Raw genomic sequence first — 144,179 nt, 5'->3', positions numbered from 1 at the left:
GAGGTTGGTCACGGCTTAGAGTCGCCAAAAGAGCTATGCCGACTGTATGAGAAGACCGTCGTCCTTTGAGGTAGGAGATCATGTCTTTTTAAAATATCACCTAGATGGGGTTTGATGAGGTTTGGAAAGAACAATAAGTTGTCTCCTAGATTTATTGGGCCTTTTGAGATCCTATAGCGGATTGGAGAGGCAGTTTATTGTTTGGCCTTGCCGCCACAGCTTTCTAGGGTTCATGACGTGTTTCATATCTGTATGCTCCAGAAGTATGAGCCAAATCCATCACACGTGTTGGATTGGACTGAGTTAGAGGTTGATGAGGACACCTCGTATGAGGAGAGACCGGTTAGAATTTTAGACACTCGAGACCAAGTCTTGCGTGGCAAGGCAATTCCTTTGGTAAAGGTGTTGTGGAGACATCATGGGATTGAGAAAGCAACTTGGGAGCATGAGTTAGAAGTCCGTGAGAAATATCTAAACCTATTTGTTGATGTTTGAATATGTATTGAAACTTTTGCTATGTCGATTTAATATAAACATTGTATATGTTTTGGAAATGTGAATTGTATATTCAATAATGAGCATGTATTTATCATGGTGATGAGAATGAATGACAGGTGGATGGATCATGGTGTTAAATTCAATTTACTATCATTGTTGTAATTGATTTAAACATGATTTTGTCGTTGATTTAAAATTTCGGGGACACAATTCCTTAAGAGAGGGAGGTTATAACGATTCTGGTTTAAACTCAATCTGTTGATGTTTTGGATTCGGATTTCATTGTCTCATATAATTGTTCTTGTTTGGTTTCACTTTTTCCTCATTGAGTTTGGCTGTTGGATTGTTTTGCTTGTGTTTGGAACAGGTTGGTAGCTTGTTGGTCCAAATTGTTGTTGCCTAGATTTTGGCTTCTTCACTCGAGCGTCACTTCTTGCGCTCAAGCGGTAATTGTAAATTCTCAGCACTTTTGCAGGCCTACAGAGATACTGGGAGTTGGCATTCTTCACTCGAGCGACACTTTTTGCGCCCAAGCAGTGTTGGCTTGAGCGGTGGTCTTCTAGCTGCAAAACTTCTGGGAGTTCGTATTTTTTGCTCGAGCAGTAATTCCTGCACTCGAGCGATCCCATGTTTTTGTGTCTGGACGCTCGAGCAACACTTCTTGTGCTCGAGCAGTCTGCGCGTATATCAGTTTGTAAAAGTCACTTTTTACATCACTTTTTCATCTCTCTCTCTCTCTCTAAACATTTCAAAGCCATAAGTTGTGACTCTCTCTCTTTGAAACTCACATTCTCTCCACAAATACACCTAGATCCATTGGTTTCTCTACCCTTGTGCCTTTGAGAAAAAGGTAGAGCATGTCTAGAGCCTCGTTCTAATCGGAAAAAAGGTTGGATTTCGGCTTTGTTGTGGTTTCTCTATTCTTTCTCTCGTCTTCTATGCTTGAGGTAAGGATTCTTCGCACTCTTTTATGATTTTTAACCTAGTTATTTATTATTTTTAAAAACAATATTGTGATTTGGGGATTTTTGAACAAAGCTAAAGTTTTGGGTTAAAAATGAAAAGAGGAGTTTTCAAATGGATTCTTGAAAATGGTTGTGGGATTTGAAATGAGGTTGAATTGTGATAAAATGGTTGGTTTTGATACTTGGAATCGGGTTTGGAAGAAAATGGGGTTTTGCCCTAAATATATCAAATGTTGATTTTGTATAAATAATGGAATTGATGTTGGAAATATGAAATTGGATTGATATTGATGAGGATAGTGGAGTTGGGTATGTATTACCCCTCATATCTTGAAATTTGAAAAGTTCATATTTATGGAAATTAATTATTTGTTTAGAGATATCTATTTTGGGCTATTGGTGGAGGATAACTATGATTGTTGTGGAAATTGCATGAGAATTAGGAGAATTGAAACTATTTTATCATCCATTGCATTGTGCATTGTTGCATATTAACACATTGAAAATGTTGTTGTTTTGAGAAAAATAGGTGAATACCTTGGTGAATCTGTGTAGGAGTGTAATGGTGGTATTAAGTTGGCCTGTGTGTTCTTGGTGAAAGTCCAACAACCCACGCAGTTAAGTGTCAAGCCTTCCGGTTAATACTAATAAAAATGACAATTTGGTAGGGCTTGTAGCCTACTTGCAGGCACGTCCTAGAGATTCACAGTGTTGTATTAATTGCCCTATTTTCTATTGTAAAGAAAATGATATCATGATTTGAGATATATGTTTGGCATTGCACAATTCACTACAACAAAAAGAGTCTTTGGAGACAAAAACTAATGACAAAAATAAATTTTGTCACGAAAGACTTACCTTTTAGTGAAGAAAATAATATTTTGTCTCCAAATGTACCATTTTTAGAGAGAAAAATAAAATTTTGTCACCAATGTACATACATAATAAAAAATTAGGTGGCGAAATTATTTTTCATCATTATTTTTATTTTTTTCGTAATCAAAATTTTTTTCCCACCATTAAAAAATTTTGGGGGAATTATGCCGCCAAATTAGTGCAAAAAATTTCATCTCCATTAAAATATTATTAGTGAGGATAAATATTTTGTTGCCAAAATATTTCAATATACAAAATTACATAGTTTTGTGTTTTGGAGAGAAAATCTATTCTTCACCAAATCCATTCTCTTAACCCAAATAATCAGTTTTCCTTTCATTTCACACACACACACACACACACACACACACACATACATGCAGACTACATCAAAACCCTTCGTTTCTCTCTCGCACCATGTTCCAACTTGTAGATGAACACCATTCGACTCATAGCACCATCCACGAATTCCAGGTCAGTTGCTATCTCGATTTCTCTTTCTCTACCCCTCTCTCTTTGTGGGTCTCTCATTTCTCATTCTCTACCCTTACTCTCCCTTTAGACGCACATGGGTCAAGTTGAGATTAAAGCCATTCCATTCATTGCTTCTAACATTTCTTTAACTTCTCTACTTTGAAGGGTTCTATGAACAACTTGAATGATTTAATTTGGGAAAAAAAATATAGAAAATATAATGATTAACATGTTCTATATTCAGATTATGATATTCATATTTTAACCAATATAATCATTGAATTGAATGGATTGTTGTTGATTCTACACACAATAAAGTCTTATGATATTCTGATTGTGTTTGCTTGGTGTTTGATAAAAGGCCACAATGGCTAGTTTTTTCGTTATTGTTTTGTTTTTTTTTTGTTTTGTTTTTTTTTTCTTTGGGACAAACTGGTTCTATCTTAGATCTCTCCCATGGAGTTTGTGGCTTGTGGCAGCAATCAACTTCAACCCAAATTTCAGTATGTCAGTGTTGTGTTAATTAAATCCTCTAAATTCAAAAAAAGGTACTCTTTTCTATGGGCCTTGACATATGATAAAGTTCTCTTTCTTTGGATGTTCCCATTTGTTGTTTACTGATAAGATTAGTTGAATGAACAAACTGAAGCTCATATTGGGTGGAGGATCTTTATAATTTATTGAAGGGAGACTAAAGAAAGTGTTTTCAACTATTAATGGGATATAAGGATTTATTTTATTTAGTATTTAGTATTTCTGCTCAAATGATAGAAGAGTAACTTTCTCATTTGTCTACCCATTTTTAAAAAAATTCTCAACCTTTACCATCTGAGATGTTTTGGGCTAACCAGCCTAGCCCTATAGCACTTAAATAAAAAATTGTGACTACATATAAGTAAATGGCCTATAGACACTAATTTTATTCCCCTTCATTAGTTCTTGTCATTAGTATGCTCAATAACTTTGAATGGTGTTCTTCATTTGCAAATAATTTGTTGATTCTATTTTGATTAATTCTATATCTACTTGCGTTAGCTTGCTAACCTTTATTCATTTGATTTTTGCCTAGGTTTATTGTACCCACACCGCACTTGATTATTCCCTCCCTTGGTAGAAACGAAGGCAATATACAAGTACTGGAAGGCATGTATTTAATTATTTCCTCTTCTAGCTGTTCCTGATATATGTGAAAAATGACTTCCATGAAAATTTAAAGATATAGCTGATTGAAAAATGCATTATGGGTTCTGTTCTATGCTTGTTATTTACAAATGTTCAGTCTTTGGAATTTAGAAGATATTTGCTGGAGCTCAATATTTTTTATTTTTTATAAGCTAATTCTTTGATAAATAATTTATTTTATAAATAGATTTCATTTTTTAACAAGAAAGGAGTATAGCTACAAACTATAACATAGGGCACCTAAAAACCCTTGAGAACACCACCTTAATATATTAGGAAGCTCTAAATACAAAATTTCTTCAACTTGCAAAGAAGTGGAATTGAAATAAAGGAGTTCTAATAAGGGAGTCATATTTTGTATTCTTTGCTGTCAATCGAAAGATAAATTTCAATGGGTATATTGTTTGTTTATATGAGATACATTAGTGAATTGAATTGGGTTTTCTATTTGTTACTAGGATAAAAACCACAAGTTCCATGAATTTATATATTTATATGTTAAACAAATTTGCAAATTAATTGAATTGGGTTTTGGATTCTTTGCTGGGGAGATATATATTATATGTATATATATATATATGTAAATCATTTGAATTGGGTTTTGTTTATTTGTTAAAAATAAAAATAAGAAAGTTCAAGTATGCAATGAATTTTGAATTTTTTTTTCTTTTCATTTGTTTTCCCACAACTTAATGCTTTCTTATTTATTGGGTTTTTTATTCAACTTTGAATGTACATGTTGGTTGTGAACAGTGAGAGGGTGAGATGGAATTCTGTGGGGATCTAGTGTTTTGGTGGTGAACAAAACATATTTTGTAATTGATTCAAATAGTGGGATTTTCTATTTAAATCAATCTATTGCACTTTAAATAGGACCTACTATTTAAACCTATTATGCTATTTCAATCAATCATAAAGTGTGTTTTTGTTCACCTACTAGCTCGAATTAATTGTCTGTCAGATGGGTGTGGCAAAATGTTGCTGTGCCTAGTCAAAATTGACTATTGTTAGGGAACTTAAAATATGATTTTGTCAATATGTTATAAACAAATATAATGATGGTCAAGTGGTTAGTGATCAATAGGAGAGTTGGTGTTTAATTTTGATTCAACTAATATTTTTGCTTTTGCTTTTGTTTTTGTTTTTGATTTTGTTTTTGTTTTTGTTTTGTTTTGTTTTGTTTTGTGGTTGGTTTTGTCGAAATATTGGTACTTACCTTGTGTAAACATTAGTTTGTATGGACACTATGTCTAATCTTTACAATTGAATTAAATTTCACTTTTTGTTGATTTCTTTTTAACAAGAAAAATATTAAAGATGTATAGACATGTGGTGCTTTTTGTTGATTTTTAATGATCTTTTTTGTTAAAGATTTGTTAAAATTATTAATGACCATTTTTTTTTTTAGTTTTTATTCCTTGTTTGCATATAACCTTAGAACTTGTATAAGGGTCTGTATTAAAGATCTGTACATATATTTGGTGAAGCTCTTATTGAATTTTTCAATTTAAATAGTTCATAAATATATAAGTCTATATTATACTATATTGTTCCTAATCTTTCATTTGTGATCAGACATGGATAAAAGTTGGATTACCCAAGGTAGGACGGCTAATTGAAGGATGAGTAAAGTATATAATGATGGGGTCAAGTTTTTTCTTCAATTTGTAATGGGAGTTTTTGACCAGAATGGTAATATTTTGTGCCCGTGTATAAAGTGTGTGAATGTTTGTAGACAAAATCTTCAAAATGTGGAAATTCATTTGCTCCAACATGGGATTATGCAAACTTACACTATATAGCACCAGCACAAGGAACCTTGTGTTTCAAACGAGGCTTATCATCATGACGAGAAGCAATTTGATGGTGATGAAATTTTAGGTGGTATTGATGCCTTAGTGGAAGTTCGAATAAGAGCGGAATCGACAGATATAACCCAAGGGGGGGGAAGTGAGAACTTTTGATAAGTTGTTGACTGATGCCAAGCATGAGGTGTTCTCGAATTGTACAAATTATACTTTGTTGAAGTTTGTGATTGACGTGCGTAATATGAAGGTAACAAATCATTGGAGCAATAAGTCAGCTGACATGATGCTAGAGTTTTTAAGTAGACTTTTACCGAAAGAAAATTTGGTTCCAGTTTATGAAGCTAAGAAAATACTAGCTTGTCATATGAGCTCATTGATGCTTGCATAAATGATTGTGTATTATTATGGAAAGAGAATGCAACACTAGATAAATGTCCAACCTGTAAAGCATCTAAATACAAGATCAATCGTGGAAGGGGTAAGAAGATCCCCTATAAAGTATTGCGGTTCTTTCCTTTGACACCAAGGTTGAAAAGATTGTACATGTCAAGGAAGAGGGCTGAGGACATGAGATGGTACAAAGATACACGAGTGGACGATGAGATATTGAGGCATCCTGCTGACAGTGATGAGTGGAAGGAATTCAAAGCACAATATCCTGAGTTTGCCTTGGAGCCTCGAAATGTGAGGCTAGGCTTGGCTGTTGATGGGTTTAACCCTTTTGGGAACATGAACAACTCTTACAATCTGTGGCCCGTCATACTCATTCCATACAACTTGTCATCGTGGTTAGTTATGAAGGATCCATTTTGTTTGATGTCATTACTTATTCCTAGAGAATCGCAACCAGGGATTGATATTGACATCTACATGCGACCATTGGTGGATGAGTTGAACGGGTTATGGACAAATGGTGCACTAACTTACGATGCCTCCAACAATGAGACTTTTCAAATGCATGCAGCTTTGTTGTGGAGAATACACGATTGGCCTGCATTTGGTGACATATCTGGGTGGAGAACAAAGGGTCATTATTCTTGTTACACTTGCAATGATGAACAATATTTTGAATCTTTGAGAAGTAAGACTGGGTACACTAACCATCGATGTTACTTGCCTGAGGACCACCCAAAAAGGAAAAAGAATAGGGCTTACAATGGTAAGATTGGGAAACAGAAGAGATCTTTGGAGTTGCCGGTGAAAAAAATACAAGAGCAGTTGAACAACGTGACAGGTGTCATACATGGAAAGCATCCAAGTAATAGAAAAAGGCCTTGTCAAGCACCTAATTGGACAAAGATAAGCATCTTGTATAAGCTACCCTATTGGAAGAGCGAAAACTTTGACACAACATTGATTTCATGCATGTGGAGAAACATTTTAGCGAAAATGTTTTCGGAACTATGTTAGGCATTAATGGAAAGAACAAGGACACAAGCAAGGCATGGTTAGACTTGAAAGATATGGATATAAGGAAATAGTTATGGCTAACACAATGACCCGATGGGTCATATGTCAAGCCTTGAGCAAGCTTTTCATTGACATCTGCAGAGAGGGAGCGTTTCTTTAAATTCTTAAAAACTGTCAAGTATCCAGATGGGTATAGAGAAAACATATCCAAATCAGTGAATACAAGAAATGGAAGACTAACAGGCCTAAAAAGCCACGGCTGCCATGTACTTATACAAAGAATTCTTCCAATTGGAATGCGTGGTTACGTGGATAAAAAAATTAGCACAACACTTTTTGAGTTAGGCAATTTCTTCAAAGACTTATGCTCTAGGACACTAAGACAGAGTGAACTGGAGAAATTAGAGGAACGTATAATACACATTTTATGCAAGCTTGAAAATATCTTTCCTCCAGCCTTCTTTGATGTAATGATCCACTTGGCTGTTCATTTGCCTCATAAGGCTATTCCCGTGCAATATCGATGGATGTACCCAATTGAAAGGTATTTTTTACACTTATACTTGTAAATGAGATTTGCATAAGTGTATTGCATGTGTAACTATACTCCTAATTCGTTGTTTCTTGAAGGTTTCTTGTAGTATTAAAAAAATATGTGACAAACCGAGCTTGACTAGAAGGTTCAATTGTCTAGGCTTACATTGTCAAAGAGTGCATTACTTTGTTCAACGTATGTTGATGGGATTGAAACCTTGCATAATCAACCAGAATGGAATGAAGATCGTGGTGAACGTCAACAAGGGTTGACAGTATTCACAGAAACTACATGTCCAATTGGTCTAATCACACGGGATGCTGAAATGTCTCAAGAAATTCGTGATATTGCTCACTGGTTTGTGTTATACAATAGCCCAGAGATAGAGAAGTATTTGGAGTATGTGTTTCATTGAATTATGTTTATGCTTAGCTTTTTTATTAGTCATACGTAGTAATCACTTCTTTTCTTTCAGTAGGGAACACAAAAATCTATTAAAAACTCGAGCTGGACATGACATAACCCTTATACAACAACAAGAATTTCCCAAGTGCTTCAAAGAGAGTGTAAAACATTTATAATTTTTTGACATTTACAACTTAAACAAAATTAAAATTTTATAAAACTTCGTTATTTATAAATTATTTACTTATTGTTTGTTACATGTAATTGTAGATAAATAGATTGAGAGTGGTCATTAGCATACAAACATCTCTATCAAGTGAGATAAACCCGTTGTGGTAAGAACCCCTTCCTACATACCCAAAGTATTCAAACCCGGTACGCTCTGATACCAAGTTGTAACGCCCCAAAATAATTACAAGAAAACCATCCACAATATTAATAAATAATCATATAATTTTGAATACAGTGCCCCTTCCATTCCATATGGTCTCATAGTGCAAAAGATAACACATGCGGTTATAAATTCATAAGCCCTAACCTTGAATCTATAGCATGTGTTGCATGTTAAAGATATGAAATACAAGTTAAACAGTTAAGGAATTCCCTAAAAGCTTACAACTTTCCAAGACAATGCATGGTTGCAACATAATGGATTTTAAATCCAATACAGTTAAAGCCCTAGGCTTGTACGAAACAAATTAAACAAATTAAACAAAATTAAGCTTTTGTTTCTAGGTCCTCCCAAGCTATTGCCTTGGCGAAGGCATATCATCAGCACCTAAAAATAGTTTTCCCACATAGGGTGAGTCAAAACCTAATAGAAATAATTCAACACAGTTTATAAATCTTAACAAAGATATAAGGTGAATGCATATGTAATGCTCGTGCCAAAATGTAGGCACCTAATTTTTGACCTCCCTTACGACTTAGACGTCATCTCTTGCACATGTAATGCATATGCTTGTCAAGTGCTCGAAGTCCACAGCGGAATGCCACAACTTTGAGCCCTCCAAACCTTGCACCCCTGTTGCCTTGTTTTTGAACCAAAACCTTGGATCAAGCCTGCAACCTCTGGTGGCCTGCCAGTCACTGTTATGGGCTGCCGGCCATTGCTTCTGGTTGCTGGCCATTGATGTGGCCTGCCGGCCACCAATGTTCTTTGCAGATATTTTGTGATAGTGTAGACGTCCCCGAACGTCCCGGGGGAGTACCCCCCCGTTTTGTTCGTTTGGGCTCACTGCAGTTCGGACTCAAATTGTCACGGTTTTTAATCTGATCTCACAATGTGCAATGTGAGATTGATAAATCACCAAAGAGTCCAAATCCGGCAAATCATTTTGGAAAACAGATTTTTGTAAAGAAGTGCCAAACATGGACTGCTTTGCCAGATACAGAGTTGCCACCTAAATATTTATTTTGGGGTAATTTAGGAAACCCTGACCCGTTGCCTAAGGCCATGTGTCCGTCATCACCAAAGTTGCTTCGGCTCGGGAACTTGGGTACGATTGGGGAAGGTCAGCTTTGAGCACCCCCTCTCGCCCGATCAAAGATCGGCCTCTACTAACCATGATATCTAGTTTTGAAAATATTATGCTTTCTTATTCCGATTAATTAGCTAATCTTTACTACGTGATGCGCACAACACAAAAGTATAGACTAGATCGCCTAATTTGGAACAAAGCATCGCATATCTGTTTGTTTGGAAATCGGTTTGAAATTTGCTACTCGCAAGTAGGCTAAAACATGGATTTCGACGAGTTGTTCCAACTCAAACAATCCAACCTTCATCCACAGGCATTAAGGCAGATATATCACATAAGCATATAACCACATGGTAAACATGCTGTTATGGCAACACTCACACGCATGCAAGATGCTAAAGCATAAGAGCTTACCTAGTACTCAAAGCCAAAATAGAAACTAGTTAGTAATCAAATGCATGATCCTAGTTCATGTTAAGATGGCTAATACAACACATACAGAATGCAACTAGAATAGGCTCGGCTAATCTAAGAATGGCATGTGAAATGCGACAACTCGATACACGTATTCAAGTTGGAATGGAAATACTATGCAGTTAGTATGATGCGCCGAACCCGGTGCGTGCATTACGAATGAATGTATGCAAACATGCTATCATAAGTATGCTAATCAAGACATGCCCTAAACTAACCATCGAAAGCTAGTAAATAAAAGGGAAGAAAGACGTGGGGTTGGAAGACATACACACACTCACGCACACTTAATACACAATTGCCCTCACTCGGAGGGTCCGAATAAATAATACAGATTTAACTAATTAACTAGCTGACTAACTAATTAATTAATTACAAAACTTCTAATTAATCAACAAATTAATTACAAAAAGAAGGTGGCCGCAGCCCCGCCTCGGAATGATGGGATGATGCATGCTCGATTTGCCGTGCCCAGAAACCCGGTACCATGCCATTGTTGCCTCTGTTTACACTGCCTTGCTCCTCTGAAAGATATGAAAGTTTCCAGAACTGCTTTGAACTTCCTCCTGAGTGTTTTGGATTTCCACCGGCCAGAACAAAATGCCACCGGCCATGGGAATAGGATTATCAGCCAAATCTTGTGTCATCGGCTGGACAATGATGTCCGATCGGCACAGAAAGTGGTCGACCGGCCATTTCTATCTGCAGAGCCCTGTTTTGACAGCAGCAGACGACAGACAGTGCATGGTATGGAATTTTCAAAGCAATGTGTGCATGGCCACTCTCCTAATCATGCTATAGACTCAAGGGAGTATGGCCCTTGGTACTCGGGCCACCAATCACGCATTTCGATGCATGATGGCCAAAGGAACCGAAGTATGCAATGTTAATGCCAAATGGAATGCACACAAAACATATAAAGGACCCAACCTCTGTCATGCTTGATCAAGAGGCAAGGCATGCATGCAAAATGCAATGCGACAAGCATGCCAAACCATGCAATATAGCTCAAGCATGCAACATGAACATTCAAGCATTCAAGGCAAACATGTGACAACATGTAAAGGGACAAGATATGCAATCATTCAAACATGCCAAATGCAATTAAACATGCAACAACATGTTAATGAGCCAAGTATGTAACAACATGCAAGGCAAGCATGCAACAACATGCAAGGGATGGTCTTAAACCAATATGGGCAGCTCTCAAATTGGCCCAAATCAGCGGCCAAAATGATGCGACAAAGGCATGAAAACACACACATAAGCATGCATACACAAGGGCCTAAACATGGAGCATAAGACATCAACTTTTCAAAGCATTGAAAGGATGGAAAATGAAAGCATACAAGAATGAAACATGGACTGAAATATGATCTCCAATGATGTCAAATCACGAGAATAAGCCAAGTAAAGCATGCTAGTGACCCATACACCCAAAGCTAGCAAGCTAAAATGCATTATGGCTATACAAATCATGGCAAACATGATCAAAACAACCAAAACTAAACCTCAAGCATGGCAAAACAAAGCTAAAATCTTCATGAGGTTAAGCCAAAACATGTAGGCATGGTGGTCTAAACACAAGGTGAATGTTAAGGCAAATGAGAGGATTTGCAAAGCAAGTACATGAAGCATGTAAGAGCTAACTAAACCAGTAAAAGTCAGAGCTATAACATGCCAAATAAAGCCCAAAAAACCCACCGAAACATGGTCAACACATGTTAGAATGAGGTGCTCTTTTGGAAGGCCATGCAAGGGGTTGCTCTACACATGCAAGAGGCAAGCCTTAAATGACAAAAATAGCTTTGGAAAAGGGTCAAGCAGGCCCTAAAACTCACTGAAACATGCCTGAACCAAGCTCAAGAAGTGTGCAAATAAGGGCTCCTTTGAAGGGCCAAAAAAAGCTAGTAAACAAGACAACAAAGGAGAGGATCACCCCTTTCCTTCTTAGGACCTCAAAAAAACCATCCCCACCACTAAAATCTAGAGGGATTTCAGTGGCGGGAAGGCCACTACAAGGTGGTCCTAAAGCTCACAAAAAAGGCACAAAAATGAGGCCAAACAAGGCCTAAGAGGGGGTAAACAACCCCAAATACAAAAGTGTTCTTAAACAAACTTCAAAAGGAGCTCAAAATAAGACTTTTTTCAGTTTATGACAAAGCTCAAAAATGTTTGCAAGTATGGCTAAACGATGAAGAAAGATAAAGACCAAAAGAGGGTAAAGTGTGTTACCCTTGTAGCTTCAGCAAAACCAGTGGCTTTGAGACCCAAAAACCAGACCTTCAACCTCTAAAAATGGCCTCCAAGATCCTTAGGTTGATGATGGAGGTGTTAGGCTAAGAGTTTGTGTGCAAAGGGGCCAAGAACCAAGCAATTTGGAGCTCAAAGTAGAGAGATATAGGAAGATATGTATGTCTCTTGCCTTAGCAATTTTCTTCAACCCTTGCTAATGAGGGAGAGGATCCCTCTTATAGAAGAACAAAGGGGGTTCAAGCTTCTCCAAGAAGCTAGAGCAAAAGGTTCAAGCTTCTTGGAGAAGCTAGAGCAAAAGGTGCAAGCTTCTCTTGGAAGCTTAGAAGGGTTCAAGCTTCTTGGAGAAGCTAGAGCAAAAGGGTCATGCTTCTTGGAGAAGCTAGACAAGGGTTGAAGCTTCTTGGAGATGCTAGAGCAAGGGTTCAAAAGGTTCAAGCTTCCTCAAGAAGCTAAAATGAGGGGTTCAAAAGGTTCAAACCTCCTCAAGAAAAGGGCTCGGCCAGAAAAGGTGGTGAATCGACCAAAACAAATGGCCGGTCGACCAAAAACAGTGCCAGTTGGCCATCACTAATGGCCGATGGCAATAAAATAGGGCCGGTGGCCTCAAGCCATGGCCGGTGAGGTGTGGGGATGGCCAATAAGCCATTTCCTACCCTCAGAGGCAAAAAACCCAAGTGTCTGGTCCACAACCAAGCACAAAACAGACAAGTCGAGAGGTCTTGAGCCAAGGCGCGTGGCCAAAACCTCCAAGAACTCAAGACGAACATGAACATGGATAATCATCGAGTGTTCAAACGATGACATCCAAGTCTTAGGGACCGTAAAAAATAGGGTGTCTACAGACAGCTGTGCCAGCTGTTTGCACAGATTCTTGCAGCTGCTCCCATGTGTATGGCTGGATGTTTCTGAGGGAGGTTCATGTTTTCTATATATAGAGAGGACCTCCCCTCTTGCTTTAGAGGTTAGAAAAATTTTGGAGCAAAGCTTTTCCTCACTCTCTACAATTCTCTCTCTCTCTTGCAAATTTCTTAACCTTTGCCTATACACTCTTCACCTTTGCCTATACACTCTTAACCAAACCTCTCCATCTTTGAGCCTTATTTGAGCTCTTGAGGGTGTGTTTTCCTTGTTTTATTGCTTGAAAGTGATCTCCTCTTCAAGAGGTATTAAGCTTTGCCTCTTTACTTGCTGTATTTACTACTTTTTTTTTTACTATTTTCCAACTATTTTTGGGCTGTAAAAACTCTGTATTTTTTGGGCTAAAACTTGGGTTTTAATTACACCTTGCTCTCAAGGCCTTTACCCCTGTGTTTCCCACCTTTACACTATCTTTTTTTGACCTTTTAAACACTAATTTTCAGAGTTATTTTAATGGCTAAAATCATGTTTTGAAGTCCAAAATTGGAGGGGTTAGCCTCCTCTCCTTGTGTTTTGCTTACTAGCCTAGCATGATCCATGTTTGAGCTTATTGTTCTAGCTATTTTTGTCTTAAATCCAGCATATTTTAGGACTTATTTAGCACTGTTTTAGGACTGTTTTTAAGTGTTCATTGCATTTGAGCCTTGTATTGCATGCTTGTAGTGTAATTGTCCTCATAAGCTTGGTGTTTTAGGCCTTAGACACCCCCTTATTTGAGTTGATTGCATTCATTTATGGCTTTCCATACTTGTGATCACTCTTAATCACCTTTGCAACCTCTCTCCTTTCTTGGATTTTTCGTTGCTTTGAAAGTGGTTTCAAACTACTTGTTTGTTTAAACATGAGATTGAGATATCATGCTTAATGGTTTAATACCTTTGGGGGTTCATTACCAACGATATGATGTCACTTTCATGCCCAAAGCAACTCTTGGTTTGAACCCTCTTTCCATTGGAGGACTTAAATTCGCCTTTGGACTCAATTGACTAAAGAATCGATGGTAATCTACAATGAAGTAATAAATTGAGGCTAAAAAAGGTCCAAGATAATAATTTGGTTTGGGTTCAATCGGAAGTTAATTGAACCCATGAGTCTTGAGTCGTTACATACTCATTAGTGATGATAACGGCTCAAGATTCATTGTCAATTACTTCCCTTGATCTTTCATGATAGGGAGGTGGTTTTGAGAGTCTTATTTTGTTGTATTTATTGAACTTGCACACTTGATTCATTAGCCATCATGCAATGAAATTACATCCATTGGTGGTTTGTGAATTAAACTTGCTACTCCTTTGAGCTGTTCAAATGATAAAGAGGGGTAAATTGTGCAAACAAACCCTTAAGAATACACTGTCTCTGCTCTATTTTCTCTCTATTGTAGCAGAACAATCTAGTCAGTAGTGGCTAGCATGCCAATATTGGTGGCCGGCAGGCCATCATCAGTGGACGGCAGGCCCTCTGTTGGCCATCAGTGCAAAATTCAGCAGTGTACTTTTGAGGCAGAACAGAGTTGGTCTGGAGGTGGAAATCAGTGCAAATGTTCTACTCTGCAACAAAGGCATTTAGCAGCATAAACAGTGACTTTTTCAGGTGGAAACCGCCTTCATGCATGAGCCCTCCATTGATCCTCGGGATTCGTGTTATGAATATATTACTATTGTGATTAAAATAGCAGCTTTGTAATTAATTAGTTAGAATAGATAATTTGTCTTGTGCTGTAATTATTTTAATTAGTTAGCTAGTTTAGTTAATTAATTCGGCTTGTAATAATTAGTTAAGTAGTTTAGCTAAATTATTCATTTGGGTTTGTAATAGTTAATTAATTAGCTAAGCTTTAATTAGTTAGCTAGTAAGTTCATTCGGACCCTTCGTGTATGTCTTCCAACCCCACGTCTTTCTCTTTTTTATTTAACTGCTTATGATGGTTAGATTAGAACATCATATTTTGTTTAGCATACTCTGTGTTTGCATTCACTTGTATTGCATGCACCGAGGCTCGGTTCATCATTCTAACTTGCATTGTTAGTAAAACATTCTTTGAATACATACTTAGACCGCATGCAATCAAATTGCTTCATTTGCCATATTAGTAGCTGAGCCTAGTAAATTGCATATCGCATGTGTTGCATTAGTCATATTGCATAGTTAGGATCATGCATTTTTTCTAACTTTGTCATCTTTTTTGGCTTGGAGTACTAGGTGAGTCTTTACTCGCTTTAGCATATCGCATGCGAGTGATTGTTGCCATGTCTAGTATGCTTGCCATGAGGGTAATTGCTTAAGTGCTATAATTGCTTGAATGACTGTGGATGAAGGCTAGTTGCTTGAATTGGAATAATTTGAGCAATGTTTATATGCGATTACTTTTTCAAGTGGTACATTTTCGAAACAATTTTCAAAACAAACATGAATCAAGTAGTCCAATTCTTTGAATTTAGCCTATACTTGTCTGTGTGCGCATCACATAGTAATTTAGCCTAATAACCAGAACAAAAGCATATAATATAAATAAGATTCACGTCATGATTAGTAAAGGCTGATCATTGATCGGGCGAGCGGGGGTGCACAATTTATGATCTTCCCCTCTTGTACCTAAGTTCCCGAGCCGAGACAATATTGGTGATGACGGACACGTGGCCTTTGCCACGAGTCTCGGGTTTCCTAAATTTCTTAAAAAATATTAAGATGGCGACTATGTATCTAGCAAAGCAGTCAATTTTTGAAAATTTGATTTAAAATCGATTTTCCAAAAGATTTGTGGGATTTAAACTCTTTAGTGTTTATCTATTTCACATTGCACTTGCGAGATCAGATTCAGAACCGTGGGAGTTCGATATTGTAGGGCTTCTTCGCCTTCTGAAAGGGGGCGTGAAAAGTTAAGCCACAGTTTCTGGCGACTCCGCTGGGAAAATTAGAGAACTTGACTCGAACTTCATGATATGAAATTTTATCTACATTTATATGTTTTTTTGCATTGCATTTGCATTGGTGCATGTAAGTCATTGTGTTTGCCATCTGCTATTCCTAGACGGTCTACCATAGGCTTGCCTAAAAAGCTTGCCAAAAGGCTGACCGGTCACGAGCTCTACCATGATGGGAATATAACCCAGGATCTGGACTACCACTGTACCGTTTGATCCTCCTTTCACTTCTCGATGTTAGGTGTGAGAGGTATATTAGGTAGCCTTGTTGAGGTACCCTTTCTGACCATTTGGCCTAGTTGCATATCAAAAAGCCATAGAGATTGTTCCAAACTAGGACATAATGCTCACTCGAATACTGGATTGTGTGAAGCCACTTTGTTTGAATAGTGAACCTGTGATAATCCTGTTCCGTGTTAGGCTAACTGATCTTAATTCTGATTGGATTATATGCTTGATATGGTTTTGAGTGATAATTACATAATTATATGTGTTTTTGTATTTATATTTGTTCACCGTAGGAAAATCTGTTTGATTTTCTGCTTTAGAATTTAAAGTGAAGGCCGTAGAGGCATCAGAAACTGAAATTGACTACGCCATTGTGATTAGCGTAATTTTTAGAGCCTATGGTGAAATTTAATTGGAAATTGATTTGGATCAAAATAATTAGATTCAGAATGACTAAATTAGAGCACTATTACTTGGCCGTAATCAAATTTGATTAGGCAAACATATATAAAGGGGCCTATTACACTTAACCTCATTCTTTTTGAGCTCAAATATGAAAATCACACTCTAGAGAGAGAGAGGGCCAGTTCTAGAGAGAGGAAGAGGAATGATTGTGTATTTTGGCTCAAAGTTTGTGAATTTGGAAGCTATACTCAAGATTTAACTACATTTGTGAAGATTAGAGCTCATACGTGAGTAATTGGGCATGAATTCATGAGTTTGAGTTGTAATTATGTGAACTCAAAGATAATTTGTAATCAAGGGCATTATTTGAGTTGAACTTGGTGAATTTGAAGTCATCATAGGCATGCATGTAAAAGATTGCTATAAATTTGTGTATTTGAGCATAAAACATATGATCCATGTTGAATTTTGGTGAAGATTCATGCCTTGATCATCATTTGCATCGTTTGAGTTGAGAATGGTAGTTATATTCCACATGCAAGCACAATTCATAGAGTTATGAGTTTTGGTTGCATGAATTTGATGTGTTGGGATTAATTTTGATATAATTTTAGTATGCTTGTGATTGATTCATGGGAATTAAGTTTCATAATGTTGTAAATATAGTGTTTGTATCATGCTAGAAGAAGTAAAAGTGAGTTATGGATCATAACATGCAAGTTGCATCAATTTGAATACAAGTTTGAGCTTCAAGAACAATTCTGGAAATTCCAGAATTCGCCGGGTATACTTGAGCGGGGAAATCGCCGCTCGAGCATGAAATTCTAGCTCCTAGAACTTTTGCAGACATTGATGTTCGCTCGAGCGGGAAGAGTCACGGTCAAGCCCCTAGTCACATGTTTCGACTCTCAGCTCAAGCGTCCGAAGTCACGCTCAAGCACAAAAATGAGGCAACTAGTACTTTTGCAGACCAAAGGGGTCCGCTCGAGCGGCAGAAGCTGCGCTCGAGCAGAGAGCCCTGTTTTAGAAATTTTGAAAAGTTATTTTACGAATTGTTTTCTGTTCTCTTTCGTATCTAAGCACTCTTAGGCATACATTGAACATTATAAATGGATGTAGAAGATAAGAAAGAGGCCTAAGAAGAACATATGAATTAAGAATGGATTGAATCGCTTGTGACCCATTATGTTTACTAAATGTGTAGGGTCAAGCACAAGGGCAAATCATCCAGCAGATCACTGTGAGTAATATCTTAGTAAAGACATTTTGAAATATGCTATTTGTCCACTTACCTACTCTATTTGAGTTTCATAAGTTTGTCAATTTGAATTATGGACAGATATTCGTTATGCCATTAGTTGGGCCAAAGGCCATTGGTTATGATTGATTAGGCCAAAGGCCGTTGGATATGATTGAATTGGGCTAAAGGAAAGGCCGATGGATATGATTGAATTCGGCCAAAGGCCGTTGGATATGATTGATTGGGCCAAAGGCTGTTGGACATGAATGATTGGGCCAAAGGCCGTCGGACATGAATGATTGGGCGAAAGGCCGTCGACATGAATGAATTGGGTCCGAGGCCATCTGTTAAGAACCATAAGTGGGCCTAAGGCCGTCTGATATATGTATATCTGCTTCAAATTCCATTCGTGTACCTTCTTTATTTGATATTATTCACTAGATTTTCGCTCACTCTCATTCATGTGTATGTAGGTGAGCAAAGAGATGTTCAAACCCAGCCTCGGTGAAGTTATGTGAGAAAAGCCAAAGTTTTGTGGAGTCAACACAAACGTCTCACGCACGAGACTTGTTTGTTTCTTTTGTCTTTCTTTTGTTACTTGGGTAAAAATATTAGATCACCATTTATATAATCTTTTGGTTTCGCTGACTACGACTTGAATGATCCTATTGTGTAGAACTTATATGTTAACTTCCTCATGATGTGGGTTATTAACGAATATATGTGAAATGTTATGATGTGCCATGTAAGCACAGCTCTAAGGACAAAATTTTTAAGTTGCTTCCGTTTTGGCCCCTTTACTCTATTGCATTATGTTTAATCAGGTTTGAGGCCGTAGGTAATCTCATGATTACTGGCTGGTTATGTTCTTAACCCATGGGGGCATGTTTGGGTCATGACAGAGTCTTATCAGAGCACGAGTTAATAACTCACACACTTGTCCAAAGGAGCAATTAGAATCTATAAAAGATCTAGGATGCATTCATGTGATAAGTTTGAATTTGAAAACATCGAGAACATGCTTAAATGCTTTGAGATAAATGATTATGTGCTACATGTTTGTGATTTAATTGCATTGCGAATTATTTGAATGTGTATTCTTTGGTGTATGCTTACTTGTGAACCTTTTGAATAAAGAATAATGAAAGTCTTTTTGCACAAAATTGGACTAGTGGCCGATCAGCCACAAAAAGTGGCTGCTAGCCACTTTAACTGGCCGGTCGGCTAGTTGGAGTGGCCGGTCGGCCACTTATTTCCTAGGCTGCTGGTTTTGCTGCAACAGAGAACAACAGAGGCATAGCAATGTATTTGCAAGGAAATGTGTGTACGGCCACCCTCCTTATCATATCTCAAGCTCAAAGGAGTGCGGCACTTGACTTTTGAGCCACCAACTAAGCATCCCAATGCATGATGGCCCCAAAACCAAGCTTGTACAAGCTTAATGAATGCACACACAACACACAAAGAGCCTCCACCCCATCATGCATGATCAAGGGTGTTGGCGACCAAGAAATACGACACGTTTCATCACTTTGAGTATGAAACGTCCCACATTTCTCGTGTTTGGATTAACGTCTGATCCAAACACATGCAATGCAAACAATATGCTTATCTTAGCCATGTTTTACTTAGCCCAATTCTTGTTTACACATTTTAGATTACCGAGCCATTCGTTAACCGGTTAGTCTAATGTGAAAAGTCCTCTAATGGGAAAGATGGCCTCAGCCACAAGCACTTTGAGTATGAAAGAAGCCTCATGCTTTTGGTTAGTAGAAACCCTCAAGTGAAGGCTAAAAACCAATAGGCATGAGAACCTCACTTCCATGCTCAAGCTAACAAGGGGCTTAAAACTACTTTCAAAGCAAACGAAAGAGTGAAGCATGGAGGAAGATTATAGAAATTCAGTGTTTAAATGGCATGCTAAGGACACTAAATCATGCAAAGAAAGCATGCAAGACATGTTCAAAAGCCATGAGCATCAAGACTAGTGAAGAGCATTACACAAAAGGCATGCAATATCAGGCTCAAAGGACCAAACCAACTCTGGACAGACCTCAAACATGCCAAAACAGTGGCCTAATGATGCTGAAACTTAAGCACAAAAGAGTAGGAAATCATGCGCACATGTTGGCTCGCAAGCAAGGCATAAGGCACCACTCTCAACAGCAATTAAAGAGTGATATATGTAGGAGTATGACAGAGGCAAATGCTCTGAAATCACATGCAAAATGATGCTATGGCATGTAAACAACCCAAGCAAAGCATGCTAGAGGCGCCAAAACTCAAACCTAGTAAAAAGCATGACACTAGAAGCATGCAATACCAAGCTCAAACAACCAAACCAGCTATGGACAGACCTAAAACACATCAAATCAGAGGCTGAAATGTGCTGAAATGATAGCGTAAAAAGCAAGAAAATCATGCTCATGTATTGGCCCATAAACAAGGCATAAAGGAGTAGAATATGTGATAGTGTGACTACACTATATGCTCTAAAATCATGTATGAAATGATGCCAAAACATGCCAACATCACAAGCAAAGCATGCTGGAGGCCCTAAAACTCAAAGCTAGTTAAGGCATTCACACTATGGCCATACAAGACAAGCCTCAAAAGGCCAAGACCACTCAAAATAGTCCTCAAGCATGCTAAATTAGAGCCAAAAGCATGCTGGAATTAAGCTAACTCATGGTAGAATGATAGGCTAAATTACCACACATGTTAAGCTAGTAAGCAAGATTACACTACAAGTGTAAGGAACATGCAAGAGGTGACCAAACTAGCCGAAAACAGAGTTATATCATGGCAAATCAGCGGCAAAACATGCTTAAACCAAGCTTCAAAAGGGTAGAAAAACATGCTCACTTTGTAGGCCATCAACACATGTAAACAAGAGATGAAGAGGGGGCACCACCCCTCCTATTTTGGACCTCAAAACCACCTTTCCACCACTGAAATTCCTCCGAGTTTCAGTGGTTAAAAGGCCAAAACAAGGTTGTTTGAAAAGCTTTGAAGAATGGCACCAAACTTAGGCAAATAAAGCTACAAATGAGGGTGGACCGCCCTAACTCCAAAAGGGCCTCAAACAACCATTTTTAACATTCAAAAATAGAGGTTTTTGTAGTTAACAACTAGGCCAAAATAACATGCAAAGGTGGCCTAAACTAGTGTACAAAAACAAACTTAAAAAGGGTAAATGCTCACCCTTGAAGCACAGCAGCTAAATAACTTCAACTCTGAGCTAAAACTAGCTTTTTGAGCCCAAACAAAGCCTTGAAGAATCTTAGAAACAAGGTAGTGATGTTTGGCTAGGAGGTTGTGTGCAAAAATGCAAATAAAACTCACTTTCAAGCAATATATATATATATATATAGAGAGAGAGCGCTCTAGAGAGAGTCAATTTTTGTCTCTAAAATTCAGAACCTCTCAATAGGGGGAGGAAGCTCCCCTTATATAGACAATGCAAGCAAAAGGTTGCTTGACAAGCTAAAAGCTTGTTCCCATCCCTCCATACACGTGCATGGAGGATAGCTTCAGTGCCCAACAACTGGATCAAAAGATCTGAATATATCTGGAAAATGAGAGAATTGGCCGCCGACCACTTTAACTAGCTAGTCGGCTGCTTCCACTGGCTGACCGACCACTTTAAGTAGCTGGCAAGAAGAAAAAGTGGCTGACAAATGCCAAAAGTGGCTGACAAGGCCCTTCTCCCCTCCAGGCAAGAGGCACCAAGGTTTGGCCCAAAAAAAAAGGCCAAAACACAAAGTGTTAAGAGGCTCAAAGACAAGGCACCCAGCCGAGAACTTTGAACACTCAAAACGGGCACAAACATGCACAATCATCGGGCACACAAACAATGACGTCTGAGTCTTAAGGTCGGTCAAAAATGGGGTGTCTACAGTTGCCCTCTTTGACAGAACTCGGAAGTCATGAAATGACGAGAGTGAATGTCAAAGCCTAGAGACGACCCATTTTTGACAAGGTTGAAGACTTAGACAAACATGCAAGATAACAAAATAGATGTGCCCGCAGGCTAGGGCAAAAGGCAAACGATATGCATGATGCCGAACATAACTTATGATCATGCAAAGAGGGCTGTAATGAAACATCTAGATGAAAAAGTTATGCAAAGAAATGCTACAGCAAACTCGCACACAAACAAGTTAACACAAACCAAACTACATCACATGCAAAAAGGATGTAACAAAATTATACAAGCTTAACCCTGCCTCGCGCAGGAAAGGCAAAGTGTAACAACCGTCGAGCGCACCCGAGATGGCGAACAAGATCCCAACGTGTGGCACACACAGGAGAAGAAGCAATGATAACAAGTGAAACACATTCAAATATTATGCAATCAAAGCAAAGAGTAGTATAAACATTAGAATTAGTCTAGATGCATCTAACCAAAGCATCCTAATGCGCCACACGCGAGAAGGAAAAAAAGGGGAGTGCAAGCACCGGAGGGTGGTATAAACACTGGGGGACGTCCCAATGTTTCTTAACCAATAGGGTGGTATAAGCGTCGGACACACGGTCCAAACGTTTCTAACTAAAGCGAGGTATAAGCATGAGGCACACGCCCCAAACACTTCCAACCGAAGCAAGGTATAAGCGTCGGGCACACGCCCCAAACGCTTCCAACCGAAACAAAGTATAAGTGTCGGGCACACGCCCCAAACGCTTCCAACCGAAGCAAGGTATAAGCCTCAGGTGCACGCCTCAAATGCTTCCAACCGAAGCAAGGTATAAGCATCGGATAAACACTCTAAACGCTTCCAACCAAAGCAAGGTATAAGCGTCAAGCACACACCCCAAACGCTTCCAACCGAAACAAGGTGTTTGAAGGACATGAATGATCTTACCCAGAATCCCTCTGAATGAACCATACATACAATATCGTTTGGTTGCGCTAGCCATGAATGAACCGTATATACAATATCGTGCCTGTACAAGAAAGAAACTTTGACAGGTACAATATAATAGGAATGCATGTTCAATGCGAATGTGAGAGCATGCACGATGCAATACAACATATTCTATGCAAATGTAAGAGTATGTTTTGCGCAATGCGACACGGCATACGTATTTTGTGCAAAATGACAATAAGATGCTACTCAATGCAATATCAATAGCATGTTTAATGCGAAATATCGAATGAAGAAATGTGGGCCTTAACAAGACTGATTCAGTGGCAACCTCTGAGTTACCTCTCAAAGGAGTTACAATGCACTTTAAAAGGATACACCCCGTTCATGCCAGGCGACGATGAGTCATGCATCGAACACATGAGTTGAAACATCCACAGAGACATTCTGAGCTGAAAAGTGGACTTTTCTTGCACTTTCTCGAGGGCCAAGGACACAAAACAACCTGAAAACACACAGGGAGTACTCTGGGAACCTACCGGCCACCCTGGAAGCTTGCCAGCCACTTTTTACATCTCTCAGCCAGTTAAGTGGTCGGTCAGCCACAAAAGCTGGCTGGTAGGCCAGTTACAATTTTTTGGGACAGTTTTGTCTTTTCGCACGGAGGACTTTAAAAACCCAACTCCCAAACACTTTTGCTCACACACCCACTTCTGAAATCCCTTGTTCTTCATCCCTAGACCCTTTTTCCTCTCAGATATGTGCCTTTGATGCGTTTCCCAACGCCCCTTGCGAAGTTGATTTGCGAAAAACTTTTGATTATCTTTCTTTTGAACCGAACAAAAGTTGTTTTCGGAGCCTTTTCCTCTATTTTCACCATTTGAGGTTTGTTTCCCTCAACTTTGTCTTGAGATTGTTGCCTGTAGACGTCCCCGAACGCCCCGGGAGGATGAGTCCCGTTCTATTCGTTTTGGGTTCACTATAGTTCAGGACTCTCAAATTGTCACGGTTCTTAATCTGAACCAAAGAGTCCAAATCTGGCAAATCGTTTTGAGAAAACAGATTTTTAGAAAAGAAGTGCCAAACATGGACTGCTTTGCCAGATACAGAGTCACCACCAAAATATTTTTTTATGGGGGAATTTAGGAAACCCTGACTCGGTGCCAAAGGCCACGTGTCCGTCATCACCAAAGTTGCCTCGGCTTGGGAGCTTGAGTACGATTGGGGAGGTCAGCTATGAGCACCCCCTCTCGCCTGATCCGAAGATCGGCCTCTACTAACCATGATATCCGTTTTTGAAAGCGTTATGTGTTCTTATTCCGATTATTAGCCTAGAATTACTATGTTATGCGCACAGCAAACAAGTATAGACCAAATCGCCTAATTTGGAACAAAAACATTGCATATCCGTTTGTTTGGAAAACGCTTTGGAATTTGCTACTCACAAGTAGGCTAAAATACGGATTTCAACGAGTTATCCCAACTCAAACAATCCAACCTTCACCCACAGGCACTCAAGCAGTTCATCAAATAAGCATCTAGCCTCATGGTAATCATGCTATCATGTTAACATTCACACTCATGTGAGATGCTAAAGCATAAAGAGCTCACCTAGTACTCCGTGCCAAAACAAGAACATGTTAGCAATCATGCATGATCCAAGTCCATGTTTAAATGCCTAATGCAACGCATACGGAATGTCACTAGAGTAGGCTCGGCTAGTCTATAAATGGCATGTGAAAATGCACAAGTAGCATGTATTCAAGTTAGATTTGAAATACTTATGCAGTTAGCATGATGCGTCGAGCCTGGTGCATGCAAGACTAATGAATGATGCATGCATGCATAGCATAAGGTATGCTAAAGTAAACATGTCCTAATACTAACCATCAAAAGTAGGTAAGTAAAAAGGAGAAAGAAGTGGGGGTTGGAAGACATGCACACACGCACCCACACTTATTACAAATTTGCCCTCGCTTGGAGGGATCGAAAGAATAATACAATTTAACTAACTAACAAGCTATTTAAATATTACAGACCACCTAATTAATTAAGCAAATTAATTAATCTAATTTAAGCAATAAACAGCCTCGGGAAGAGGGTCCAATGCGATGCGTGCTCGATTCCGCTCGGAAGTCACTGCCATGCACAAGCTGCCTCTGTTTACACTGCCTTGCCCCTCTAAAAATTCTGAAAGCCCCCAGAACTGCTCCTTGAGAGTTGTGGAATGTCACAAGCCGGAACAAAATGCCACTGGCCATGGGAATAGGATTATCGGCCAAATCTTATGCTCTCGGCCAAACATGTTTTGCCGGTCGGCACCCAACACTGCTGGCCGGCCAATTCTTCCTGCTGAAACCTGCAGCTGACAATAGTAGAGGGCAAAACATAGCATGGCAATGCATTTCAAGCAATGTATGCACCAATCACACCCCTTATCATATTCATGGCTCAAAAGGATATGATTCTCGATTCTCGGACCACCAATCGTGCATTTCCATGCATGATGGCCCAAGGAACCAAGGATGCATTTTAATATGGAATGCAATGCACATAATCAAGCAAAGGGGGCTCAACCTCTATCATGCTCAACTCAAGAGGTGAAGCATGCATGCCAATGCAATGCATCCTAGGTATGGAGGCTAGTATGCAACATGGCAATGCAATGTGTAATGTAGGTTAGGCACACGACCTAAGTAAAGAAGCATGTAAGGCATGAAGCAATGCAAGCTACAAGTATGTAAGACACAATATGGATGTTCAAGCATGCAAGCAAGCATGTGGCTTCATTCAATCATGCAACAACACACTAGTATGCAACAACACACAAGGTGAGCATGCAACAACATGCAAAGGGGTGGACTTAAACTAATTTAGGCAGCCCTCAAACAAGCCTAAAACAGTGGCCAAAATGATGCAACAAAGGCATGAAAACACACACACAAATATGCACCAACAAGGGCCTAAACATGGAGCATAAACCATCAACTCTTCAAAGCATGAAAGGGATGGAAAATGCAAGCATATAAGCACATCATGAGGTTTGAAATAACATACCAAGTGATTCCAAACCACTGAAACAAAGCAAGGATGGCATGCTAGAGAGGCCAAAGCTTAAGGCATTCAAGAGGGATTGCATGGTAGCTATACAAAGCAAGACATGAATGACTCAAATGACCTAAAACAGTCCCTTAGCACATCAAAATATGCATGTAAGCTTCACAAAGCTTAGCCGAAACACATGAACATGGTAGTCTAAATGTTATGCATGTATTGAGGCAAATCATGGCATTACAAGGAATGTATGCTAAGCAAGCATGGTGTACCAAAACCAACTCAACACAATGCTATTTCATGGCAAAATAAGCATAAATATTAGTTAAGGCATGGTCAACACACACTTAAACTAGATGCTCCCTCAAGAGGCAAAAATAGCCCTTTTCAAGGACAACAAGGAGAGGGGGTGGACCTCTCATTCCTAGGACCTCAAGGCACTATCCTCACCTCTGAAATCCCTCAAGATTTCAGTGGTGAGGAGGCCCAAACACAATGGTCCCGGAGCTCAACCAAAATGGCATAAAACAAAGGCCAAACAAGCCTTAAGAGGGGTCAAACAACCCCAAAGCTTAAAACACCCTTAACAAACTATTTAGAGCAGACAAAAACAAGACTTTTATATGTTATATGCTAAGCTCAAAAACAGATGGAAGATAGGCTAAAAAGCTTTACAAAAATGGGGTAAAAAGGGACAAAAGTCTTACCCTTGTAGACCCTCTTCACAAACAATGTTCCAGTAGCTCTTTTGGTTCCAAACCAGTCCAAAAGCTTCAAGGAAAGACCTCTGGTACCTCAGCAACTAAGAAAAGGTGTGATGGTGGGTGTTTGTGCACAAAAATGAGACTAAAACACACACTAAACACAAGAGAGAGAGAGATATAGAGATAAAGGATATATGTAAACCCTAACCCTAAAGCTCAAGCTCTGAAAAATGTTGTCTAAGTTGTGTAACCCTAGAACAAGGGAGAGGAGGCCTCCTCTTATAGAGCTTCAATCTTGTAAGCTTACAAGACAAGCTAGCTAAGAGGGAAATCCCTCCATACACGTGTATGGAGGGGAGCCAAGTGCATGCCAGCTGCATGAAAATATCGGCAAAAGCAGATGCACAGTAGTCGGCCAGCCAAAAGTGCAATTGACCAAAAAAAGATAGCCGGCCGGCCATCTATAGTTCCGGCCGGCCAAACATTTGGCCAGTTGCAACAAAACACAGCCGGTGGCCTCAAGCCATGGCCGGTGGAGTGTGGGGATGGCCCACAAGCCATTCCCTGCCCTTCCAAAGCAAAGCACAAGTGTTTGGTGCAAAACCAGACACAAAACAGTCGAGTCGAGAGATCCTAAGGCAAGGCGCGTTTCCGAGACCTCCGGAAACTCAAGATGAACACAAACATGGATGATCACTGAGTGTTCAAGCGGTGACGTCCAAGTCTTGAGGACGGTTAAAAATGGGGTGTCTACAGTTGCCCCTCTTTGACAGAACTCGAAAGTCATAACAATGACAGGAGTGAATGTCAAAGCCCAGAGATGACCCATTTTTGACAAGGCCGAAGACTTAGACAAACATGCAAGACAATAAAGATATGCGCCCGAAGGCAAGGGCAAAATGCAAGACAATGCACAACGCCGAACATAACTTATGATCATGAAGGGGATTTGGTGCTCAAAGACAATCGAGCTCCCATCCAAGACCATAGCGGCAAGTTCAGACCCAATTGGACTGGCCCTTACATCATCAAGTCAATTTGGTCGGGTGGAGCTGTCGTTCTTATGGACCTGGATGGCCTAGAATTCTCCCAACCAATCAACATGGACAAGTTGAAGAAATACTATCCCTGAGAGGCTCACTAGGCCGAAAACCCGAAAGGGCGACCTAGGCAAAAGTTAGAGCACAAAAAATTTTGAAAAAAAGAAAAACTAAGCTCGCAAGGTTGTAAACCCAGAAAGGGCATTCTTGGCAAAAGTTAGAGCGCAAAAAGAGATTGTTAAAACCCGAGTGAACCCGAACCAAACTACGTAAGGCTTGATTCCTATCTTTGGGATACGTAGGCAACTTCATTCTGAAGTCCAGCCATAAACACTTCCAAATCAACTGTGTCCATATGATTGTTTTGGCTATTTTTGTCTTTTTCTGCATCCAAGAGTTCGGTTGTGAGCTACAGTGCGCCGTGGTGCCATTCAGACAAGGGGCAACTTTCCAGTTGCTGGATCCGGGGTTGTACATCTCAGTGATAGATTTCGAGCGTGCCCAGTTGTGATCCATATCGAAAATAGTTTTGAAAAGTTTTAATAAAAGTTGATTTTGTTCAAATTAATCTTTTCACAACTCAGACAATTTTTAGACCAAACGGAAAATTTTTAGTGCCCACAACCTTCGATTTCATTGATTTCAAATACAGAGTTCTTCCACTCTCATTACAAATTGAAGTTATTTTTATTACATTCAAAAAGAAAACTTGAAAGTACAGATTAAAAGTAATAAACTTAGGGCATAGTCAAGTCAGGTGTTCCTGTGCCCCCTCCCTGAGCTCGTGGAAGCTTCGAATGCCAAAGTAGGCCCAGTTTGCACCTCCTCATCAAGCCAAGCCACACACTCGTCAGAAAGAGTGCAACTAAAACCGAGAGCGGGGCCCAGAAGCTTTCTCGTCTTCCATGCAGCAGGGTATCGAGCTAGATGTGAGCCTTTGATCTGATATGAAGTTGGGTATTCCACTCCCTCTTCTGGGCAAGTCTGATTGTGCCCGAACGGATGCTGGAACCGGAATGGAAAGTAAAAGACATAGTGTGTTAGGCCCATCAGCTGAATCCCGGGCTGCTGGAATATGTTGTAACTCATCTCCGGTAGATTAAGCTAGGGGCAGCGCCAAGTGATGCCAATAGCAGATCGACTGCACATCTATTCGCACCACCATCCCTCATCGAGGGCATCAACTAGCCGTTAACAGAAGAAATAGCTGCATGCTGAATATGCTGGGCATGAATCCACTACTTTCAATTCATTCATCAGCCATATCTGGGGAGGGATAAAAAATAAGAGAGATTAAAGAATAGAGAGGTGTGCGTGGAGAGAAAAGTGAGAATGGGTTTTGAGAGAAAAATAGAGCCTGAGGGCCGAGTGATGTGAGAAATACACATATGAGAAATGGTGGGAAACATTACCTGTAAGAGTAGTGGACTTCCTGCGAATCTGGTTGTCTCCCGGCGATGGAAGGCAGCCAAACCCATCAAGGTCTCGGCTAGTGTCATGCCAATGTAGCTCTTGCCCTCTTTTAACCCTTGGGCAACTTCAATCAAACGGGCGCTAGATCCTCCGAAGCCAGGGGCAAATAAGAAATGAGACAACATGCACAAACAGAGGGCATGTTGCCGAAAACTCTGCCAAAAATGGTCGGCGTGGTCACCGGTGTCAGAAAACCGATGAATCAAGCTCGGAATATCTAACTCTCTGTTGCGGATTAGAGATCAAGCTTCATGCAAAGTAAGCCCGCACATCCGTCCCAAAGCTTGGATGTGGCCAAAGCGGAGTTGGGGCAAGATTTCTTGGTCGCGTCGGGATTCCATCAAGGCTTGGAAATCTTCAAAAGTGGGGCATATCTCTTGACCCCCAAAGCTAAAAACATGAGTTATCGAATTCCAAAGCCTAGCTACGGCATGGAAAAATGGAAAACGCAGTGGGGTGTGGCTTAAGGTGAATAGTGCATTTACCCCGAAGCCCTAGAAATTCTGCTTTTCCGAGTTGTCCGAAGCTGCGAGCCAATCAGAGAGTTTTTGGGCAACAAATGGTTCCATTTTGGGAAAAAATGGAGCTGAAATGAAGGAGTCACGAAGCTGGGACGTTTATAGAAGATAAGGTAGTGAGTGGAGGCCAAGTGGCAGCATTCTGGAGGTTCTGAAAATTACTAGCCGACCGGGCAGTTCAAGTAGCTGACCGGCCACTTTAGTGGCTGACAGTGTGAATAACTGGCTGACAGATGTAAAAAGTGGCTGACAACCTCTTTCTGTCCCCAGCAAAGGGTTTTGGGTCTTCCTGTGTGATGAGGATGCTGAAAGCTTGTGTTTGGTTCCACTTTGGATGCATTCTGCTGCGACTTTGTTGAATCATGCTCAAGTTAGTTTATCGAGTTGTCGCATGTGCTTATCGAGTTGTTGCAATTTGTTTATCAAGTTGTATCTATCTTGATTATTGAGTTGTTGTTTTGTTAATTGAGTTGTTGCAGTATTTGTTCTTTGAGTTGTCTTATTGCGCTTGTTTTGTTTAGGTTAGTTCACTACCTGATTAAGCAGTTGTCAAGGCAATGCTCAATTTTTTTCCATCAAAATCCCATTTTTGTAAAATGATGCGATGCGATGCGATGCGATGCGTAGAATATAAAATGCAACACTTTTGGATTTAAAAAAAAAAAAAAACTGTTTTCATTCCATCATGGTTTCTTTTTACAAAAGTACAATTGCCTAAGGCTATACAATGTGCTAAAACTACTAGCAAAAAATAAAATAGAGCAAAAAAAAAAAAAAAAAAAAAAAATCTAAATCGGTGTCACCCAACTCAGGACTCAGAGGCCCTCTTCATCCTCTTCCTCGGCTGAGCAGACCCTGAGCCCTCGCCATCAGCACCACCGCCATCAGCGCCACTGCCTGAATCAGAGCCGTCTCTGCTCCCATCCTCGGATCCCGCCTCAGCATCATCGCCACCCTTAGAACCTGAGTCGGTGCCATCGTCTCTGCCCTTGGATGACTTTGACTGAGGACTCGCTGCCTCATCGTCTTCACTAGACTCACTGTCGTCATCACGCCTGGCAGGCCCCCGACATCTCCCTCAGCCGCACGCCAGAATCTCCCTCCCTACTACTGGAGGAGGCTCTGCTGGCCCTGTCTGTAAGGGTGTGACCTGAAAAGGCAGTTTGAATGTGTTAACTACAGTATATGTACCAGATGCAAGTATGGTGTGCAGAGTGAGTACATGCAGGAGTCAGATACAGTATGAGAATGTAGTGTGTTAGATGTGATCTATGCATGCAATGCATCAGTGCAGTGTGGGAAAATGATTAATTGAGATGTCAGTTTCAGTATATCAAAAGAAATATGATAACCGAAATGCAAGAAAACTGAAGAGTTACCGAAATGTCGTGGGTGTACAACATCATCTCCCTCCGCAAGACCATACTCTCAAGTGAGGCCATCGCTTCGAGCAATCCCTTGACATATCCAATGGAAGGCTGCAGATGCAAGTTAAAATAATCAGTGAATGAATGAATGAGAATCTGAGTGCAACTAAAATGCATAAAAACTGTAAAGTATACCAGTGGTGAGTCAGGTGTCCTGACATATCTGTGATCCGGTAATGGGGGCTCAAGCGGAATCTGATAAGGCACTCTGCCACACCGCCAACCTGTCAGCTCCATCGGTGGATCCAGCCATCGAATGCATTGCCTAGTAGAGGGCATCCCTTTAGTCTCGCCTCTCGGTGCATGAGCCCTACTCGTCGAGGGGGCATCTGCTGCCCGAGCCCTACTCGTCGAAGGAGTACCTGTAGCCTGAGTCTTGCTCGACGAAGTAAGATAAACTGTCATCCCCGCAGGAGTACGAGCATCTGCCAATGGAGGCATGAGGTATGCCTGGATGTAACTTGCGTAGTCTCCTGGTCTGATGTATCTATCTGCATCCATGCCTCGTATGACATCAATAAGCTTCTGAAGGGAGAGACTCTCTGTGGTCCGCATAGATGACAGAGGAGACAGAGGAACTGACTGTGGCGGCAACCCAATGTCTAGCGCATGAAGCACTCACCTAAGAACCAGGCTCAGCCACGAGTCCCTCGAACACAATCTGATATCGGCAGGTGCCCCGAGCTCCGGCAAAGTGAAATCAGGCAAACTCTGGCATCACCGCCTAGGGCTGCCATGTGATCTGCAGACAGCAAGTGCATAGACTGATAAGTTGCCATTAGATATGCAAAGTGAATTGAAGATGAAAGCAGGAAAAACTGTGAGTTTTGGGTTACCTCAGTCACCCTCACGGTGTCAAAATACTGGTGCAAGTATGGCAGGGTCTCTCGGGCCCTCGGCTGGCACCGGCCATCATATCGGTGTGAGAAGGGTACCTTATAGGGTGTCTCAACCTTTGGCTCATGAGCGAGCGCTGGGCAATAAGCGCATACCCATAGCTGTGGAAAGCAAGAGGGTGGCAGTGAGAATACAGATAAACACAGATAATGTGGAAAGCAGAGTATGTGTGTGCAATGCCCAAAGAATACAGAATATGGAAAGTGCAGAAAGCAAAGTATGGCACAGTATATAGAAAGTACAAGTGCAAAGCAAAGATTGAACTATGCATGTGTAGTGTGCATTGTATAGTGTGCAGTATACAGTATACAGAAAATGCAAAGCAGAAAGCATTGCAAAAAATGTAAAGCTGAAAAGTAAAGCGTACCTCCCAGGCTATCCAATAGCCGCCTAATATGTTCCCGCTCCTGCGGGAGGTCGAGCTCATATAGCAGTAGAGGGTAGCGAGGTTGGTGCCCCCCCAATCATAGTGCCGCACCTGGGATAGGTCTACTAAGGCGCTTAGAAGATATAGCCCCACTGTGTTCCCTCTGTCGGCGAACAAGGTAGTGCCAAAGAGGAACATGAGAAAGCCTCGAGCATACTGCTCCGTCTCCTCGATCGCCGTAGGCTCGCTCTCTCTGAAATGGTCGGCGAACCAGGTATTCCGGACCAAGCCCGATGATCGAAAAATAGGCGGATGTGCTCCCAGAAGATAAGTCCAAGCAGCCTCCCACTCGCCCATGTCAGAATCATATGGGATCGGCTGGCCTTCTACCTCAAGGCCTGTCAGTATAGCGAAGTCGTACGGGGTCATGGTCATATCCCACCATTTCTCTACCAATGCCCCTAAAACGGTCCTACTCGCAAAGAGGCGTGAGAGTCCCGAACAGAATAGGCCAAACCTCGCCTCGTCGATGATTTGTTAGACGCCGTCGGGAAGCTCCAAATACCACTCCCTCACCGCGGTAGACCCGTACCCGCGGGTGAAACGGGAGTCAACCTGTGTTCAGAATGAGCAGAAATACAATGTGTGAATGTGTTCAGAATAAGCAGGAATACAGAATGCACGTGTGTTCAGAATGAACAGATGAAATACAATGCAAAAATTGTGAACTATATAAGAAATGTAAAGTACATCGCAGAAACTGTAAGAATGCAGTGCGTACCTCAGGAGCGTCGTGGGATAGGTGAGACACAGGCTCCGATAGTAGAAGGTCTATGGGCGCGCGCCGTGCAAAGTCAGTAAAGTGGCGCACCGTGCTGAGTGGTAGCACATGTACCTCAGGATGGTACGTCGCATGATCGAATGGCCGAATCCTGGGCGGCAACGGCATGATGTCAGGCTCCTCCTCCCTCATCAGAGGACCCCCGTCATGAGGAATATCGTCTCCCACCTGCAAAATGAGGCGAAAATGAGCAAAATGGAGTAAAAATGCAAAAAGTCAACAAAAAGTCAACTCTCGAGAAGAGAAAAAGTCAAAAAAGTCAAAGCCTGGGAAAAGGGCACTGTAGACACCCCATTTTTGATCGTCCTCAAGACTTGGACGTCACCGCTTGAACACTCAGTGATCATCCATGTTTGTGTTCGTCTTGAGCTCCCGGAGGTCTCGGATACGCGCCTTGCCTCAGGATCTCTCGACTCGACTGTTTTGTGTCTGGTTTTGCACCAAACACTTGTGCTTTGCCTTGGAAGGGCAGGGAATGGCTTGTGGGCCATGCCCGCACACCACCAGCCATGACTTGAGGCCACCGGCCGTGTTTTGTTGCCACCGGCCAAATGTTTGGCCGGCCGGCTATCTTTTTTTGGTCAATTGCACTTTTAGCCGGCCGACTACTGTGCATCTGCTTTTGCAGATATTTTCATGCAACTGGCATGCACTTGGCACCCCTCCATACACGTGTATGGAGGGATTTCCCTCTTAGCTAGCTTGTCTTCTAAGCTTACAAGATTGAAGCTCTATAAGAGGAGGCCTCCTCTCCATTGTTCTAGGGTTACACAACTTAGACAACATTTTCAGAGCTTGAGCTTTAGGGTTAGGGTTTACATATATCCTCAATCTCTCTCTCTCTCTCTCTCTCTCTCTCTCTCTTGTGTTTAGTGTATGTTTTAGTCTCATTTTTGTGCACAAACACCCACCATCACACCTTTTCGTAGTTGCTGAGGTACCAGAGGTCTTTCCTTGAAGCTTTTGGACTAGTTTGGAACCAAAAGAGCTGCTGGAACATTGTTTGTGAAGAGGGTCTACAAGGGTAAGACTTTTGTCCCTTTTTATCCCATTTTTGCAAAGATTTTTAGCCTATCTTGCATCTGTTTTTGAGTTTAGCATATAACACATAAAAGTCTTGTTTTTGTCTGCTCTAAATAGTTTGTTAAGGGTGTTTTAAGCTTTGGGGTTGTTTGACCCCTCTTAAGGCTTGTTTGGCCTTTGTTTTGTGCCATTTTGGTTAAGCTCCGGGACCATTGTGTTTGGGCCTCCTCACCACTAAAATCTTGAGGGATTTCAGAGGTGAGGATGGTGCCTTGAGGTCCTAGGAAGGAGAGGGCCATCCCCTCTCCTTGTTGTCCTTGAAAAGGGCTATTTTTGCCTCTTGAGGGAGCATCTAGTTGAAGTGTGTGTTGACCATGCCTTGACTGATATTTATGCTTATTTTGCCATGAAATAGCATTGTGTTGAGTTGGTTTTGGTACACCATGCTTGCTTAGCTTACATGCCTTGTAATGCCATGATTTGCCTCAATACATACATAGCATTTAGACTACCATGCTCATGTGTTTCGGCTAAGCTTTGTGAAGCTTACATGCATATTTTGATGTGCTAAGGGACTGTTTTAGGTCATTTGAGTCATTCATGTCTTGCATTGTATAGCTACCATGCAATCCCTCTTGAATGCCTTAAGCTTTGGCCTCTCTAGCATGCCATCCTTGCTTTGTTTCAGTGGTTTGGAATCACTTGGTATGTTATTTCAGACCTCATGATGTGCTTATATGCTTGCATTTTCCATCCCTTTCATGCTTTGAAGAGTTGATGGCTTATGCTCCATGTTTAGGCCCTTGTTGATGCATATTTGTGTGTGTGTTTTCATGCCTTTGTTGCATCATTTTGGCCACTGTTTAAGGCTTGTTTGAGGGCTGCCTAAATTAGTTTAAGTCCACCCCTTTGCATGTTGTTGCATGCTCACCTTGTGTGTTGTTGCATACTAGTGTGTTGTTGCATGATTGAATGAAGCCACATGCTTGCTTGCATGCTTGAACATCCATATTGTGTCTTGCATACTTGTAGGTTGCATTGCTTCATGCCTTACATGCTTCTTTACTTAGGTCGTGTGCCTAACCTACATTACACATTGCATTGCCATGTTGCATACTAGCCTCCATACCTAGGATGCATTGCATTGGCATGCATGCTTCACCTCTTGAGTTGAGCATGATAGAGGTTGAGCCCCCTTTGCTTGATTATGTGCATTGCATTCCATATTAAAATGCATACTTAGTTCCTTGGGCCATCATGCATGGAAATGCGCGATTGGTGGTCCGAGAATCAAGAATCATATCCCTTTGAGCCATGAATATGATAAGGGGTGTGATTGGTGCATACATTGCTTGAAATGCATTGCCATGCTATGTTTTGCCCTCTGCTGCTGTCAGCTGCAGGTTTCAGCAGGAAGAATTGGCCGGCCGGCAGTGTTGGGTGCCGACCGGCAAAACATGTTTGGCCGAGAGCATAAGATTTGGCCGATAATCCCATTCCCATGGCCGGTGGCATTTTGTTCCGACCGGTGACATTCCATAACTCTCAAGGAGCAGTTCTGGGGACTTTCAGAATTTTTAGAGGGGCAAGGCAGTGTAAACAGAGGCAGCTTGTGCATGGCAGTGACTTCCGAGCGGAATCGAGCACACCTCGTATTGGACCCTCTTCTCGAGGCTGTTTATTGCTTAAATTAGATTAATTAATTTGCTTAATTAATTAGGTGGTCTGTAATATTTAAATAGCTTGTTAGTTAGTTAAATTGTATTATTCTTTCGGTCCCTCGAAGTGAGGGCAAATTTGTAATAAGTGTGGGTGCGTGTGTGCATGTCTTCCAACCCCCACTTCTTTCTCCCTTTTACTTACCTGCTTTTGATGGTGAGTATTAGGACATGTTTACTTTAGCATACCTTATGCTATGCATGCGTGCATCATTCATTAGTCTTACATGTGTAGACGCGCCCGTGGGCCTCACTATAGTTCGGAACCAATTTGTGTCACGGTTCTTAATCTGAACCAAAGAGTCCAAATCCGGCAAATCGTTTTGAGAAAATAGATTTTTGAAAGAAGTGCCAAACATGGACTGCTTTGCCAGATACAGAGTCGCCACCTAAATATTTTATTTTAGGGGAATTTAGGAAACCCTGACTCGGTGCCAAAGGCCACGTGTCCGTCATCACCAAAGTTGTCTCGGCTCGGGAACTTGGGTACGATTGGGGAAGGTCAGCTATGAGCACCCCCTCTCGCCCGATCCGAAGATCGGCCTCTATTAACATGATATCCAATTTTGAAAACGTTATGCATTCTTATTCCGGTTATTAGCCTAGAATTACTATGTTATGCGCACAGCAAACAAGTATAGACCAAATCGCCTAAATTGGAACAAAACATTTCATGTTTGTTTTGAAAATGGTTTGTTACTCGCAAGTAGGCTAAAATGCAGGTTTTGCCACCCTCAAGTGGGCTTTTAGAAAAGATGGTTTTGCCACTATCTAGTAGGCTTAAAATTCACAGTTTTAATGCGTTACCCCAATTTAAGCAATTCGACCTCCATCCACAGGCATTCAATCAGTTATATCACATAAGCAGCTAGCCTCATGGTAATCATGAAATTATGGCAACACTCACACGCATGCGGCATGCTGTAGCAACGCCCGCGAGGGGGGCCTCACTGCAGTTCGGATTCTCGATTTGTGTTACGGTTCTTAATCTGAACCAAAGAGTCCAAATCTGGCAAATCGTTTTGAGAAACAGATTTTTGAAAAAGTAGTGCCAAACATGGATGGCTTTGCCAGATACAGAGTCGCCACCTAAATATTTTTTAAATGGGGGAATTTAGGAAACCCTGACTCGGTGCCGAAGGCCATATTTCCGTCATCATCGGAGTTGTCTCGGCTCGGGAGCTTGGGTACGATCGGGGAAGGTCAGCTATGAGCACCCCCTTTCGCCCGGTCCGAAGACCGGCCTCTACTAACCGTGATATCCGATTTTAAAAATTTTATGTGTTCTTATTCCGGTTATTAGCCTAGAATTACTATGTTATGCGCGCAGCAAACAAGTATAGACTAGATTGCCTAATTTGGAAATAAGCATTGCATATCCGTTTGTCTTTAAAAAGTACTTTGGAATTTGCTACTCGCAAGTAGGCTAAAATACGGATTTTAACGAGTTTTTCCAACTCAAACAATCCAACCTTCACCTACAGGCATTCAAACAGTTTATCATATAAGCATTTAGCCGCATGGCAAGCATACTGTCATGGCAACACTCACACGCATGCGGGATGCTAAAACAAAAATACTTACATCGTACTCCGTGCCAAAACAATAAACTAGTTAGCAAACATGCATGTCCTAGTTCATGTTAAGAATGGCTAATGCATTGCATGCAAAAATGCAATCTAGATAGGCTCGGCTAACCTAAACATGGCATATGAAATGCGATCAACTATCACATATTCAATTTGTGAATTGAAGTACAAATGCAGTTAGCGTGATGTACCGAGCCTAATGCATGCAGTACAAATGCATGAATGCACGCATGCATAGCATAAGGTATGCTAAATTAAACGTGCCCTAATCTACCATCATAAGCGGGTAAATAAAAGGGAAGAAAGACGTGAGGTTGGAAGACATACACACACTCACGCACACTTATTACATAATTGCCCTCACTCGGAGGGGCCAAATAAATATTACAGTCCGAATGATAAGCAAATAAAATTATTACAGGAATTCTAATTAGTTAATGGAAAGAATGCAAAAGAAAGAATAGGATGGTCGCAGCCTCTGCCTCGGGACGCGCAAATGATGCATGCTCGGAACTCGGCTCGCCCGAAAAACCCGTACCGTACCCCTGCCACCTCTGTTTGTACTGCCCTGTCTTTTTGAAAATTGCCAAAACTCCAGAACAGGTTCCTTGCATGTTGCAGAGCACCACCGGCTAAACAGAATTCCCATCGGCAGTCCAGAATTTCCACTGGCTGTCCATAGGTTCATCGGCCGTTTAGAGATTGCCGGTCGGCACTAAATTCTGCCGGTCGGCAGAAACTTCCTGCAGAAGACAGTTTTGACAGCAAACAGAGAACAGGCAGTGCATAGCATGGGGTTTTAGGCATATGTGAGCATGGTCATACTTCCTATCATGCTTTGAACTCAAGGAAGCATGACCCTCGATCCTCGAGCCATCAATGGTGCATGATAGCCCAAGGGATCAATTTTGCCACTTGATATATATATGCATGCGACAAATATATGAATGCCAAGACCCTATCATGTTAGAGTCAAGGGGATTGGCGACCGAGGGTTGAGACGTGTTTTGTCACTTGAAATACAAACACTCCTCGCCCCTCGAGTTTGGTTTGACACCCCAAACCAAACAATGGAATGCATGTATACAAGCTTGACTTAAAGATGCAACATGAAGTTAAAGTGCAAAACATGCCAAATGCAATGTAAACCAAACATGCAAAGGTGATGTATTAAGCATGCAAAATGCGATACAATGCAACCTAAAATGAGATGCAAACATGGCACAATGAAAGCATATAGCTAGAGGCAACAATTCAAACATGTAGCCATAAGCGAGAATGGATTTAGGCTGAAATGGGAGGCCTCGGCCACACCCCAAAACAGTGACCAAAGATGCCAAAGTAATGGACAATCAAGCATGGAAGCATACACACTAATAGGCCCAAAATTAAGGCACAACAAAGGAGCATTTTACTATCACTACCCCAAGCCAACATGGTATGAGCTATGCGACCAAAAACGGAGTTTGAACATACTGAAATCAGCCCTAAAACCTAATGATATGGCAACCTTGAAGGCTCAAATACTTAGGCATGCACAATGTTCATTTCAAAGCATAAAAGGGCACAACTTCTAAGCATGAAAGGAACGATGAATGCAAGCATGCTAGCATGATTTGGGGACTGAAATGACATGGCAAACAACTTCCACTCATCAAAGTAGACCAACTAAGGCATACTTATGACTCATACACTTGAGGGCTCACAAGCCAAAATGCATAGCAACCATAACAAACATGTCAAACATGACCAAATTGATAACCAACAGACTTTAAGCATGGAAAAACAATGCTAAAGACTTCTTAGTGCCGAACTAAAATCATGCTCAAATGATGTGTTACAACATGGCACTCTTTAAGCCAAATAATGGGATTTCAAAGAAAGTATGTTATTCATGTAAAAGGCCAACAAACCCAACATAGGACAGAGATATAACATGATCCAAAACACCCAAAAAACCTCTGAAAAGCGGTCATAAACAACTGAGCATACATGCTACCATATTAAGCCAAAAATGAGGACAAAAGAGGGACCAAGGGAGAGGGGTGTCCCTCCCCTGTGCAAGACTTCAAAATCCCTTCTTCACCACTGAAAATCCACTGGATTTCAGTGGTGAGAAGGCCAAGACACAAGGGTGACCAAAGCTTAACAAAGATGGTACAAAAAGGGGCCAAACAAGGCCTAACAAGGTGAGTTTGCACTCAAACCACAAAACAACCTTAATGAAAGTTCTAAAGCATGAAAATGTAAGCCTTTTTTATGTTATGCACAAAAGCTAGATCAGCAAGCAAGATAGGTAAAAAACTATTGCAAGTTTGGGGAATCTAAAGTAAAGTGCTCACCCTTGAAAACCCTTTGAAGAACAAATGGTCCAGCCCTCTCCTTTTGATCAAAATCAGTCCAAAAACTCAAGAATCAACCCCCCAAGTCCCTCCATCTCGGAGCAAGGTGTAATAGTGTGTGTAATGGTGCAAAAGTAAGGTAAAATCACACTTTTAGGCCAAGAAACACACACAAAGAAGGAGGAAGAGGGAGATATAGAGATAGGGTGTATCTATCTATGGAAGCTCTGGTTTTTGCCTCTAAATTTTCTAACCTAGAGCCAAGAGGAGAGCCTTCCTCTTATAGAGGTCCCTCTTGCAAAGCTTATACAACAAGCTTGCTTAGAGGGACATCCCTCCATACACGTGTGTGGAGGGAGGCAGAGTTGGTGCCAGCTATCACAGCTGGCACAAAATATCTCCATAAAGTGGATGAACAGTGGTCGGCTACCCAAAAATGTCATTTTGACAAAATTTAGTGCCGACCGGCAACAAACAGTGCCGACCGGCAATAAAAAGTGCCGATGGCAAAAAAAAGCCAGCCGGTGACCTTTAGCCACTGCCGGTGGTGTGTGGGGATGCCTCACAAGGCATTCCCTGCCCTTCCAAGGCAAAACGCAAGTGTTTGGTGCAAAACTAGACACTAAACAGTCGAGTTCGGAGATCTTGAGGGAAGGCGCGTAGCCGAGACCTCCGGGAACTCCAAACGAACACAAACATGGATGATCACCGAGTGTTCAAACGGTGACGTCCAAGTCTTGAGGACGGTCAAAAATGGGGTGTCTACACATGCTAAAGCATAAAAGCTCACCTAGTACTCCAAGCCAAAACAGAAACCAATTAGTAATCACATGCATGATCCTAGTTCATATTTGAAATGGCTAATGCAACACATGCAAAGATGCAATCCAAACAGGCTCGGCTATCCTAAACATGACATGTGAAATGCTGCAACTAACAAATACTCAATTTGGAATTGAAATACGAGTGCAGTTAGCATAATGTACCGAGCCTGGTGCATGTAAGACAAATGTATGGATGCACGCATGCTAAGCATAAGGTATGCTAATTTAAATATGCCCTAGTCTACCATCATAAGCGGGTAAATAAAAGGGAAGAAAGACGTGGGGTTGGAAGACATACACACACTCACGCACACTTATTACACAATTGCCCTCGCTCGGAAGGTCCGAATAAATATTACAGTCCGAATAAATAATACTAAATTAAATATTACAAAATTTCTAATCTAATTAACAAATTAAATGCAAAGAGAAGATGGCCGCAGCCCTCCGCCTCGGGTTGCGTGAATGATGCATGCTCGGATTTATCTTGCCCCGAAAGCCCGTACCATACCACTGCTGCCTCTGTTTACACTGCCCTGCTTGTCTGAAAACTGTCAAAATCCTGGGACAGGTTCCCTGAACCCTGTAGGACACCATCGGCTGAAGGGAATACTCACCGGCCATGGAACTTATCCATCGGCTGGGGTTTCACATTATCGGCCACCAATCCATGGTCGGTCGGCACTCTACAGTGTCGGTCGGCAGAAACTCCCTGCAAAAACTGGTTTTTGACAGCAACAAGGACAGACAGTGTATGGCATGGAATTTCAAGCAAATGTATGCGCGGGCACACTCCCTATCATGCAAAGGACTCAAGGGAGCATGACCCTCGACCCTCGGGCCATCAATCATGCATTTTGATGCGTGATGGCCTAAGGAGCCAAGGTTGCAATTCAATGAAAATGCATGCAACATATAAATGAAGACCATGACCCTATCATGCCAAAGTCAAGGGCCTCGGTGACCGAGAGTTGAGACGCGCTACATCACTTGTAGTATGAATACTTCTCCCCCCTCACACTTGGTTTGACACCCCAAACCAAGCAATGCAATGCATGTTATGCAAACATGGCTCAAAAATGCAACATATCACTAAAATGCAAAGCATGCCAAATGTAATGCAACATATCATGGCAAGCCTGCAATGTTCCTAACACGCAATGCTACAATGCAACTCATCATGCAATGCTTATATGGTACAATGCACGCATGCAATTAGAGGCAACAAGTCAAGCATACAACCATGTCCAAGAAGGGACTTAGACTGAAATGGGAGGCCTCAAACACCCCCAAAAACAGTGGCAAAAAATGCCTCGAGTGATGGACAAAATGCACTACAAACATGCAAGCCAAAAGGGGGGCCAAAGCTAAGGCATAACAAAGGGCATTCTACCACCACTAACCCAAACAAACATGGCATGAACTATACAACCAAAAACAGAATTTTAGCATGCAAAAAGAGCTCCAAAACCCACACATATGGCATCCCAAATGAAACAAACACCTAGGCATACACAATGCACGTTTCAAGGCATAAGAGGGTACAACTTCAAAGCATGAGAGGAGCGATGAATGCAAGTATACAAGCATGGTTTAGGGACTGAAATGATATGCTAAGTGATTCCAAATCACCGAAATAGCCTAACCAATGCATGTTCATGACCCATACCCTTAAGGCTCATGATCCAAAAATGCAAAGCAACTATATCAAGCATGCTAAACAAGACCAAATCAGTGGCCAACAGACCTCATACATGGCAAAATATGGTCAAGAACTTCACAAAGTGAAGCCAAAATATGAGAGCATGGTAGTCAAAAGTCATGATGCATTTCTAGGCACAAACAAGGGAATACAAAGCAAGTATGTTAAGCATGCAAAGGGCCACCAATCCGACCAAAAACAGAGATAACATGTGACCTAAATGGCACCAAAAACATCTGATATGGAGCCAAAAACAACCAAGCATATATGCTACCCTTATGAGCCCAAAATATGCACAAATGAGACACAAAGGGAGAGGGGTGTCCCTCCCCTATACAAGACTTCAAACCATCTTCTTCACCACTGAAAATCCACTGGATTTCAGTGGTGAAAAGAACCAAACACTCAAGCAAATAAAGCCTAACAATGGAAGCACCAAAAGGGCCAAACAAGGCCTAAGAGGGTGAGTTCGACCCCCAATGCCAAAACACCCTTAATGAAAGTTCTTAAGCATGAAAATATAAGACTTTTTTAGTTATACACAAAGCTCAAATCAATATGCAAGATAGTTCAAAAGCCATTGCAAGATTGGGGAAACTAAAGTGAAAGTCTTACCCTTGAAGAACACTTCAAGAACAGTTGGTCCAGCCACACTCTACTGAGCAAAATCAATCCAAAATCTCAAAAAACAACCCTCAATGCCTCTTAATCTCGGAGCAAGGTGTAATGGTGTGTGTATTAGTGCAAAAGTAAGGTCAAAATGCACTTTTAGGCCAAGAAAACATACACAAGGGAGGAGAGAGAGGGAAATATAGAGAGAGAGTGTGTATATAAGATGTATGTGTATATAAGCTCTGGTTTTTTATGTTCAAAACTCCAACCCCAACAATGGAAGAAGAGAGGTGCTTAAATAGGCAAAGGGAAATGATTTAAGCTTCTCAAAGAAGCTAAATGAAAGGGGCAAAGGGGGCAAAGGAGTCAAGGCTTCTTGAGGAAGCTAAGACAGCTGGCCAAGCTTCTTGAGGAAGCTTTGACAAAAGGTCAAGCTTCCTTAAGAAGCTTTGACCAAAAGGGGGCAAAAGGGGCAAAACAGCCACTACACGCACGGGGAGGAGTGTTGCTGCATTCCAGCTGGCACAGCTGGCATGCACCAAGTCTAAAGGGTGCAAAAGGGTCACACCGGCCAGCAAAAAAAGGTCGCCGGCCAAAACAAAGTGCTGGTCGGCAAAATATAGTGCCGACCGGCCATTGGTTTTAAGAAACCACTGCCGGTGGCACCAATAAATGGCCGGTGATGTGAGGGGACAACCGGTGGGGTGTGGGAATGGCCAACAAGCCATTCCCTGCCTCTCAAGGCAAAAACACAAGTGTTTGGTGCAAAACCAGACACCGAAAAGTCGAGTCGAGAGATCCTGAGGCGAGGCGCGCAGCTGAGACCTCCGGGAACTCGAGACGAACACAAGCACGGATGATCACCGAGTGTTCCAACGGTGACGTCCAAGTCTTGAGGACGGTCAAAAATGGGGTGTCTACAACATGCACCAGGCTCGGCGCATCATGTTAACTGCATAAGTATTTCAAATCTAACTTGAATACATGCTACTTGTGCATTTTCACATGTCATTTATAGACTAGCCGAGCCTACTCTAGTGACATTCCGTATGCGTTGTATTAGGCATTTAAACATGGACTTGGATCATGCATGATTGCTAACATGTTCTTGTTTTGGCACGGAGTACTAGGTGAGCTCTTTATGCTTTAGCATCTCACATGAGTGTGAATGTTAACATGATAGCATGATTACTATGAGGCTAGATGCTTATTTGATGAACTGCTTGAATGCCTATGGGTGAAGGTTGGATGGTTTGAGTTGGGATAACTCGTTGAAATCTGTATTTTAGCCTACTCGTGAGTAACAAATTCCAAAACGTTTTCCAAACAAACGGATATGCAATGTTTTTGTTCCAAATTAGGCGATTTGGTCTATACTTGTTTGCTGTGCGCATAACATAGTAATTCTAGGCTAATAACTGGAATAAGAACACATAACACTTTCAAAACGGATATCATCGTACCCAAGCTCCCGAGCCAAGGCAACTTTGGTGATGACGGACACGTGGCCTTTGGCACTGAGTCAGGGTTTCCTAAATTCCCCCATAAAAAAAATATTTAGGTGGCGACTCTGTATCTGGCAAAACAGTCCATGTTTGGCACTTCTTTTCTAAAAATCTGTTTTCTCAAAACGATTTGCCGGATTTGGACTCTTCGGTTCAGATTAAGAACCATGACAATTTGAAAGTCCTGAACTGTAGTGAACCCAAAACGAATAGAACGGGACTCGTCCTCCCGGGGCGTTCGGGGACGTCTACAGTTTCTGGCGACTCTGCTGGGGACTTAGAGAGCTTGACTCGAACTCATGATATCCTGTTTTGATTTCATTTATGTGTCTCTTTGCATTGCATGTGCATTGGTGCGCCTAGGACACCGTGTTTGCCATCTGCCATTCCTGAACGGTTTGCCGGTGGCTTGACTTTGTCAAAGCATGCCATAAGGCTGACCGGTTGTAGGCTCTGACAGTATGGGAACACAAACCCTGATTTTACCGGGGCACCCTTTTCGACCATTCGACCTAGTGCATATCAAAATCCATAGCGACTATTCCAAACTAGGACAGGTTGCTTACTCGATGTTAGGTTGTTTGAAAACTGCTGCATGCATAGTGAAACCCTAGCTCCTGACACAAATAGGACAAGGAAACCCTACCCCTCCATAGGGGTGTTTTGGCTCTCTTTACTTGCTATGTGCTTTTAGAGTGCATCTCTATAGGGAACGTACATATCAGTTTGCAAGTTTGAGTATCAGGCCTGAGGGCGCCAGTGTCAGTTTATGAGAATCAGTTATATCTGTGGGTATCCGATTCAGTATTTTGGGGGCAGTGATTTCGGGCAACAATGGTTAGCAGTAGAGTACAGTTGTTCGGCTACATCTAGGTTTGATCCATTTGGGCTGAAATGCTGCTTGTTTTTCCTTTCAGTTCAGAGAGTTGATACAGAATAGCTAGTGTTCCCCCTTGCTGAGGCAAGATAGATATCTGATCCGTCAGTCACCGTTCAGTACAGCGGACTTATCACGACGCAGAATTCAGAGGAGATTGTGGTTATGACGGCTGCATTAGACCAAGGAATCACTCTGCAAAGCTAGACCAATGTCGATGTACCGCATCCACCCAGGTCGCCTGTCGTGCACCCGATCTGGACCCCCCAGTTGTATCAGGCTCGTGAGCCCACCACATTCGAATTGATGGGAATGATAGGCGACCTCCAGAGGTCCGTGGTGGATCTCGCTTACGGAATGTCAGCTTCGCCACCAGCCGCACTGTATGCCGGGAATTTTGTACCACAGGAGCCCCTACTGTTGGGACGGATTGTGATTGAACTTAGCCAACCCGAGGTGGCCTCCAACTATAACAATGACGTATCAACATCAACCCAAACCCTCGATCAGGATGAGGCCAGAGGCAAGAACAAAATAAAGGCAGATGCCGATCCCATTGAACAACTGTTGTGGGCAGTTGAGGCTTTGAAAGCCGAGGGGATGAGTAAACAACAGGTATTCGCAGTCGTAGCTAAGGCTGTGGATGATGTTTTCCCCACTCCAACCGAGGGCAGTACAAGCCAGTTAGAAAATCGGGATAGGCCCCGTCATGCCAGAACAGTTCCTTCCACTCCCAACCCTGCACCTCGGAAATATCAGAAAGCTAAGGCGGCGCCTGCCGACCCTTTCGCTAGTGCGTCTAGCAAGAATACTCAACCTTCAAAGTACCTGCCCCGAGGGCGCAGGGTCTTTCACGCTCTCTATATGTCATTGTCAAAGGCACTTCAGATCCTTGCCGAAATGGGGCATCTTAAACCCTTGGAGCCTCGGCCTCTCCCAAAGAATCTCCCTACTACACATGATGCTGCCTTGTACTGTGCGTACCACCAACAAACCGGTCATGCTACCGACAATTATTTTCGCCTCCGTCATGAGGTACAAGACTTGATCGACAACGAAGTTATCCTCCTGCCCACCTCAGCCAAGTCCGTTACTACCCAGTTGTTGGATTTTGAGGATACTAATACTGCGAGTATGTAATCAGGAAGTGAACCACCTACGGGCGGCGCTCGGCGTATTTTGGATGTGGCGTCTGGCACGCATTTTTGGAGCATCTGCGAATGCTAGTTTTGTAAATTCTGGTTTGGGTGTCGAGTCAGTCTTTTGTTTTGTTTTGAGTCTGTCTCATTGTCTTGAGTCAGTCCTTTTGCTTATGGGTTTGTCTTGTTGTAGCGAGTCAGTCCCCTTTGTATAGAATGTCGGGTGATTCCGGAGCTGTTGCCTCAAACACCGTTTTGTTTTGTAATTACCCTTTTGCTTTCTTTTGAGTCTGTCTCTGTCGTGGAGCCAGTTGCAACCAGGGAATCTGAATGAAACAGCTGCAGCTATCATGTTCCCATGCTTACTACTATTCTGAATTAGTTGTGCCAGGGGACTTGAATGGAACAGCAGTATATTCCACCTGTTCTCTTGTGCCCTGAAAATCATTGCATTGACCTAAGTTTTTCAAAACTTTTTGAACACTGTGGTGAAAACAAAGAGGAAGGAATTCCTCGGGTTTTGCAAACTTTGATCAATTGAGAGAAAGAGAGGCATGCTAAGCCCTTAATGAACGAGATCATGCTTGTTAACGTGAGTACTGAGAAGGACCCTGGCTTGATCCAGACTGGTTCCACATTATCTTCAACGCGAGCGATTTGTCGCTTTCTTAAAAGATTTCAAACACTATTTTGCGCGATCTTACGAAGACCTGTGTGGAATCACTCTTGAGATTGTGCAGCTTAGGATCGCTCTCAGCCTCAAGACTCGAGCCCTTATTTTAAAGCCTTGAACCACAATTCGGAGTGTTCGACGATCGACCATCAAGGGAGGCCTGTGTGGCCAGATTGGAAGCAGCCCTCAAACAAGAGGCACCAAAGTCAGATCAAGAAGATCAGATCTCATCAGAAGAAGCCTGTAAAGCTAGAACAGAAGCATCCCTCCAAACTAGGGGCAAAAATGTCCGATTTGCTCGAAGAGCCGAAGATGGGTCCTTCAGTAAGTCAATGCAACAACCACTCTCCTGGAAACGGATGGCTTCAAAACCCTAAAACCATTTGGCATGGACTTGTTACACTTTTACCCTTTGAGTGGCTCGCTGGGCCGAAAACCCGGAAGGGCGACCTAGGCAAAAGTTAGAGCAAAAGAAAATATATACAAAAAAAAAGAGAAAAAATATACAAAAGAGAAAAAAAAAGAAGAAAGAAAATAAAATATGCAGGAAAGAAAAGTTCGCAAGGTCGAAAACCCGCATCGGGCACCTTGGCAAAAGTTAGAGCTTAAAAGGTGAAGGTTAAAATACCCGAGTGTACCTTAATCGGAACTACGTAAGGCTTGATTCCCAGGTTTGGGATACGTAGGCAACTTCGTCCTGAAGTCTAGCCCCCAACGCTCTCATAACGCCTCAGTCCATGTAATGGTTTTGATTATTCTTGCCCTCCCCGAATCTGATAGTTCGGTTGTGACAACCGGATACGTAGGCAACTTCATCCCGAAGTCCAGCCCCCAACACCTTCAAAGTGACTGTGTCCATATATTGGTTTTGACCATCTTCGTCTTCTCTGTATCCGAGAAAGTTTGGTCATGATCATCACTAGTGAGGACTGTTTACAATATGCTGCGGCATCATCCAGACAAGGGGCAACTTTCCGTTGCCGTGCAGCGTCCTTCAAACAAGGGGCAATTTTTCATTGCCTCCGATCCGAGGTTGTGCATCTCGAGAGTGAGTTCCGTGCTCGTTGGGAGGCGGCTGTTTGCCAAAAATAGTTTTTGAAAATTTTTACTGAGGTTAACTATTTTCTCAAAAACTATTTCATTTTTCCAAAACTTAGACCATTTTGGACCCAAAAAGGAAAATTTTCAGTGCTCATAGCCTGACTTGCATGGTTTTCAAATAAAAAATTGAACAAGTATGTTAATCTGACTCTCATCTTGGTCAAAATTGTTTCAATAGAGAACCAAAACAAAAAATGGTCATAATGATGAACTAGGGGCACAGTTGAGTCAGGTGTTCTGTCTTTCCCCGTCGTCAACATACTTGCCAAGAAGGCATAACTCAAGCTATCATTAAAGGGCTGAAAGCTCTCTCAACCTCCGAGCAACGAGGTATTGAACCAAGTGCGAAGCACGAATCTGCAGGGATCAAGGTACTCTGTTCCCTTACCTGGGGCATCGACCAAACGCCACCGGAAGAAACAGCCGTGAGCTAACCATGTCGGGCGTGAACCCACAACTTCCTATTCATCCATTAAACACCCCGGGGAGGGATAAAAATGAGAGAATAAAGAATAGAGAGGTGTAAGTTGAGAGAAAAAGCGAGCCAAAGGGTTTTGAGAGAAAAACCGAGCTTGAGGGCCGAGTGATGTGAGAACCACAAATAAGAAAGGGTGGGAAACAATACCCAGAGAAACTGGCTCCTCGTGATCTGAGGTCCCCCGTCTCCGTTAACACGTCTGTATGTCGTGTCTTTTGTCTTGTTTACTTCAACCTTTGTTTTGAGTCTTTTCCGAGTGTGTCTCGTTGTGTTCAGGGTGTTTACCTTTTTCTCTCCGCTGTTGAGTCGTTCTCACTATGTCCAGTTGTAGGCTCACTACCCCGGTTAAAAAAAAAAAAACCCTTCTTCAATTTCAAAAGTTAAAATTGTTTTGTGCTCAGAATGCTGTGCCATTCTCCACATTTGTGCAAAAACATGATTTGGTTCTTTCATACAACTGTAGGGTCCACCCCCGATAAGTGTGAACAGGAAAACCTGGGCCTCTTTGAAGCTTCTGGGTTTCAGATCGCATCTGAGTGTGCTTCAACTTCAGTAGATTCAACCTTCATGGTCCGTCTTGTTAGATTTGGGCTGTTTGTTCAGGATCCGCTGTGTGCAAAATGAATCAAGCATTGTGTTATGAATTGCATGCAGATTAATCCCCAGTAAAGTATGGGCCGAGTATTCAGAATGAGCAGTGGTTGGTATGGGTTGTTTTGCTGTTGGCTGGTTCGTTATCTGATTATTACAATACAAGTGTTCAATTTTCAGACAACAGATCAATTTCATTTACATTGAGGTGCAACATGATGCAATGCGATGCAATATATGAAATGTACAAATGCAACACTTTTTCAAACAAAAAATTTGTTTCATTTCATCATCTTTTTTTCAAGTACATAGTTTTGGAAACAAAAACCTGCCTACGGCAGTACAAAGGTACTCTAGCTACCAGCAAAAAGTACAAAAGAAAAAGGAAAAGAAAACAGCAAAAATCTGGATCAATGACAAAGGATCTCAGGCCTCGGAGTCCGTCCTAGTCCTCTTCCTGGACGAAGGTCCAGGAGCATCATCAGCGCTGTCATCTGAGTCTGAGCCCGAGCTGTCTCCGGTCTCCTTCGACGACGACTCTACCTCTGCCTCCGCCTCCGACTCCTCGTCATCGTCATCAGGGACTGGAGCCCGCGAGCTACTCCCGATGTGAGTGCGCTCTGCCTTGGTGCGGGGGAATACTCTGCCCTCTCCATCTCCTCCGACAGGAACAGAAGGCCTGGCTGGAATACCTTCCACAGTGGGAATCTGGAAAGGAGGCTAAAAAGTATAAGAGGCAAACGCATCAGTATACTGTGAGCAGTGTATCAGTGCAGAATGCAGTTGTCTAAATATAGTGTGTGAATACTGTGAGCAGTGTATCAGTGCAGAATGCAGTTGTATGAATACAGTGTGCAAATACTGTGAGCAGTGTATCAGTGCAGAGTGCAGTGTATGAATACAGTGTGTGAATACCGTGAGCAGTGTATCAATGCAGAATACAGTGTACGAGTATAGTGTATAAATGCCGTAGATAGTGCTGTGAGCAGTCTGTGGGCTGCAGTATGTTAAATGCCGTGAGGACAGTGTATCCAGTGTCGTGTTGTGCATCAGATTGTGTGAAACAGTTTATGTATGGTTTGAGACCGCGGTCAGAGGAACATACCGGAATGCTGTAAATCGCCAGAAGGTTGAGGCTCTACTGGAGCATCCCCATCACAGAGGCAGTAAGCTCTAGGGACTGGCGAGTGTACTCAAAAGAGGCCTACGAAAGTATTAGATGTATCAGTATTCTGCGGAATATCGATAAACTGAAAAAAAAATGACAATGCAAGATACAAGATGAAGTAGTACATACCGGAGGTAAGTCATAGAACCCGACCAACTCATGATCAGCCGGAGGGGGAGCAATGGGAATCTGGTAAGTCACCCCGCCCCGTCCTCTGCATGTCATCATCGTGGGTAGCGCTGGCCAGCTAACCCCCCGACCCCTCCGAGCCCCAATCCTGCTACGGACACGAGCTGTCCTCGACGTCCCTGCCCCTGCTCCTGCTCCAACTACCGGCACCGCAGGCCTCTCCCTTTCAGCTCGACGGCCACCGCTCAGAGGCTGCATAATGTACGTCCGAACGTACTCTGAGTAGTCACCCTCGCCTCTAAAGCCCTTTGCGTCCCAGCCGATCGTGTAATCGGCCATCTCCTCGACAGTGCACCTCTCAGTGTCCCTCATGTGGGTAGGAGGCGGACCTAGAACTATCACCTCCGGCAAACCCAAGGTCTGGCGTAGGAAACGCTCACCCAGGTACCAAGCCCGACGGACCGGGCCCTCCAGCAAAATCCTGAAACGTGCAGTCTCCTCTGCACCAGCAAATCGATCTCGAATCATCGCAGGTAATGGAGCCCAAGGCTGCCAAGTGATCTGTACATGACATGCAGTTTGTTATGTACTGTTATTGAAAATACAGTGTAAAGCCAAGCCAAATAAAACTCTAAAAGTTGAACATACCTCTGCGGGGGTGATGGTGTCGAAGTAGCGGCGGAAGAAAATAAACGTCTCCCGGGGACTCCGCACGCACCTCACTTCAAAGCGGCGCGAGAATGGAACGACGAGAGTGGTCTCCATGTCTAGCACTGGGGCGAGTCTCGAAAAGTAGGCATAGACCCACAACTGCAGAGCAAATACCAGCAGGATTATCAGATAAAGTAGAATACAGAATAAAGCAGAAATTGCAGAACCGTGTATTGTGCAAAGTGTACAGTGTGTGCAGTGTACAGTCAGTGTAAAGCAGGGTATATGTGTGCCGTGTGTGCAGTGTACATTCAGTGTGAAGCAGACCGCAGTGTGTGCAATGTACAAAGTACAGAAAATGAAAGGCAGAAATTATAAAACAGAGAAAGAAGTGTACCTCCCAAGCTCGCCAGTAACCCCCGAGTAACTGCTCGCTACAACGGGAGGCTGAGCTCATGTATCCGTATAGAGTGGCTAGAGCAGCGCCACCCCAGTTGAAGGGAAGAATCCGTGTGACTTCCACCAGTGTGCTCAACAAACAGAGGGTCACGGTGTTCGCCCGATCGGCGAAGATAGTCGTCCCCAGCAGAAACATGAGAAAGCCGCGTGCATATCGCTCCACCGCCTCCTGGGTCATCGTAGCCTCCTCAACTAAGGTCGGATGAACTCTAAACTAGACCTTGAACCATGAATACCTGACGAAGCCAGGACGCGTGAGAGGTGGCACCTCTCGAAGTAAGTAGATCTGAGCGGCCTCCCACTCGTCCATGTATGTGTCGAAAGGGATCGGATCACCCCCTACCCCGATGCCAGTGTGCATCGAGAAATCATATGGAGTCATCGTCATGTCTCCTGCGACAAAAAAGTGAAATGAGTCGGTGGTGTCCCACCACCTCTCCACCAGAGCGGCGAGGAGAGGCTTGCTCGCAGTAAGCCGGGAGAGTCCCCTGCAGAATGCGCCGAAACCGACCTGATCCACAATGTGGCGAACTGCGTCAGGTAGCTCCATGTACCAATCCCTGGCGGCGACATTCCCATACCCGCGGACAGTATGGAAATCTCCCTGTTCAAAAGCAAATAGTTGCGAAGCAATATTCAATGTACAGTTTTGAAGAACAGTCAAAAATTGATGCAAATATAGCGTGTGTGCATGTTTTCAGATTCAAACAGATATCAGATGTCGGTGTACTCGAAGTGAATTACGGCATATGACGTGTCAGTGTTTCCAAGTGGTCCAGTATAGATACAGCGTGAGTACGCATTTTCAGGTTCGAGCAAACATCGGGTGCCGGTGTGCTTATAGTGAACTACAACACGTGATGTGCCAGTGTGTTTGGGTGGTTCAGTGACAATGCAACGTGTGTGCACGTGTTCAAATTCAAACAGACATCAAGTGCAAGTGTGTTCACAGTTAACTACAGTATACAGTGTATCGATATATCTGGGTTAAGCAGTTAAAGAACAAAATCAACTATGGCAATTAAGTTTTCTACATTACGGAAAACGAAACGGGGAAGAATATACCTTGGAAGCGCCGTATGATAGGTGTGACTCTGGCTCGTGCAGAAGGAGCTCTGATGGCACGCCTCTCGCAAAACTCCAGAACTGACGAAGTCCGTCGGGAGGAAGCACGTGAACCGCCGGCCTGTAGGTCGTCGTGTTGAACGGGCGGATGCTCAAGGGGAGGAGCTCGGCCTCTGGGTCCACCTCATGATCCGGGGGAGTCCCGCCCCATGGAATATCATCCGCCATGTCAAAGGTGGTGTGAAAATGATCAGGAAAATGGAAACCGGATGAGAATACGAAAGGTCAACTAAAAAGTCAATCCCGAGAGGGTCCGATGGCCGGAAAAGCCGGAATGTGGAAAAGGCACAGAAATCAAGGAAAACTTGGGGGAAACAAACCCCAAGAGGCGGAAATCGAAAAAAACTACATCGAAATGAAGTTTCGATCGGATGAAAGTGTTCGAAATGCGATGAACTTCGCGAATCAAACAACTAAATGGGCCCTAAAACCGAGGAAAGCGGTGAATGGGAGAGAGGAAAATACTCTAGAGAGAGAGGGGGAAGGAATTTCGGCCAAGAGAAAGTGAAAAGAATAGGGCTAGAGGCCCTATTTTATAAAACCCAAGGCGAAAGGACAAAACTACCCCGATTCAGCAACATTTGTCCGGTCGGCTACATTTTTGGCCGGTGAGATGTTTTGATGGCCGGTGGATGGCCGGTGAGCCTCCAACAACCTTTTTTGGGTCAGATGTATAGTTTGGGGTATTTATTGCTCAAGACAGTGCAAGGTAGTGCCTTTCTGAAGCTCAACCGGCCTCCGTTTTGACCTCGGACCGTGTCTTCTGTGCATGGCACTCGAATATGTGCAAGGTGTATCCTTTTTGTATCCTTTTGTCTCTTTTAAGATTCGAAAGGTTCCCCACATACGTTGTTTTGCAAACACGTGTTGAGTTATACGTCATTATGCTTGCATTGTTATGCATTCGCCATGGTCTGGCGAGACCTTAAATACGCATGGTCTGGTGAGACCTTAAATACGCTTGGTCTAGGAGACCTTAAATCCTCTGAAAGTGCAAGCCCTTCGGTGTTTGTCGTGCCCGAACGAATTTTGGTAAGCTGCATTGTACATGTATTTCAAGCGACTCGCGTCGTCGCATATTCAAGTCCACATGCATTATCATGCATTTCAAGCGATGCGCGTCGTCGCGCATTCGAGTTCATAAGCATTTTGAGCGACACACGTGGTCGCGCATTCAAGATCATTTGCATTGTCATGCATATCACAAGACGTGCGTTGTCACGCGTTTACATCAACATGCATTTCAAACAAAACCAAAAAAAAAAAAAAACAACATGCATATGTCATGCATTTCATTGTAATATATTGCATATGTCATGCATCCCACTATATCCATTCCAGTGCATATTGTATATATTGCATTGTAGCTTGCATGCATCCACTGCATCACATCCATCTATGGCTTTGTGCCTTTCCATGTTGAGCTTGGTCTCGTATGTGCCCATACTTTTCACGTCTATATACTCATAGTTCTGTATGACCGTTCTATATTAGACGTGGCTTGTTTGTGTCCATGCCTTTCCTAGGTAAGATACGGTTTGGCCGTAGGCCTTAATCAACATGCATATGTCATGCATTTCATTGTAATATATTGCATATGTCATGCATCCCACTATATCCATTCCATTGCATATTGTAGATGTTGCATTATAGCTTGCATGCATTCATTGCATCACACTACTACAAAAATAGTTAAAGATCACACTTTGACAAAAAAAAAAGATCTCACTTTTATTGGAAGTGTGATAAAAAAAAATTAGATTGATATTTTAATCACACTTAATTTGATTGAGTGTGATAATATTTATTTTTTATGTCACTTTTCAATTAAGTGTGATTATATATATATTTTTTTAATCACACCTTCTAATTAAAGTGTGATTATATATACACTACTACTTTTTAATCACACTTTTTAAACAAGTGTGATTATATATATATTTTTTAATCACACATTCTAATTAAAGTGTGATTATTTATATATTTTTTAATCACACCTTCTAATTAAAGTGTGATTATATATACACTACTACTTTTTAATCACACTTTTTAAACAAGTGTGATTATATATATATTTTTTAATCACACATTCTAATTAAAGTGTGATTATTTATATATTTTTTAATCACACCTTCTAATTAAAGTGTGATTATATATACACTACTACTTTTTAATCACACTTTTTAAACAAGTGTGATTATATATATATTTTTTTAATCACACATTCTAATTAAAGTGTGATTATTTATATATTTTTTAATCACGCCTTCTAATTAAAGTGTGATTATATATACACTACTACTTTTTAATCACACTTTTAAATAGGTGTGATTATATATATTTTTTTTAACCACACATTCTAATTAAAGTGTGATTATTTATATATTTTTTAATCACACCTTCTAATTAAAGTGTGATTATATATACACTACTACTTTTTAATCACACTTTTTAAATAAGTGTGATTATATATATATTTTTTTAATCACACATTTTAATTAAAGTATGATTATATATACATTACTACTTTTTAATCACACTTTTTAAATAAGTGTAATTATATATATATATATATATATACTCCCTAAATAGGTGTGATTGTATAAAATATTTCAATTTGATTTTTATATAAAATGTACAATTCCCAAATCCGCGCCTCTATTCTACCCATGAATGATAGAGACGACTCACTACTAGAAAATGAGACGTTAGACACGGAACTTTTTCACCCATTTTTTCATCTTCTTATCTCTCTGTCTCTGTCTCTCTTCTCTTTCTCTCTCACTCATCACTCTTCTCTGTCTGTCTGTCTTTCTCTTTCTCTCTGTGTCTCTGTCTCTCTTATTTTTCTCTCTCTCTCACTAATCACTCTTCTCTATCTGTCTGTCTGTCTCTCTCTCTTTCTCTCTTTCTCTCTCGTTCATCTCTCTTCTGTCTATCTCTCTCATCTCTCTTCTCTCTCTGTCTCTCTTCTTTTTATCTCTCTCGCTCATCTTTCTCTGTCTCTCTCTCGTTTATCTATTTTCGCTCTTTTTTTTTCTCTCTCTCTTTGTCTATATCTTTTTACCTATTTTTTCATCTTTCTCTCTCTCTCTTCTCTTTCTCTTTCTCATTCATTACTCTTTTCTTTCTGTCTATCTATCTCTTTCTTTCTCTCTGTGTCTCTCACTCATCTATCTCTTCTCTCATCTCTTTTCTCTCCCTATCTCTTCGCTCATCTCTCTTCTCTCTATCTCTCTCATCTTTCATTTCTCTCTGTCTTTCTCGCTCATCTCTCTTCTCTATCTCTCTCTTTGTCTCTCTCGTTCATCTCTCTTCTCTCTATGTCTCTCTCGCTCGTCTCTCTTCTCTCTATCTCTCTCTCTCTGTCTCTTTCGTTCATCTCTTTTCTCTCTCTGTCTCTTTTTCTGTCTCCCACTTTCTATCTCTTTATCTTTTTGTCCCTCTCTCTCTCTCTCTCTCTCTCTCTCTCTCTCTCCCCCTCTGTGTTCGCGTTGCTCACTCCCTCTCTTCCGTCTTCTCTATTTACTGAGCTCCCTCTTGATTTATCTATCCACTACAAGAAAATGCACTTTTAGCGACCACTTTGTCTCTCTTTCGCTCATCACTCTGTCTTTGTCTCTCTCTCTCTCTCTCTCCTCTATCTGTCTCCCACTCATCTCTCTTTCTCTCACCACCCATCTCCTTCACTATCTTCACCACTATTGCAAACGCCATTCCACTACCACTATTATTACCACTGTCACCACTTCACCTCTACGACTACCATTACTACTACCATTGCCACCACTACCATTACTGCCACTACTACTACTTTGTCAAGAGGGAGAGAGGGTGGAACTATGACCACCACCACTACTACTACCGCGATGGTGGAACTATGACCACCACCACTACTGCCACTACTACTACCATTACCTCTCATCCACCATCGCCACTTCATCTCCTCTACCACTACCACAACTTCACCACTAATCTCCTTCGCCGCCACCGCCACCACCACCACCACCACGACCATCACCTCTTACCACTATTATTACCACTGTCACCACTCATTAACCACTTTGTCTCTCTCTCGTTCATCACTATGTCTCTGTCTCTATCTCTTTTCTTTATCTGTCTCTCACAAAATTAAAATATTTAAAATATTTAAAAAATTGATTTGAATTAAGTTTTGAAAAGAGCTTTAACTTATGTGTTTGGTTATGAGTTTTGAAAAGTGATGATTATATTTTAAATTGAGTTTTGAAAAATGGATGTAAAATTATGATTTGAAAGCTTAAAACAAACACCATACTTAAATCAATTGGTGGAACTATGACCACCACCACTACTGCCACTACTACTACCATTACCTCTCATCCACCATCGCCACTCCATCTCCTCTACCACTACCACAACTTCACCACTAATCTCCTTCGCCGCCGCCGCCACCACCACCACCACCACGACCATCACTTCTTATCCACTACCTTCGCTGTCGCTCCCTTTCATCTACCACAAAAAATTAGTTCATGGTTTTTAGTAACAAAAAAAAAAAAAATGAGCTGCAAAAAAATATTTTTTATTAAAATATTACCCCTACTTCTTCAAAATAAAAAAATAATAATATTTTTTTCATTAAAATAAAAATGAAACAAATAAAATTTCAACCTTAGTAATTAAAAAAAAATGAAAAATAAAAAAAATTCATTAACTACAAAAAAATAAATTTATTTTAACCAAAAAAATTTCATTTTCTAGCTCATTAATTCCCCAATTTCTTTTCCCCCTTTTGTTTCTCACGATCTCAAACCAAAAAATCCCAATTTCAAAAATCCCCCAAAATTACCTCTACTTCTAGCAAATAAAAAAATAATAATAATTTTTTTTTCATTAAAATAAAAATGAAACAAATAAATTTTCAACCTTAGTAACTAAAAATAAATAAAAAGAAAAAAAGTTTCATTAACTAAAAAAAAATTAAAATTTATTTTAATAAAAAATAAATAAGACGACGTATATCCTAGCTCTCCTCTTCATTTTCTTTTTCGTTTCCCCGCTCTTTCTAATTCCCCCATTTCTTTCCCCCTTTTTGTTTCTCACTCACGATCTCAAATCCCCAATCCCCAACCCCTTAAACAAAAGAAGAAAGAGTAGAGACAGAGGAGCACCGACCTGACCTAGCAAAAATATATATATATATATATATATATTGTGGCTTTGAGACGCCTTCATATATATATAGTCACAAAATGGTTTAAATAAATGCAACGGTATTTTTTGTCACAAAAAAAAAAAACGACATCGTCTTACTCTTTTGATATAATATTTCTCTTTTCACCAATTTTTTCATCTTCTTGTCTCTTTATCTCTGTTTCTGTCTCTCTTCTTTTTCTCTCTCTCACTCATCACTCTTCTCTGTCTGTCTATCTTTCTCTTTTTCTTTGTGTCTTTGTCTTTGTCTCTGTCTCTCTTCTCTTTCTCTTTCTCTCTCTCACTCATCACGCTTCTCTGTTTGTCTGTCTGTCTCTGTCTCTCTCTCTTTCTCTCTGTGTCTCTCGCCCATCTCTCTTCTCTCTCATCTCTATTCTCTCTCTGTCTCTCTTCTCTTTATCTCTCTCGCTCATCTCTCTCTGTCTCTCCATCGTTTATCTCTTTTCGCTCTTTTTCTCTCTCTTTCTCTGTTTATCTCTTTTCACCCGTTTTTTCATCTTCCTCTCTCTCTTCTCTTTCTCTCTCTCATTCATCACTCTTCTCTCTCTGTCTGTCTGTCTCTCTTTCTCTCTCTGTGTCTCTCACTCATCTATCTCTTCTCTCATCTCTTTTCTCTCTCTGTCTCTTTCGCTCATCTCTCTTCTCTCTATTTCTCTCGCCCATCTCTCTTCTTTCTATCTCTCTCATCTCTCTTCTTTCTATGTCTCTCTCGCTCATCTCTATTCTCTATGTCTCTCTCATTCATCTCTTTTCTCTCTTTGTCTCTTTTTCTGTCTCTTACTCTTTATCTCTTTCTCTCTTTGTCTCTCTCTCTCTCTCTTCTCTCTCTCACTCGTCACTCTTCTCTGTCTGTCAGTCTTTGTCTCTGTCTCTCTTTCTCTCATTGTCTCTCGCTCATCTTTCATCTGTCTTCTCTCGCTCATTTCTCTTCTCTCCATCTCTCTCCCTGTCTCTCTCGCTCATCTTTCTTCTCTCTCTGTCTCTCTATTTTTCTATGTCTTTCTCTCGATCATCACTTTTCGCTCTCTTTCTCTCTCTCTTTGTCTATCTCTCGTTCATCTCTTGTTTCACTCTCTTTTTCTGTCTGTCTGTCTCTCTCTATGTATTTCTCTCTCTGTCTCTGTCTCTCTATATCTCTTTCTTTCTCTGTCTCTTTTTCACTCATCACTCTTCTCTCTCTCTCTTTCTCTCTATGTGTCTACCTATCTATCTATCTCTCTCCTCCATTGTGTTTACCTTGCTCACTCTCTCCCTCTCATCTTCTCTATTTACCAAGCTCTCCACTACAAGAAAATGCACTTTTAGCGACCGCTTTGTCTCTCTCTCGCTCATCACTCTGTCTTTGTCTGTCTGTCTGTCTGTCTGTCTTTCTCTCTTCTCTATCTGTTTCTCACCACCCATCTCCTCTACCATCGTCACCACTACTGCAAATGCCATTCCACTACTACCATTGTTGCCACTCCACTTCTACGACTATCATTACTACCACCATCGCTACTACTCCACTACCACCACTACTATTACCATTACCTCTCCACCACCACCGCTACTCTATCTCCTTTACCACTACCACAACTTCACCACTATCACCTTTTATCTACCACCTTCACCACTACTGTCACTCCCTATCCTCTACTACAAAAAATTAGTTCTTGATTTTTAGTAACCAAAAAAAAAAAAAAATAGGCCGCAAAAAAATATTTTTCATTGACCACAAAAAATTAACTTTATTTTAATGGAAAATATTTTTCATTAAAATATTATTCCTACTTCTACCAAATAAAAAAAAATAATAATTTTTTATTCATTAAAATAAAATGAAACAAATAAATTTTCAACCTTAATAATTAAAAGAAAATGAAAAATAAATAAAAAAATTCATTAACTATAAAAAATTATTTTAATAAAAAATAAATTTTATTGTCGTCGTGAAAAAAAAAAACCGATTTATTATTTAAATATTTATTAGTAATGAAAATTAAAATTTTTTTTTTCTCATTCCCCTCCCCCCCCAACCCAAAATCCCCAATCGGTTTCTTGTTTTCCATTCCCGCTCCCCCCTCCTCCTCCCCCCAAAAACCCAAAATCCCCAATCTGTTCAACCAAAATCCCCAATCGGGTTCTCCCCCCGGCCCCCCAAAACCCAAAATCCCCAACCTCTTCAACCAAAATCCCCTCCAAAAACCCAAAATCCCCAATCTCAAAAACCAAAAATCCCTAATCTCTTCTTAGGGTTCTCTCTCTCTCTCTCTCTCTCTCTCTCTCTCTCTCTCTCCGGCGAGCAGTTTCTCATTTCTTCTCTCTCCTTCTAGACCCTTCGAAGCCTCCTCGCCTCCCCGTCTAGTATACAAATCCTTGAATACTAACATGCATTTGAGCGAAGAGACTCCCTTGGTGAGGTTTGAAGAGTTTGAAAACCATCCGGCTGATCGAGAGAATCATTGTCCAGGACGGTGACCCTTCGAAGACCATCAAGGTCCCTGATGGGTTCGATTACGAGCTCTATAATCGTAACGATATTAACAGGATTTTGGGTCCTAAGGCTTCTTGCATTTCCTTCAAGGACTCTGCTTGTCGCTGCTTTGGGTATATGGTTTCTAAGAAGAAGTATATCTTCACCATTGACGATGATTGCTTTGTGAGTCTTCCTTCTATTTGGGTTTTTGTTTTTTAATCTGGGTTTTTGTTTTTTAATGATAAAGTTTAGATCTTGATGCAACTATGTGTTTTGGGTGTCAATTTGGTAGATCTGTCTGATAATGGCTTGTTATGATATGCGTTTTTGAGAAAAATTAACTGTTTGATTGTTAGGTTGCTCTTTGGTGTCACAATGTTGGTTTCTTCTAGCCATATAGCTTGTTTTGCTTTGCTTTGTATTTTTATTATTTTTGTTATCAGTTTTTCTTTTTGGCAGAGTATTTGATGGGGTCTAGTAACTTTTTTAAAAACTAGCTTGTCGGTGCAAATGTGATGCATTTGTAATTTAACATAAATTATATCTAATTTTACAACTCAATTTTTTGTGTGATTTGTTAAATGAAGAAAATGGATTGAAATTGATAACTGTTTAACAATATGTGTGTATTTTTGGAAGAATAAGTGCAAATGTGATGTGTTTGCAATTTTACGTATACATTTTTTGGTGATTTGTTAAATGAGGAAAATGGATTGAAATTGATAACTGTTTAACAATATGTGTACTTTTGGAAGAAAAAAGAATAGCTTAACAAACCTTCAAAATCTTATGAGTTTTGTGCTTTATATAATACTGTAGATAGTATAGATTCACTTGGTCAACTTCAAACAACTTGATTAGGTCTCTATGACTGCTTGGTTTTGTTAATGAGTGATTTTGCTGATATAGAATTAATTTTTTTGAATCACAATAATTATCTGTAATGCCAAACATTGGGATGTGATTGGTTGCTTTGTTATTTTAATATCCAGATTGAAGTTTGTGGTTATTTGCTTTGAATCTCATAAACTAGAGTTTATTGATGTAATTTGAATAATGCTAAATTGCTAATAGTGAGATCTTACAATTTGATTGTTATTTTAACAACTTTTCCTTCTCTGTACTTTATTTTATTGTACCATCAATTTTGCATGTTATATTCAAATAATTCTCTTTGAAAGACACTTTATAAATACTTTCTAGGTAACATATCTGGGGAATCATGCTTTTGTAGTTCATGATTAACTGGTTACAATGTGATCTACAGCTGTAGAATGGTTAAAGATTTTACATCTTTTTGAATCATTGTATATTAGTAACAAGGTCTTCACTTTTTCTCTTTTTTAATCTTTGGTTGGTGGGTCCAGATTGTTAAAGTAACCATAATCCTGACTTTAGACAGCAATAAAATACTTTAGTTAATGGCCAATTCTCTCGATAGAGACCTCTAATATCAAGAAGATGGCAAAATCTCCTGAAATGATGTGCTGCTTCTGCCCTGCACCGCTAAAACAATTTCTTGAAATTGTGATTAACATGAAATTTGATGAAGAGCCTAACTATTCCAAGCAAATCTCCCTGTTCGAGGGACATATTGGACCAAATCCTGCTATAAGGCCAATAAACACTGATGGTGCTCAAAAGGTGATTCTGGTGATCTTTTAATTTATGACTATGATTCCTTTTCTTGTGTACCTTGCTATTAACAAATTCTGTTTGTGTAATCATTGGTAGATTATATATCAAGTTGGTCAAAAATGAAGTAGATTGAATATTGAGGAGGATGAGGATGGGCTCCCTAAGAAGAAGGTTCGTCTAGGAGTTCCTGCCACACAGTGGATTTCAATTTACAATGCAAGGCAACCTATGAAACAGAGGTAGAATTGTGTTTTATTGTTTATTTTGTATTACTATCACTTACTAGGAAGTTGCTTAAATCTTATTTTTTATTTTCACAGTGGATTTCAATTTTCAACTTGGTATGTTTTTGTATTGCTAGCCATCTGTGGGCCTTGATTCTGAGGCTTTATGGGGGCTGTCCAGAATGTTAGCAGAAGTTATTAGTGGGTGAAAAGGGTGTTTTTTGGTAAGCTAAGCAACAAGAATTGGAATGTTGCTCCTCTTTGATTGATGTGGTGCATTTGGGGACAGAAGCTGATCAAAAAAAGAAAAGAAAAATGTGGTGTACTTGGGGATAGAAAGGGCACTCTTTTGAAGGCATGGATTATGTGGTTGTGTTAAATAGTTATCATTAAAGATTTTGTTTGATTAGGTTAAAGAGAGGGAGGACCTTTATCTGGAGAGTTCATATATATGTATACACACATTTAGTATATACAGGTGAAAGAGGACCAATTGGTACACCCTTTTAGCATATCTTTCTTCAACATTTGTTTCATAGAAGGTCTTATTAGGTAATGGAAACACAAACTTAATGCATTTACATAACAGACGGACCAATTTTTCTGAAGTTTCATTCCATCGTTTTTCCTTTAAAATGTTTCCTTAAATTTCACTTGATTCCCTGTTGAATACACTTCATTTTCTATCATTTGTGAAAAATTCATGATTTGTGCATACAACAATGTAGAGTTCTGCATTCTGGCTTAATCTGATCAGGACATTGAGATGAGTTCTATGCATGAAATATGTCCAGAAAATTGGTGGAATAACCATTTGAGTTCTATGCATACAATGAACCATTTCTCATTTTATGTGTGAAGCTATTATTTTAGGGTGCTAAATGTTGGTCAACTTATGGTTACTTTCTAGTTCATTTCTGTGTAATTTGTTATGCAGGTTCATTAACTTAAAGGAGCACATAACAGGTTCCTTCACATATCATTTATTGTCCATTTGTATATTTTCTATGCTGTTAATTATGCCTAATCTTTGGGATATTATCATATTTTTACTTGCTGATTTTATGATCTTTGATCTCATAAATGTTTGGCCTATAAAGCGTAATTTTCTTGATGATAAAGGTTAGGACAGAATATTTGATAGCTGTTTTTAGAAAACCTCGGCAATTGATTATAGAGTGAGATCAGCATTTTACCTCTTAGGAGTGCATTAAACCTTCTTTATCTTATTATGGATGTTGTCTGGACATAATTTCTGTATCCTTTCCACATGATTAATTTGTTCTTGATGTAACTTGGCTGTTGATACTCATATGATTGGCAAAATGCACTATTAATTAGTTATAATTGTTTTTTCTCCTAGGCAAAAGCAGTATTAATTTTAATCATTGATGTGATCAACAAGTGGGAAATAAGTTTCCAATATTCTAGTTGCTTGAATCACTTCAGATATATCAAGTATACATAATTACATTTTCTGGTCCAAGTCTTTGGCTGTTATTTTTTTTTATTTATTTATTTTTTCTTTCATCCCAACTTGAATATAGTTCTAAAGTAGAAGAGTTCTATTGCAAGGGCCACTTTCTGGTTGCTGTTCTATTGCAAGAGCTCTCTCTCCCTCACATAGACATAACTATGCACAAGCACATTTTGTTGGCAACTGCCTCAGTTTTTTTTTTTTTTTTTTTTTTTTTTGAAGATGGGAATCTGCTCTAAGTTTGAGCTGCAAAAACAGTGTCACCACACAGCATTTTGTTTAGATACTTCCCTGACCAATTTCCTTTTTTCATAATCTGTGTGAAGATTTATAATATCATATCTCCTACATTACTACTAATTAGATTCCATGACATTTGCAATTGCAACAAGATGGCCATCAATGTTGTGTTTGTTATTAATCTCTTGTGGTTTTGACCATTTGGTAATTTATCAATCATAGCTTTAAGCAGTCTGTCATTGCATCAGGTTATTGATGTGGGTGGTAAGGACTTCAGGTTGGGAGACCTCTGTGATATATATGAAGAACGTCAAAATGGTGAATGTGCAGCGTGTTGAATCAGGGTGTGCCTGGCGCAAGCTGAATGTGCAGCGTGTCTTGGATGAATCGACTAAAAACCATGTTAAAATGCGGTCAAAGGAAGCTGAAAAGAAGCTAAGACCACGAAAGTATGTTGTGGATTTGATTTGCAGAATCTCTTCTTCATAATTAACTGGTGGATTAAACATGCTTATATCTCTCTCTCTCTCTCTCTCAAACACTAATTTTATGCTTTTGCATCTATATCCATTAATAATTTTTTGATATGTATGTGCTGCATAAAAGGCTTTATGTTTTGCTATCCACATGCCTGAGTAAGATGTAGTTTAATGGGCATATGCAGGAATTTTACCTGTTGAGATTTTGCCTTCTGGTTAATGTTTCATTCTTGCTCTTTCCAGAGAATTTTATACACTTTATCCTTTTTTTCTGTTACCAAGATTTTATTTAACTCAAAAGCTTTAATTAATGTTATTTGTACATTTGTGGTTTCTTTTCCTTTGAAACTTTGTTTAAAGTTATATATGACCAGAACCTGAATAAGTTTAGTGTACAATGTAAATTTTCAGAGTAGAGTTCTGTTGAATACTTGGTTATTTTTATAAAGGTCATCCATATTTGGCATCCTTGGTGTTAATGTAAAGGTGGTTTCTCTCTTTACCATGTAATCCATGACAAACTAATTCACGAGATCACTCAAGTCATCATGCAGAGGATTTATTACCTTGAAACAATGCAGACTAAGTTAGAGAATGAATTATTATTTTTAGAACATTGCTTATGAAATACACATGCTTAAATGGTTTGTGTGTTTGCAGCTGCCATCTGTGTTTCTAGGTTACATTTTTATGCTTCTAAGTTACATTTTTATGCTACTATTGCTTCTGAGTTGTGAGCAAATTATCTTACAAAAGTTTTTGTAGTACAAGTTGGTTTAGTTGATAAGAACAAGGCTTTGTGTGACTTTTGGCTGGTGTTGATTTTTGCTGCCATAGGGCTGCTGGTGTTGATAAGAACAAAGCTGATTTTTTGGCTGAGAATTTGCACAATGGTAATTCAATTTGTGTTTCTTATGGATTCCTTGCAGTTATATATTTATGAAGTTGTCCCTTAATGTTATTTAGGTTATGCAATCGGTTTAGATGTCTCATCAGTTAGCTGCATTTTAAAAATATTTTTGTTTGGTTGAAGTCCTTGTTGACATATATTTATCCATTTAGGTTTCCAATGAAGTGCTAGAATCTGGTGAAGAGACATACTTCCCTGCACTTCATGTTAGTTTGGATAATCCTTCTGCAGTGGTATGTTTTCTTATGTGTCTCTGGTGCACACAAAGGATTAACCTGATATCTTATTTATGGCATATTTGGTTTGGTTTATGACCTTTACTGTTTGTCTTATCTCTGTAGTCTATACCTGTTTTGACGATCAGTTTCTTTAGTTCATTGAAATATGATGTCAATTGAAATGTTTTCATTGGTCCTTCCAATTTCAAAGTGATTTTAAAAAATTGTAACTCCTTTCAATGTGCCTCTACTTTGTTTACAGAAGGAAGAAGTAATATAATTATTGTTCAGTTTTCAAGAGAATCAGGCTGCACAATTAGTTCATGATAAGCTCATTTGTGTCTCAATGTGCTCAACATATCATTAAATATGGGAGTAACAAGGACAATCCTCTTTGGTAGCTTTTTCCTTTGTTTAGAAATTAGTAAAGCATAAGACTTAAAATCAACAATAATGATTATTATAATCACTGTGTATTTGTAATAATATGATTTTACTGACATAATGCACCCAAGTTGGTCTAAGACTATGAGAACTGAGAAGATGATTGTCAATTGATGTATTTCAATCATTAGAATTCTGTTAGGACTTGTGATTGCTTTAGTTGTATGTATTGCTGTTTTCTATTTTAATTTTTTTTTTATATAGAATTTTAGGGATAAACTCTTGGGCTGAAGTTTTTACTATATGGGCTAGGGTAGTTTCATATGGTAACTACGTATTATTAGGGCCTCTTATGAGAAAATGAGATGATGCCTTTGAAAAGGAATTAAAATTGAAATATTTGGAAGAGATGCGCTCTTCTTCTCTCTGCTTCTTGGCTTTTTTTCTTCTATGTTAAATTAAATCTCTTTACTCTCTTTCTTCTCATATTTTTATCTTCGCTTCCTCCCTCATCTCTTATTTGTATCTTCTCTCTGTCCCTCTTCTCTTCTCTTCTCTTCTCTTCTCTTTATTTATTTATTTATTTGATAAATTGTCCCTCTTCTCTTCTCTCTTCGTTAATATCTCTTCTTCTCTTCTGAATGGCTTGGAAGATCTGATGTGCACTCTATCTCATCATGCCATTATTGGCCACTACTGAAGAAAGTCTCATGAGAGCTAGGTCATTTGGTACTGGTAGTGATATCAAGAAATTTATCAAAGTGATAAATGTTGGGGATATTTTGGCTTTTGTTTGTGAGTTTTGATTTATTTTTAGTTTATTTGTGTTATGTGGGAAGTGTAAGTAGTTGAATTGTTTGTTTGTTTTTTTTAAATTCTCAGTGATAAATGTACTAAGTTATTGTATGAACAGTACAAAGCTAAGTTATTTGTAGCCACTGCAAGTACCAGTTAATGCATTATTTACCAAGCTGATATATATATACTTTAATTCTCGTTGTTTTTATGACTACAAGTTGCATCATGCAATTTTGGATTTTTATTTTTATATTTTTTTTAACCTGTTTTCATTATTCATATTGATCATCAAGCCATCCAAATTTTCCCTTGTATGCAGAATGGCAGTGCTGCTCCAAAGTCACGCATTCCTCAAATGGTTGCTCAAACACTGAGTTTTGGCCAAAACCTGCTGCTGCTGGTGATAGTAATTGCACCCCCCAACCAAAAAAAAAAAAAAAAAAGAGTAAATTCTTGAGTTTTTATTTATTTATTTATGGGTATCTAGAATTATGGTTCAACAGTAATAATAATATACATTCACAAAAAGATCGTACACAAGCTGTATTGAGATTTATCATTTTTAAATACTGTGCTCATTTTTGACCTCCTAATTACAATGTCATTGACACTGAGCTCTTATGGCATCTAATTGTTAATAGGGAAGTTACTTCCAAAATGATTAAGATCAAGCAGAAATGATTAATGTTCTTATTTTCGTTTGCTGAATTAACTTTTTAGTTTATTCATATGCATCAGCGGTTTCTGAATTAATTTGTGTTTTTATTTTTCAGGTCAGAAATTTTTTGGAGAGATGTAAAATATGGTCCAAGAATTAAAGAACTTAGTTTTTTAAGTTTTTTCATTTTTTAATATATGTAAGCACAGATAATTTTTTTTATTTAATTCCTTTGTATATAGTTTTGAATATTTAATTTCCATTTATGAAATATATGACGTTATTCTATTCAATATGTGGTTATGATTCAAAATATAGTATATAGTGTGTATTACATTATGCAAATGTGCATACAAAAATAATATTGATTATTTTTCAAATATGTAGCATCTTTTTTTTTATCACAGATTTTATTAGTTATTAACCACACTTAAAAGATGTGATCTAAATGTTATTAATCACACTTAAAAGATGTGATGTAAATATTTTTAATCACACTTAAAAAGTGTGATCTAAATGTTTTTAATCACACTTAAAAAGTGTGACTAAAAATGATCATTTTTAATCACACTTCCAAAGATCACACTTAAAAGGTGTGATCAAATTATTTTTAATCACACTTAAAAGGTGTGAACTAAAGTTTTTAATCACACTTAAAAGGTGTGATCTAAATATTTTTAACCACACTTAAAAGGTGTGATCTAAATGTTTTTAACCACACTTAAAAGGTGTGATCTAAATATTATTAATCACACTTAAAAAGTGTGATGAAAGCATTTTTTAATGACACTTAAAAAGTGTGATTAAAAATGACCATTTTTAATCACACTCCTAAAGACCACACTTTAATAAAACTTAAAAGGTGTGATTAAAAAACATACATCACACCAAAAAAGTGTGATCTTTATCTATATTTGTAGTAGTGTCACCTCCATCTAGGGTTTGCGCCTTTCCATGTTGAGCTTGGACTGGTATGTGCCCATACTTTTCACGTCTATACACTCATAGTTCTGTATGACCGTTCTATGTTAGACGTGGCTTGTTTGTGTCCATGCCTTTCTTGGGCAAGATACGGTTTGGCCGTAGGCCTTAATCCACTATATCCATTCCCATTGCATATTGTAGATGTTGCATTGTAGCTTGCATGCATGGACTTAACTTTCTTGTTGAAAGCCTTGGCAATTCTGCGTTGATAACCTTGGACATGATACAGTGCTTTTAGCCTTCTCTCGTCAAACAGCATGAGTTCTTCAAACCTATTTTGCTGCCAATCTGCTTTCGCTATCTGGCACTCAGCCATAACCCGCATTGACAGAACTTCAACTTCGATCGGCAGAACAGCCTCCATCCCATAAACCAAGGAATATGGAGTTGCCCTAGTAGAAGTTCGAATTGATGTCTGGTAGCCCCAAAGAGCAAATGGCAGCTTGTTTGGCCAGTCCCTGTAGGTTTTCACCATCTTCTATAGAATGTGCTTGATGTTCTTGTTGGCGACCTCAACGGCTCCATTGGTTTGCGGCCGATAGGTAGATGACTTATGAAAGGCCACGTTGTATTTCTCCAACAAGTCGATTACTTCCTTCTTGAAGTGGGAACCATTGTCCGAGATAATCTCATTCGGGACCCTATAGGGACAGATAATGTAATTCCTGATAAAATTGGCTACATGCGACGCCTTTAGCACTGCATAGGATTGGGCCTCAATCCACTTTGTAAAGTAGTCTATCGCCACCAAGATGTACTCATGCCCGTTCGACCCCTTCGGAGTAACTGCCCCAATCATATCAATTCCCCAAACTGAAAAAGGCCACGGAGAAGTCATGTTGTATAGCATCGACGGCGGAATATTCATGTGGTTTGCATGGATTTAACACTTGTGGCATCGCCGAACAAAACCGATACAATCCTCCTCCATGGTTGACCAGTAGTAACCCTGTCTGAGGATCTTCCGCGCTAGCATCACTCCACTTATGTGCGCTCCGCACTCTCCTCCATGGATGGCCTCCATTAGGCGCTTCGGCTCTTCCTCATCAACACACAACTTGTGCATTCCCAGATGACCCCGCTTGTACAATTTACCCCCGCAGATGATGAACTGTGCAACCATTCTTCGTATCGCCCTCTTATCTTTCGCATTCGCCCCTAGTGAATAAGCTTCTTTCTCCAAGAAGTTCCAGATATCTTGGTACCAGGGGTTTTGACCTTGTACTTCATCAATCACGACAATCAACTCGTAGGCTGGCATAAACTTCTGCTCAATAATTATAGGACGCATCCGGACTCCGAAAGGGATGTCTATCATAAAAGATAGAGTTGCTAAAGAATCAGCGAACCTGTTATTCTCTCTTAACAGATGGGCAAAGTTCAGCTTTTCAAACTGAGGAATCAGAACATCCAAGGTCTAGTGATGGATTTTCATTCTTTCTTCTTTAACTTTCCAATCTCCTTTTGCTTGAGATACAACCAAGTTCGAGTCTCCAATGACGTCCAACCGCTTTGCCCCTAGTTCTAGGGCGGCTTCTAGTCCAGCAATACATGCCTCATATTCTGCTTCGTTATTTGATACTTTGAATCGGAGTTTGAAGGCTAAAGGTATACGGGAATTGTTGGGTGCTATCAGTAACACCCCTATCCCATGCCCGTACTGGTTTGATGCTCCGTCAAAGTACATAGTCCAAGTTTCTTCTTCAACACACAGAATGGTCTCATTTGGGAACAGATACTCTACTGCTTCGTCTCCCTCCAATGGGTGATCAGCTAGGAACTCCGCTACCGCTCTCCCTTTCACAGACTTGTGAGTTACATACTTAAGATCGAATTCGGAGAGAAGAAGCAGCCAACGAGCTAGCCTACCCGTAAGCGCTGGTTTCTGGAAGAGATATTTGATGAGATCTAATCTCGAAACTAGAATTACAGAGTGAGCTAACAGATAGTGCCTGAACTTCCTGGTGGCCCATACCAAGGCTAAGCAAGCCTTCTCTAGCGGAGTATAACGGGCCTCGTATTCCAGCATCTTTTTGCTCAGGTAATAGATGGCTTTCTCCACCCTATCTTTAGATTCCTGTGCAAGCATGCAACCCATCGTTGTATCGGTTACTGACAGATACAAAATCAGTGGTTTCCTCGACTTTGGTGGTGACAACACGGGTGGGTTCTGTAGATACTGTTTGATCTGCTCAAAAGCGACTTGGCATCGATCGTCCCATTGGAACTTCTTTCATTTCTTCAGGAGACCAAAAAGTGGTTCACAAGTCAAGGTTAATTTTGCAATAAACCATCTTATGAATTGCACTTTATCCAGAAAGCCTCGCACCTCCTTTTCAGTCCTTGGTGGTGGCATTTCTAAGATGGCCTTGATTTTAGAAGGATCGACCTCAATGCCCCTCTATGTGATCAAGAACGCTAGTATTTTCCCTACTGTAACACCAAAAGTACATTTCTGAGGATTCAACCACAACCGATACTCTCTGATCCATTGGAAAAATTTCTTCAAGGCAGTTTAGTGGCCTTCTCTTTCCTTGGACTTGACAATCATGTCGTCCACGTACACCTCGACCTCTTTGTGGATCATGTCATGCAAGATTGTGATTGTAGCCCGCTGATAAGTAGCCCCTGCATTCTTCAAACCGAACGACATTACCCTGTAACAGTAGGTTCCCCACGGGGTGGTGAAAGCAGTCTTTTCCCTGTCATTGGGGGCCATCAAAATCTGGTTGTACCTGGAAAACCCATCCATGAACGAAAGTAACGCATGCCCCACGGTGAAGTCCACCAATTCGTCTATGTGCGGTAATGGAAAGTCATTCTTCGGACTAGCTTTGTTCAAATCTCTGAAGTCCACACATACCCCGAATCCCACCGTCTTTCTTCGGCACCGGAACTACATTGGCCAACCAAGTAGGATATTTAGATACTAACAGAAACCCTACATCAATCTGCTTGGTTACTTTTTCCTTGATTTTCAGAGCCCAGTCCGGGTGGATCCTTCGGAGTTTCTGCTTGACGGGTCAAGCCTTTGGGTCAAGAGGGATCCGGTGCTGTACAATCTCAAGATCGATTCCAGGCATGTCTTCGTAGGGCCACCCGAAAACATCTTTGAAATCTTCTAATAAAGTGACTAAGCGCTCGCGTTCCTCAAAAGACAATGTGGACCCGATCTGGACCAGCCGTGGATCCTTCTCAGTACCAACATTAATTGAAGTGATTTCGTCAACCAAAGGTTTTACAAACCTCTCATTCTCTCGTTCAATCAAATGTTTCAAAACCGGAGGAATTTCTTCCTTGTCGTTTTCATCAAAGTTTTGAAAGTCCTAATTAATGCAATAAACAAGAGGCACAGAAAAGTACTCAGAAGCCACGACATCATTCTCATTAACAGCATCCAATCTGTCTAATTCTTCGGTTACAACAGACTCAAAAGAAAAAGAAAATGACGATCGGGACAGGACAACGGCATCTGGGTTATCACCCCCAGGAATACCGGACTCTGACTCAGAGGAACTAGAATCTGATTCCGACTCCACAGACTCTGTGGAATCAAATTCTGGTTCACCACCCGACTCAGAACTGTTAGACAAAAAGCCTTCCTCGTATTGCCAAACAAGTGAAGGTGCAATAGATGCGTCCAGAATGCTGGAAGGAGGGCCCACAGCTGATTGATCTCCAATCATGGAAATAGAGAAGTCGTCCCTCGCACACTCTAGTGTGATCTGAGGATCTGAGAGGAGACAAGCCAGTGCTACCCCCATTTCAAGTTTTGTGTCCTCGGACTCATCATCTTTGCACTATTCAACCTCAGTTGATAGGTCAGTCTGCTCTTCTGTAACTTTATTCCCCTGCAACTGTAAGTTAAAAATGATTTCGAAGCCGGGCAAACGCCACTTCTCAGGATTCAACCATGGCTCTGGAGAGCCGCAGAATGGGAAGTCTTCCCCCTCCCGGACAAAGCGTCCATTCAGGGTCCCTTGGATGGGTCTGTGCACCAGCTCGTAGTGCTTCCCACTCTGTCTTGCCCTGGCTCTTCCAGCCATTTCCTTCCCCTTTCTCACCCAATCCTCTCTGGTAGGTATGTAACCTAAACCAAAGGTATGGGGATTATGTGGCACTCCGGCCAATTCAGCTACGCCCTTCCGGCCATTTCTTCCTAATCCCATTCCTGACATGTGTTGAAGTTTATTGACGAGGTACACTGATTGCGCACTGACATACAATCCCTCATCTGCTGCCAAAATGTTCTGTACTACCTGGGCCTCAACCAGACTAAACCCTGAGAGAAATACATCTTCCTCGCCATGATCAATTTCCAACACTGGTGTAGTTACTTCCGGTGGTAGATGAATGGATGAATTCCCGAAGACAGTCGCTACGCCCTTTCCATGAGGGTATTTTAGCATTTGGTAGAGAGTGGAAGTGACTGCCTTCACAAGGTGCAGCCAGGGTCTTCCCAGCAATAAGTTGAAAGTGGTCGGAACGTCTGGGACATGAAACTCAGCATCCTGTTGACCTGGACCAACTTGAACTCAGATCTGTACCATGCCCATCACTTCCCTACTCGTGTTGTCATATGCCTGAATCACCTGGGCTGTGGGTATGAAATCTGTTGGTTTTGAGCCAATGACATAAGCTGTGCGAGATGGACAAACGTTGATAGCCGAACCATTGTCTACCAACACCACCGGTACCCACTTTTCTCTGCACTCAACAGATATGTACAAGGGTTTGTTTTGTCTTGAACCTTTCGACAGTAGTTCTTTGTCAGAAAAGGTTAGGATTGGGCTGGCGCCACCTGGGAAGACCAATCCCACAAGCTGTTCCGGGGTCGTATCGATAGAAAGCTTCGCCTTGTCCATGGCTGAAAGGACAGCTTGTCTATGAACCCTTGAGGCCATGAGCAGTCCCTAGATTGAGATGTCTACTTGAATTTTCTTCAGTTGTTTCAGCACTGCCTCCTCTTCCAGTTGTTTCTCCTTCTGCTTCTCAACTTCCTTATCTTTGCCTGATGCCTCAGGCTGGTCTAGATGTGGGGGCTTAAAGTACCGCCCACTCCTGGTCATATGGTCGACCTCCTCGATGTACCATGTATTATCTGGGAGAGCTTGTCCCCAGTCTTCGTTAGTATAGGCCAGATGCAAGTCGTCGTCTTCCCACCAAGTTCCATCAGAAACTGACAAGCAACTGTTTGGTTCTGCTGAACTGTTTCTGCGCTCACAGCACATTCTGCTCCCACAGGGCCCTTGGCTTTTCTGGCTCTCTGATCTTCCTCAATCCTTTCCTTTTCCAACTGCTTTAGCACAGCTTCCCGTTCTGTGTCCGCTGTACAAACATTGATTGATTCTCGAGCAAAATTCTTTATACCGGTGCTCTCTAGCAATTCTCTCTTGTTCTTGACCGTTCCGGCCATTGCAGATGTTCCTATTTCTAATTGTCCCTGCTCTGGTTGCGGCGGCAGCTCAACAATATCTGGCTCGTCACTGTGCCACCCTGTATTGTCTGTTGCTCCGTTTGCATCAAACCAACCGATGTTCACATTCCCCAAATCCCGTTCATCAAAGAATTGCAGGTTGTTGATATCCTCCTCAAGCTCAACTAGATCGTCCAACCCCTGGCTTGGCCCATCCTCCCAAACGACATTTACATCCATCCCTACTGGCAATTCCACTCTCGATTTGGTTTGGCTTGCCGGTGCAATGTAGCAGCAAGGGTTGCATACTTCCTCAATTAAACTCGCAGAGCCCTCAGGTATGCTTTCTTCTACCATAGTCACAACCACGAGTTCAGGTCGGGGTAGGGAAACGCTCATCATGCAAAGATTTGTGTTCTCTGGGATGAAAAGTGCCGGCTTGGGTAGGTGGAAGTGAGTGATGTATATACTAGGGTCATATGGGATGGTCGTGGTTTGGATCAAGTTCACTTGCCTGGGTGGAGAAGGGGGTTGATTGTGTGGTGGAAAGGGATTTGTAGTGACGTTTGGTTTTTCAGGAAGTGCTATTACCTTGTTGTCAATGAGATCTTGAATCTCATGACGGGGCCTGAAGTACTGGTCGGTGTCGTGACCATGTTGCTAATGGAAGGCACAATACTTGGCTGGATTATGTGTTGGAGGGAGGGGATTCGGCAATGGGCATGGTTCTAGGGGCTTCAGAGGCCCTTTCCTAACCAGGACCTTCAGGGTCGCGGACAGAGACATGTAAAGTGGAGTAAACACCCTCTGGCCCCGAGGTGAGTATTTTGCGGGTTGTGAGGTGGGTACGGAGGTTCCTGTAAAGGGTGTGGTTGTTTTTGGAGTGGTGGCGACCATGCCCACATCAGAGGTCCTCGCAACTGCACTGCTACTGGTAGCTACATTCGAACTGCGGGTGAAGGTCCTCTTGGGCTGCTCCCTTCCGTGGTCGATCAGACCTTGTTTCATAGCATCTTCGATCTGTATCCCAATCTCGTGGAGATCAGCAAATATGGGGAGGGGTAAGACAATCATCTTCTGCATCAACTTCGATTGCAAATTCTTGACGACCATTCTTATCTGGTCCTTCTCAGTCAGCCTAGTGATCATCATAGAAGCCTTGGCTCTCCAACGGGTTACAAAGTCAGAGAAGCCCTCCTTCGGCTCTTGTCGAGTTGTCTCGAGATCACGAGTTGTGACCTCGATTTGCGTGCTGTATAAATATTGAGCGACAAAAGCTTCAGCCATCTCTTCCCAACTCCTTTTCACTGAATCCTCCAACTTGGTGTACTAGATGGCCATGATACCCGACAGGGTCCGACCAAAGAAGGAAAGTTATTGCAATCTAGAGAGGCCTATTGGCCGTAAGATATCTGAGAACAACCGCAGATGTACCATAGGATCTCCAGAACTGTCAAAACGGTCTATATGTGGCATCTTGAACCGGTCTGGCAATGTCACTGCCGAATCCGTGTAACCATCCTTTATGTCTGGAATGGAGTTAACGCCCTAAGCCCTCTTGAACAGCTTTTCTAGCGTCCTCACTTTTAATGCAGTTAGATCCACTTCGAACTCGAAAGGGGCCTCAATTAGGTAGACCTGTGCTTTGGATCTCTGAGGTGGAGTGGGATCCAAGGGGATGTTCGCATTCTCCTGGACATTGGCTGCAGGGGCGAGAGCCCTTGGTGCAGGAATTTCAATTGGGGGTGGATGGGATGCAGAAGCTGCCCCCTATTGTGTTTGTTGCTGTTGATGTAGCCTGGCAATGAGTTTAGCCTGTTGGGCCACGACCTCGGTCTGGCAAACGGTAACTTTTGCTTGGCGGGCAGCATCCCGCTGCATGGCCTCCATAGTCTGTTGGAACTGATGTATCATCTCTTCCATATTCATACTGACCACAGCGGGCTGATCTATCTGTTCCAGTACATTCTCTCTTTCTAAGGTAGAAGCGAAAATCTGAGCCCAACTGCGCACAGGCGAGGTAGATAAAGACCACTGAACTGGAAACTATTGAACTGATGACCTGTGCTTAACTAACCTTGGTCTAGTAACCGAGGGTAGCAAAATGAACACTGGTTGTCTACCAATTAGATCCTCAGATCGGGAAAGTCTCATTCCTCTAGTCCAGATTGCTCGGGGGAGATTTGCCTTTTCGGAAGCAATTGTGATATACTACCTTGCAAAAAAGAAAATAAAGCAAAAAGAAAAAAAACATCAATCAGGAAACGAATAGCATTTCGGCTTAGATGGTGACAACACACAGTTGTAATCATAAGCTGTAAAATCTGTACTCAAACACTGATTTCTCCTCCCCAATTTTCTGCCTCAAACTGATACCCAGACTTACAACTGATATATACATTCTCTATAGAGGCACACTCTAAAAGCACATATCAAGTAAGTGAGAGCCAAAACACCCCTATGGTGGGGTAGGGTTTCCCTATCTTAATTTCGTCAGGAACTAGAGGTTCGCTACGCAAGCAAACGGTTTCAAACAACCTACATTCGGATAAGCAACCTATTCTAGTTTGGAATGGTCTCTATGGCTTTCGATATGCAACTAGGTTGATTGGTCAAAAGGGATGCCTCAGTAAAACCAAGGTTTGTGTTCCCATCGTGGCAGAGCCCGTAACCGGTCAACCTTATGGCATGCTTTTCCAAGCCAGCCTCCGGCAAACCGTTCAGGAATAGCAGACGGCAAACACTGTGACTTAGGCGCACCAATGCAAACGCAATGCAAAGAAACACATAAGTGTAAACAAAACAACATATCATGAGTTCGAGTCAAGTTCTCTAAATCCCCAGCAGGGTCGCCAGAAACTGTACACCGCCCGAACTTCCTCCGCGCGCCCCCCTTTTCGGAGAGGGCGCGAATTAGGTTCTAGTTACTACAGTTTGGACTCCTGTTACAGTTCTGAATCTAATCTCATAAAGTGCAATGTAAGACTGATAAATCACCAAAGAGTCCAATTCGGCAAATCATTTTGGAAAATCAAATTTTGAATAAAAAAATGCCAAACTGGACTGCTTTGCCAGATTATAGAGTCCCCACCTAAATATTTTGTTTTGGGAAATTTAGGAAACCCTAACTCGTGCCAAAGGCCACGTGTCCGTCATCACCAAAGTTGCCTTGGCTCGGGAACTTGGGTACGAGGGGGGAAGGTCATGAAATGAGCACCCCCACTCGCCCGATCAAAGGATCGGCCTCTACTAAGTGTGGGGGCCGAGTATTATGAGTCGTAGAGCTTCCGGATAGTCGAATCTGGGAGAGTCGAGATTTGAAGCACTCGGCAATTGGCTCGAAAGCTCAAATCCAACCCTACTCGGCCAAATAGCCGATTAAGCAAGGGGCCGAGTGAAGATGGGTCTATTATAAAATGTGCCAAATAGGAGGTTGGAAGTGGATCTAATCTCGAGGCCTAAAGAAGAAAAGATATAAATAGAAGAAACATCAACCAGAAGGAGGTGTGTGAAAATTGCTGCGCTTAACTTAGAATACAGGCAATCTTGAGTATTGAGACTAATTTGTCCGTCGGAGTGCTAATTTCGACACCCCCAACCAGAGTGTTCATCCCTTTTTAGCTGGCTAGAAGAGGATCACGAGCGTCCTCGAAGATCAAAAGAGTATTTCCAAAACCACTTCTCCAAAACTGGCGCCGTCTGTGGGAATACTCAAACACATCCATGGCGAGCGTAACGGAAGACCCTCCGATAGTCACTTATGAAACCACGCAGAGAGACGACCTCACTCCATCAAACATGCTTGGATCAGAGACCATCCCCGTCAGACGCGCTCTGAACTTCGCCTCACCCTCGACTTCAGAACATGAAGCAATGCAAGCGATCCTGGAACAAGTAAAGCAAAACAAACAAAGATTGGAGAACATGATCGCAGAGAATGAACATCTCCGTCAGGATTTGGCCTTGGAAGTGGCGAAGTCCAAACAAGCTGCATACCAAGGCCCGAAACGACCCGTGAGGGCAGCTAGTCGATGATCTCGAGCCCGACAACAAGATATTGATAGCAACTCCGAATCATTATCCTCGGAGCCCAAGAAGAAGGGACGATCTGAAATTTCCAGTTCTTCTGAAGAGAGTCCCCGTACAAGGCGTAAGCGAAGAAGAAACAGCTCGGATGACGATCAACACGATCCTTTTATACGACGGATTGCAAAGGTAGTGCTACCCAAGAAATTCAAAGCACCGTCATTCACCTTGTACGACGGTAAATTGGTACAAGATGGTCGGCTACAACAGTACGTCTGAAAAGGCAACCCAACCAAAGCAATAGCCTTGACACAGAATTCACATTCACTCTATGTGATCCACATGATATACAGCCTGCCAATGTCATCAGCGGTGCACGCGATTCAGTCGAAGTCTAACCCTCAAGAGAAACTCACTTCGGCTAAACAGCCCCATGAAGCCGAGGTTATCACTTTTGATGATTCGGATTTGGACGGAGTAACACTGCCCCACATTGATCCCTTGGTAATTGAGCTACGCGTAAACTGATTCACAGTTGAGCACGTACTCATTGATCCGGGGAGCACATCGGAGATTATGTACTACAAGACATTCACCAAACTCGGCTTCTCCAAATTGAATCTCTCTCTGGCCCTTTATCCACTATTCGGCTTCAATGCCAATCCAGAGTACCCGTTGGGGAAAATTAGACTTCCCGTTTGAGTAGGTTTCCGAACAACGGATGTGGGATTCTTGGTCGTCAAGCTGCCGTCACCCTATAATCTCATCATGGGGCGATCCTGGTTGCATACTATGCGAGCCGTGCCCAGCACCTATCATCAGCTGCTCCACTTCCCGACAGAACGCGGTATTGAGCAAATCCGTGGCTCCCAAAAATTGGCACAAGCATGTTATCTCCTTGCTGAGAAAATGCCAAAAGAACTACCGGTGAATTCCATTGAGTTTCCAGATCGAGAAAACCTCGACGATGTTGGGCGGCTCCTAAATGAAAAGGCAACGGAAGACTTAGAACGTGTTCAAATCGATGGAAGCCCAAACAAGTTCTTTATGGTCAGCGCCTCCTTGAATCAGGCCGACAAACAACAGCTAATATCTTTCCTGCTCAGCAACCTCAATGTCTTTCCATGGACTCCGTACGAGATGACGGGTATAGATCCGTTTGTTTCACAGCACCATTTGAATATCGATCCTAAGTGCAAGCCGATCAATCAGAAAAGCCGGCGGTCAGCCACAGAGCACACTGCCGCCGTTGTTGAGGAGGTTGACAGGCTGCTTGACGCCGGAGCAATTAGGAATGTGACCTGCCTTACATGGCTCTCTAATACAGTGGTGGTGAAGAAGAAAAATGGGACTTGGCGAGTTTGCATCGACTTCACAGACCTAAACAAAGCCTGCCCAAAGGATTGTTTTCTTCTTCCCAGGATTGACCAGCTTGTAGATGCTACGGCGCGCCATCAGCGTATAAGCTTCCTTGATGCCTATAGAGGTTATCATCAAATCACTATGCATCCGGAGGACCAAGAGAAAACTGCATTCCTCACCCCAAGAGGAACCTATTGCTATAAAGTAATGCCTTTTGGGTTGAAGAATGCAGGGGCAACCTACCAAAGACTGGTCACCACCATGTTCAAGGAGAAACTCGGCAAAACTATGGAAGTGTACATTGACGATATGGTGGTCAAGTCCAAAGAAGAGCAGAATCATATAGCCAATCTGGAAAAGACATTCGGCATCCTACGCAAATATGGAATGAAGTTGAACGCTTCCAAATGTGCGTTTGGTATTGGCTCTGGCAAATTCTTAGGCTACATTGTCAGCCACAAAGGAATCAAAGCCAACCCAAGGCAAATCACAGCAATCCTGGAGCTCGGCTCCCCTAATTCAGTAAAAGAGGTTCAAAAGTTGATGGGGATGGTTGCCGCACTCAACAAGTTTATCAGTCGGTCCACAGATCGCCGCCGACAATTCTTTTATACACTACGACAGGGCAAGGCTTTTGAATAGTCCACTGAGTGCGAAGCCGCTTTCAACGGCCTAAAGACCTACCTCCGCTCAGTACCACTCCTGACAACACCCTCTGTTGGCAACCCGCTCATTTTGTATCTGGCAGTTTCTGACCGAGCCGTCAGCGCCGTATTGATAAAGGAAGAGCTGGGAGAGCAGCGGCCAGTGTATTATGTGAGCAAGGCAATGGTTGACGCCGAAACACGCTACCTTCCGCTGGAAAAGCTCATCCTAGCCCTAGTTATGGTGGCAAGGAAGCTCATGCATTACTTCCAGGGGCATAGCATTGGGGTGCTAACAGATTATCCCCTCCGATCAGTACTACGCAGTGCGGAAGCATCTGGACGTGTTTCAAAGTGGGCTCTGGAACTTGGCCAATACAATATTCAATTTCTACCCAGAACCTCAATCAAGGGATAGGTGCTTGCCGACTTTATCGTCGAATTCACTGGGGGCCTTGCCGACTTCAAGTCTGATGTCGCCAACTTCAAATCAGATGAAATTCGATCGAAGTCGAATTGGAGGATTTATGTTGGGGACAACTAGCAGTTGTATTGTGATGGATCATCCAATCAGCGGGGCAGTGGAGCTGGAGTTATAATTATGACCCCCGATGGCGCAATAATTGAGCAGGCCGTCAAGCTCAGCTTCAAAGCATCAAATAACGAAGCCAAATACGAAGCCCTTTTAGCCGGTTTGCGGAATGCGCATATTCTGGGTGCTCGACGTCTGCTTGTGTTTTGTGACTCAAAGTTGGAGATCAATCAGCTAAAGGGGGAGTACGCGGTAAGAAACGACCGTATGGCGGCCTATATGAAAACGGCCAATTCCCTGTTGGCAAAATTTGACCATCATGAGTTGAACCATATAACACGTGATCAGAACACCCATGCAGATGCCTTAGCTTGCCTAGCCTCTGCAATCAACTCAGAGATTAAACGGACCATCGAAGTAGGATTCATCCCAGAGCCAAGCATTGGCCCTTCAGAGGAAGTCCAAATCAACATTATAGAATCTGCACCAAGTTGGGTGGATCCCATTGTTGCATTCTTATCTTCTGAACAACTCTCAGAGGACAAGAAAGAAGCACACAAGCTGCGAAACAAAGCCATGCGATACTACTTGGATCCGCAAGGAAAGCTTTATAAAAAGTCACTCTCTGGCCCATATTTGGAATGTGTGCACCGGGACAAAGTCGAGGAGCTTCTGACTGAGATACATGAAGGCAGTTGTGGTGCCCATTCTGGCGGACGCTCTTTGGCCCATCGAGCTATAACGCAGGGGTATTATTGGCCGACAATGAGAGCGGACGCTGAGTGTTATGCAAAAAAGTGTGAACAGTGCCAGAAATTCTCCCCATTAAACCATCTGCCTACTGAAGAGTTGAACTCTATCACCAGTCCTTGGTCGTTCACCCAGTGGGGGCTTGATATCGTAGGACCATTGCCGAGGGCCCCAGGGAACACGCAATACCTGATCGTCGCAACAGATTACTTCATAAAATGGATCGAACCAGAGGCATTAGCACACATTCGAGATGCTGACGTTAAGTTCTTTGTGTGGAGGAACATCATAACACGATTCGGCATTCCCAGAGCTCTTATCCCAGACAACGGCACCCACTTTGATTGTGGCGTATACCGAGAGCTGTGCAGCAAATATGGTATTCAGCCTTACTTTTCTACGCCGGCTTACCCCCAAAGCAATGGTCAAGCCGAAGCCTCTAATAAATCCATCTTGGACGACATCAAGAAAAGGCTGGAGAAAGCCAAAGGCAAATAGGTCGAAGAATTACTGAGTGTACTGTGGGCTCATCGAACTACACCGAGAAGATCGACTGTAGAAATGCTGTTTGCCCTATGCTTTGGGACCTAGGCAATCTTACCCCTGGAGATCGGCCACCCGACACTCAAGTCGCAAGTTTTTGATACGGGCCGAAATGACATGATGCTGGCTTTGGATTTGATTCTAATCGAAGAACGAAGAGACCGAGCCCTTGTGTCCATGGCACGGTACTAGCAGCAGCTGGCAAAGTCGTATAATCAACGCGTTCAGCTGCGCCGCTACACACCAGGAGAGTTGGTCCTGAAGAAGGTGCTCTCAGCTGACAAGAAACCGGCCGATGGAAAATTGGGTCCTAACTGGGACAGCCCCTATCAGATCGATTCGATTATTGGAGTAGGGGCATATCGGCTCAAAGACATGTCAGGAAGGAGTTTGCCACGACCTTGGCATTCCACGCATTTACCCAAATTTTATCATTAACCCGACTTGTGGGACATGATGCTTGTTTCGAACTGTTCGCCATGTACATCTCTTTTTCTGTAATAACAAAAATTCCCATTCACCTACTACAGAATCTAGTTCAAAGATGTTCTGTTAAAGCCTCTAGATTCGGAGTGCCCTTCATGGATGTCACGATTGGCCAAATAAAGTCTTCGGATTCGGAGCCCCATCGGCGAATGACTACTTTGGGCCGATTAAAGCCTCCGGATTCGGAGCGCCCTTTGTGGATATCATGATTGGCCAAATAAAGTCTCCGGATTCGAAGCCCCATCGGTGAATGACATCTTTGGGCTGATTAAAGCCTCCGAATTCGAAGCGCCCTTCGTGGATATCACAATTGGCCAAATAGTCTCCGGATTCGGAGCCCCAAATGACGTCTTTGGGCCAATTAAAGCCTCCAGATTCGGAGCGCCCTTCGTGGATATCACGATTGGCCAAATAAAGTCTCCGGATTCAGAGCCCCATCGGTGGATGACGTCTTTGGGCCGATTAAAGCCTTCGGATTCGGAGCGCCCTTCGTGGATATCACGATTGGCCAAATAAAGTCTCCGGATTCGGAGCCCCGTCGGTGAATGACGTCTTTGGGCCGATTAAAGCTTTTGGATTCGGAGCGCCCTTCGTGGATATCACAATTGGCCAAATAGTCTCCAGATTCAGAGCCCCATCAGCGAATGACGTCTTTGGGCCAATTAAAGCCTCCAGATTCGGAGCGCCCTTCATGGATATCACAATTGGCCAAATAAAGGCTCCGGATTCGGAGTCCCATTAGCGAATGACGTCTTTGGGCCAATTAAGCCTTCAGGCCGTGCGTAACACAATGATGTCGATTAAATCTGGCCGATCAATGTCCATTTACTCGTCTGAAATACGTTTATTCAAACATGTATATAATAAAACACATGCAAGCACGTATGTGCTGAGCAAAAATTATAACAAAACATTTAAACTAAAGTTCTTTTTTATTCGACTAACCAATAAATACATAATTCTAGACGCGATCCGCATTTGAACATTACAACGAATATTTTTATTCGGCTTCGCCCTCATCATCGCTCTTTTCAACTTCAAAGGCGGAAAAGGGCAAATGATCACGATGATCCAAGCCACATAAGTTGGAATCGACACCTTTTGCTTGGAGAGCCTCCGCGGCCTAAAGAGCCGCGATCCAACCATGCTTAAAACCCCGATTCTCACATCAGCAAACCTCCTCAGCAAGTGTCTCTTTCGTTTTGTCAATCCCAACCTTCCGACCAGCATGGAAGCCCTGCTCGTAACCCTTGGCCCTCGCATTTTCTACGGCAAACATGCTTGCCATATCTCGGTCGGCGATGGCATGACTCAATAGCCGTTGGGTCACCCTCTCGTCCACAATCAGGTTAGATTGACCCACCGCATGCGGATTGGCGACTTTAACCTTCATAAGCTCCCTAAGCTCGCCCTCAGCTTTCACTACACGAGCCTCCGAACTGTGGACCCGTTCGTCCATTTTCTCCATCTCCCGCCGCGCGGCGCGCAGACGCATGCCGACTTCGTAGACGGTGTACAGCCCCTTCACCGCCCCACGAATACCTTCTCGAAACACTTCAAAATCTCATCATCCAACCATCGATTGTTGGACTTCTGGTGGAAAGATCTGTCGAGCGAACTCGACCGCTACGCCCGGATCATTGACGATGGAATCTGCCTCAGTCATCGGTTTATTCCCTACGAACACCGCAAAACTCAATGGTCGTGGTGTCGCGTCTGACTCATTCATCGGTCGTGGTCGTGAGGAGCTTCCCCGTTGATGCTTCTCTCTTCGGGGTGATCTGCTTCGACAGCTTGAAGGTTGACGTTTTTCACTTTCCTTGGACGTCCTTCCTCCCGTACGCGCAGGCTCGCTGCTGCGATTCATTGCGGTATCTAGCTCAGCCAACGTTCGTCCCTCTCCTCTGCTATTGAAGAACAGTCTGTTTGACATTCACCCTCGCCCCAAGCTAGTTCAAATCAAGTCTGAATAAGAATAAATGGACCCACTGGCGCAAACTCACCCCATTTATTCGTAGGTATGTGCCACAGTCTCCAAACGACGGATGCCGATTGATATGTGCCACAGTCACTTCATGCACTAATTTTTGGCTTGGTAAAACGGCCTAATTATCTAAACGACAATTATGGGAGAATGCCTTGAAGTCCATGCACTGGTTGGGGTAAGGGCAGATTTATTAATCTAACTAGCTGAGCATCTTGGCCCCATGCCGATTGATATGTGCCACAGCCACTTCATGCACTAATTTTTGGCTTGTTAAAACGGCCTAATTATCTAAACGGCAATTATGGGAGAATGCCTTGAAGTCCATGCACTGGCTGGGGCAAGGGCAGATTTTTTAATCTAACCGGCGGAGCATCTTGGCCCCATGCCGATTGATATGTGCCACAGCCACTTCATGCACTAATTTTTGGCTTGTTAAAATAGCCTAATTATCTAAACGGCAATTATGGGAGAATGCCTTGAAGTCCATGCACTAGCTGGGGCAAGGGCAGATTTATTAATCTAACCGGCCGAGCATCTTGGCCCCATGCCGATTGATATGTGCCACAGCCACTTCATGCACTAATTTTTGGCTTGTTAAAACGGCCTAATTATCTAAACGGCAATTATGGGTGAATGCCTTGATGTCCATGCACTGGCTGGGACAAGGGCAGATTTATTAATCTCACCGGCCGAGCATCTTGGCCCCATGCCGATTGATATATGCCACAGCCACTTCATGTACTGATTTTTGGCTTTTTAAACGGCCTAACTATCTAAACAGCCTAATCATCTAGTCGACAAGTATACAAAACGTTTTATCCAAAACAACAACCAAACAATTCCGTTCATTAGTAATAGTAAAGTACAAAATGAATTTTCATTAAGTAAATTGGGCACAAATTGTAACCATTTTACATATGAAAATTACTAAACAAAAAGCTGTAAAAAGGTGAAAATTACACGTAAATCCTAAAACAAAAACAAGAGCCACCCAAATTAGCCCTCGGAGTTAGACTCCAGCGGCTCAACATCCACTTGCTCGTATGAAATTGGCGTAGCCAATGTCACATCAGCAGTAGCAAGGGCATTGAGCCAGCCGTGTTTAAATCCCCGATTCTCAAATTTGGGGACTTCGTCTACATATTCATCAAAAGTAGATTTTTTCCTAGCATCAAATGCACTGGAAGCCTTCAGGTCAGCTGTTTCCTTCGCCACCTTCATCTCTTCCAACTCAGCCTCTAATTTAGAGATCGCCTCCTGGGCCAATTTAAGCGCGTCGTCGCTCGCATCCGCCCTCTTCTCGGCGACTGATCTCAATTCTTCAGCATTGCGGGCTCTCTCCATCCCGGCCTCGGCACGGGCACCCTCTGTTTGCGCCCTACTCCTTTGGCCCTCAACCTCCACTTGTAAATGGCCAATTAGCTCGACAACATCGTGATAGCGACAGCCCATGTCAGCTATCCTTCCGACGACCTGCAAAACAGGAAGTTAAGAACAAAATAATATTTGCATAAAGAGAAAAGATAAAGTCCAGATATATACCAAAAGAGCCGATTACGTGGCCAACCCAATTGCAACTAGATCAGGCTCTGCCCGAAAAGCCGCCTTGTCGACAGGCAGTGAAACGAACGTCGCCAAGCTGAGTGCAACTGCTGGATCTTTGATTACCGAAGCATCGGAGGAGATCAGCGTATTTTTTATCTTGGGCTGAATAACAAAAGGTACAATCACATCCGACACCTCCAAACGAGGTCATTTGTCGGCGCAGTCTTCTTCTGAGTCGGCCTCGACATCGGCAGGGCGCTTGTCCACCCTTTGCTCAGCTTCTACACTTGCTTGCACAAAAGGTTTCGCCTCGATACTTCCGTTTTTTACCGTCCCCTCCTCAATAACAGTCAAGGACTGGGACTAAGATTTGGCAGCCCGAATCTCCTCCGCCCTTCACCGCGCGGCCATCCTTTCCAGGTTCGCCTCCTTGGCAACTTTAGTGAGGCTCAACCCAGCCATATCCTCTAACTATGCGCCAGGAAGGTCCTCAAGACCGTGAAAAATATCGTCAAATGGGCGGTCCTCTCGACCCAAAGTGGACGGAGGATCAACCGAATTGAGGCCGGCTTCTTCAAATGCTAACTTCAAAGCCTCGTCAACCTCAGTTTCGGATTGGTCTGACTCGGCAGCCTCAGCTACTTCCGATCGTTCCGAGTCTAATCCCTCGCAACCGACTTGCCTCAAATTTCTGAAATCAGTCAAGATAAGGGTGATAAGAAACTCCTCACCCTTCAGAATTGGGATGTTTTCCACCGCCGAAATGGTCGTATAAGTCGGCTCGTAGCGGAGCAGAACATGGGCCGCCCTCCCCTGCTTCTGAAGACTCGGTCGGCCGAAATACTTGAGCGCAATCTTGATTTCCAAAAGGACGGCGTCTTCGGTCGAGGTCAAGACCATAACATCATCGACTCACTTCCCAGAGCTGGAAAGCATAGTCACTAGTTGATGGTCGGTGTCTTTGGCCCTAAGGAAAGAACGCCCGTGCCGACCAGAAGACTTGGCCAAGACGTAACAATGCCGAATAGCGGGAATGCCAAGGTTAAGCCCAAGGCGGCGGTTTAGTGCGATAATCCCCATCACGATCCTAAAGAAGTTGACGTTGGGTTGGGAAGGGATTAACCCCCAATGGCAAAGCACGGCCCTAAGGAGTGGGTGAAGGGGGAAACGGACCCTACTCTCTGCGATTCATAGAAGAGGGAAGACGATCCTGGATTCATCAACCCTCTCCATATCGAGGGTGTCGTCTGCCACAAATGACAGACGGACATCATCAGGAATGGAAAAATGGCATGAGAAGCCAGAAATTCGATCCGGTGAGAGGAAATCTTTTAAATGTTTCGTCATTCCCCCCGCCCAATAGGATTATGCTAAGCCAAAAAAAAAAGCAAGGAAAGAGATTCAAAGTAGAGAAGGAGAGAACTTACTAGAGGCGAAGGAGATAGAGAAGAGTAGGAAGTTGCAGACGTAGTTCGGAAGGTAATCCAGTGATGGGCATCTAAAAGCGTGTATGCATTTGAAAAGACATCAAAATTTTTAATCACAATAAATAGAAGTGTACGAAGAGGCCGAAAGTTGAAATGATAACCAAGAAGCGTGTGTACAGACATTTGCATTGGAATACGGTCAGCCGCCCAATTTTGGCTCTGACTCTTCGAGTTCGAAGCCAAACACTCCAGCCAACTGTCGTTAGTGGAGCGCTTGGGGGGCAATTGTGGGGGCCGAGTATTGGGAGTCGTAGAGATTCTGGATAGTCGAATCTGAGAGAGTCGAGATTCGAAGCACTCGGCAATTGGCTCAAAAGCTCAAATCCAACACTACTCAGCCAAATAGCCGATTAAGCAATGGGCCGAGTGAAGATCGATCTATTATAAAATGTGTCGAATAGGAGGTGGGAAATGGATCTAATCCCGAGGCCCAAAGAAGAAAAGATATAAATAGAAGAAACATCAGTCAGAAGGAGGTATGTGAAAATTGTTGTGCTTAACTTAGAATACAGGCAATCTTGAGTATTGAGACTAACTCTTGCCACCACTTGCCACCGCCACCGCCACCGCCACCATCACCACCACCATAAACCACTGCAAACTCTAGCCACCATCGTGAGCCTCTCATCTTACATGCACTGCTATCACCATCTTTGGTGGCCCTCCTCAACCTTGCCCTACCCTCCCTCACCATCCCCTTCGCACCTCCGCCTCTACCGAGTCCTCTCTGACACCCTCCTCGCGACCCTTGCTGCTCCACCTACAACACATCAACATCTTCACATTCCGATGACCACGATATAAAGAGATTCATAGAGAGAGATCACGCGACCAGGGTTCTAAAATAAAGAGAGATCACTGGAGCCTAGAGTTTCGTATAGAGAGAGAAGGGTTACGATTATGATTTTGATAAAATGAAGGGTAGTGGTTGCAAGGGTGCTAGAGAGGGGCTGAAGACTGAGTTTGCAATAGTGGAAAGCTTATGGCAATGAGGATTTTGCGGCGATAGAGTTGCAGCAATAGTGGTTTGTGGTGGTGATTACTAGGGTTAGGTTTAGGAAGTTAAAATTTTGGTAGAAAAGATAAAGATAATTTGGTAACTTTATTTTAAGACAAAACTGTAACAAAATAAATTATTATTAAGTGTGTGAACAAAGAGGAAATATGATGTGGAAATAGAAGCTCCCTAAAGTTGAAGGATAATCTAAATAGAATGTTAGTCAATTTAATAGTCAACTCACGGGTATGGGGTATTTGTAAATTTACAATAAACCGAAGTGAAGGACAGAGTAATATCAAAAAAAGGAAAGAAGGTCATTGTTATTTTTAGAAATTTCAGGGGAAATGCCTATAATTTACCCATATTAAAATGTTGATTTTTGTTTTTTTTTTCTATTTTATTCATCAACAGAAAATCTAGTTTAATATTGATTTGCTAAACCCAAACGAGGACTCCTCCAAAACCCAAACTCTATGATAAATTATTTTTTGTTCTTAGAGCAATGTCTTGTGGTGCTCTAACTTGATATTCATTAGTTAAAATATTAAAATTATATGTTTTTTGTTGAGTTTTTAGAAAATAATTTGACAAGTGTCAAGTAATAAATATATCAGTGGCGATACAGACCCCCTCAGATTCTCACCCCCACCACCCCCACACACACGTGGGGGTTGGTGAGTGGGGGAGAAGAAAAAAAAAACAAAAAAATTTTTTTTTGACCAATGAAAAGCAGAGGGGGTCGTGGGGGTTGCTTCCAAAAGAGGGTCTAAGTCATTTTTGTAAATATATACATATTTTTTGTGAACTAAAAAAAAGGAGTGTTTCTTGGAGGCATCATTGCAATTCCTAGGCTTCGGTATAATGGCCAGATTTACCCCAATTCAAAGGAAGGGACCCACTACTGGGATAAGCAAGGAATGCACCAACTCTTAGCATAGGAGGCAGAGTCACGACCGGAGTACACTATGGTCAGCATCACCAATAAATGAGATACTAGTTGTACCCCCTAAGAATCAAGCCTTGCTCAACTGTGTGAAAGGCCAGCATCTTTCCATGCCATCATTACCACCGGTGGAAATTAATAAATAATATTAGATAATACTTCAACATTGGGAAAGACTAAAATATGTATACCACATGCACCTTATAATTAAAAAAGAAAATAACATAATTCCATGTTTTCTGAGTCATAACAAAAATAAAAAAGTTATAACCCAACACCACATGAAACATAACTAAATATTTCATGAATCATAACTAAAATATTATCATAATTAAAGAAGAAAATTAATGATAACTAAATAAAAAAATAACATAATTATAGATATACATGATACACCATTTTAAAAGAGTGGGTATAGTACAATTTCTTTTCAACATTATTGTGCGTACCGGGTTCCGCACTAGATGAAAGTGGATCGGGGCTCCGCGCTCAGTTGAACTGTCCAAGGATTGAGGTTCCTAATACAAGAAGCACCGTAAGAGCTGCCCGGCCGGGGTTGGCCGGATAACCCCTCCAGTGTGGGAATCAGTGATCGGAGAAGAGAGCTGAGTTTGTAAGTGAAAGGGGTTCAGCTTGGAATAGTTCAGTTACCTTCAATGTGAAGTGAGTGAAGTATATATATGGTTCCTTGCTTACTTCTCAAGATGGTTTCATGGAGCTTTAGTGCTGCTAGATTTTTCTTTAGCATGGCACTAGGTGAGGGACCACCTGGTAATTGTCAACAGGTGTTTATACTCATTGTAGTCATGCTGATAACAAACCTCATTCTTCTGGTTTAACAGGTTCCGTGATTCTAGGTGTAGGGGACCAGCTGAGGTGGCAACTTGCACATGCACATACTCACAACTTCCACGTTTCTCTGTGAGGTTCCCTCAGCTCGGTACCTTCGCGCCCCAGTTCGGCCCTATGCAAGGCTTTCGTTGGGATGGGCTAGTCCATTTAGATATCTTAGTGTGGGCTTGGCCCACTTTAGTTCGGCCCGAAGATTAGGTCTTGCAGCTCGGCCTAGCCTAGCATCGCAGTTGAACTAGCCTTTCCACTACGGGTTGAGCCCAAGTGCTTGAGGACTTGGGTAGCCTGTTGATCATGGAGTTGGGCTCAATTGGCTTGCCCATATATTCATCTAACCCACTTGGGTTTGGGCTTTAGTGGATTAGGTCGGCCCAAGGCCTGGATCTGACCCATTTTATATTCAGCCCCTTCATTTGCCCCCTAGCTAGCGCTAAGGTTCCCCTTGGGGAGAGCTATTGTTCTGCTCTCCAAGCGTCGCGTCGCTTCGATTCTGCTCCAGTTCGGCCTTCGTGACAGTTCAATCCTGACACACAGCCCCTGCATGTATCCTTTCATGGTGACACGTGGCGACGCGGGATAGGTGTGCAAAGATAGTGCGTTGATTCTATACCGAATGTCGTGCTTTGTCTACCTTCACGCCGGCTGGTGTAATTAATGCTCTGGCTATTAACCCAAATCCCTTTATCTACTTTTTCATTCCTTTAGAGAGTTTCAAAGAAAGAAGAAGAACCCTTCCCATTCCTCTGAACCAGTCTCGTTGGTGCTCTGCTCAGAATTTTATGCCGCCGGTCTTGCTACCGCTGCTCTAATCTCTGTAAGTCCTCTTGTGATCCTTCTTCTCTTGTCTTTTTCTATTTCAATCATCTTGTCTGGCCCTTGCGCCGTTGTGTCCCACACTCTGTTATCTGAGTTCTACCTCTGTCCCATTAGGTTTGTTAAATGTGGAAGTTCCGCTCACTGGTTGATACTCCCGAGGCCATGGCCATGTTCCGCCTCGACTATAATATCCCCAATGACGTGACCCTTTCGCTAGCAAAGGTTGATGCCAAGTGTATGGGCACTAGGAGTACCGTCGCCTTTCCAATTGCGACCATCGTCGAGGGAGGGGTTCGGTTTCCCCTCGACCCTTTGGTGCGCCGATTTCTGCATCAAGTTCAGTTAACCCCAATGCAAGTGTCTGTGAACCTGTTACGTGTCGTCTGTGGTGTGTCCGCTCTCAATAGGCGGTTAGGTTTGAACCTTGATATCTGGGATATTTTAGGCTGCTACACTCTTTCGCTCAACAAAGACCACAGTACGTATTACCTGCGTGTTCGTTCGATCAACTGTCATCTGGTGACTAGGTTGCCCGATTCGAACAAACACAACAATGATTTTCTGCAAGTTGGTGGCAGCTGGGAGTTCCCTGTTGGGACTGAATTCCAATCCGAATGGATGCCTCAGAAGGACGTCTACCCAGGTTCAGGTCCTTCCCTTTAGTGTCTTTTGTATTTCTTACTTTGTTTTGGATGTTACTCTAATGAGTCACTTCTTTTTTGCAGAGGCCTCTCGTTTTCAACACAGGCCAAACCGAGAAAACACTAAGGCCATAAAAGCTGCTCTGAGGTACAAGAAGAGATTTGCTCTCGAGTTGTTGGATTACCAATTGACTTACCGCTCCACCATTCCGAAGAAGGCGAGGCTCACTGCTTCCCTTCTGGATTTTGATACCAAGACTGACACATCCCTCACTCCTTTGGTTACGAATCATCGCCGAAGCCAGGGTGCACCGTCTGAAAGAACACCCTCTCCTACCACCAGCTTCGCAGGGGACGGGTCTGTGTCGAAGAGAAGAGTGCTGGTGGATTTGGAGGCTGAGGCTTTTGGCGCCTCCGATGTTTTGGAAACCCCTCTGGAAAAGGCCGAAGCGAAGAGCCTCATGGAGGTGAAGTTAGAGGTGGGAGCTTCCGGGACCCCTGCAACCGTTACGGAGCCTTCTGCTTCGGTTGCTGCGAGAGCAAAAAAGAGGAAGAGAGAGACTGACAAGGCAGTGGTAGGGGAAGCTTCTGAGGATCCTGTTGAGGATAAGGTATTTGAGAAATGGGAGCCGCCGATATTGCATCAAGGCAGGCCCATTTCTACTTCTGATTCAGTTGTTGCATCCCAAGATTTTGCTTTTGATTTGACCAAGTTTCTGTTGATGCCGGTTGACATGGCTGACCATAATGGGCCCCGCGATATTCCTATTCTGAAGGGGACCCTTCAGATGATGACTGCTATAAGTGTTTTCTTGTTTTACTTGTTTTTTGTGTTATGTTGTTGTTTCCTTTTCCTTTAATACTTTGTTGTCCTTTGTAGTGTATCCAGAGGATGCATCTGTCCATCACCCGCGCTGAAAAACTAGAATAGGCCGTGCTGGAGGCCGCAATGAACGCTGAGAGACTGATAGTAAGCCTGGAGACCGAGAAAGAAGGACGCCGAATTGCTGAAAGGGAGGCATTCCGTTTGAACAAGATTGTTGCTTCAGCTAAAAAATCAAAGGAGGTTGTTATTGGGGCGCAGGCTCAACTTGAAGGAAAAGTGGCTGAGCTGGAGGCCGTTATCGCGGTGATGGCTGCCAACCGTTCTGCGTTGGAGGGCAAGCATTGGCAACAAGGTTGGGATGAGGCTGGGGCTGCCTATAAAGAGGAGGTGCTGGTGCTGCGGGACAAGCTCTTTTTAAAGGGTTAGACGAGTGCTTTAGCTGCTGCCCTAGTTCCTGAAGGCTCTTTCCTGTTTCAGGATGTCCCAATTCCCTCAAGATCCTTGGGTTCAAAGACTGTCTCCACCCCTGCTGTTCTTCCGGCTGAAGTTTCCCCAGAAATTGATTCTGCAAACAAGACTCAAGACAATGATGTTGCCATTGAAACGGTGAATGTTGAAGAGGGTGAAACCTTGGAGACTGAAGCCGTGGGAGATGTGGTTAAGGAAGCTTTTACTTCTCAGGAAGTTGGGGCTCCCTCTACTTTTCCTCCCCAAGATGGCCTGGACAAGATTGTGGACACTGCTCCTGAGGTTCCCTCTGTTAATAAAAGCTGAAGTTTTCTCTAAAAGGAATTAAAGTTTTTGCTTTTTTGTTTTGATGTACTGTGGCTCGGTCCCCTTGACGAGCTTTCTTTCTATACTTGCCAAGACAATTTTTCTTTTTTCTTTTCTTTTCTTTGTTGTTGGTTATGAGGCCATCTATGCCTTTTGTTGGATGATAGGATTTTCTCTTTAAATTTGCAATCTAATGCTGTTTGGCTTTTATATTTGAATGTTTTGTATACTGCTTGCCCCCAGCCGAGCACTGTTGGGACCTCAGGGATAAATAGATGCTTGGTCTGGTTCTGTACTATTTGCCCCCAGCCGAGCACTGTTGGGACCTCGGGGCCGAACAGATGCTCGGTATGGCTAACGAATATGTGGCATGGCTGTGCTTGATTTCATAAGAGAGTCTTACTTAGGTCTAGGTTGGTTTTTAAAAAACAATTGTTTGCCCCCACCTGGAGCTAAGTAAGATTGGTACTGAAGGTTATGCTCTTAGGTAGAACTGCTTAAGTCTGTTTTAACTTTGATGGCACAGGTGTATTTGAAGGGGGTAAAGGCATGGAGAGGTGTCTTACTGAGGTCCGGGTTGGTTTGAAAAAATAATTGTTTGCCCCCAACTGGAATTGAGTAAGACTAATGCTGGAAGTTTGCTCCTGACAGAGTTTAGCCAAGTTTGTTCTAACTCTATGTGTTCGCGTCAGTACAGAAGTGTTGACGTGTTGATACTTAAGAAATTCTGTGGATTCAGAGATGTTTACTTAAGATATGTTAGTGTGGTTTCCACTAAGCAATTCCACTCGGCTAAAATCCAATTTAGCTGCCAAACATAATTCCACCAAACAATACCACTTGGCATGTTTGAGTGCTAACCAAATTTAAATTCTGTTCAGTCGTTCTAAAACTAAGTCCATTTGGGTTAGGACCAACGCTAATTTCGTTCGATAAACATCAAAGCTAATTCCGTTTGATAAACATCAAAGCCAATTCCATTTGGTGAGTACCAAAGCTAATTCCGTTTGATAAACATCAAAGCTAATTCCGTTTGGTGAGTACCAAAGCTAATTCCGTTTGATAAACATCAAAGCTAATTCCATTTGGTGGGTACCAAAGCTAATTCCGTTTGATAAACATCAAAGCTAATTACAGAATTTGATAAATTTGAGAGAAATAGGGAAGCATTTCCATTGGTCAACAGATAAATGCCTTTACATTCTGATAGAGAAGTTGGGGGATAATTCTATTGATAGTATTTCTTGAGATTTGCTACATTCCAGAACTGAGGTATAGCTTTGCCTTTCAAATCATCTAGGTACTAAGCTCCATTTCTAACAACAACTGTGACTTTGTACGGACCCTCCCAGTTAGGCCCAAGTTTGCCCTCGCCAGGCACTCTTTTGTGATCCATAACTTTCCTCAAGGCCAGTTCTCCTGGTGTAAATTGCCTTGGAAAAACTTTTTGGTTGAAACTCTTGATGAGCTACTGCTGATACGCTAGAAGTCTGATCAGTGCTGCTTCTCTTCAGCCCTCTGCCATAACTAGTGCTTGTGCAATAGCTTCTTCATTATTGGTGCTTTTAAACAATTCAGACCGAAGGGTTGGGAGACCTACTTCGAGCGGAATGATGGCCTCCATTCCATAAGTTAGGGAGTAAGGTGTTTCCCCCGGAGTGTCGTGCTGTGGTTCGGTAGGCCCATAATACGTGGGGTAACTCTTCAACCCATTTGCCTTTTGCATGTTCAAGCCGTTTCTTTATTCCACTGATGATAGTTTTGTTTGACGCTTCTGCCTGTCCATTACTTTGTGGGTATTCTGGGGAAGAGTTCCTATACTCAATCCTGAGGTCAGCATAAAACTTTCTGAAGATCTTACCATCGAACTGTGTTCCATTATCCGCAATCAGTATCCATGGGATGCCGAAACGCACCACCATGTTTCTCATGACAAACCACTTTGTATCCATTTCTTTGATACTTGCCAGCGCCTCGACTTCAACCCACTTAGTGAAATAGTCGGTTGCAGCAATGAAGAATCGTCTGTTCCCAGTGCCTCGTGCCAATGGTCCGACAATATCCAGACCCCATTGGGCAAAGGGCCATGGGCTGGTGAGTGGAGTGAGAGTTTTGGCTGGCTGATGAATGAGTGGAGCAAACCTCTGACATTTATCACACTTCTGTACGTACTGTTGCGCATCTTGTTGCGTCCGTGGCCACCAATACCCGTGAGTAAGGGCTCGGTGCGCCAGTGACCTTCCACCAATGTGGCATCCACAAATCCCATCGTGAATTTTGTAGAGAACATTCTCGACCAGATTTGGATGCACACATAGAAGATAAGGGCCAAGATAGGAGCGTCTGTACAGCTTCCCAGATGGTGAGATCCAAAACCAAGCCGACCTATGTCTGACTTTGTTGGCTTCCTTTTTGTCTTCAGGGAGAGTACCAAATTTTAGAAAAGCAAGTATTGTATCCATCCAACTTGGCTCTACATAGCTGTAGAGGACTGGAGATGCAATGCTTGGTTCTGGCACGAACTTAACCCAAACTTTTCTAGCATCTTTGGTATCCACTGATGAGCCCAGGCAAGCCAGAGCATCAGCATGGCTGTTTTTGTCTCGACTAATCCGTTCCACTCGTATGGATTGAAAACTTTTTGAGTAGGCCTTTGGCCTTGCCTGCGTACATAGCCATTCTTTCATCTCGTGTTTCATAGACCCCAAAAAGCTGGTTTACCACCAGTTGTGAATCGCTGAAAACAAGAAGCTATTCTGTACTGAAGTGTTTGGCACTACGTAAGCCAGTCAATAACGCTTCGTACTCCACCTCGTTGTTTGAAGCCTTCCAACCGAGCCTGAGAGCCTGTTCCCAGATAAATCCTTCTGGTGAGATAAGTACTACTCCCGCCTCCGAGCCTTGGTTATTGGACGACCTGTCAACATAAAGCTGCCAGATATTTCCAATAAAGAGTTTCCATGCTTCCGAAGCGTAGGGCTTTCCCTGTTCGGTGGTGCGTGGCAACTCTGCCGAACTAGGATTCCCCGGTTCGGTACTCTAGGTGGGAGCGAATTCTGCGACGAAATCTGTTAAGACCTGGGCCTTGATCGCCGTCCTGGGTTGATACCGAATGTCAAACTCACCAAGTTCTACTGCCCATTTTGCTGTTCAGCCAGAGAAATCAGCTCGGCTGAATACAGATCTGAGGGAGAATTCAGTGAGGACGTTAATGGTATGCCCCTGGAAGCAATGTTGCAACTTTCTTGAGGCGATAAGCATCGCGTAAGCTAACTTTTCCAATGGTAGATACCGTGTCTCAGCATCTAGTAAAGTCTTTCTAACATAGTATACTGGCCTCTGTTCCTTGTTAACTTCTCGAATCAATACTGCGCTTACGACATGATCTGAGACCGCTAGATATAGGTACAGCTCCTCTCCTGGTTCTGGAGTGGACAGAAGAGGTGGTGTGCTGAGGTATCTTTTGAGACTTTGCAGTGCTTTGGTACACTCGCAACTCCATTCAAACGCTGCCCTTTTCCTCAATAGCTGAAAAAAAGGGCTTCATCCGATCTGAAGATTTGCTGATGAACCGATTCAGTGCGGCCGCCATTCTTGCCAGTTTCTGCAGCTCTTTAGCCTTTGTTGGTACTTCAAAATCTTATATTGCTTTGATTTGATCCAGATTCGCTTCAATTCCTCTGTGAGTGACCATGTATCCCAAGAATTTCCCTGTTCCTACCCCGAAAGTGCATTTCGAGGCATTGAGGCGAAGCTGATGGTTTTCAGGATGCCAAAAACTTCTCTCAAGTCTGTGAGGTGGTTTGTAATGAGCTTGCTTTTTACTACCATATCATTTATATAAGCTTCCATGGTTTTCCCAAGTTGGTCCTTGAACATTCGAGTGATCATCTGCTGGTAGGTTGCCCCGGCGTTCTTGAGGCTGAACGGCATTACATTGTAGCAGTAAGTTCCCCTTGGAGTGATGAATGCTGTCTTTTCTTGGTCTGGGCCGAACAGTGGTATCTGGTGATTGCCGCTATAAGCGTCCAGAAAGGTCATGAGCTCATGGCCTGCTGTTGAGTCTACCAGTTGGTCGATCCGAGGCAGCGGGAAGCTATCTTTAGGGCAGGCTTTGTTTAGGCAAGTGAAGTCAACGTAAACTCTCCATTTTCCGTTCTTCTTTTTTACTACGATTGTGTTGGACAGCCATTACGAGTACTGAACTTCTCTGATCGCTCCCGATGCCAGGAGTTTTTCAACTTCGGCAATTACTGCTTCAGTGTGCTTAACTGAGGATCTCTGATTTTTTTGTACTACGAGCCGAGCAGAAGGGTTGATGTTGAGCTTGTGGCAAGCGAATTCTGGGTCCAACCCTGGAGTATCGTATGCTGACCATGCGAATACCTCCATATTTTCCCTCAGCAGTTCCAGCAACTGAAGTTTCTCATCAGCACCTAGCGATGTACCGATAAGTAAGTACTTTTCTTGATCATCCTCTTTCACTAAGACTTTCTCCAAATCCTCTACTATCTTTTCCTCTAGGGCTCCCCTTACATCTTCCAAGACTGGCTGTTCGTCCACTTCCACTGTCTGTACTCGGTTGCAGAGTTGCTTTGCCTTTAATGCCGCCATGAAGCAATGTTTGGACGCAGATGAGCTGGTGGTAGGTTGAAAGGACCGCCTCCATTTGATAAATCCATGGACGGCCAAGTATGGCATTGTAAGGGGATGGTGTATTTATAACTAGAAACTCTATCTGGAGGGTTTTTGTTCCTGCCACAACTGGCAACACTATTCTGCCGAGTGGCCATTCTGGCTGTGAATTGAAGCCAACTAACGGAGCTGCCGCTGGGGTGAGGTGTTGCTCGGAGAGACCAAGCTTTCTGAACAAGTCATAATACAATATGTCTGCTGCACTGCCTTGATCTACCAGGACTCGTTTTACGTCAAATCGTTTCCCAATTCCCACAGTTATAATCAGTGCATCAATGTGTGGGTGTTGTATGCCTTTTAAATCCTTTCTAGTAAATGAAACAGTGCACGAGGGGGATTTGGGTACCATGCGTACCTTTTTCGATGCAGGCTCCACTGACATGACCTGCTGAATTTGCACAGCATCTCTTCTTTCAGTGTCTCATCAGGTTCTTGAGTCGCTGTTCCATGGATCACATTTATTATCAACCGACTCAATATTCGGTTCTGGTGGTGGGTTCCCCGGTTCGGTCACTTCCTTATCTTGATCAATGTAATCCCGGAGGTGCCCAGCTGCTACTAGGTCCTCTAAGTGTTGCTTTAGTGCGTTGCAATTCTGAGTCATATGCCCCCTGTCTTGATGGTAGGTTCATCTGAGCTTTTGATTGCGCCGAGCCGGATCTCCCAACATTTTCGGCGGCCAAACAAAGAAGGGCTCTCTCTTGATCTTTTCCAGGATTCGATAGATCGGCTCTTTGAATATAGTCACGACGGCTTCGTGGGATTTGGACTTATCTACTTCATTCACTGCGATCCCTCGGTGTTCCCCTCGATCTGTTCTCTTCTTGTGTCGAGCTGTTTGTTCTACTGATGCTACCTCGATGAGGATCTGATCATCTTCGAGGTGAGCATACTGCTCAATCCTGGCACGCAAGTCTTTCAATGCTGTGGCCGAGCCCTTGGTAAGTGATTGTCTCAACTTACTTTCCGGGTGCAAACCATGTTTGAAAGACATAACGGCCATCTGCTCGTTGCACACATTTTTCTCCAAGTCATTGTACTCTTTCCAGTACCTCCTAGCATAACTGCGCAACGTTTCTTCCTGCTTCTTTCGGAGGCCGAACAGTGTATCCGGCTCCATCGGGATCTTAGTGTTGGAGACGAACCTGGGTAGGAACTCTCGGAGAGCTGCTTCCAGCCATGAATCGATCCAGCGGGGAGTCGATCGAACCATCGAAGTCCGATTTCTCCTAAGTTGGATGGGAAGACTTTGCACATCAGTGCCTCATCTCGGCTCCATAGAGACATCATCTGTCTGTAATGGCTAATATGTGTCAGCGAGTCTAACTTCCCATCATACGAAGTGAACTTTGGTGGGGTGAATTTCTTTGGAGGTCTCATGGTCTCAATCTCCGGGGAGAATGGCGAGGAGACAAGCCTATCCAGCGCTCGGTGCTCTCTCTGGTGAACGGTACGGTCCAGATGATCCCGATGTTGCTCGTTCTGCTTGTTGCTGATCAACCAAGTACGAAGGTCTAGAGGAGGGTATTCAGTCTGTTGGCTAACCGTCTTCTGCCTCTTAGCCCTTCTTCGACGTAACCCACGGGTGTGGCTACTTGCCACCTCACTCTGTACCGGGGTAGGCTGGCTTTGTTGTCCAGACTCATTTCTGGGAAACTTCTTCACTGGTAGCTCTCTGGATGAGCTCCTCCGTCGCAAGCGAGAGGGCTCTGCTTCAGTCTTCTTTTCCGTTGGATCGCCCAGTACCCTTTTAAGTTGGGCTTTTAGCTCCTGTATCTCCATCCCCATGGAGTCTATGATTCGATCTCTATAATCCTTTTCGAGAAGAAAATGATGAGAAAAACCTCTAACGAAAGGCAATCGATGCTCGACGGATTCAAGGGTCCGGTTATTATTTCCAGTTTGTTCTTCTAGGACTGTTGGGAGTGCCAAGCCTTTCTCCTTTGTCTTCTCCGTCTGTGGAGTATGTGTCGAAGGTGGGATGTCGTCAATCCCCATCGCCGGAACTGTGTGCAGAGCTTAGAGATGAAGTGTTCCACGTTCATCGCAGCAATTGTGCGTACCGGATTCCGTACTAGATGAAAGTGGATCGGGGCTCCACGCTCAGTTGGACTGTCCAAGGATTGAGGTTCCTTACACAAGAAGCATCGTAAGAGCTGCCCGGCCGGGGTTGGCCGGATAACCCCTCCGGTGTGGGAATCAGTGATCGGAGAAGAGAGCTGAGTTTGTAAGTGAAAGGGGTTCAGCTTGGAATAGTTCAGTTACCTTCAATGTGAAGTGAGTCAAGTATATATAGGGTTCCTTGCTTGCTTCTCAAGATGGTTTCATGGAGCTTTGGTGCTGCCAGATTTTCCTTTAGCATGGCACTAGGTGGGGGACCACCTAGTTGTTGTCAAGAGGTGTTTATACTCATTGTAGTCATGCTGATAACAAACCTCATTCTTCTGGTTTAATAGCTTTTGTGATTCTAGGTGTAGGGGACCAACTGAGGTGGCAACTTACACATGCACATACTCACAACTTCCACGTTTTTCTGTGAGGTTCCCTTAGCTCAGTACCTTCGTGCCGCAGTTCGGCCCTATACAAGGCTTCCGTTGGGATGGGCTAGTCTATTCGGATATCTTAGTGTGGGCTCGGCCCACTTTAGTTTGGCCCGAAGATTAGGTCTTGCAGCTCGGCCTAGCCCAGTATCGCAGCTGGACTAGCCTTTCCACTGCAGGTTGAACCCAAGTGCTTGAAGACTTGAGTAGACTGTTGATCATGGAGTTAGGCTCAATTGACTTGCCCATATATTCATCTAACCCACTTAGATTTAAGCTTTAGTGAATTGGATCGGTCCAAGGCCTGGATCTGACCCATTTTATATTTAACCCCTTCAATAAGCACAACAAACTCTATTGCTTAATAAACTAAAAAAGTCCTTAGATAAGCCTGTCCTAGCAACTCCACTTTAATTCAAGGTTATCTTTACTAGAAGTAGATTAATGGTTCCAACACCATGATTGCACCAGCTGTTAGGGAATGGTCCTTTGATTTTGACCATTGAAAATCACAGCCGTACAATGGTGCCAATAATTAAAAAAGCATAATGTATTTATTCACACACTTTTTAAATATGTCAATAATTTAAAAAAGAAATAATTGTTAAAAAGTCTATTCTAATAATTGTCTACGATAAGTTCAATAAATATTTTTTACCGGTAAGAGGTCTATTCTTTATGAAATAATTTAGTGATAAATTTTTTTGTTAGTTTTGGAGGACATTTTTTTTTTATTTTATCTCTTAATTTATCTGTTAAGTTTTTTTTTTTTTAATTTGTAGACTTTTCGTTGACTATCTATTCAAATTTATATCTATTTGTTCAAATTATTTTCTATCTATTCAAATTTATATATATCTATTCAAATTTTTGACTATATATTCAATTTTTTTTTTACCTATCTATTTATTTTTTTCTCATAATTCTATATGTTAAACCCTAACTACCAAAACATAATGACAATCAACATTAAATATCAACATTAATGAAGGCATGAGAGATTGAGGGTGTTTTGGTCTACTTACCTCAAATAAGATCTAATGAAATACTAAAAAAGAATATAGGTTGAATGGAATAAAACTCTTAGAAATGAGACTTATTAAAAAAGCTCCCTTAACTAAATACTATCACAATAGTGTACGAATAAATTCAATTTGTCATTATTTATTTGAGTTAATACTATCACACAAATAATTTTCTAACTCAATTTTATCATATTTACAATCTCATCCAACCTAATACACTCAATAAACATGGCCTTGACTCATAAAATCAGTATTGTAGTTAATAGTTGGCATAAGGGGTGTTTGGTATGTGTTAAAATAGCACATATTATTTTAATACATTATTTTATTTGGGTCATAATCATCTTATTTGAGTCATATCACTTCTCTACCACGCCACTTCAAATTTAACTCACATTTTACAATTTTTTGTAAAAAGTTAAAAAATATATTTATTTATATCATCCCAAACACCCCAGTAAAGTAATTAAAAGACAAATTTTAATTTTATTATCAAAAGTTGATATGACCTTTTAAATATAGATTAAAAGATAAATTACAAATACACCTACTAAAATTTACTTAAAATACAATTTATTTTCTTATGATTCTAGAAATTAAATCTCGCTCCTTGAAATTTTTAATTTCATAACAAATGGTCATTTTTATTAATAAATTATCAAGTCAATTAACAGTTTTTAGTGATGTCAGAAATTTATTTCAATTAATAATTTAGGTAATTTTATCATTATATAAGAGCGCACTTAGGAATTTTAGTTTTTTAATTAATTCTGTTAAATAAAAAATTCTGACAATGAAATATTAATAATTTTTCAAATCACATGGGGCTATTTCTATTTTAAGCAAATTTGAAGGAATGTTTTTCTAATTTATCCTAGATTTAAAAAGTTAGTTATAAAAAAAAAAAATCCCATTAAAAAATTATACTCCCTTCGTCCCAAAATAATAGTCATTTTTGGTGAATTTAACTTTTTTTTTATAGTACAATTATTGCACTTTAAAAAAAATTATTTTCAAAATTACCCTTTGTCATAATTATACTTTTTGTGTTTTTAATAAATTTTAAAAAAAGGAAAAATAAAAAATTAATATCATTTCAGTTCTTGATTTTTAAAAAGTGACTAATATTTTGGGATATAAAAATAGAATAAGAAACTAATATTTTGAGATGGAAAGAATATATTTTTATTTACATATTTTTACTTTTAGTAAAAAAAATTTATTTGGTATCAATTTTTTTGTTTCAGATAGTAAGATTTAAAAAGCATTTTTTTTAAAACAAAAATACTAACGACTAAAAATAAAAACAATAAAAAAAAAAAAAAACCTTTTTCGTTTTGTTTATGTAGTGCACTTTTTTCAAAAAAATGTTGTTTTATTTTTATTTTTTAAGTTTGTCTAGTCTTTGTTTTTTTCTCAAATGATGGGCGATTAATTATAAATATAAAAATAACTAAATCAACTAATTTAGCTTATCTATTAAATCATTTTCAATGAATAAAATTACTGGACCATTCTATCTTTTTTATGAATCAACTAATTATTCACCACTTCAATCTATTAATTTCAAATAATTCATCATTTCAATAGGCATTTTGCTTTTTCCAAGTAGATAATAACTAAGCATTAGTTTTAAATTATTCACCACTTCAACCAAATATTAGTTTTAATTCATAACTGAACTTTGTTAGGACCTTTTAAATTGAAGCAAGTCTTTTATTTATTTATTTATTTTTATTTTTTTATTTTTGCTAATCGGTAGGAGAGTAATTACAAATATAAGAAATATTTATATTATCAAACAAATTAATAACTCACAACAGCCAAATAGCCAACAAAGTCAAAACACAAATAATATACCAAGCCAAAGCCAAACAATTATTATTAATGACATACAGCTCCTATAATGGGAGAGAAATAAACCGCTACCACAAAAGATATCAAACTCCTCTCTATAAAAGTTGAACTTAAGATTTCACACCACAAAGGATGTTACACAACTACTAAGCCAAATGTACTCATTAAGTTTTTTTTTTTTTAATTTTATTGACTACAAAAATATTTTAAAACTCTTTATTTTAATTAATTTTTGAGGCCTCAAAGCGACGGCGTTGCCGCAAAGCCAACCCTGTGACTGGGATGATTGCGGTGGTGGTGATTATTCAGGGCGAAGGTGGAGGATGAGTTGGGAATGGCCAACAGTGTATGACAATTGTAGCAAGCGAGAGATGGTTAGCGATAAAGTTGCAAATGAAAGTGGAAAAGGGAAGAGCAATAATGAAAGAGAAAAGGGCATATTGATAAATTCAAATGCCCAAAATCCTTTTTTTTTTTTTCATAAAGCATATTCCATATTTTTGCTGGGAATATGTGTCAAGTTTTTATCTTCTTTGTAATTATTTTGCATACCTCTGCACATTTTTATTTATTTATTTGTGCTCTTTCCATTTTATTGCAATTTTCTCTAAATAATTTGCATAGTATGTGTGTCTTACTTTTCATTATTGAAAGGGCATTTGAATATGTTCACATTTACTATTTTTATTTATGTTTGCTTTTTATAAAAATAAAAATTATTTTTGTTATATGTATATATATACTAGGAGTAACTCAGGTCTAAAGACACTCCTCACTATAATCTAGCACAATCTAAACCAGACATCAAAATTTTAAAATTTGATATAGAAATACATTAAATCTTAACTTTTTGATCTTATAGACAACCGTTGAATCTTCTCTTTAGAATTGATCTAGGCCATCTAAATGTCCACATAGGACAAATATCTCTAACACATTTTCAAAACCAACATTGCTCTATTATGTAGATATATATATATTTAAAATTTTATTTTAAAAATAAATGAGATGATTATTGAAAGAGGTTGTTGGTGATAGGTGATAGTTAAAAGGTGGCTGTGGCCGATTGAAGGCGATGAAGACTCACATGTAATGGTTGGGGGATGAGTAGATGAAAAATTGTTTACAAAATAATAGAAAACATATTTCATTGAATTTGATAAATTTTATTTTTTTAAATAAAAATTGACATGAAATTAATTTTTATTTTTATTTTTAAAATTATATATATATGAAATAAAAAATTATAAATAATAAACATTATTAAACAAGCTCTAATAATTTGCTTTGCATTTATATTTGAGAAAACTTATGAATCGGCATTCTCTCAAGTTCGAATCTAACCTGAGAGAACTCAAAGGGCCCAAAGAGCTCATCATGAGTCATGTTTCATCGATATGACCAATTTATTTTGTAAAATCCTCAATGTATATCATTCATGAAATAAATTGGGTAGATCTAATAATCATAACATTTTTATTTTGTCACGCTTGTCTCTGAAATACTTGATGCCAAGTATGTTTTTGAAAATAGACTATCTATTTTTTTAAAGATAAGAGTAATAAAATGAAAAAATTACGATTGCCAATTCGACTTCATTTTTTTCGTTAATGATATATAAAGTTCATGTGATGTGATGAGTCTTTTCCATACCACTATCTTTCATATTCTTCAATGCTTCATTTTGTGAACACTATCTCGGACCTACAACGATAATCAAAACCGTATGTCCTGTAAACCTTGCAAAAAATAAATTTCATCAAATATCAATGAATAGATGAATAAATTACATTTTAAAAGGGTATGAAAGACAACAATGTGGAGGGGAGCCATTCCTCATACTCAGAAAAATGTGATTTATTAATGTAATTTTATGAATACATTTCAAAATAATTTTTGTTGTAGCATTGTTGTAATATTTTCCTTTGCAATACTATATCCTCCAAATAAAAAAAATTCTAAAAATCTTTCTTTAATAGTTGTATTATAATACTTACAAAATAGTTGTATTACAGATGAAAATCTTTCTGATCCAATTTAAACACACACAAAAAATTTACACCAAGCAAATGAATGAACTTATACTATTCACAGAAGACTATACTACCATAGAAATACAATTATTTTTCCACCGGTTAAAATGTAATTTTCTTAAAATAAAAATAAAAATAAATAAATAAACAAACAAATCTGAAGAGAAAGATAATGAAAAGAATCTTCATTTTATTACGCCACCACACAATAATAATTGCAAAAACGAAAAGGAAAAAAAAAAAAAAAGGGAGACTGACCCAAAGGTCCAAGCCCAACATATCATACCCCATTTAGACCCAAAACAAATTTAATACTCCATTAAGTCCTCAAATTAACAATAAGACGAAAATACCCACAATATATCATCCAATTTACACGCGCGCAACCATCTCCCACGTCCCCATCATCTCAGTCCGATCACTACACTGTCACGTCTCCGCCGCTCGAAATCGACTCCTCAGTCCTCCATCTCTCTTCCGTTCAACTCCATCCCCTCTGAAACCCTAACTCTAACCAGAAAACGTAACCGATCAGTACGCTGTTACATCTCCGCCGCTCGAAATCGCATTCTCAATCCTCCATCTCTCCTCCGTTCGACTCCATTCTCTCTGAAACCCTACCCTAACCACAAAACCAAACTGTTCAACTTCAACACAACACCAAGCCGTTCATATTCTCCAATCGGCGACTCTCAACAACACGAAGAACCATCACCACTCTGAAGAGATTTCATAGTTCCTGACTTCCGATTCACAAAAATGGGGAAAAAAAGTAACATCTCTCTTCACCTATTCATTATTTTTCACATTTGTACATCATTCTTTAATATTTCTTATATACACATTTTACATACTTCCAAATGTATAAACCCTCTTTTAATATATATATAGTCCCCTATTTTTCAACATTCTAAACACTGTTTTTGCACATAAATCCCTGTTTTTACACATTCAACACCTTATTCTTATTCTTGTTGTTCAATATTGGCTTCTCTTATTCTTATTTTTGAATTTTTAATCTTCTTGTTGTTATTGTTGCTTTTTACAAAATACAATGGGCTGTTCCTATTGTTCATACTGTTTCCTTATAAAAACTGCAACATCATAGTGTTTCATTTCATCACTATACAAGCAACATATCTAAATTTATTCAAAATGCAAATGAAACTGCAAAATTACACAGTTTAACCACTACTCAAAACAAATAGCTAACTTATTATAAAGTGCAAATCAAACTGTCAAATTATACAGTTTCGTAACTCTTACGAACAAAATACATATAACTTCATATTAAACTGCATATAAAACTTCAAAATTATACAGTTTTGTCACTATATTACTCATACCCTGTTGTCACTTTCATTTTTTCAGAAATAGCTGTTGGAAGATATTGGAAGAAACAAACCCGTATGCCCACAAATCCAATCAGGGATTTAACCATCTCCCCTTTTGAAAGTCCCTCTCCTGTATCCACTCAAATGCCACCACCACACCCAAAAACAACCAAATCCAACAGACCCCACCAAAAAACCCACAAAACAACCACACCACCTACAAGAAAAAGCCCAAGAACTACACCACAGACCCCACCCACCCAACAAACACCAACCACACCTCCAACCACAACAAAAACAAACAAAAGAAAGCCAACAAAAAACCAAGAAGCTCCTCCAACCAAAAAAAGAAAGCTCCAAGAAAGCCAATCAACTCCCAAAACAACAACCAAGGCATCAAAAGAAAAAAAACCAGCAGTCCCTGCAAAGAGAGTCCAACAATTTAATTATCGTTCCAACATCGGAACGGTAATCAAACTGTTGAAGGGGGTCAAATTCACAAAAGCCCAACAGACAGAGCTGCAAAAAACCCCTTTTTGGCCCCTTATAAATGCTCTCTCCTCAACACAACTGAAGGCCTCTTGGTGCAGATGCTACAATTCCATTGTAGCAGAAATGACAACACTCTACAACAAAAGAAAAAGATCATTTGTACTTGGCAAAAAGGAAATGAAACTCAGAACCAGTGATGTCAAGCTCATTTTTGGTATCGACTGTGGAGAAGACAGCATCACCACCAAATCCTATGCAAGACCAAAGGATTTTGAGCTTCCATTTTACAAACGAAGATGCAAATCAATCAAGAGATTGGATGGCAAGTCTTTGACCAAAATGTTTCAACAAACAAAAAAAGGAAAATCAACCAATGATTGTCAAGATCTTGCAAGGGTAATCACCCTTTACTTGTGCTTGAAACTTCTCATGCCCACAACAGGCCATACACTCAGTTGGAGTTTCCTCAACTATGTTGACAACCTCAACAACATCAAGAAGTACAATTGGGTTGAGGCAATAAAAGACACACTGATGAATTCAATAGCAAATGCAAACAACAACCCAAGGCATGTCACTGGATGCGTCATGTTACTCTTGGTAAACACATTACTCAACTACTTCCCACAAAAATATCAGACATTCACCTATTTCTAACTATCTAACATATTTCAACTTTTTTTTTTTTTTTTTTTTACAGTACTGGTACTGTGAGCACAGTAAACTCCTCCGACCATCCAACAAAGAAGGCTTCCCAAGGTTTATGAAATGGAACCTTGGCAAAATGTACTCCAAGTGGAAACACATCAGCCTCGCTCACTTTGAAAAGGTATTCAAACTCTTCTATACTATCCTAGCACAAATCTATTCAACACTCCTTTCATATTCATTGTAGTACAAATCACATTATGAAACTGTGAAAATTTTCAGTTTCAAAGCACACACTTCTTTAACATCACTCATGTTATGAAACTGTAACATTTTTCAGTTTCAAAAAACATATTTCGACACTTAACCCACATTACTCACAGTACAACTCATCTTATGAAACTGACCAAATTTACAGTATTACTGATATATACCACATTGTTCCAATGCAGGTTAACCAAAGTGCTTTAACCCCAACTGAACAAGAAATACAGTTATTGCATATCAATCAAAGCACATCAACAGACTCTTCAGCAAAGAAACAAGACCACAAAAAGGACAATAAGCAAAAAAAGAAAACAAAAGCAACAAAAAAAAGAACACTTCTAGACAGTGATGAGGATGATTTTCTCGAAGAAGAACATCATTCAGAATCAGAATCACAATCAGAAAAAGAAGCACAACAAAAAAAAAAGAAAAGAAAGCAAAAACCACAACAAGAACCACAAAGTGATGAACAAGAAGAAAAGAGTGATGATGAAAAAAATCAAGTGACTGATGAAGAAAAAACTGATGAAGAAGAAACTGAAGAAGAAGAAGAAGCAGAAACTGAAACTGAAGAAGAAGAAGAAGAAGAAGAAGAAGAAGAACACCTTGATCAAGAAGAAGACCAACAACAAGAACAAGAAGAACAACAAACAAACCAACACGAAGAAGTCAATGAACAAGAACTGACAAACCAACAAGAAGAACTGCAAGAGAAATCTGACATACTTCATGCACAAGGTAAACTATTGTCTAATACTAAATCATACTGCAAAATTTCATTAAACTAACCAAAACACAATCCAACATTTTTATAGGTCATGACCAACCACAAACACCAACCAAAGAGGACGACAAGGACAAGCTCATATCAGCCCTGAGAGCACAAATGCAAGAAATGGAACAAAAATTCATGGCTGAATTGCATAAAAAAGAAGATCAATTGAAGGAAATGTCCACCAAAAAAACTGGCAGTCCCCAACAAAGATCCATGGTCAAGAGAATCAAACAAAAATCAAGAAAACAAGCACATGACCCAGATTTTGAATACCAACCAATGACCAAACCCAAAGAAGATACAACAAACAAGACACAAACTGCTGCTGATGTACCCAAACCAACACAGGGTACCAATGAAGAAAAACAGAAGAAGAATGACAACAAAAAACAGGGTGCTCATGAAGCAAAACAACAGCAGAAAGAAAAGATGCAAGAACATATTGGCCAAGAGAAACCAGTTGCTGCTGAAACAAACCCAAAAGAGCATGCCAATCAAAAGAAGACAAATCTTCAAGTATTGGAAAGTGATGATGATTTCCAGGAAGAATCAATCCCAAACAAGCCACTCACCATTTCATGCCGCAAAACAAACAAGGTTTGGCATAGCCTATCCAAAAAAGACCAAGACCAAATTCAACTCATCAACAACACACAATCAACTGCTTGTGTCTGGTCTGGCAGCGAAGATGAAAACTGCGTATACTTTTCAGATATATGCAGATTGACCAACAGGGAACCCTTATATGGGAATGTAGGTCTCCAACTGCACAATTTTACAGTTTCTGTACATATTCAATAACCTATTCCACAAACCTAACACATTCTCATATATAACATGTTTCAGGTCATTGATGCCTTCTCAGAAAAGCAATTGGCACTCCAACCAACCATTGAAGAATTTGAGAAAAACGATCTAGTCTTTGCAAGCAATCCATACGCAGGAAGATCTTACGTTTTCTCAACACTCATCAATGTAAGCAAAACTTAACATACCTTACAACTGTAAAATTTTCTACTTTATCAACATGTATTACTACATAGTTTTATGACATATTTCAAACATATATATGACTTACAGACTCCACTACAAAACCAAGATCAAGCACTGAGAGAAAAACTGATGGACAGCCATTTTCCAGAAGCAATGAAAAACATATATATCCATTTCCCAATCAACCACGACAACCATTGGACAATTGTGGTCTTTGACAATGCTGATGGAATATGGAGACACTATGACTCGTTGAGACCAGCAAAAGATTGCCATAACAAGCACTTTGAAATTGCAAAGCAAATTGTAAGTTAAAATAAAATTTCATACTTAGTTCCATCCCTTTACAAACATCTCAACTCATCACTATAACTAACAAAAACACCCACTAACTATTTTGTAGCAACAACATCAACTGAGATGGAATAAAGCATTACTCAGCAAACAGGGAAACATGTTTTCATCTCAAGAGTGCGAGACAGAAATTGCATCAATTGAGGAATGCCCACAACAAACCCCACACTCGTAAGATACAAAATCCATAAACTAATCTTCCAATATGCTAATTTTTGCAGTTTCACCTAACTAATTAACTTCATCTCAAACATTGCAGGAATGATTGTGCAATTGCCGTCTGCAATGTTATCAACCAATATCTCAACTGGCAACCTGTGCAGAAAAAACTTCGTCCAACTGAGTGGGTCAAATTTCGAGCACAAATCATCAATCAATTCCTCAATGATGAGAACCGATCTTGGAAACTCGAGCACTACCAAATGTTGACAAAACATACCAAACCATAGAAACAATGAACAAACTTCTTAACAATACAAATATTCAAGGGAACATATCTTTGAACCTTTTTTTTATTTTTTTTTATTTTTCTTTTTTAACATGTGACAAGTACTTTATATACTTTTGGGAATGATCTTTTTCTGGTTATCATGGTTATGGTGAAAATGATTGATGTTCTTGTTGCTCTTCTTCTTATTATTATTATTATTGTGGTTCTTCTTTTGATTGTTTGTCTACCTGTTTGTGGTTGCATATATTTTCATACAGTAAAGGTTGATTCTAATAATTCTTCAAACTGCAAAATTTTTCAGTTTCATCAGCTTGTTTCTAATAATTTTTAAAACTGCAAAATTATGCGGTTTCATCAGGTTGTTTCTAAATAATTCTTAAAACTGCAAAATTATACAGTTTTATCACTATGAAATATGAACTGCCTTTCCATATTATACTGTTTCAATAAGAAATTTTCAACAACCTTCTCTGCATTCCATAAAAATAAAAAACAAAACCAGACTATTCGAAAACAACTTCAATAAGTAAAAAACACATCAACAAACAAAAAACAATTCAACCAACTTTATTCATTACTTCCATAATACCAAGTATCACATTTTTTATTATCATAATTCCTCAAATTCAAATACAAATCCAAAAGAATAGATTGCGGCCTCAAATAGCAGCCTTGCACGTCTTCTTATTGTGATTCCCATATTTCAAGCATCTCCCACACTTGATTTGCTTCACATTCTCACCCCTTGAAGGTATCCTCTTCTTCTTGTTCCGCCCGGGCTGCTTCTTCGTTATAGGAGGTTTGATAGCCGAACTACTGGCACCATCAAAGTCAAATCTCTCACTTGAAGGCACTGGATAAACAGATTCCTTGTATGACTCTCTAAAACAATCTACATGAAAAAACGGATCAATGAAACCATACACATCTCTACCACTACTACGCAAAGCATGCACAGCATGACAACAAGGAAAACCATTCAATTGCCATTCATGGCAAGAACAAGTTTGTCTACCAATATCAACATAAAAAGAAATAGAAGAATGAACCTCAAGCACAGTATCACTAGCAACAATCACATCCCAAGACTTAGCTAGCTCCAAAGAGTCCACCAACTTCTTTTCCATAACTGGACACAATTTCGTAGTCCATCTTCTAGATTCAGCTCTTCTATCCGACAATTGAGTCATGATTTGAACCCTAATCATATCAACCATACAAGTAATAGGCAACTCACGGGCCCCACCAATCCAATTATTATAAGACTCGGCAGCATTAGATGACATCTCACCATATCGTTTCCCTCTAAAAAATGCATTGGCCCACTTATCATTTTGCAAACCATCCAACATACTATCAACTCTACCATTCCCAGCAATACGCCTCAATTTCTCCATATAATGTTGGAAAGAAGCAACCGTTGGCGCATAAGCACATTTAACTAATATTTTCATCAAACACAGCTTATAGTTAGTACGAAGTCCCACCAATTTGTCAATCAAATTTCTCTTCAAATGATTCAAGCAATAAGCATGATGTGCATTGGGGAAAACCACTGAAAGAGCGTCTAGCAATCCATGTTGACGGTCCGACACAAAAGTCAATCTCCGGCCTGAACCAACAGCCTTCAACAACTGACTTAAGAACCACATCCAATTATCTTGATTTTCAGCGTCAACAATCGCAAAAGCCAAAGGAAACAAACCTGCAAACAAACCCACATGAAACTGCAAAAATTACCAGACTCACAATACAATAACACACTGACAAACTAAACCAATACTAACTGCAAATAAATACATACCTTGATTACCATCCTTTGATGTTGCTGCAAGCAAATGCCCCTTGTAACGCCCCTTCAAAAATGTACCATCAACAAACAACAACGGACGACAAAATTGAAAGCCATACAAACATCCATGAAATGCCACAAACAACCTCCGAAAACACCCACTACTTTCATCCACATCTAATTCAAACACACTTCCCGGATTCGTTCTCATAGCCGTCTCAAGGTACCATCGAAGCTGGTCAAAAAAAGTTGCAAAATCACCAAACAACCCACCTCTTGCCTTATCAACTCCTAACCATGTAACCCGATAAGAAACATCTATACCATATTGCTTCTTCAACTTTTTTTTAACTTCAATAGGACGAGTCAACGGATTATCACTAATATCATTTTGCACAATATCAGACACAAGTCTAGAACCAACCATTTTGCTACAAGATCTACGAGCAACAACCCCACAAGTATGCACATTATCCAACTTCATTATAAAAAAAACACCAGAATCCATCAACACCCTTCCATGCACAAACCATTTACAACCCGTAGACGACTTCATCATACATTCAGCGGTTACTCTTGTTGCATCATTCTTCAAATAATTCACTGCAAAACCACACTGAACAGCATACTTAGCCAATGCAATGCGGAACCCCGACACTCCACCTTCAAATTCTTGACCAACACTATGTATAATCCCCTTCCAACTAGCAGACAACAAAACTCTCTCTGGTTCTGGATAAAAACTACGCAACAAACCACCAACATCATCACAATCATTCACAAAAGAACTCTCACAAGTTACAGAATCAATCCTACAAGAATTACCATCATCAACCTCCACAACTCTCTTATCCCCCACAATAACATCAACAACATGACAACCACTACCACCTACCATTGACAGCATATTCCCCAAATCATCATCACATTCAACAATACAATTAGAATATCCAGGAACAGAGAAAAACAAACAAAAGTTACCAACACTCAACTCCTTGAACTTCGCACATATTTTCTCAACAACTTCATCATAACTACATCCGTCACTAATCTTAATAGCAGCACAACAATTACTGTATTTGCACATTAACATGAAACACCGCTCCATACTACAAAATCAGAAACCAACAAACAATTGTTCACAGATTTCAAACTGCAAAATTATGCAGTTACAACATATCAATAACAACAGTACACAATTTACAATTCCAAAACTGCAAAATTATACACTTACGACATATCAATATCAAAACACCAGAATTCACAAATCCAAAATACAACTTCAAAACACATTACACTATACGACAAACAAAAATCAACAAAATCAAAATCAAACAAACAAAATTCGCCAAACACAAACCACATATCACGCAAATTTGCTTATATATATATACATACATATATGTCGACAAAATACAAACCACATACACACACAGACATATATATATATATACATATATATGTATATCTATGTATCGACAGATACATACATACACATACATATATCTATCACCAGAGAGAGAGAGAGAGAGAGAGAGACAACGTACGAAGATATCGCCTGTACACACAGATTCAAATCGCACAACCAGATCCACCTCACAGCACAATGAGATCGACCACACAGCACAATGAGATCGCCACAACGAAGAGAAATCGAGATCGCGGAGACGAAGATTTGATTTCCTTTTTTTCAACGAAGCAAAAATTTGATTTCTCACGTACATATAGATCTCAAAACAAAGGGTAACACAGTCATTTAAAAATACGAAAATAAAAAACGGGACCTCTGGGTATAAAACTAAAAAAACTGTGGACCTATTAAACTATTAAAAATAAATTGGGATTAGAAGGGAAATAGATCCCCTACATAGGACTAGATGGTAATTTTCCCAAAAAAAATGATTGGCCCATCTTTTACTTGCTTTGCTACGGTACAAATCCCTGTTATTGGTCAATTTTAACGTGTCTTTTTCAGCATAATTATTTCGGCCACACAATTTTCCGTTAAGGGAATTTTATATTACTTTTGTTTTTAAGATATATTATACATACATTATGAGATTTTATAATTTTAATACCATTTCGTCCTATAATTAAGTTATTTTTAGCCATAACTAAAGTATCATATTAGATCATACTTAAAAATCAGTTTTTTACAAGTAAAATAATAATAACAATTGATCATAAAAGTTATAAATAATATCACAATGAGTGGTAAAAAAAAATAATATAAAAAAATTTCAATCTAACAATCAAAATGAATTATAATTACATACCACTTAACTCATAATGGAATTACAATATATATATATATATATCATACACCAAAAAATAATTATGTATTATTGAATTTTTTTTACGTTATGTGATGGTTAGAGAATGATTTTGCTACAGATGTTTTGTGAGAGTTGCTATTTAGACGGAGATATTACAAGAATAATTACAATCCTAATGCAATTTTGAATATCTTTTCAACACACTTTATAATTATTCTTTTTTTATATATGTTTTCCATAATTTATAGATATATCATGACCTTCCAACTGCGTTTTCTTAAAAACGGAATGGCATTTAAGTGTAAATTTATCATGTCAAACCAAAAGTTTCACCTCATTAGTATAACTAACAAATGTATTGACCCTTTTAGAATTGACCATTAGGACAATTGATAAGTTACTTGTTAATGGGACAATTTCATAGGGGACACTAGGCATCCACACAATTCTTCTCTTAACTAACATGACAAGCAAAATTTGAAAAATAATGTTTTTTCAAAATTTTCTTATCTTGTCACCTCATTCAGGGATTGTGAGAGAAATAAATTATATGAATGTAACACTGTTAGATTGGATACTCTAATTTGATGGTTATTAATTTATGCAATAAAATTTAGGGAAAATTCTATTAAAAATATCAAAGTTTGAATCCTATAACAAAATATGCCTTGAGTTTTTAATTTTGTTAATTTAAATTCTCATCTTTTGATTAATTTTCAATGTAAACTATTTGTCATATAGTGATTCTAGTTTAGACCCGATCCGTTGATATTTTGTATTCGAGTTTCATTGTCTTCTATAATTGTTCATGTTTTGTTTCTCCTTATTTCTCATTGAGTTTAGTTATTGGAGTGTCTCGGTTGCATTTGAAACAAGTTGGTAGCTTGTTTCTCAAAACTGTTGTTGCCCATGATTTTGCCTCTTCGCTCAAACGGTGATTCTTGCGCTCAAGCAATCTTTATGAACTTTCAGTACTTTTGCAGGTTTGCAAAGACACTAGGAGATGACATTTTTAGTTTTCAAGCGGTCTTTCCTGTGCCCGAGCGGTGTTGGATTGAGCGGTATTTCTTGCACTTGAACGAGGGTCCTCTGTCTGTAAAACTTCTGAGAGTTTGTATTCTACGCTCGAGCTGTCACTTCCTACACTCGAGAGGTCCCACTTATTGTGTCTAGTTGCTCAAGCGACACTTTATGCGCTCAAGTGGTCGGTGTGTATATCAATCCGTAAAGTCACACTCTTGGCTCACTTTTTCATCTCTCTCTCTCTCTCTCTCTCTCTCTCTAAACATTTCAAAACCCTAAATTGAGACACTCTCTCTCTAAAACTCATATTCTCTTTACAAAAATACATAGATCCGTTGGTTTCTCCACCCTAATCCCTTTGTTAAAAAGGTAAAGCACATCGGGAGCTTCTTTTTAATCAAAGCAAAGTTGGTTTTTGGTTTCATTGAGTTGCAATCCTTGTCCTTCCTTGTCTTCTAGCTTGAGGTAGGGATATCTTTGCACTTTCTTACAATTTTTAATTTAGTTATTTGTGTTTTGAAAAAATATTGGGATTTTGGGATTTTTGGACAAATCTAGGAGTTTTGTTTGAAATCAAAAGAGGGATTTTCAATGAATTGTTGGAAATGATTGAGGAAATGCATTTATTGTGGAGTTATGATGAAAAGATGGATTCTTATCATTGGGATTAGTTTATAAAGAAAAAGAAGATTTTGTCCTAAATTTATCGAATGTTGATTTTGTAATGATAAATGAAATTGATGTTGGAAATGTGGAATTGGATTGATGTTGATGACAATGGCGGAGTTGGATATGTATTATCACTCCCATCTTAAAATTTTTGGAAAGTTTGTTTTTATGAAAATTATTTATCTGTTTAGAGATATCTGTTTTGAGCTATCGGTAGAGGATAGCTATAATTGTTGTATAAATTGCATAAGAATTAGGTAAATTGAAACTAATTTCTTATCCATTTGCATTGAGTATTGTAACGTACTTTACACATGGAAAATGTTATTGTTTTGAGAAAAATGAGTGAATACATTGGTGAATCTGGGTAGGAGTGTAGATGTGGTATTATGTTAGTCTATGTGTTCTCACTGAAAGTCCATAAACTCGCATGGTTAGGTGTCGAACCTTCCGGTTAATATCGGCAAACATGACAAATTGATAGTACTTGTAGCCTGTTTGCAGACACGTCCTAGAGATTCCTAGTGTTGCATTCACTGTCCTTCTATTGTAAAGAAATGGTTTTATGAATTGTGATATAACCTAACATTGCATGGTTTTGGAAAGAGATGTAAAATATTTTGATACGAGCATTGCATTTGTATTTATCTTATATCTTTGTTAAGATTCATAAGCTGTGTCAGAGTATTTTTACTAGGTTTTGACTCACCCTATGTAGGAAAACCATTTTCAGGTGTTAATAATATGCATCTGCAAAGATAATAACTTGGGAGGACTTGGAGCTGCAGGCTTTTTTTTTTTTTTTTTGTATATTGTTGTATTTATTTTATACAAATTTAGGACTTAAAGGGCATGTTTGATTGGAAGGATTAAAGCATAGGATTGGGATTATTAATCCGTGGGCCCAATCATCCTATGTTTGTTTTGACATTTTGGTTTAGGATTATTAATCCAATGGATAATTAATCCAACAAATTTGTAGGATTATTAGTAATGGGGTAGGGGTGGGATAACTAATACCACACTAATTTAATAGGATTATTAATACCTCACTATTAGTGTTGTGAATCAAACATGGCCAAACTGTATTGAGCATAAATTCACTTCTTGTTTGGGAATTTATTTTTTTGGAAAATCCCTCTGTCAGAAAACACTTTTTAAGTTGATTTTCTTTACCATAAAAAACTATTTTTACAACGAAACAAGATCATAAATATTCATTAACTTTCCAATTTTTTCAGAAAAAACACACACACACACACACACACACACACATGAAAACATACCAAACAGATGAGGCCACAGGTTGCTTACAAGCCATTAGACAATTTATCACCACACAATTGTCTTCTAGTTTCCCTCCCCCTATATATAGCCCTGTCTCTATATACACTTTTTGCTGAGACACACACACAAACAATGGTTCATTTGGTTTCTCTATCCAAAGCAATGAGCTCAAAGCTCTTCCTAACCACATCAACAATTCTTCTATTATCAGTTTTTCTCTCATCAATTGATCAGATTAAAATTGTCTCCGATTTGTTTCAAACCCAGAAGTTATCTGCTAGTGACAAGCATATCATTCCAATTGTGGACGCAGTTGGGCCTGAGAGCTTGGCCTTTGACCCACACGGCGGAGGTCCATACACGGGTGTATCGGACGGCCGGATCATCAAGTGGCTACAAAATGAACGGCAGTGGATTGGTTTTGCTGTGACCTCTCTGCATAGGTATGCCCTTCCTTATCATCATTATCAACCTTCTGCGTTCATATTCATTTAGTATGGAAAATTATTAAGCATGTACTATAGTCTACATAGTAAGAATGGTAGGCGGGTTAACTTTTGTTTCTTAATTTGTTAGTAGGTGAATCAATATTTACTTTTTTATAATTTTTTTTATTACTTGATTAATTTAAAATTATATAAATAATATCACATAATATTTTAAAATTACTTGATATTATATCCTAGGAGGATATTGAACTGGTAGGTAGGCGTGCAATGGCAGATTTTGGAGACTGGTGGTTACCAAAAAGTAAAAAAATATATACATACATACTCAGTTGTAAATATTGTCTTTAGAGGCTTTGTGTATTTGAGTGTTTTTTTTTTTTTTTAAACCATAAATGCTTTAATAGCCCAGAAATTTTTTCAAAAAAAGTGTTTAATATTGAAATATAACACAGATTTAACCTTGATGTAGTGTGCATTATGTACAAAATAAATTTGATTTATACATTTCAAATTTTGAGTTCTTAATGCTGTGTTTGGTTGGGGTTTTTGGGGTGGGATTTGGAAAAGGAATGAGAAATGTAATCCTATTTATGTTTGGTTATAATAAAAAATATATGGGAAAAGAAAGGGGGTGAGAAATAAATAAATAAATAGGAGACCTTTTAGGACATCAATTCTATTTTATAACCAACACAACCAAACATAGTTGGGATTTGGAATTCTATTAATTCTTTCTTCTTTTCCTTTCATTTCCATTTCCCTTTCCATTTCCCTTCCCAAATCCCCAACCAAACACAGCGTAAATAGGCAACATAATTGTTTTTTTTCTCTCTCTCTCTCTTTCTCTCTCTCTCTTAATATTATCCCAAATATATATGTCAATTCTAAATAAGGGTAGCTAATGGATTTGCTTGACCACATAAGGATTGTAATGTAGCCTTCAATCCCTGAGGGACCTAATTTTCCTGGTGGGGTCATATATTATGTATTTATAATGTCTTTCATATGCACCACTTTTCAAATTAAGATATATGTTTCCCTCTCTTATTAGATTTCATCCAAACAAGTTTTAAAATAGTAATGCAATATATACCGAAAATCTATGCATAAAAACTCTCACGTGAAGGAAGATCCATACATGTGAGACTTATATGAGACCTATTTTCATATGAGGGTTTCTATACATTTTGTACATAAATTTTCTGTGTCAAAATAGTATTTCTCTAAGAACATATTCATTGAATGGAGGAAATATTGTTTAACAATTTTTCAACTACTTAAATGACGACAGAAACTTTAATTAGATTCTTGGAGTTCATCTAATTAAACCAAAAATCAATAAATGAAGGTGATTTCTATAGCCACTTTTAATAACTACACTACTTGAAAATGCAACAGAAACTTTTAATTGAAATAAAAATTGACAATGCAACAAAACAAGTAGAACATTATGTGAGGATAAGAACATTTGAACCTACAACTTTTTACAATCAAAACTATTTATGTCATGTTAGGTCATCAATTATTTTAAACCTATATTTATTAAGAAATGCATTCAACAATGTAAATCTAGCTAGGGGTGTACAGGGATCGGATTGATCCGGTTTTATAATAATCTAGGAATCGAACCATTTTTTATGGTTCTAGAAAAGTTGGAACCATAACTGAACCGTCAACATGTGAAAGTGGACCAAAACCGAAGCATAAAAACTAGTTTGGTTCAGTTCGGTTTACAGTTTTAGGAGTTTTATATAATAATAAATATGATATGTATTTTATGTTAACAAACAAATTAATAATAATTATTTTGGTTAAATTGGTTAGAGTTTATCAATTTTACAATGATGGCTAGTGTTCAAATCTTATAAAAAAAACATTTTATATTTTAATTTTTTATATAAAAAATAATAAACAAATATGTCACGGTCCGGTTCAGAATCGTAACCAAAGGTTTGAACCGAGAACCGGATCAATTTGAATGGTTTCACCATTTTCAAAACCATAACTATTACTGAAAAAATCAGACCAAACTGGCAGTTTGGACCTGATTGGATCAGTTTACCAGTTCCACTTATTTTTTTGAACATCCCTAAATCTAGCTAACAAAAATAGGATGGGAAAATATATACAAAATGATATGGAAAATTTGTATCTGTTCATTTCCAACCAAAAGATCAATCAAAGTGGTTTATTATTTCAAAAAACATTACTATCGTATCATGCTGAGATTTTTTTTGTTTATAATGTTTATGGTTGCAAATCATTTCCTTTAATTTGATTAGAAGAATGGAAAAACAGAAAGTACATCTAGAAACAACATGAATGAACTGGAATGCTATTACAGAAGATTACAAAACCTTTTACATATTCTCACTTCTTGTTCTTTCCAATATTGGAATGGAATGTTATAGCTCTATTTTCTTCTAATTTTGGAATGGAATGGAATGTTACAAAAAGGCTTCATGGGCCTGGTTAGCCCAAATAAAGCAGTTAATTAATCCAAATTTTGCATCCCACACCCTTGTAAGTATTGTTAAAATAAAATAAAAAAACAAAATTGATAATTTAATTTGTATCACGATGTTTTCTCTAATAAGAGGTCAGTGAATAGTAGAAGCTACCCCACTACCACTGGGGTTTTCGAGCCCCCAACTAACCATATGTCTCTTTTATTTAAACATTATAAAATCCCAATTCACATTTATTTTGGTTTCAGAGATGGCTGTGAAGGTTCACATGACCATGAACAAATGGAGCACATTTGTGGGCGCCCATTGGGCCTCCGGTTCGACCAAAGGTCCGGCCATCTCTACATTGCCGATGCATATATGGGCCTTGCCATTGTGGGCCCTGAGGGTGGCTTGGCCACCAAGGTTGCAACAGAGGCACAAGGGATTCCTTTCGGGTTCACCAATGGTTTGGACATTGATCAGAGAAGTGGAGTAGTGTATTTTACCGACAGCAGTTGGCGTTACCGGAGGAGGTACATTCCTATCAATTTTATTTTAGATTAATGAATTATTCACATAATTTTTCCCCTCTAAATCTCTGAATGAGGGGAGGGGGATGCAGAGGGAAAAAATTGTGTAGATGAATCATTATTGTTTATTTTATTTGCTTTTGTTTTTGTTTTTTTGTTGAGTGGTGAGTAGATGGGACTAAGCCCATTACCAAATTGTTACATGTTTAGAATTAGGAATGCAATTCAAGCGGGTTGAGAGGTTATTTACACCTAGTCAAAGTTGTGTTGAGAGCTATCTTGGCTCGCCTAAGTTTGAATTATAACCCAAGGTCGTTTGCTCAAGCTCGACACGAGTTAGGCTTGAATCATACAAGTTGCCTGGATTGTTCGAATTATATATAAATCTGATTTTTTTTTCCTTTGTTTTAGTGTAGCTAAGTTAATTAATTTGTTAAAATTAAATTCTATTTATATATTTTTTTAATGAAATCATTAATAATATTAAAATAAATAATTTATATAATGTGAGAGATCAGAATTAAGTAACCATTATATTGTTATAGTGGTTTTTATGATTTCATAATGAGAAAATAAAAATATACGATTTTATTTTGCCAAACTTGTATATATAATATATTCAATATGATCTAACAATCTAAATTACTTTCATATTATCAAATAAATAATAATTCATATGTATATTTAATAAGGGAGCCGTTATTCCCACTTCAATTTGCTCTAAATACATTTCTTTCTTTTTCATTTATTATATATAGTTACATTAATATCCTTTTATACAAAATATACTCTCTAAAAAAATCAAAATTTTAAGGGTATTAATGTAATTATGTATAATAAGGACAAAGAATGAAATATATTTGAAAAAAAAATGGCATGAGAATAGCATCTCCTTTTAATATATATATATATATATATAATTCGGACTTTGAAATACTCGAGGTGTTTGGTGTCTTTATCCAAACCTGTTCAAATTGAATTCAAGTTTCTAAATTCATGCTGAATTTAAAAATATTTTATCTAAATCTTAAAAAAATTCAAACTAAACTCAAATTGCTTGGTTCAACCTGCCCGAGTTACACTTCTATCCAAAATTAGTGAAGTATAGTGGGGGCGTTTGTTTGACCTTTTTTGAGCTAACTTATAGCTTTTAACTTTGAAAAAGTTATTTTGAACTGTTTGGTTAAACTTATTTCAAACAGCTTTTGATTCTAATAACTTATTTTAACTTAAAAAAGTTGATTCTGAGAAGCTATTCACTTTTTACTTTTGATTATCAGTTTCTGCTGTGGATATGTTAATTTACAGTTATACTCTTAGATTTTTAAATTTTTTTAAAAAAAATAAAAAAAAGACCCAAATGGATTATTATTATTATTATTATTATTATTATTATTATTATTATTATTATTATTATTATTATTATTTATGAGAACTGTAGACAAGCAGTAAATAACAAAAAATAAAAATTAATTGAAAAAGCTACTTTACAGCTTATTTAGCAAACATTACTCAACAATTTAAATTTATAATCCAACAGTTACACCAAATAAATTAACAAATTTTAACTAAAGTCATAATGTATAATCTGTTAAGTTATAATTTATAATCTATTTTAATAGTTACACCAGACGGACCAGTATAGGATGGGCTGACTTCAGGTCTGAGGCAGGCTTTTAGGTACCCACTTCTTAATTTAGCACATTCCAAGTGTTTGGATGTAGCCAAAAATAAAAGAAAAGTGTGTTAGGCTTTTGAAAAAGTTCTTTTCAAACATTGCTAGTTTTGGAGAGTCCAGCAAGTTTGAAGTTCATGTAGGCTTAGCTTTAACAAAAAGAAGAGGCTTTCCTCTTGGACTAGTGTGTCCAGTTGAAGGGGGCTCACTCAAGCCCATTTTAATTATCAAATTGTTTATCTTGCAAGTAGATTATTCATACAAAAAAAATAAATTGATCGAATATTAATAGTCATATGATTAGATTACATATGTGTTTAAAAAAAAAAAAAATAGACCGTGTATTGTTAAAATAAAAAAATTGACTTATTTTTTGTATAATAAATGTAATATAATCATGTAACTACTGATATCTATTCCACTTAATTAAATATAAATAGTTTAGATCACAAAAATGGACTAGATATCAATAGTTACATGATTAGATTGCATTTTTTTAACAAAAAATAAATCAAAAATTTAATTTTGACAATACATGGTCTATTTCTTTTTTTAAACACAAATATAATCCAATCATATGACTATCAATATCCAATCAACTTATTTTTTACATAAATAATTTTTTTGAGAAATATTAAATATAAATAGTTTAGACCAGAAAAATGGGCTTGAGATGGTCCCACAACCCTTCGATTAGTCCTCCGGTTTAATTACTAGACTAGAGCGAAGCTTAGTACTCTACGTGCAAAAAAAAAAAAAAAGATGGAAAACCTTGTATCGTTCTAGGAAAATTGACACAGTGATAAAATCACACGTTTTTTCACTACATGTTAGAATCATGCAATCAAAATCATGAAATTTTTTTCCTTAAGTTGGAAAGAAAATGAACTTCAATCACTCATGTGTTTCTAGAATTTAATTAAAATTAGCATTCATAGGAGCTTCAATAAAAATAGAAATGAATAAATGTAATTCTATCACCCAATCTAGTGATCTCAAGAACCATAACATGTTCCATTGGAGGGCATGTGGTAAGCTATGCAATGTTTAATTATCAAACTCTTCTTCTTCAATTTAGTGTAAAAATTTATCTGTCATTTTCACATTAACATTAAGAAATTGTACATGCCAATTTGCAGAAACTACATCTCTGTGATAGTTAGCGGCGACAAAACAGGAAGGCTAATGAAATATGATCCAAAAAGCAAGGAAACAACAATTCTTCTTGAAAATCTCACATATCCAAACGGAGTAGCACTAAGCAAAGATGGCGATTTCATTCTTGTTGCTGACACCACTAATTGCAAAATCTTGAGATTGTGGCTCAAATCATCAAAATCCGGGATAGTTGAAGATTTTGCCCATCTCCCGGGATTTCCAGACAACATTAGGAGGAACCTCAAGGGAGAGTTTTGGGTCGCAATTCATGTGAAGAGATGGAAGATTTTGAAATGGCTTCTCTCATATCATTGGGTAGGAAATACTTTGATTAAATTTCCTTTTGACATTACAAAATTATATTCATATCTTCCAAAATGGAGAGTGTGTGGATTGGCAGTGAGGTTAAGTGAGGATGGTGAAGTGTTGGAAATATTGGAAGATAAAAGAAGAAATGGATGGAAATTTGTTAGTGAAGTTGAAGAGATAAATGGAAGTTTGTGGATTGGATCTATAAGGATGCCTTTTGTAGGGATACAAGAAAGAGTGTCTCTATGAAGAGATGGATTGTTTTGTATTAATGGTCCTATATTGTAAAGGGAAGATAAGGAGGAAATAGAAATTAAAACTCTACTACCACCACCTCTAAGTATAAGTTGAGAAATTGGTGGAAAGAATTATGAATGTATTTATGATATGTAGTAAAAATGGCAAATTATACCAGTAGTGCCTAGATTTTGTCCTTTGTTTCGTTTTGATTTTTATATTTTCTATTAACTCAAATTTGACCTTTAATTTTAGATTTTAATTCAATTTGGTCTAATTAAATAACATTATCCAAATTTTTGAAGGAAAATGATCACTGAGTTGGTTGAACTTAATTAATTGAATTGATTAAGTTTATAATTTTATTCTTAAAAGCATGATACATACCACTTCTGTGTAGATTTTTCATAATAATAAAAAAAAATGCTAGCAGTTGTAATCAATTAAATTAAATTGAGATAAAGTTATAAATTGAAAATCAAAATATTGAGCTGATTAAAATTACAGAGATTAAAATAATACATAGACCAAAATATAGACTTTCAATGTAATTTGCAAAATTAATCCATGCAAGTGGGGCATACAATGAACTTGAGATAATTGTATTAAACTAGCGTTATGCCCGCACAATGTATAGGATGTGAAATTTTACAATTAGCTTTTAAGAAAAATATTGGATAAATTATACTAATAGTCCCTATAATTTAGGATTCGTGTCATTTTAGTTCTTAACTTTTCAATTGTAACATATTTGACCTTGAATTTTGAATTTTATTCCAAATAAGAACAATTTCACATACTATTACTCAATTTCAAGGACAAAGTCGTCAATTTTATTAAATATAAATTAATTTGACAAAACTAAATGTCAAAAAAGGATTTTTAAATTTTAAAATTACATATTTATTTAAATTTTTTTTACCAAATTAATTTTTATTATATGTTTGGATAATGATTATGTAATGGGTGGTTGTTAGACTTTTAATTTGTAATCGAAATGTTTAATATATGATATATTTTTAGTTTTGATTTTTTTGATTTAATAGATTGATTTAATAATAATATCAAAGTTGTCACTATATTTGATTTTTTTAAAAAAATATAAACTAATTTAATGAAAATAAAAACAACCACCCATTACATAATCATCATCGAAACACATAATAAAAATTAATTTGGTAAAATAAATAAATAAATAAATGTGTAAAAGATTTATTAATTTTACATAATTTTATCTTTAGTGGGTACAAATAATTTTTTAAAATTCATAAATATTTTTTTAACTTTTATTTTTGTCAAATTAGTTTATATTTTATCAAATTGACAACTTTGCCCTTAAAATTGAGCAATTTTATTTTCAATTGTCCTTATTTAGAACAAGATTCAAAATTTAGGGTCAAATGTGTCAATGTTGAAAAGTCAAGGTCCAAAATGACATGAGTCCCAAATTATAAGGACAATTAGTGTAATTCAGCCAAAAATATTTTCAAATCCATAAGGCCATGTTTGTTTTGCGGCTTAAGTGGCCGAATTGGACTACCATGGTTGTGGGTCCCATACACAACATGTTTGATACTGAAATGGGAGGGCGAATTGATATTCCAAGGGACTTAGTAATCCCCCTCAGTAGGGGGATTAGCTTGGTTGGATTTTGGATGGATTAGAAAAATAGTGAGAGGATTAAATCTATTTTATATAAATCTTTTTTTTTTTTTTTAACTAAGTGCTCCTATTTGTTTTAATATTTTTTTAAATTTTTTTAATATAAAAATAATTTATTTATTTATTTTATGTAAAAATAATTTAACATCCTATCACTCACCATCTCCTATACTATCATCAAAATAAATACATTTTTACTTAATCCCCTCACTAACAAGCCATACATTAATAATCTCTTCACTAACCATTATCTTACTAATAATCTCATCTAACCTAATCTGCCAAACAAGCGTGGCGTAAAAGTTGAGAATTTTATGTTTATGAAAAACAAAAGATTAATAACAAGTTATTTCAATTTTTAGGTCTAATCTTTAAGAGTTTTTCATTATTGTTAAAACGTGTGAAATGTCCCACAAAAAATAAAATAAAATAAAACAAAACAAAATAAAATAAAACATGTGAAATGAGAATTTTATTGTATAGTTTTCACCATCTTAGTATAGGTGGAATTCAACACTTAAAGGCCAATGATTCTTTATGCCTAAATTTTTATATTCTCTTATCCGTCTATCTAAAAACCTTACAACTATTAAATTATTAAAAATCTCGAGTTGCTGTTTAATTGATGTAGTTCTCGTTTGGTAAATATTTTGGAGCTAAAAAAATATAAAAAGACAAAATAAGTTATATAAGTCAATAAGACAAATGTCACATTTAAACCATAATCATTACACTTTTTTTTTTCTCACACAAGTTAAAAAAACTCAAAAACAAAAACCAAACAAGGCTAAAATGACAGGCTAAAAAAGTCCCAACACAAAAAAGTTGGCTACCGTAGCCAATGCTAAACGAAGCTGTAAATGTTTTGGAATTGAGAGACATTTAATGTGTTTGATTTCAGTTTTCTGAATTGAGTTTTTTAAAAATTGGGGTTTTTTTTTTTTCATGTTTTTTTTAATTATTTTTTCATGAATATTTTTAAAATTTTAAGCAATTTTTTGTCTTTTTAAGTGCACCTTATTTAAATGTATCTAAATAGTAAAATATTTATAAAAAAAATATTTTCAAAAATTAATAAATATACAAAAATATGAGAAATGTACTGAATTTTTATATTTTTTTTTTTGTATTTTTGGTATTTAGTAGATTTTTTAAATATTTTTTTTCACAAATATTATAATTTTTTAAGTGTATATATACTAGGTCTATCTAAAAATTAAAAAAAAAATTACTTAAAACATTAAAAATTCATTGAAAATATAAAATACAAAAAAATAAAAGTAAAATTTTTTAAAAGGTGTTTGTTGAAAATCAAAACCAAACAAGCTGATTGATATTTGGGGATAGAGATCTCGTGTCAATCTTTAAGATTAGTATTGTGTAGGGGTGTAAATTTGGTCGGACCCATGTCGGGCCTCACGGGCTCTCGCCAAAATTCGGCCGGGCTGGGCTAGCCCATGAACTAGAAAATTAGGCCCAAGCCTAAGGAGTATTTGGGCCTTGGGTGGGTCGATGGGGCAAGCTCGGGCCGAGTCGATGGGCCTGGGCTCAGGCTCGGGCTCGGGCTTAGGCGGGATTGAACAAATTTTTTGTTTTTTTTATTTATTCTACCAAAATTTTATTATTTTTCATTAAAAAAGACATTGGGCCTCGGACAGGTTGGGCCTTGAGTGGACTTAAACGGGCCAATAGATCGGGTCATAGGCCAGGCTAGGCTTCAAAATGATGGCCCAAGCCCAGCCTTAGGGTCTCGAGTTAGGCTTGGGCTTGGGTTCAAACGGGTCTAAACAAGTCGGGTCCACCTCAGACTGCGGACGGGTTTCAAACCGTCCAAGGGTCATGAACCATTTTTACACTCTTAGTATTATATCAGATTGCATGGAAATCATTACAAAAAGTTACATAGATCATTTACAGCAAAAACTAATTTAATACTATCAAATTCTCAATTTTTCCAAACAATTAAAAAAAAACTTGTGCCTCGTAAAGGTTTCCATGAAAGAGGAAGAAAATATAAATGGAAATACAATTTGAAGTGATCATTCAAAGGGGTAATTGCGAACCGCAAAGGTAGGAGATAATTATTGAATAATACTAAAACATCATATGACATTATTTATTTTGTATCTTAAATCAATCATGTGGTAAGAAATTTTATGGGTAAAACATATTAACTCATCTATATTAAATAGCTAAGAGATAAAAATTTATCCAATTAATGTGCATTACGTTTGTTTATTCAGTGAGATATCATGTAAATAGTGCCATATAGTAATTTTAAATAGTTGGTTTTATTATTGGAAAAGTTGAGTGAATTCTTATTTATTTATTTATTTTTAGTGTTAATATTTTTAGTCAAATACAAACAAAATTAGATTTTTTTTTTTTTTTTTTTTTGGGTTACTTGATTAGCTAAAAAGTAATTGAAAAGGTGAAAGCTTACTTATGGTAGATATTTTTGACATGACATTATAATACGACGTGAAACGTATACGAAATCACCTGGATAGGGTTGACTGTTTTCTATCACAAATAAGTATATGACACGGTCCGATAACACAAATATTAAAACAAGTTACGGTATTGTTAAATTTGCATAACATGAAATTGATATGAATAATTCGTTTAATAAATAATTAATTATATACTTTAGTATTATTTCTACTAAGGTGTATGTAAGTCCATTTATCTCATTAAAAGGTATGTAAAAAAAAGTTTTTGTCTATATTTTAGAGTTAATCTATCAAAAACTATTACAATAAGATGCAAGTTTATTAAATTAGGAAAATAAAATTGAGTTAAAATCAAATATTCTAATGAATAATTTTATTCAATAGAAATTAGTTTCATTAAATTTAACTTTTATAGATATTTTTTTAATTTTTTCACACACTTGATAATTTTAACTACAGATGAAATGTTTTGACATGACACATTAACACAACACAAACTGTATAGATTAAAAAAGAAACGATACAATAACACGAAATAATAAATGAATTGAGTTAAAGCTGAGGTAATTCTAACACGAATCAAAATAACACAACATAAACACGACCTGATATGACACGGTGCTCATCCCTATTTTCTACAAGACTTTTTTTTTTCTTGTATTAATTTGTTTGATATATAAAAATGTTTGTTGAGTAGAACATATGTGACGGTTTGTTTCAAGTGACCGCTTGAGCAGTGAAAAAACTGCTCTGGCGGAGATCAAGTGTTCCCAGTAGTTTGTTTTGCAAGCCTAGGGACCGCTTGAGCGAACAAGTGGTCACTCGAGAGAAGACCGCGAGCTCTCAGTATCTCGTTTTTCATACAGAGATACTGAGAGGTATCGTTCATCACTCGAGAGATGAAAAGTCCGCTCAAGTGGTCTACGCAAATTCAGCATTTTAAAAAGACACTTTTTAGATCGTTTCTTTTACTTTTCTTTTCTTTCTTCCTTCCTCTCTCTCTAAGTTTGAAAACCATACATTTTTCTCTTTACATATCTCTCATTTCACTAAGGTTCAAGCCAAAATCACTTGCTAACGATGGAGACTACCTAAGGATCTTCCTTTTTACCGATGGGAATTGGATTCTACGACGGATTTTTTTTTTTGAAATAGTCTAGTCTTCTTGCTCTTCGTTGAGGTAGAGTTACTTTTAACTCAGCATCTCTTTATTTTGAGGATTATTATGTGGTATTATTGTGACTATAATACTTTATTTGATGATTAAGCCAAAATCAAGTTTTATGTTTAACACAAAAGGGAATTTTAACCAACATTTATTAAAATTTCAAATAAATCCTTATGGATTAGGAGTATTGGTGTTGAGAACTATCACATATATGAAGAGGGGATAAAAGCCCCAAATTTGTTAAAACCCTAATTTTGATTTGGGGAGATACGATGCTTGGATGGAATTGAATTTCAATCTTGGATTTTGTGAATAATTAGAGTTTGGGGTACATTATTAATGTGTTTTGAGTTGAGATTGTGGACTTAGAAATTGATAACCCATGTATTCTATTTTCACTATTTATCTCATGTTTTATGGAACACTTGGAATGTGGTAAAAATGGGGAGATAAATAGAGTATGAGTTCGAGTACAGAGTCAGTTTTTGGGAACAATGTGTCGTGTTGGTACCTGTACGGGGAGTTAAGGAACCCAATTGTCTTGTCTTGAGCTTATTGCCGGACAAATGTGGAAAAATATTTTTGGGCCACTGGTCACGCTATATAATAGTCTGCAAAAGTAGAAAAACGGATGGTTTTGAGTGCCCACCACTTTCCGTATTAATAGTTGGCAAATGTGGGAATAGTTTTGGTTATAAACCTATATACATATGTAGTACGATGCTCCTATGAGGGATTCATGGTATATTTACCTCATGTATTAAGAAAGGTTTTCTATTGCTATGGAATAAAAATTGTAATTGTTTCTCTTAACCGTGTACTTTGTGGACATGACCTTTAAAATTTTATTTGAGCTATTATAATGCCACTTAAATGTTCAAATGATTAGATATTTTGTTAAATGTGTCTCTACTGGGCATATTGCTCATCCCTATTTAACATTTCGGGAATTGAGGATGTACCACCATCTCAATAAGTTGAAGCATACTCTTTTGTTTTGGATTGGCGTGTTGATGCTTAGGGATGTGTAAATATGGAAGTTCCAAGCTTGTAACGCCTCACTTTTTTTATTTCACAGATACCATTACCAAATCCTTTATTATAATACAATTGTAGAGATAACGTATGAAACTTCAATACATTAATAAGGACAATTAAGTAAAGGTTCTCTTAGTTGAATACATAATGAATGCAACATGAGTTATAATTAAATGAATTGCCTGTAGGCTTACATCATTACATATAAGAGAAAGGGTTCAACCCTTTTTACAATAACGACGTTCCACCAATAATTAAAAGGCCCTGTGGCCAACAAATAAGGAAGATGCATGATCTTGAACAACTTCTCAACATTCACCTAAAAAATGATTACCAACGTGGATTGAACATAATGTCCAATAGAGATCCCAACATGATCCTAAACAATAACAACTCATAGATAGTTATGATCATGATTGCTTCATCTTATATGATATAGATAATGTGGTGGTTTATAACCAAAGTATACTAACATTAGTACTTTTCCAAAATCATCCAATTTATTCAACAATATAGATGGTTCGCATTTCCTTCTCATTTCCCATTTCAAAAATATTACATGACAACTGTTTTTGTTTTGAAAACATGTTCACTAAAATTCGATTTCCTTCACATTACTTACAACCCAATACACGAACCACACCCAACTCCAACACGTTCATGACATTTCCTAGTCTTAAGCCCAAAGATAAAGAGACACATTCAACAACTAACTCGTTACACCCACATGTACGCATAAACATCTAACACGAAAAAAAAAAAAAAAAAAACAACACCCACCCAACAACTACTTACTCAATATATATGACAACCTGGCTTTCCCGAACCATAACCACCATAACGCATAATTGTAGACACCCCATTTTTGACCGTCCTCAAGACTTGGACGTCACCGCTTGGAACACTCGGTGATCATCTATGTTTGTGTTCGTTTGGAGTTCCCGGAGGTCTTGGCTCGCGCGCCCTGCCTCAGAATCTCCGAACTTGACCGTTTAGTGTCCGGTTTCACACCAAACACTTGTGTTTTGCCTTGGAGAGGCAGGGAATGCCTTGTGAAGCATCCCCACACACCACCGGCAGTGGCTAGAGGCCACCGGCTGGTCTTTTGCTGCCATCGGCACTATTTGTTGCCGGTCGGCACCTTTTTTTGTCGAAATGACATTTTTGGGCAGCCGACCGCTGTTCATCCACTTTATGGAGATATTTTGTGCCAGCTGTGATAGCTGGCACCAACTCTGCCTCCCTCCATACACGTGTATGGAGGGATCTCCCTCTAACCAAGCTTGTTGTATAAGCTTTGCAAGAGGGGGTCTTATAAGAGGAGGGCTCTCCTCTTTGATTTAGGTTAGAAACTTAGAACCAAAAACCAAAGCTTTGAGATATAGATACATCTTATCTCTATATCTCCCTCTCTCTCCTCCTTTGTGTGTGATTTTTGGCCCAAAAGTGTGTTTTTACCTTACTTTTGCACCATTACACACACTATTACACCTAGCTCCGAGATTGAGGGACTTGGGGGGTTGATTCTTAAGTTTTTGGACTGATTTTGATCAAAAGAAGAGGGCTGGACCATTTGTTCTTCAAAGGTTCTTCAAGGGTGAGCATCTTGCTTTATATTCCCCAAACTTGCAATAGTCTTTTACCTATCTTGCTTGTTGATTTATCTTTTGTGTATAACATAAAAAAGACTTATATTTTCATGCTTTAGAACTTTCATTAAGGTTGCTTTGTGTTTTGAGTGCAAACTCACCGTATTAGGCCTTGTTTGGCCCCTTTTGTTGCCTCTTTAGTAAGGCCTTGTTTACTTCAGTGTTTTGATCTCTTTACCACTGAAAACCAGTGTATTTTTAGTGGTAAGGGAGATGGTTTGAAGTCTTGCATAGGGGAGGGACACCCCTCTCCCTTCATTGTCTTGTTTCCTTGAGTTTTGGCCCAAAAGGATAACATATATGCTTGCATGTTCTTTTGCCTTATTTCAGAACTTTTTGGGTGTTTTTGGGCCATATGGGATCTCTGTTTTTGGCCAGATCTATGGCCTTTTGCATGCTTAGTATACTTGCTTCATACTCCCCCATTTGGCCTAGAATTGTGTCTTGTGTTTGGGCCTTAATTCTTGCATGTGTTGGCTCGGTTCCATGAAGATGTTAGCACTATTTTTCCATGCTTAAAGTCTGTTGGTTATCCATTTGGTCATGTTTGACATGTTTGATATGGTTGCTATGCGTTTTGGCTTGTGAGCCCTCAAGTATATGAGTCACAAGCATGCCTTAGTTGGTCTACTTTAATGAGTTGAAGTTGTTTGCCATGTTATTTCAGTCCCCAAATCATGCTAGCATGCTTGCATTCATCATCCCTTTTGTGCCTTGAGGGTGTGCCCTTTTATGCCTACATTTGAGCCTTGGTGCATACACCTCTTTGGGGGCCATCTTAGCTGCCATATTAAGAGGGTTTGGAGTCCTTTTTTGCCTGCAAAAAACTCTGTTTTTACTTGTCTAAACCATGCCATGATTTGGTCTTGTTGTTGGAAATGAAGTGGCCCTCTTGGTGCCTTAGCCTTGGGTCTATTGGCTTGCATGTTGGCACGGAAGTTTGTCCGTCATTTTGAGCACTTTTGGTGCTGTTTTGAGGTGAATTAAGGTCTGCACCTTTATCACTTTAAGGCCCTCTCGCATGCTTGTCTCATGTTTGTTGCATAATTGTTTCATTAATGTGTAGTCCCATGCTAACTTTATGGCAAATTGGTCCATGTTTGCATCACATTTGCACCTTGCATGCTTAACATTGCATATTTGTCATGATAGTTCCATAACATTTGCCATGACTTGAACAATTGGCATCATGTTGCATTTGAACCATGTTTGCATAACATGCATTGCATTGCTTGGTTTGGGGTGTCAAACCAAGTGTGAGTGTTAAGGAGTGTTCATACTACAAGTGATGAAACACGCCTTAACTCTCGGTCGCCGGGGCCTTTGACTTTGACATGATAACGCTTTGGATCTCATTTGTATGTTGCATGCATCTTTACATTAAGTGGCAAATTTGATTCCTTGGGTCATCATGCACCATTGATGGCTCGAGGATCGAAGGTCATACTTCCTTGAGTTCAAAGCATGATAGGAAGCATTACTATGCTCACATGTGCCTGAAAACCCCATGCCATGCACTGTCTGTTCTCTGTTTGCTGTCAAAACTGTCTTCTGCAGGAAGTTTCTACCGACCGGCAGAATTCAGTGCCGGCCGGCAATCTTTGAATGGCCGATAAATCAAAACAGTGCCGATGGAAATCCTGGACTGCCGGTGGGAATTCTGTTAAGCCGGTGGTACTCTGCAACATTCAAGGAACCTGTCCTAGGGTTTTGGCAATTTTCAGAAAGACAGGGCAGTGTAAACAGAGGTGGTAGAGACATGGTACGGGTTTTTCAAGCGAGCCGGGTTTCGAGCACGCATCATTCGCGCATCCCGAGGCAGAGGCTGCGGCCACCCTCTTCTTTCTTTTGCATCCTTTCTTTTAATTAATTAGAGATTTTGTAATAATTTTATTTGTTTATTATTTGGGACTGTAATATTTATTTGGACCCTCCGAGTGAGGGCAATGATGTAATAAGTGTGGGTGAGTGTGTGTATGTCTTTCAATCCCCACTTCTTTCTTCCCTTTTATTTACCTGCTTATGATGGTAGACTAGGGCATTTTTGAAATTAGCATACCTTATGCTATGCATGCGTGCATTCATGCATTTGTATTGCGTGCATTAGGCTCGATACATCATGCTAACTGCATTCGTATTTTCAAATTCCAAATTGAATACATGAATCAATTGGTTGCATCTCATATGCCATATTTAGGTTAACCGAGCCTATTCTAATTACATTTTTGCATGCGATGCATTAGTCATTTTAACATGAACTAGGACATGCATATTTGCTAACTAGTTTAATGTTTTGGCACGGAGTACAATGTAAGTAGTTATGCTTTAGCATCCCGCATGTGTGTGAGTGTTGCCATGACAGTATGCTTGCCATGTGGCTAAGTGCTTATATGAGATAAAACTGTTTGAATGCCTGTGGGTGAAGGGTGGATTGTTTGAATTGGAAAAACTCATTAAAATCCGTGTTTTAGCCTACTTGCGAGTAGCAAATTCCAAAACGTTTTTCCAAAACAAACGGATATGCAATGTTTATTTCCAAATTAGGCAATCTAGTCTATACTTGTTTTCTGTATGCATAACTTAGTAATTCTAGGATAATAATTGGAATAAGAACACATAAAGTTTTCAAAAACGGATATCATAATTAGTAGAGGCCGGTCTTCGAACCGGGCGAGAGGGGGTGCTCATAGCTGACCTTCCCCAATCGTACCCTAGCTCCCGAGCCGAGACAACTCCGGTGATGACGGACATGTGGCCTTCGGCACCGAGTCAGGGTTTCCTAAATTCCCCCAAAATAAAATATTTAGGTGGTGACTTTGTATCTGACAAAGCAGTCCATGTTTGGCACTTCTTTCAAAATCTGTTTCTTTTCTCAAAACGATTTTCCAGATTTGGACTCTTTGGTTCAAGATTAAGAACCGTGACAACTTGAGAGTCCGAACTGTAGTAACCCCAAATGGACGGAACGGGACTCACCCTCCCGGGGCGTTCGGGGGACGTCTACAATAATATATTTAGATGCACTGAGATAATAACAAGAAAACAAATATGTACTCCACATGTCTTAAGCACAGTAATCCAATGATACACCTTTCCATAACAAAATGCCAATTTTCCAGACACTGCTGGAAGGTAATGGTACCTCTGCCAAGTTCTCCAGGTATTAGCTGGAAGGTACTGTTACCTCTCATTCTAACTGCAACCAATTCTTCAGGCACTAGTTGGAAGGTAATGGTATCTCTCATTTTCAGCACAATATACGTTACCAACCATCACAATATCTTAAAAACATAAATAACACAAGTGTAATACATACACATAATCTATTCAACATGACAGTGTCATCCTCCACCGATGACCAAGGACAAAACCTCCAAACACTTGTATTTACTACACGTAATATCATACTCCAATTCTCATGAGACTTTAAGTCCAATAACAACAAATAATAAATAAAATGTTCATAATCCAACCACATGTTCATTTCTAAAATTCACAAAGTGTTATGATTTCCTTCTCTTTTCAAAAATCAATTCTTTTATTTTCCAAGTTAACATACTCCAATCTTTATCCAAAATCCATTCTTTTCATTTCACAAAACTACATCCATGGATATAGCCACAACACAACTCAACTTAATATGATCAAACCAAAATAATTCCAATGACATAGTTAATTCTCCTTTTTAGCTATTAACACATTTACACAATCCATATTCACAAAATACAAACATTATTCAACATTACCTCTTTTTAATTCACAAGTCAAAATATTAAATTAGGGCTTTTTCTCCCTTTCAACATAAGCATGTTAGACTACTCCCCAATCAACCCAAACAACAATCAATTTAATAATCTCATTCATAAATATCAAACCCTAAATCCCCTTTTATGACTTTCAAAGAAATCCATAATGGATATGATTTTTATGCAATAACATCTACCACATATCTATCTAAAGATGAGGTATTGAAAAGGAAGCAAAGAAATCCCTACCTCAAGCAATGAAAAGAATAAGGCCCGAAAAACCAACTTCAACGAAAACACGATCCGCTTAGATTAAATAGAAGCCCTCGTCAAGCTCTACGTTTTGTTATATGGAAGTAGGAATCAAAGATGTGTAGAAATAGATGAAATCAAGGCTAAAAAGCTTGAAAACTCAAAAATGGTGGAAGGGGAGAGAAAATGGAGTGAAAAGTGAAGAGATTTGACCAAAAAAGTGACTTCTAAAGATATGATTATGGACAGTTCACTCGAGCGGTCAAAAGTGCACTCAAGCGGTGAATCGAGACTTCCAGTATCTCAGAAAATTTTGAAAAACAAAGATAGAAGGGTCTATGGACCGCTCGAGCGGTGAAAGTTGCGTTCGAGCGAACTATGCTCACAGCACATATTCACAAATTTCAAACAGGCATAACTCTCTAGTCCGGACTTCATTTAGGGTCGTTCTTGTGTCCAAATTGAAGCCACGGAAGTAAGATTTACAATGGTTCTAGCCTCACATCAAGATTCAAAGTACGGAGAGAGAAAATGATGAAATATTGAAATTTACTCAATAACAACTATTCGCATCTGGAGTTTCTGATTCAATCTCGCCCAACCACTATGGTAACACCTCAACCAAGGCTCAAATATCGACGAAGAAGGTTCTCAATCAAGATAATCAAAGAGTCAAATATAATTCCATTATAATAGGAAGTACAGAGTGCTACAACCTTGCCACTTTTGGAAATTTCGTCCCCAAAATTAAGAATACACCAAAACACAAGGCAAACCGACCACTGAGCACTCAACACCCGAGCACTTAGGAAAAGAAAACTACCCTCACAACAAAACCCTTGGTTAACTCTCACAAAAGAAGAGGACTTACCACAAAAACATGTTCCAAAAGACAACGCTCTGGCCAAACCCTTCTCAAAACAAAACACCTAAACACATGACTAGCAATCCAAGCTAAGTCACTACTCAACATCCATCATCCCAAGTAAAACAAACGATATCAAAACTTAATTTAAAAAAAAAAAAATTCCCTTATTGCTTAACTCTTTGAAAATCATTCTCTTGTATATAAAACATTTCTCAAAAGATGTTCAAATTTTCTTCGTCCATAATCAAAATATATTTATGCATTTTTCATGTGAAACTTAAAAGTTTTGTAAACATTTTTTCGAAAACAAGGTATTACCCATAACACATAACCATCCACAATTTAATTGCAAAGAACTACTCATTGAAATTCCTCATACCATTTACATTAATTAAATCCTTAACATTTCTATTTTAACAAAGCCATTTCAAGGCCATAACACTAGGAAAAATTCATTTCCCAATTCCTTTCCAATATAACAATCAGTGAACCTCTACCGTCACCCAACAACACCCATCACTTATATGGTGATGCTATAACCAACATAAAAACATAACATTTCTATAATAATAGTTAATAGAAATAACAACTGTGCTATCAACACAATAAGGCACAAGAAAATCCACAATTTTGCAATTTCATTATGTTATAATCATTATCATAAATTATCAACTACACGAGGCAAATTCATATGCAAATAAAGAATCTACAATAAGTTACCCCAACCCAGGGTTTTCCACTAATCCAAAACAAGTCTCACACAAGCTTCCCAACCACATACACGAGACTCAACGCTCGCAAAATCATTCCAAGGCACCTATAACCTTTCAAGCTTTATACATAAGCCCAAGCTTTTCCCAAGGTGACTACTTGTCGACCAAACTTTGATATCAACCAACTGACTAATCAACTCGATAAACCTTTACACTTGGCACCAAATACTGATGTGCTACTAAACATTATTTACTCCAAAAATGGAGTTCCACACACACTCCCCCCATATTTTTGAATCTCACAGGATTCCTCAAGATTAAACCATACCATCATAGCTCCTAAGGAAATCATCACTCTTATGCCTACATAGCAAGCATGTCCTTACATCTCAAACACAAGACCGACATGGTCAACGGCAATCACACAATACCTAATACACAAAACAATTTCAACCAACGCTACCCTCGTTACCTGAGAACACAAACTGTTCTTCCTTCCAAGGAATACTTCTAGCATCTACTCACGAAATTCTCCTCCCACTCATAGACTCCACCTAATATCTAATAACACCACCAACCCATCCACCCATTCATAATTATCAACTCATAACAAATCACAACATGAACGCTACCCATATTCATGATTTATAAAATCACAAGAATCTCACTTACCAACAAAACCCAAAACACTAAACAACACACAAGTGTCATTCTCACTAACTCGAGATACAAATCACACACTCCCTTAGACATTCTCACATAACTTCTCAAGTTCCAAAAAACTCTAAAGTCTCATATTCTTTTAAACTCAACACATCCAAAGCCTTATAACTCAACCCTTATGATACCACCACACCAATCATAATAACCCACAGATTCCCCGTTCTCAACAAACAACTTCCAAACTGAACATGGCTCACATGCCATCACATAACCATCTCATAATTTAACATCAGACATACAATAACACTTGGATTATTGATCCCATTAACAACTTCTCATTACACATATATATAAAACAGAGTTTGAGATTCAATGTGTGCCCCCAATACATGATGATAAACAAACCACAATATATATACAATACATAATCATGATGTCTCAACATCCAACAGTACACTAGTCAACAACAAAAAAGTTCATCTATTATATCACTGGTCTCTAATACAAAAGCCTCTCTTAAGGTAATACTATTGTGTTGGCTGAAAAGTTGACCCTCGCAAGGCTCTTGAAGCTTGGTGTACCTGGTTCTGGTATCAATACCTCCCCCGATTGGACTAATTAGACTGAGTCTGACTAGATTATGAAACACTTGAAAAATTCAGACGCAAAGGGCACAAATGCCTAACATGGCCCAGATGACCACAATCAAAACTAACAACAGATACTCTGAGAATGGCTTCAGGCCTGAACCTCACTAGGCCTCCCATCGGAAGAGTTTGAAACCCCTGATAAAGATAAGGATTGGGCCTGAAGTTGAGCATGTGCTCACCTCCACCTTTTATTAAGCCTAGAGTACTTATGAACCGTAAGAGTTGTCGAGGTGGCCTCCTCCTTAACTCGACCAACACGCACAATCATGGCCTCCACATGGGCCGCTACCTCAACTAGAGCATAGTAATTCTTCCACATAGATCCAACTACCTTCTCTCGGATATCATCACACTGCCACTTCTCAAGCTCATAACAACGACGCTCTTCTGTTGTCACCAACTTTGGAGCAAATCTCGACAAACTAGTAAACCGTATCTCAAACTGTGCAAAAGGAGTAACATTGTGGCGCAACTCAACAAACTATTCCCTCAACCTTTCCCAAGTAGAAGGAGGGAAGTACTTAGCCAAAAAGGCCTTCGTGAAAGTAACCCGCGTATTACCTTAGCATACTTCCACCAATAACCCACGTCTCCCTTCAATTAGAAAGTCACCAAAGAAATCCTCAACCCCTTGCCCTCGACTCTAAGCATATCAAGAGTCTTGGTAATCTGTTCTAACCAACCATCCACCTCCAACGGTGTAGCCTCCCCCAAAAACTCCAGTGGATTAGAACGAAGAAACTCCTTAATAAGCTTAAGGATATGCCTGTTGTCACCCTCATTGTGAGCTAGAGTATCTTGCACCGCTCTCACAATCTCGCGCGCAACTTCTCCGCCAATAGCCGATGCTACAGCGACAGGTGCTAAAGGAACCGATGTGCCCCTACCAGCACTCCTAGTACCCATTCGTCCTGTATTCCCTCATGTAGACATCCTATAAAACCCAAAAACAAAACCAAACTTAGTGCACAACACAATAGCCTTCCCTGAGGTACACATTCACCACCCTTAAGTTATAAGACACACTTAGCCTCGAAACACACAATTCAATTACATATAAACAATTAAATACTTAAACACATAATCCAATCAAGTCCACAAAGATAGCCACTCATCCTGGAACTCTCAAGGAATTCCTATCAGAAACTACGTTGATCAGGTGTGTTTCTAATAAGACCTCAAAGCAAGTTCATTAGTTACAAGTACTATCCAAGAAACTTAATCACATGCTCTCATAAATACAACATGTAAGTCCTAACGCTAATCCTAACTATATGCAACGTCTTCACCACACCTAACAAACCCATTGTGGTAAATACCACTTCCCACGAGCCCAAAGTATTCAAACCCGACTCGCTTAGATACTAAGTTGTAACGTCCCACTTTTTTTATTTCACGGATACCATTACCAAGTCGTTTATTATAATATAATTTCAGAGATAACGTGTGGAACTTCAATACATTAATAAGGATAATTAAGTAAAGGTTCTCTTATTCGAATACATAATGAATGCAACATGAGTTATAATTAAATGAATTGCCCGTAGACTTACATCATTACATATACGAGAAAAGGTTCAACCTTTTTTACAACAATGGCCTTCCACCAATAATTAAAAGGCCCCATGGCCAACAAATAAGGAAGATGCACGATCTTGAACAACTTCTCGACATTCACCTGAAAAATGATTACCAACGGGGGATGAACATAATGTTCAGTAGGGATCCTAACATAATCCTAAAAAATAACAACTTACAGATAGCTATGATCATGATTGCTTCATCTCATACAATATAGATAATGTGGCAGTTTGTAACCAAAGTATACTTACATAAGTACTTTTTCAAAATCATCCAATTTATTCAACAATATAGACAATTCACATTTCCTTCTCATTTCCCATTTCAAAAATATTACATGACAACTATTTTTGTTTTGAAAACATGTTCACTAAAATTCGAGCGATGAAGAGTAGCAAGCATTGACTTAACTTGAGAAATGAGCTTTTCAAGCCCTTTTCTATGGAGGAAACTACAAAGGAAGAGTCAAACTCATTTATAAATGATAATGAATTATAAGTTAAAGCCAAAATGAGCGGTAATGACTAATCAAACTCAAAAAGAGCGATAATGACTAATCAAACCCAAAATGAGCAATAATGACTCTAAATCCAAACTTGATAATAAGCCATAATGACACTTCCTTGGTGATTTCCAAGGGTCTAACTAGAAAGTTAGTCCTTTAGAAGTAAATGCACCGGTTATAGAGAGAAGTGTCAAACAAGAGGTTGTGCTTAGCACAAAAGAGATGTAATGCCTTGGAAATGAACATCCGAAGAGATTAAACCATTAAACATGGCAAGTCTCTTTCTTATGCCTTGAGCAACAAACTAGTGTTGGATACCACTCTTAATCAAAGAAATCAAAGAAAGGAGGAAGGTTGCAAAGATGATTATGCAAAGGTGATTATTACAAGTGTGAATATTTACATGAAAAATAAGGAATGAAAAGCTATCAACTCAAATGGATTGATGTCTAAGACCTAAACACCCAAATCCATGAGGATTTACAACACCACAAGCATAGTATTCAAAGCATAAACTGAATAAACAAATAGAACGGGCCCAAAACTAAAAAATAGTGCTGACAACATTTTGAAAAGCTAGAAAAAGTAAACAAGAATGGAAGAGAACAAAGCTAGTAAGCAAGCCTAAGGAAGGGTGGCCAATCCCTCCACTTTTTGGACCTTTCAATCACATATTTTGGCCTATGAAAAATCATAAAAAATAGTAGCTAAAAGAAAAGAAACAAGTGGGAAGAACAATGATATAAGCTATGGGATAAGGTTCAAGAAAGGGTGGTTAACCCCTCCACCTTTGGTAACTTTTAAATCACATGTTTCAGCCTTCAAAACCACTCCAAAACAGTGTATATATAAAAGAGAGAGAGAGAGAGAGAGAGAGGGAGAGAGAGAGAGAGAAGGAAAGAGTAGTGTAAACAAAGGAAAAGATGGAAAAGGCTATACCTCTTAAAGAGAGGATGCTCTTTAATTTACAAACCACAAGGTAAACACTCTTAAGAGCTAAAATTTGTGTTTAATAATCTCAACAAGAAGCCTCTAGTTTTTGGCTAAGGAGGTGTATGTATGGTGTATGTATATTGCAAGAGAGAGAGAGAGGTAGTGTATTTGACAAGTTTGGCTCTTGGGAAAATTTTCTAACCCCAAACCATGAAGGGTGGTCATGCATTTATAGAAGAAAGCCTTCTCACGTCAGAAATATTTGTAATAAGCCAACTAGTGCAAGGAATGCACATGGGGACAACTAGCAACAAGCAAAATATCTGTTTCGCTAAACATGGTTGGCCGGCCATGGAGGGGGACGACCGGCCAACCAAAAATGGCCTGTCGGCCATTTGTTAGCCAACAAGTCTCTGAGTGGTCAGGTTAGAAAAAATTAGGTTTTGGTTCAAAAAGGATGCACGATTTAGGTTTTGAAACTCAAAAATCGAAGCTTTTTGCTGAAGAATTCGAATGATTGTACAACGTAATATTATTTCATCGAGTGTTCGGATTGAAGCACCCAAGTCTTAAAGACAGTCAAAAATGGGGTGTCTATAGTTAGACAGATAGATCAATAATATAGTAGCCGCCCCCCCTCCCCCCTATAAAAAAAAAAAGACAAAAAAAAAGGAAAATAAAGGGAGTGGTCGGCTGCCCCCTTCCCTAGGCCTTCTTGAGCTTTCTTTGAGCATGCACATGGTGGAAGACCATGCCATACACTCAACCTCTTCTAGGGGCTAAATTGTGTGAGCATGGATGGTAATGTTTTTATATTTATTTATTAATTTTTTCTCTTTTCTTCTAAGCTTTAGTGGCCTATATAGTAAGTTTTCTCCTCTTATTTTGCTCACTTGCAATTGAGAGAGGTTGACAAAAGAAAAGAAAAAAAGACATAGGAAAAGAGGAAGAGAAATGTGTAAGAACCTGAATTTTTAGACAACTAATTAATTTGTTAATAATAATATTAAAACAATTAATACTAATTATTAAATTATTAAATTTTAATGTTAATAGCATCATGATTAATACCAATATTAAACTTCTTTAAATAAAATTATTTGTTTCTCTGTGATTAAATTTCTATATCTAAATACAATTATGGAAACTAAATGAGTTAAATAAATGATAGCTGAGTTAGTCAGAGGATAGTAGGGAGCAAAACATTTAGTGAATAGCTTATATATACATTGATTTTATTTTGTACAAAAAAAAGAAAGAAAAGTATTTAATAAAATGAAAATGAGAGAGAGATGGTCGGATGGCCTCTCCCCTTTCCAAGGGTTATCTTGAACAATGTAAGGAATGTATGATGTGTAAGAGATTGTCTACGCTCAACCTCCCAGCCACTTAAGGTGTGTAAGGAAAGAGAACACACTTCACCCATAAGATGGGATGTAAAGAAAGAAATAACTAAATAAATAAATTCTTAATTAAATAAACTTCTCCACTTCTTTGCCTTTATATTGAACACTTTAGTCCCTCTATTCCTACACCCACGGCTAAGTAAGGGAAAAAGAAAGAGGAGAAGAGAAAAGAAAAAGAGGGAGAGAGGAGAGGGTGCTTGGTGGTTACCATTTTGAAGCTAATCTTGAGCATAGTTTGTAAAAGCTCTTGAGGTACTAATACTTTACCTCTATCCTCCCTTAGATATTCTTAACTAAATTTATATATTATA

At 39.6% G+C, this 144,179-nt stretch overlaps 3 protein-coding genes and 1 long non-coding RNA gene across 4 annotated transcripts; 3 read left to right on the top strand and 1 right to left on the bottom strand.

The window, feature by feature from the left end:
* Positions 1–66,922: 66,922 nt before the first annotated feature.
* Positions 66,923–67,941, top strand: LOC145804141 (uncharacterized). Its single transcript, XR_014345760.1, has 2 exons — positions 66,923–67,435; positions 67,764–67,941. It is a non-coding gene; the product is annotated as an uncharacterized LOC145804141 (long non-coding RNA).
* Positions 67,942–106,696: 38,755 nt separating this feature from the next.
* On the top strand, positions 106,697–110,902 carry LOC145804485 (uncharacterized). Its single transcript, XM_082898470.1, has 8 exons — positions 106,697–107,838; positions 107,939–108,067; positions 108,339–108,891; positions 108,969–109,681; positions 109,775–109,903; positions 110,009–110,227; positions 110,325–110,446; positions 110,535–110,902. Exons 1-8 carry the CDS (start codon positions 106,822–106,824, stop codon positions 110,722–110,724), a joined length of 3,072 nt encoding a protein of 1,023 aa, XP_082754596.1. The 5' UTR covers positions 106,697–106,821; the 3' UTR covers positions 110,725–110,902.
* A 371-nt stretch (positions 110,903–111,273) lies between these two features.
* LOC145804140 (uncharacterized) lies at positions 111,274–113,642 on the bottom strand. Its single transcript, XM_082897902.1, has 2 exons — positions 112,531–113,642; positions 111,274–112,431 (listed from the first exon to the last, which is right to left on the bottom strand). The coding sequence occupies exons 1-2, from the start codon at positions 113,624–113,626 to the stop codon at positions 111,386–111,388; spliced, it is 2,142 nt and encodes a 713-aa protein (XP_082754028.1). The 5' UTR covers positions 113,627–113,642; the 3' UTR covers positions 111,274–111,385.
* A 3,973-nt stretch (positions 113,643–117,615) lies between these two features.
* LOC114312274 (protein STRICTOSIDINE SYNTHASE-LIKE 10) lies at positions 117,616–124,758 on the top strand. The gene is made up of 3 exons (XM_028258493.2): positions 117,616–118,216; positions 120,939–121,205; positions 124,017–124,758. Exons 1-3 carry the CDS (start codon positions 117,780–117,782, stop codon positions 124,591–124,593), a joined length of 1,281 nt encoding a protein of 426 aa, XP_028114294.2. The 5' UTR covers positions 117,616–117,779; the 3' UTR covers positions 124,594–124,758.
* The last annotated feature ends 19,421 nt before the right edge of the window (positions 124,759–144,179 follow it).

The sequence above is a fragment of the Camellia sinensis genome, chromosome 12, assembly GCF_055761805.1.
Source record: "Camellia sinensis isolate YWXY chromosome 12, ASM5576180v1, whole genome shotgun sequence".
NCBI classification, from domain to species: Eukaryota; Viridiplantae; Streptophyta; class Magnoliopsida; order Ericales; family Theaceae; genus Camellia; species Camellia sinensis.
Note: the sequence above shows the minus strand (reverse complement) of the source record. Positions and strands in the feature narration are given on the sequence as shown.

Coding starts and splice junctions, on each gene's coding strand:
- LOC145804140 (XM_082897902.1), bottom strand. CDS start 113,626: ATGGAGCGGTGTTTCATGTTAATGTGCAAATACAGTAATTGTTGTGCT. Junction 112,432..112,530: donor ATCAAAGGATGGTAATCAAG/GTATGTATTTAT, acceptor GTTTGTTTGCAG/GTTTGTTTCCTTTGGCTTTT.
- LOC114312274 (XM_028258493.2), top strand. CDS start 117,780: ATGAGGCCACAGGTTGCTTACAAGCCATTAGACAATTTATCACCACAC. Junction 118,217..120,938: donor GCTGTGACCTCTCTGCATAG/GTATGCCCTTCC, acceptor TTTTGGTTTCAG/AGATGGCTGTGAAGGTTCAC. Junction 121,206..124,016: donor AGTTGGCGTTACCGGAGGAG/GTACATTCCTAT, acceptor GCCAATTTGCAG/AAACTACATCTCTGTGATAG.
- LOC145804485 (XM_082898470.1), top strand. CDS start 106,822: ATGCCCACAAATCCAATCAGGGATTTAACCATCTCCCCTTTTGAAAGT. Junction 107,839..107,938: donor GATGCGTCATGTTACTCTTG/GTAAACACATTA, acceptor TTTTTTTTACAG/TACTGGTACTGTGAGCACAG. Junction 109,682..109,774: donor GGGAACCCTTATATGGGAAT/GTAGGTCTCCAA, acceptor AACATGTTTCAG/GTCATTGATGCCTTCTCAGA.